At 37.9% G+C, this 144,179-nt stretch overlaps 8 protein-coding genes and 2 long non-coding RNA genes across 20 annotated transcripts in view; 4 read left to right on the forward strand and 6 right to left on the reverse strand.

The window, feature by feature from the left end:
* The first annotated feature begins 22,092 nt into the window (after window positions 1-22,092).
* LOC104112513 (V-type proton ATPase subunit D) lies at window positions 22,093-24,320 on the forward strand. Its single transcript, XM_009622451.4, has 2 exons — window positions 22,093-22,262; window positions 23,304-24,320. The coding sequence occupies exon 2, from the start codon at window positions 23,321-23,323 to the stop codon at window positions 24,104-24,106; it is 786 nt and encodes a 261-aa protein (XP_009620746.1). The 5' UTR covers window positions 22,093-22,262; window positions 23,304-23,320; the 3' UTR covers window positions 24,107-24,320.
* Window positions 24,321-32,114: 7,794 nt separating this feature from the next.
* On the reverse strand, window positions 32,115-32,738 carry LOC104112515 (uncharacterized). Its single transcript, XM_009622453.2, has one exon. It carries the CDS (start codon window positions 32,736-32,738, stop codon window positions 32,115-32,117), a length of 624 nt encoding a protein of 207 aa, XP_009620748.2.
* Window positions 32,739-32,892: 154 nt separating this feature from the next.
* Window positions 32,893-34,562, reverse strand: LOC138892534 (uncharacterized). Its single transcript, XR_011408207.1, has 2 exons — window positions 34,470-34,562; window positions 32,893-33,231 (listed from the first exon to the last, which is right to left on the reverse strand). It is a non-coding gene; the product is annotated as an uncharacterized lncRNA (long non-coding RNA).
* Window positions 34,563-35,986: 1,424 nt separating this feature from the next.
* Window positions 35,987-39,847, reverse strand: LOC138892489 (uncharacterized). Its single transcript, XR_011408204.1, has 2 exons — window positions 39,509-39,847; window positions 35,987-36,149 (listed from the first exon to the last, which is right to left on the reverse strand). It is a non-coding gene; the product is annotated as an uncharacterized lncRNA (long non-coding RNA).
* Window positions 39,848-40,062: 215 nt separating this feature from the next.
* LOC138895908 (secreted RxLR effector protein 161-like) lies at window positions 40,063-40,578 on the reverse strand. Its single transcript, XM_070180688.1, has 2 exons — window positions 40,429-40,578; window positions 40,063-40,347 (listed from the first exon to the last, which is right to left on the reverse strand). The coding sequence occupies exons 1-2, from the start codon at window positions 40,576-40,578 to the stop codon at window positions 40,063-40,065; spliced, it is 435 nt and encodes a 144-aa protein (XP_070036789.1).
* Window positions 40,579-72,044: 31,466 nt separating this feature from the next.
* LOC138895964 (uncharacterized) lies at window positions 72,045-74,345 on the reverse strand. The gene is made up of 4 exons (XM_070180757.1): window positions 73,746-74,345; window positions 73,544-73,627; window positions 73,224-73,384; window positions 72,045-72,909 (listed from the first exon to the last, which is right to left on the reverse strand). Exons 1-4 carry the CDS (start codon window positions 74,343-74,345, stop codon window positions 72,045-72,047), a joined length of 1,710 nt encoding a protein of 569 aa, XP_070036858.1.
* Window positions 74,346-88,760: 14,415 nt separating this feature from the next.
* Window positions 88,761-90,362, forward strand: LOC138896019 (uncharacterized). The gene is made up of 3 exons (XM_070180813.1): window positions 88,761-88,974; window positions 89,289-89,517; window positions 89,846-90,362. Exons 1-3 carry the CDS (start codon window positions 88,761-88,763, stop codon window positions 90,360-90,362), a joined length of 960 nt encoding a protein of 319 aa, XP_070036914.1.
* A 14,334-nt stretch (window positions 90,363-104,696) lies between these two features.
* Window positions 104,697-109,366, reverse strand: LOC117275048 (uncharacterized). 11 transcript variants are annotated; one of them, XM_070176215.1, is made up of 5 exons: window positions 109,158-109,366; window positions 107,375-107,467; window positions 107,091-107,247; window positions 105,700-105,853; window positions 104,697-105,255 (listed from the first exon to the last, which is right to left on the reverse strand). In XM_070176215.1, the coding sequence occupies exons 4-5, from the start codon at window positions 105,832-105,834 to the stop codon at window positions 104,737-104,739; spliced, it is 654 nt and encodes a 217-aa protein (XP_070032316.1). In that variant the 5' UTR covers window positions 105,835-105,853; window positions 107,091-107,247; window positions 107,375-107,467; window positions 109,158-109,366; the 3' UTR covers window positions 104,697-104,736. The 11 variants fall into 11 exon arrangements, 10 of the variants coding, with proteins under 10 accessions (XP_070032316.1, XP_070032327.1, XP_070032332.1 ...); XM_070176226.1 differs by having other exon boundaries at window positions 105,700-105,838; window positions 107,375-107,497; XM_070176231.1 differs by having other exon boundaries at window positions 105,700-105,843; window positions 107,375-107,497.
* A 15,346-nt stretch (window positions 109,367-124,712) lies between these two features.
* LOC104089592 (non-specific lipid transfer protein GPI-anchored 14-like) lies at window positions 124,713-126,966 on the forward strand. The gene is made up of 3 exons (XM_009594521.4): window positions 124,713-125,335; window positions 125,543-125,653; window positions 126,638-126,966. Exons 1-3 carry the CDS (start codon window positions 125,002-125,004, stop codon window positions 126,784-126,786), a joined length of 594 nt encoding a protein of 197 aa, XP_009592816.1. The 5' UTR covers window positions 124,713-125,001; the 3' UTR covers window positions 126,787-126,966.
* Window positions 126,967-143,636: 16,670 nt separating this feature from the next.
* Window positions 143,637-144,179, forward strand: part of LOC138896074 (uncharacterized) — a 657-nt gene continuing 114 nt past the window's right edge. Inside the window, exon 1 of the mRNA XM_070180874.1 lies at window positions 143,637-144,179. This exon is cut by the window's right edge and continues 114 nt beyond it. Coding sequence (XP_070036975.1) covers window positions 143,637-144,179 — 543 coding nt within the window.

Here is a 144,179-nt window from a genome sequence, read left to right on the forward strand (position 1 = left end):
GATTATACATAATAATACAAAAAATGACTTCGTCTTCTTCCTTGCGTCTTTTCTGAAATTTAACTCAAATATTGGACAAATATACTCCAAATCACTTCAAATTTAAATTTTGAACTCCTTTTGATATTTTCAATCAATTGGAACATCACCCAATCCAAACAAATAACAAACTCAAAAAATCATATTTTCGAAAGTAAAGCTTTGAATGGCCTTCAATGATGGACTTCTACTCTTCAATTTTCTTACATTGCAACCAGGTGACACAACGGGGAAAGCAGAAAATACATGGCCCCTTGAAGCATATGTAGAAGACGTGAGAAGAAGAGAGAGAGTGAAAGCAATCGTTGTGAGAACACAGATTTAACTCCATAGCTTTTAGAAGCAATGGTTGTAAGAGCACATATTTTGAATTTGCTAGTGCTTTCAAAATATGTATAATATTGGTTAGGTTGGTAAAATTTAAAAACATGGGCCATTTTTTGTTATAGTGTGAAGTCACGTGTATTTTCTTGTAATTCTTTCAAAATATAATTAAACCAACAATGTCCTGATCACTTACACTCCGCTCATAATTTTTTTTCTCTCATATATTCTTTCTGTTTTTTCATGTCATAAAACATGTAATCATAGTAACATTAGGTGTTACTTCAGTTTTGATTAAAGTTTGACCACCATTTTGTGCAGAATGAGCAGTTGAGTATAGAGTAGCTAGGTTAATTTGTAACATATCTCCAGGGTAATTGATTTGAAAATAATAGTAGTGGCCATTTTCCTATTCTTTTTCCGTAAAATTGTTGTCTATAACTTTATTTTGTGTCACGTTGGACTATATATAGTCACTTTCCGACGTTTACAATATTAATGAATATTGAGTATTATTGCTTGCAAGAGACGCTCATATATAAATCGCTGATGCAAAAATGAAGAACTTACATCAGCGTCCATATTCATTATGTTACTAGTGTAGCAACTAGCAAGACTGCTTTTTTATGGCGTAGTTCAATTACTTTTAAGTTTTAGAGATTAGTAACTGGAGTAAATGACTTTATAACTCCATACAAAAGGTTAAAACCTTATCTGTATTCATTTAGAAAGAGAACAAATTAATCAGTCAATTTTGGCTGTGATCGGGGATTCTTTACATTTCACTTCTGAAAAAACTGATTTGTTGGTAACCCATTCTCATTGAAATATGTTGACTTCTTGCATGTTGAAGATCTAATTTGGTTAATACAAGTTAACTATCTCTATCAGTTTAATCTTTTAAATGTATTGGTCACACTGTTTAAGCAGAGTCTTGATTTCAAGTCTTACTACCATCCATCATTTTTTTAAGTGTTTGACCCATAGAAAATAATTAGAAATGCATGTGACATGAGATGAGGTGGTAATGATATAATTAAGTAAAATATCTCTAACACTTTTGATGAAATCCTAGATCTAAATTGAGCTGCTGAGCTATGGAGAAGGACAAGCAGTTACGCACAGACTGAGAAGAAGAACATCTCTCTTCATTTCTGTTAGAAGTCGTTATTACATTGTACACTAGTGTATATTTATATACAAAATAAGCTACCAGTAAGTATCTACTTAACTAACTAATGCTCCACTAACTTAGCTTAGCCGGCATCCATGTGTACATTCTAACACTACAACTAACACTATAACTAAACATTTCAACACCCTCCATCAAGCTGATGGTTGAAACAGATCCTATAATCTCAGCTTGGACATCAGATAGTCATGTTGCACTTTCCCAAGGCTCTTAGTCAGCAAATCAACTAGTTGTTCTTTGGTAGGCACATGATGAGTCTTGATCAAACATTGTACATTTTTTTCCCTCAAAAAGTGGCAATTAATATCAATATGTTTGGTTCTTTCATGGTATATGGGATTAGCTGCAATCTGGATTGCAGCTTTGCTGTCAGAGTGAAGGTCTATAGACAAAGACAACTTCACTCCCAACTCTGAGAACAATCCTGTAAGCCAAGTCAATTCTGCAATTGTTGAAGCCATGCTTCTAAATTCTGCTTCAGCTGAGCTTCTAGCAACTGTTTCCTGCTTCTTAGACTTCCAGGATACCAATACATCACCAAACTTAACTACATATCATGTTACTGACCTTCTTGTTTGTAAGCAACCACCCCAATCTGAGTCATAATAGGCTTCAAGTTTCCCATATCCTTCTGAAGAAATTAATAGACCAAGTCCCAGAGCTATCTTGATATACCTGACAACCCTCAGAGCAGCATCAATATGAGAATTCTTAGGTATGTGCATAAACTGACTAAGTACTTGAACTACAGATGAGATATCAATCCTGGTCATAGTAAGATACAAAAGTCTCCCTATTAATCTTTGATAAGGACCGACATTATCTAGTTCTTTGTCTTCTGTATCAGCTCCATTAGAGGAATCTTTGCTCATGAAACTATCAAACTCAATAGAGGTGAGCTTAGAGCTGGTCTCCAGGGGTGTACCAGCAGGTTTTGGCACCACCAAGTCCTAGTTCAGCAATTAACTTCAATGCATACTTCCTTTGGCTCATCACAATCCCTTACTTTGACTGGCAAACTCTATCCCCAGAAAGAACTTAAGTTCACCTAGGTCTTTCATCTTAAACTTGAGCTTTAGATCATTTCTAGTATGTAGGATCAGACTTGGACTGATTCCTATTACCAAAAGATCATCAACATAGACTAGTACTAGTACCAATTCTGTCTGCACTTTTTTGGTGAATAATGAATAGTCAAAATGACTTTGAGTAAATCCAAGTTGAACCAATGCATCTGTAAGATTCTTGTTCCATTGTCCAGGGGCTTGTTTAAGCCCATACAAGGACTTATGAAGTTTTCAAGCCATCTGTTTCCCTCCCTGGGTGGCAAAACCAGGAGGAACCTCCATGTAGACCTCTTCAAGCAGCTCTCCATGCAAGAAAGCATTATGGACATCCATCTAATAGATAAACCAATGCTTGGCAACAGCTATGGTCAAAACAGACCTCACAGTCACTATTTTATCCATTGGAGAAAAAGTTTCAGTATAATTCAGACCTTCCTGTTGGTTGTAGCCTTTGGCTACAAGCCTTGCCTTATATCTTTCAACCTCTCCTGAAGAAGTGTACTTAACCTTAAAGATTCATTTGCAGCCAATGAGCATCTATCCTGGAGGCAAATCTACTATACTCCAAGTGTTATTTTTCTCCAGAGCTAAGATTTCATTCTTCATTGCAGCAATCCACTTAGAGTCTTTGACAGCTTCAGCAAATGTCTTAGGTTCAAAAATGACTGAGTAAGCTGCCAAGCCACTACCAAAAGATGATGAAACATTACCATAACTAACACATTTGGAGATAGGATAGCATCAATGTGACTTCCTTTTGTTGCGAGTGACATAGTCCCTCATCCAAATAGGTGGCCTGCTATCTCTGTTAGACTTCCTGTTAAGAGGAGGATCAGGAGTAGGCAGTGGTAGAGAGAAGTGAAAGCTTGGTTCAATAGGTATAGACACTGAGAAATAAAGACCACCAGCAGTTGAATTGCCACCAGTATTTGCTACAGTTTCACTTGTTGTATTGTTGAGTGGAATCTCATCACCAAGTGAAGAATTAGTAGAAGAAAGGTATTGAGATGATGACTTATTTTCAGGATACGAGAGAATAGTAGAAGTGAGATCCAAGACAGAAAATATAGAAGAGGTAGTGTGAGCATACTTGAAAGGAAATACATCTTTCTTCAACACTACATCTCTACTGACGGTGAAGGTCCTAGAGTGAATACCATACATTTTATAGGCCTTTTGTATCATAGAATAGCCTTAGAAGACAGCTGGAACTACTCTCATATGCTCTATGAAGAAGCATGACCAAGTAGAACTTTAAAAGGATATTTCTCTTGAATTACAGCTGAGGGCAGTCTGTTTATGATATACACAGTTGTGGTAGTACACTCTCCCCAGGATCTAAGAGGAGCATCTGCCTGAAAACTTAGAGACCTGACAGCCTCTAAAATATACCTGTGTCTCCTCTCTGCAACCCCATTCTGTTGTGGAGTATATATGCAAGAGCTTTGATGAACAATTCCTTTAGACTTTAGTAGCTCAGCCACTTGAGAGTTAAGAAATTCACTCCCATTGTCTGACCTAAAGATCTTCACAGAGGCTGAATAGATATTTTGAATCATTAAAAGAAAGGATCTAAGAGCAACAATCACTTCTGCCTTCGTAGGCAACAAAAATATCCAGCAATATCTAGAATAGTCATCTACAAGAGTAAGAAAATACTTCTTGCCATCATAAGTAGGAACTCTATAGGGTCTCCGCACATCACCATGCAATGTATGAAAGCAAACATTAGTGTTAGTAATGCTCAAAGGAAAAGGAAGCCTGGTCTATTTTGCCAAAGGACGCACAGTACAAGATTCAGTAGTATTCTTGCATTCACAGTCCTGAAATACCGCTATGTTCCTCAAAAACTTTTTCGGTGTATGCCCTAATCTCTTATACCATAAGGTTACATGCATTATTCTGTTGTTTTTTAATCATATTTACAGTAGGTGGTGTTTTAGGAGCCAATGGTTTAGGAACTGTACTGGGAACTTGAAATCCAGTTGTACTAACATCTCCAAAGTAGAACACATGCAACCCATATTTTCTCTACCAATCCCTTCACCTGTCCACTAGAGAGTTCCTGAAAAATGCAGAATTCAGGAAAGAACATAACTGCCCATCTCATCTCCTTTGTTATCTTTTAGACATAGAGTAAATTGTATTTGAAATCAGGTATATGTAGTACATTACTAATCCTTTGACATAGGAGGATCATATATGGCTGATGTGAGCTATGTTTCCTATAGGGAGTTGAACTGTGCCATCTTTATTATTAGCAAACAACTTAAGATTAATCAACAGATTAAGACTGCACCATGTGGCTTGAAGCACCCGAGTCTACTATACACTTAGCCAACACTTCTGAGTTCACTACACAAGATGCCACACCTGCTGACACTGGTGTAGTTGAACTATTGCCTTCACTCAATTTTCCCAATAGTTGAATTATTTGTTAATACAATTCCTGAGTGAACTGAGGAATGTTGAGCATCACATTCTGAGTCCCCTGTCCAGTTGTAGCACCATGTTGTACCTGTGAAGAACCTGCAAAATTAGTTGCAGTAACAACTTGATTGTTTCATGCACCATTTGATGAATCCTGAGCATAATGCACTGTATTTCCTGAGCCAAACTTCTTCTTAGCTTTAAAGTTAGGGGGATATTGTAACGACCCGACTGGTCATTTTGAGAATTAGAGCCCCAATCCCCTAATAACTGTTTTCCCCATGTTTGTTTCCGCTATTGGGACTTCCTGGAGTGATTGGTTATGGAATTCAGAGAGTTTTGGGACACTTAGTCCCTCGTTGTGAGTAAGCCTTAGAGTTTGGACCGTAGTCGGAACTGTGTGAAGACGGATCTGGAATAGAATTCTATTGACTCAGTTAGATATGTTGAGTAATTTTGGACTTAGGGGCATGTACGGATTATGTTTTGGAGGTCCGTAACATATTTAGGCTTGAATTGGCGAAAATAGAATTTTCGGAGCTTTGGACCGGTAGTGGAATTTTTGATATCGGGGTCGGATTTTGATTCTGGAAGTTAGATTAGGTCCGTAATGTTGAATATGACTTGTGTGCAAAATTTGGGGTCAATCAGACGTGGTTTGATAGGTTTCGGCATCAGTTGTAGAATTTTGAAATTTCAAATTCTTTAAGTTTGAATTGGAGGGTGATTCATGATTTTAGCCTTAGTTGATGTGATTTGGGGACTCGACTAAGTTTGTATGGTGTATTAGGATTGGTTGGTATGTTTGGTTGAGGTCACGGGGGCCTCGGGTGAGTTTCGAGTGCTTAACGGATCAAAAGTTGGATTTAAGTTGCTACTGAAGTCTTCAGGCATCTGTCATTTTCGCGCCTGCAGTGGAGAGACCGCAGGTGCGTGATCGCATGTACGGAGAGGCAAGCGTAGAAGAGGAAAAATAGAGGAGTACCAGGGGTTACAGGTGCGAGGTGAATTCCGCATCTGCGATGTCCGCAGATGTGTTAGGGTCATCGCAGGTGCGCAAGGTCCGCAGAAGCGGAAGGGATTTCCGCAGGCGCGCACACACAGGTGCGGCCCTTCCATCGTAGGTGCGAAGGCAGAGGGGGTAAGTGATTTGTGCAAATGCGCATATTTTACCTCACAAGTGCACCTGCAGGTGCGAGTCCAGGCTCCGCAGGTACGGGAATACCTGGACAGTGGTTAAAACCGAAGGGGCTTCGCGATTTTTGTCATTGTTGGACTTTGCAACTCGGTTTAAGGCAATTTGTGAGAGCATTTTCGAGAGATTTCTTGAGGTAAGTCCCTTGTGCTTATTTTTGATCAATAATCTTGCTTCCTCATGTATTTTTCTACCTAGTTAGTGTATATTTAAGGTGAAAATTGGGAATTAGAGGCTAGGGATTTAGAAGTTTGATTTGTGGATTTGAAGCACCAAATCGTATTTAGATGATTTTTGCTCGAGTCCCTTGTGCTTATTTTTGATCAATAATCTTGCTTCCTCATGTATTTTTCTACCTAGTTAGTGTGTATTTAAGGTGAAAATTGGGAATTAGAGGCTAGGGATTTAGAAGTGTGATTTGTGGATTTGAAGCACCAAATCGTATTTAGATGATTTTTGTTCGAGTGAACGAGTGTTCATAATTTATAATTTTTACCTGATTCCAAGACGTCGGCCCGGGGAGACTTTTTGGGCATTTTACCTAATTTCACGCTTTAGCTTCGAATTAATTAGTTAAATTAGTTACTTGTAGTTATATTTACATTATGCAATTAATTTGAATAGATTCGGGCCATTTGGAGTCGGATACTCGTGGCAAGAACGTGATATCGAGTTGATTTGAGCGGTTCGAGGTAAGTGGCTTGCCTAACCTTGTCTTGGGGACTTTCCCCTAGGATGTTTGATATTAATTGATGTGTGGGCATCGTGTACGTGAGGTGACAAGTACGTACACGAGCTATTATTGCAAAAAAAAAAACTCGTTTTTCCTTTCTAAATTATAAATTGTTTTCTCTTATTAAATTGCACTAATACATTTAATTGTTTAGCTTAGATTAGAGAAGCATGCTTATGTGTTTTAACTGCCTATTTGATATTCTGTGCGCCATGCTTAGTTAAGTCCCTACTTTACCTATCTGTGTTCAGTATAAACTGTATAACTCGATGCCATACCTGTCATTTTATCCTGCGTTACATATTTAAAATTGGGATTACGGACGTATTCCGGGAGATCCCCCTGTCTTGCATATTTATTTTGCGACTACGGACGTATTCTGGGAGATCCTCCAGCACTGCATATTTACTTTGGGACTACGGACGTATTCCGGGAGATCCCCCAGCACTGCACATTTACTTTGGGACTACGGACGTATTCTGGGAGATCCCCATGTACTGCATATTCATTTGAAACTACGGGACGGTATCCCGGGAGAATCCCCATTGTGTTTACCTTGTTCTGAGTCGAGGGCTCCCTTAACTGTTAAATTTTCGAGAATTTCTTTAACTGTGTTACCGTAAATTTTATTTATATCTTTTACTATTTAATTTATTATATTTACTCCAGTAGGACCTTGACCTGACCTCGTCACTACTCGACCGAGGTTAGGCTTGGCATTTATTGGGTACCATCGTGGTGTACTCATGCGCTTTCCTGCACATGTTTTAGTGTGCAGATCTAGGTGCGAGTTATCAGCCTCGGGGTTAGTGCGTGCTGCTGATTCTAGGAGACTTCAAGGTACTTCTGCTTGTGTCCGCAGATCTTCGAAGTCCCCTTCTACTCCCTCGCTTAGAGACTTTCTTTATTATCTACAGACTTTTGTATAGAGCTAAATAGATTATAGCAGCTTGTGACTTAGTGATATTTCGGGTCTTGAGAAATTATTTTGTATATGCCGAGTGGTAGTACTTTTGGCTATTCACAATATGCTGTTTATCTTTAAAATATTGTGTTTTATTTATATTTTTCGTAATATTAGGCTTACCTAGTCGTAAAGACTAGGTGCCATCACGACACCTTACGGAGGGTTAATTTAGGTCGTGATAGATATACATTTAACTTGTAGCAGTTCTCTCTAGTGTGTCCCTTATAGTCAAAGTAGTCATAGTACAAAAAGTTCTTTTTTGGTCTATAATTGTTTCCTCCAGCATAGGACTGTCCACCAGAGTAGTTGTTCCTTCTAGTATAAATGTTCCCTCATGAAGAGCCTCCTGAAGAGTTATTGTGTCCTTTCCTACTGAATAGACCTGTGCCAGTGTTTGGTACACCTATGTTTTTGCCACTGAACATGGTAGTTACTTCAACAATTTGGGATGTCTGACACATAGACCCTCTACTCTCCTCAGAAATGATCATGGAATAGGCTATTAATAGAAGGAATGGGTAGCATGTTCAATATCTGGTTACTAAACTGGGAGTAGGACTCATTCAATCCTACTAGAAACTGCAATAGCCTTTGGTATTGAAAGTGCTCAACATACTTCTTTGACTCCTCACAGCCACACCCAGGGGAGAGCATAAGAGTATCAAACTCTGCCCAAAGTTCCTTCAATTTAGAGAAGTAAGTTGATACAGAGGATATCCCTTGAGTCAAAATGGCAATGTGTTTGTGAAGATATAACACATGAGAGCCATTAACTTTATCATACCTTTATTTGAGGTCCATCCATACTTTGTGAGCACTTGAGGGCATACACCATGCCACTTAATAACTCAGCACTGGCTGAATTCATAATCTATGAGAGAACTATGGCATTACACTTTTCCTGCAGTTCATGAAGAGTTATATCAAACTTCTCCTTAGGGTATCTATTATCCACAAACCCTAGCTTACTCTTCCCTAGTAAACTCACATGCCTTGTACTCTTCCACGTATAATTCTCAGGTCCAATTAATTTGACTGAAATTAGAGAGCTACCTGGAGTATCGCATCGTTGAAGGAACAATGGATGATGTTGATCAATTAAGATAGGACTTCCTCCGACTGTTGTTGCACTTGTATCAATTTCTTCACTCTCGATCACCATTGTTGAGCAATAATCGAGCTTAGATGAAGAAGAACAGAGAGAATGCAGCTGTTGATTGTCGATAAAGCCCTAACTTCGAAGATATCGAAAATTACTCCAACTCAATTACTGAATACAGCTAAGAATCTAGGAACTTGATAACGATGTGTGGATCTTCAACGCGAGCTCTGATACCATGATGAAATCCTAGATCAAGATTGAGTTGCTGAGCTATGGAGAAGGAGAAGCAGTTACGCGCAGACTAAGAAGAAGAATATCTCTCTTCATTTTTGTTAGAAGTCGTTATTACACTGTACATTATAGTATATTTATATACAAAATAAGCTATCACTAATTAAGTACCTACTTAACTAACTAATGCTCCACTAACTTAGCTTAGCTGTACACTCTAACACTACACTAACACTATAACTAAACATTTCAACAACTTTAAACTTTTAAATGGGGTGGTCATAAATTTAGCATTCTTCAATCTCTCTTTTAATTGGTGGAACAAAGTCGAAGTTTGTTCCAAAAAGTGCAGTAAAACTATTTTTACACTTCAACTATGGCAAGTATGTTTGGAGCTTTCTTTCTTTTCTTTCCTCCTCCTTCTTCTTTTTTCCCTCACTTTTTTTGGTTGGGCTTGCAGGTGGGGAAAGAGGCATTTTTGCTTTGCATTCTTCCCATCTTTCTATGAGTTTTACTTTTGTAAGTTTGATCTTTTTCCTCTACATGATATTTTCTTTAATTCGTTGGAAATAAAATTTTCTGCTAAATGTGAGAAATTAAGAGATTCCTCAACCACCTTAACATGCAAGATCCTTTTCTGTTTCACTTTAACAAATGCCAAAATGGTTAAAGTAAACGACAAAAAGAACCAAAGGATAGGTTGACAATAAAAGTTAAAAATTCCAAGTTTTTTTATTAGGGTGGCTTTTGGAAAAGGGAGTGAACGTCAGCCCCTATTGAGACTTCTGAATATAAAGAATAAAGCCAGGACGAGAGTTCATGTGGCAAGTTCGTATATGAACACAAAAAAAAAAATTGGCTTTTGTACCTATTTCTGATGATCAATATTTACGTAACATTAACCTCACTAAAGCAATTGCAAAAATAACTAACTGTTAAAAACTTAAACCGGTTAAACTACTAACGCTGTCTCATCGCATATATTGAGGTGGTTTTATCATAAACCTGATCCCTATACTTCGTTGAATGGAACGGCTAGCTGTGTATAGTTGTGGTTTAAGACTATATAAATTTGTATTATCGTACAGTGTTTTCCTTGAACATTTTGTAAGAGTAATGCAAGTTTTTCTCAATTAGAAGCTATAGTCATGTTAGTTGATGTAAATGTCAAAAAAAAAAAAATGAGGTGTGAGTGAAAGGAGGGGCAATAAGTTGTTCTTAATAAAGAGCTTTATGTAGATGAAGATAAAGAAAAAGCAAAAGCCTTAGATAAAAGACGTTAGCAAAGGCCAATAGAAAATAGGAAAAATTACACTGTATAGCCGCTGTAAAAATAATAGTCGAAAAAATGTATAAATTTATATATTTTTTTGTATATATATACATTCTATATGTTATATACAAAAATTATATAAATTTTATACACCTTTTCGATTATCAAATATAAATAATTTCTGACGCGGGCTAAAATTGATAATACTGCGGACAATATGAAGCTTTGGATTCCCTTTTTAAAGGCCTACTAAAATTAAGGTGCTCTATGGGAAAGTCGTACCAATACTATTGAGTGCACATGCGACAGGCACATAGAAAAACAACAAGAAATGAACAAAAAGAAAAATGACACGAGTTTTGCAACTTAGCTAGTTGGAAAAGTAAAGTATCACATCTAAGAATGATTATTAGCTATTGTATCCTCCAAAATTTAGTTGCCCTAAAGTTACTTCACACGTTGTATATAGATCGATTACATAGATATGTAAATTATGGAAACGCAACTACCTAGTTTGCCATCTTGGCCTTTTAATTTGTTCGTCTTTTTTTAAAAGAAATAATTACGGGGAAGTACGTATGGGTGGGTAAGTATTTCCTCAATCAATTTAGCATATTCTTTTTTCATACTTAATTTCGTCTATTCTGTACTATTTAGAATATCTTTTTACCTATTAATATGATATTAAGAAGATTTGTGTTAGAAGTTGATTAAGAATGAATTCATGATCACAAATTTAAATATTATTGGGTGAATTACAGTGAAAAAGTAAAAATTTCATCCTTGGGGTTTCTAAAAGTTTGAGAATTCATACATGGGTTCTGTGATTTGTTAAATTTTTTGACAAATTGATGATTGTTATTCGTTGGAATTGTCATGTTATGGTTGTGGTTAAAATTTGAAGCTATTCAATGAAGATTTGAGCTAGTTGGTGATATTTTTTATGACTTGAAGTTGGTAGGGACGAATATCGAAATTTTGTATAATTTTGTATAACAGTATAGATGTGTGTAACCACCTCTTATACATCATTATATATTCTTATACAAGATTGATACATTATTTATAATAAATGTATAACGTTATATAATATTGTATATCATGTGTATATATATCATTACAAAAAAAAAACGATCGACTATGGGGCTGTAGACTTAAAAATATGACTATGTAGGCACAATGTGTAATGTGATCTTTATTAGTAAACAAATTGAGAAAATTGTAGTGAAGTCTCTTGAATGTTTCCTTTGAATTAGAATATTCCTTGCCCTATTATTTCAACTTTGTATTTTGAAAATATATTTATTTGTTTGCCCTTAAAATTGGATGACAATTAAACTTATAATATGGTTCTAAGGACACGTGATTTCACTTAATACCAATTGATAAATATGAAAATTAATAACAGAAATGAGCTATAAAGTAAAGCAAACCAGTGTTGAAACGGAATTCAACCCTCGAGCAAGGGTGCCCTCGAACTGATTGATACCAAAGTAATTAAAAATAAAGCAAGATGATGAACAAGAGAGTATAAGTTAAAGAGAGAGCGTTATATTGGCTTTTTTATGTGAGAACAACCTGTCTTACAAATGGTTAATACTCCCCTTTATATAGTAGAGGAGTTCTACTTATGGTATAACTCTAATTACAGAAGGAAATCCCATGATTAGCTAATTAACCGTTTCTAATTTGATCCGTTCCGAGATTTACGCCATGATTCTCGACCAATCACCGAAATTTACGTCGTGATCCTCGACCAGTCACGGATATCTCGGGACCTGGCCTCGACCTCTACGTACGTCGAGCGCTCATGGAGCGATTTATCAAAGGGCCGATGGGAGGCCAAAACTCATGGTAAGCCCTTTTCCACGTCTTTGAAGGTTTTGTTAAAGCATTTCTTACTTAATTTCCTTTCATACAGGACTTAGCAAAGATGCTGTCATGAGGCCCTGAGGAGGAGACTTTGATCCCGGCACCGAAATGGCGAAGGACAAAAAGAGGAAAAAGATCCCAACCTCCGAGAATCCAGAACCTAAGAAGAAGAAGGCTCGTAAGCCAAGGAAGAACATCATCCTCCTGACCGAAGACTCTGTTCGGCGTCTAAGGGATGAAGATGAAGAAGAGAAAGAAGATGACTCCGGGTTGGTGGCCCGAATGGGAGTGAGCACCGATGCCCCAAAAGCCACTGAATTGGTGAAGACTGCAGAGACTCCGTCTCGAGATGAGGGGGCCTCGAGAAGACACTTGGGCAAAGTCCCCAAGTCATCGAGGATTGAAGATGCCTCCCACCATAATGAGCCAACGGTGGGTATGGCTGTAGGGGCTGGTCTTGAGGCCCCTCGAGATGGAGAGAACGGCCCAAGTGATCCACTTGAGGCGGGGAAAAAGAAATTGGAGGCTCCCTGCTGCTCCCCTCGTTTTCCAAGGAGATGATTTAAGAGGCTCGGCCCTTGAAGACCCTCTCCATCGAAGGAGCCCACGGAAGGGAGGATCCTCCCTTCCGTGATTATTTTACTGGGGTCGAAGATGCTACCAGCCTGAGTGAATTGGAGGTCTCGAGGAAGGACTCAAGCGAGGCATCGAGCCTTTTCAACAAAGCGCAACAAGCTCTGAATCGGGTAAGCCTTAACTCCCCTTGTTAGTATTACCCTTGTGTTTATTTTTCTCTTCATGTCTAACTTCTTTTCTTCTTTCTGCGTAGGCCTCAGCGCTTCAACCGAAAGCATTTTCTCGATCTCGAGCTGAGCTGAATCTGTATGAGGCCGACTTTCGAGGGCTCACGGAGGAGAGAAATTCCCTTGACTTCTCTATGGGCAAAGAGAAGAGGAGACCAAGGACCTCCGAGCCGAGTTGGCCAAGGCTCACCAAGATTAGACCGACCTGATCAAGCAGGTAATGAAAATCTTAAAAGCTCATGGGCTCGATTCAGGAACGGTGTCTAACATTTCAATCTCACAGCTGCAGCAGAAGGTCGAGATGATCGAGTAGCTCCGCGAGGAGGTCAATATGATGAAGGTGGAGATCTTGGGGTGGAAAGAAGGTATGGACCGCTTTGTTGCAGAAAAAGAGACTGCTTTATCTCAATTGTCATTGGCCGAAAGTCAGCTTCGAGGTATAAAGGAGAAGAGCTCAATTCAGGCAAAGAAAATCGAGGAGCTCGAGACTCGGTTGGCATCCAAACTTGAAAAGGCCAAGTCTGAAGCCGAAAAGGCAAAGGCCGAGGTAGAGGCGATCGTGGCCATCTACCGGGCTGATGATAAAGCCGCTCAAGTCTAAGAGAGAGAGAGGCATCTGAGACCGCTCAAATTCGAGCACATTGGATTGTTGAACTCGCCAAATGCTAATCTCGGAGGGAAACCCTTGAGGAGATCCACGCTCGAGGTTTTGATTTTACTGGTGAGATAATAAAGGCTAGAGAGTGTGAAGCTGATGCTGGAGTGCTGGCCCCCTCTGATGATGATGATGACGCCGAGAGCAAGAGGGGGTCCGAGAGCGGGGAGGACCTCGATGGAGAAAAAGCTACCCCAGAGAAAATTAGGAACCTTAGGATTTTTCATTTTTGATCTTTTGTGTAGGGTCCTGATCGGACATTGTAAATATTCTCATATATATAAAGATCTTTATCCTTTCCGACTTGTCTTTATTTCATTTTCTGCCTTGTGAAAATTTTGTTTCATTCATGCCTTATGAAAAATTTGTTCATAAGTTCGAGGTTTAGGCAATTTGATCAAAGTCAGACTAGTGTAGTTTTTATAATCGAGTGAGTACTTGCTCGAACTCGGAGTAGGGTGACCCTTAGGTTTTAATTGAGTGAGGATGATTTCTCAAACTTAAAAATAAGATGGCCCTTTAGGCTCTTGAATTAGGCCGATACGGCCATAGTAAAAAGAATGGCTTTCTCCCCCTTTTCGGCTTGAAAAGTTTATTGTTTAATCATATAAAATCTGTTGTGCCTTAACAATAAATAAGGTATTTGCTCGAGAGTTCGAATGATTCAGTACCCATTAGGGTTTTCAAGGGTCAATATTATCGAGACCCTTTGTTTCATAATGCCTTAGCATAAAATAAAGAGTTCGTTCGAGAGTTCGAACGACTATTAGGGTTTTCGAGGGTCGATATTATCGATACCCTTAGTAATTCAGCCGAGGGTAGCCTTTTTAACTGGTTTACGAAAATATTCGAAGGTCTATTTTATAACGAAAATCGGACGTCTCCGAACCGTGTTAATTTGGTCGTAGCCTTTAGCTTGGGACTCGCCTTTTGGGCTTGTTCCCCTGTTATACTCCGAACTTGTTTGAAGTATCAGTCCCCGAGTGGGGTGGCCGAGGCCTATAAAATTGAGGGTTGCCTTTTTTAAGGTCTTACGATCTCGAGGTTTTAATAATTCGATCATGTCAATTTTTCTGATGGGGGTCCCCGAGTGCGGGGTCAATTGTTCGAACTTTAGTTGTGACCGGTTCTTAAGCCAGTTTCCACAATAGATCGTAAGCACGACATTGTAAAGTAAAAATTTCTCTAAGGCATGAATTATCTGGTAAGGAAAAATACTTTTTTCAATAGATTAATATGCATATATGTTTTCCATTAGGACTCGAGTAATCTACATGGGCATGGTTCGTTCGACCATGACCCTTACAAAATTTACCTATCGAGACCCTGTCGGCACAAAGCATTTTCCTTGTAACTATACATGGGTGATGCCCCCCAGTATTCGAGGTTGATTATAAAGGAGCCTCGGATACTGTTGAATTACTCTAAGTTAGCACGAACAATGGTTACCTCATTAAAAACCTTGCCGAAAAAACTTATTTGGGACAAAAACCGGTCTAAGGGAAAAAGAGTGCAACGAGTGCTTTCAGACCTAATGACTTTGTGTTTGAAGAAACCTTTGATGTCTTCGATTAAACGCCTGCAAATGGTTAGTATAAAATATAAACGAAAGTTGAGAAGGTCGTACCTTAGCAGTAATATTATTTGAGGAGTGATATGTTCCAATTGTTTGGTTATTGTTCGCCGTTCATCGTGCCAAGTTTGTAGGATCCCTTTCCGATGATATCGAGGACCTGATAAGGTCCCTCCCAGCTTGGGCCAACTTTTCCTTCGTTTGGGTCTCGAGTATTGAGGGTGACCTTCCTCAGAACCAAGTCTCCGATTTTAAAGTGTCGAAGATTGGCTCTTCGATTGTAGTACCTTTCGATCCGCTATTTTGTGCGGCCATTCGAACGAGAGCGGCTTCCCATTTTTCATCTAGCAATTCGAGGCTTGTATTCATAGCCTCGTTATTCTAATCTTCCATTGCATATCGAAACCTGACGCTGGGTTCCCCAACTTCAACTGGGATCAGAGCTTCAGCGCCATTTCCCTTAGCGTCGTTCAATCTTTTCTTTAGATTTTGAATGATGGTCTTGTTTGTCGATTCGGCCTGTCCGTTCCCACTAGGATAATATGGTATTGACAGGATCCTTTTTATTTTGTGATCTTCAAGAAACTTTATCACTTTGTTGCCGACGAATTGCTTTCCATTGTCGCATACGATCTTGGCAGGCATCCCGAATCGGCATATAATGTGGTCCCAGATGAAATCTATGACTTTTTTCTCTCTAATTTTCTCGAAGCCTGTGCTTCAACCCACTTAGAAAAGTAGTCAGTCATAAACAAAATAAATTTAGCTTTACCTGGGGCCGATGGTAGAGGGCCGACGATATCTATTCCCCATTTCATGAATGGCCATAGGGATAAGACTGAGTGGAGTTGCTCTCCGATTTGGTGAATCATCGGCGATACCTTTGACATTTGTCGCACTTTCGAACAAACTCTTTTGTATCCTTTTCCATATCGGCCCAATAGTATCCTGCTCTAATGACTTTGTGAACCAATGATTCGGCACCAGAATGATTTTTGCAGGTGCCCTCGTGGATTTCTCGTAGGACGTACTCGGTATCTCCTGGTCCCAAACATATTGCCAATAGTCCATCGAACGTCCTTTTATATAGTGTTCCATCTTCAGCCAATATGAATCGTGCGGCCTTCGTACGTAGAGTCCTCGATTCTTTAGGATCCGATGGAAGCTTCCCGTTCTTTAGGTACTCGATATATTTGTTCCTCCAATCCCAGGTCAGACTTGTGGAGTTGATTTCGGCGTGGCCTTCTTAGATTACTGACCTTGAAAGTTGTACGACAGTCCCCGAGCTAATCTCGTCGTCTTCAACTGATGACCCCAAATTTGCAAGGGCATCGGCCTCACTGTTTTATTCTCGAGGTACATGTTGTAGGGTCCATTCTGTAAACCGATGTAGAGTCACCTGTAATTTATCCAATTACCTCTGCATTCGATCTTCTCGAACCTCGAAGGTTCTGTTGACTTGGTTTACCATAAGAAGGGAGTCACATTTGGCCTCGACGACCTCTGCTCCCAAACCTTTAGCTATCTCGAGACCTGCAATCATGGCCTCATACTCGGCCTCATTGTTAGTTAACTTGGAAGTTTTGATAGCTTGTCTAATTGTATTACCCGTGGGCGGCTTCAAAACGATGCCTAGCCCGGACCCCTTCACGTTCGAAGCACCGTCTGTAAAGAGGTTCCACACCCCCGATGATGTACCTGACTTTAATAATAGTTTCTTTTCGACCTCAGGTACGAGGGCTGGCGTAAATTCGGCCACGAAGTCTGCTAAGATTTGAGACTTGATGGCCGTTCGGGGTTGATACTCGATATCATACCCACTAATCTCGACGGCCTATTTGGCCAACCGGCCTGAAAGTTCGGGCTTATGCAAAACGTTGCGAAGGGGATAAGTAGTCACCACACAGATCGGGTGACACTGAAATATGATTTTAATTTCCTAGAGGCACTTATTAGGGCAAGCGCTAATTTTTCTAAGTGTGGGCACCGGGTCTCGGCCTCACCTAAAGTTCGACTAACATAGTAAATAGGAAATTGCGTACCTTGCTCTTCTCGAACTAGGACCCCACTTACCGTAATTTTCGAGACTGCTAAGTACAAGTAGAGTTGCTGGTCCGCTTTTGGAGTATGAAGCAGTGGCGGGCTCGAGAGGTATCGCTTTAATTCTTCCAATACTTGTTGGCATTCCGGGGTCCATGCAAAATTGTTCTTCTTTTTGAGCAGTGAGAAGAACATGTGACTCTTATCTGAAGACCTCAATATGAATCGGCCTAGGGCGGCTATGCGCCCTGTTAATCTTTGTATGGCCTTAACATTCTCCACGGTTGTGATATCTTCGATTGCCTTGATTTTATCGAGGTTGATTTCGATCCCCCGATTTGATACCATAAAGCCGAGGAATTTGCCCGAGCCGACCCCGAATGCACATTTCTCCGGGTTGAGTTTCATGTTGTATTTCCTCAATATATCGAAGGTCTCCTGCAAATGTGTCAAATGGTCCTTTGCTCGCGGGGACTTAACTAACATATCGTCAATATAAACCTCCATTGATTTACCTATTTGTTCTTCGAACATTCGATTTACTAAGCGTTGATAAGTGGCACCAGTATTTTTATTCCAAACGGCATTACATTGTAACAATAGGTGCCATACTTAGTGATGAACGAATTCTTTTCCTGATCTTCCGGGTTTATTTGTATTTGATTGTACCCGGAGTAGGAATAGAGAAAACTAAGGATCTCGTGACCGGCCGTGACATCGATCATGCGATCGATATTCGGCAGAGGAAAGGAGTCTTTAGGACATGCTTTGTTTAAATCTTTATAGTCTACGCACATTCTAAGTTTATTTCCCTTTTTAGGGACTACGACTACGTTCGCTAACCATTCGGGATATTTTACTTCCCGAATGGATCCTATCTTGAGAAGTTTGGTTACATCGTCCTTGATGAATGCATATTTTATCTCGGACTGAGGCCTTCTCTTTTGTTTTACCGAGCGGAACTTCGGGTCCAAGCTCAGTCGATGTGTTGAGATCTCCGGCAAGATTCCTGTCATATCTAGGCGGGACCAAGCAAAACAATCCATATTATTGATAAGAAATTTAATGAGTTTTCCCCTGAGTTCGGGGGTTAACCCCGTACTCAGGTATACCTTTCGATCGGGTAGATACTCGATCAGCATGACTTGCTCCAGCTCTTCGACTGTCGATTTTGTGGCGTCGGAATCCTCGGGGTTTATGAAGGATTGAGGTGTCCAGTATTCATCGCCCTCGTTTGTTTCCTGCTTCTCCGACTGGGTCGAGGCTGGTGGTTGTGATTGCTATTTAGCTTCCTGTTCTCCTTTGGACTCCGATCCCTTTGTTGACGAAAGCGCTGATACCGGTATTACTTCATCGACTGCAAATATCTCTTTGGCAGCAGGTTGTTCCCCATACACCATTTCTACTCCATCTGGTGTTGGGAACTTCATCATTTGGTGAAGGGTTGAGGGGACCGCCCTCATGTTGTGAACCCAGGGTCTTCCGAGCAGTGCGTTGTACCTCATATCACCCTCGATCACATGAAACATTGTTTCTTGAATAGTTCCGGCTACATTTACTAGTAGTATGGTTTCATCTTTAGTAGTTTCACTCACCATGTTGAATCCATTGAGAATCTGAGCTGCGGGTACGATCTGATCTTGCAGGCCGAGCTGATCCACGACCCTCGATCGAATAATATTGGCCGAGCTTCCTGGATCAATTAAAACATGTTTAATCTGAATTTTATTCATAAGGATAGAGATTACCAAAGCATCATTGTGGGGTTGTGAGATCCCTTTTGCTTCCTCATCATTTAATGATAAAGTGCCTTCTGGCACATAGTCACGAGTTCGTTTTTCCCTGGTGATTGATACTTTAGTGCGTTTGCACACGGGCCCTTGTGGAATATCGACCCCACTAACGATCATGTGAATCACGTGCTGAGGTTCTTCCTGCTCATTTTTCCTGTTTGCATCCCTGTCTCTGAAATGGTTTTTAGCTCGGTCGCTCAAGAATTCGCGAAGGTGGCCCTCGTTGAATTAGACGGGCCACCTCCTCCCTTAGTTGCCTGCAGTCTTCGGTTTTATGACCATGTGTACCATGGTATTTGCATATTTGATTGGGGTTTCTTTGGTATGGATCAGTTTGTAGGGGTCTGGGCCATCTAGTATCTTTGATTCTCCCAATGGCTGACACAATACCTGATGCGTCGATGCTGAAGTTGTATTCTGATAATCGTGGTGCTTCTATGGGATCGGCATGTTTATCGAAGCCGCTTTTGCTCATGAGCCCTCGAGAGCTCTGTCCTCGATCGTTCCTTCGATCATTTCGGATGGGATTGCGTCCTGGGCTGTTGTTCCCACGATCTGCGTTGTATGGTTGATACCGATCTCTATTCGACCGGGGTTCTCTATCGATATCCCTTTGAGTTCTACCGACGGGCATGTTTAGATAAACGGAACCAGAAGGGGTCCCCAATTGATCATCCTCGACCCTGATCTTTGACTGGTAGCGATTATGTACATCAGCACAGGTTACCGCTGGATATTCAATTAAATTCTGCTTTAGCTGTCGTGATGCCACCGAACTTCGTTCGTTCAAACACTGAGTAAAGGCTTGAACAACCCAATCGTCTGTGACCGGTGGTAGTTTTATGCGTTCCATTTGGAACCGAGATACGAATTTCCTTAGCATTTCGTTGTCTTTTTGTTTCACCTTGAAGAGGTCTGACTTCCTAATTACAACCTTTATTGCTCCGGCATATGCCTTTACGAAGGAGTCTGCAAGCATGGCGAAGGAATCGATAGAATTAGGTGGCAAATTGTGGTACCATATCATAGCTCCTTTCGACAAGGTTTCTCCAAATTTCTTCAGTAAAACATATTCAATCTCATCGTCTTCCAAGTCATTCTCTTTTATTGCGCACGTATAAGAAGTGACATGCTCATTAAGATCGGTGGTCCCATTATACTTAGGAATTTCTGGCATTCAGAATTTTTTCGGAATGAGTTTCGGAGCTGCACTTGGAGGGAAAGGCATCTGTACAAATTTCTTTGAATCCATTCCCTTTAAAATCGGCGGTGCCCCCGGTATTTGGTCAACCCGGGAGTTGTATGTCTCTACTTTCTTGTCATTTGTCTCGATTTTCTTTTCTCCCGATTGAATCCGTTTAGTGAGCTCCTCGAGCATTTTTATAATGGCGGGGTCAGTCCCCGATTCGTTGGCATTCGAACTTCCGGCATAGGCGCGGTCCTGTGTTCGGTGCTAATTTTGTAGTTGTGCTATAACGGCTTGTTGAGCCTGTAACATTTCGAATATCAATTGGAGGCTAACTCCATCGTCTTCTCCGCCCTGCGTACCTCGACCACCTGATCGAACTTTCCTGCGTACGCTACCTTCAGGATCAACGCCCAAATTTGTATTTAGGGCGATATGTGAACTGACATCGACGGGATTTGCAATTGGTGCTCCCTCGAGGTCAGCCTGAGGCACCTCGATTCCTGGGGCGGCTACATTGTCATTTTTCCCGTGAAATCCGATGTCGTTGTCACCATATGTAGGTGTTACTTATGAGTTTGACATGTTTATCCTAAAAATAAAGATTCTTATGAGAACAAGTGTAAACCAGTGTGTATTATCGAAATTAGTATTAAGCAATCACTATTATCCTTAGCCCCACGGTGGGCGCCAAACTGTTTACCCTTAAAACTAGATAACAATTAAACTTATAATATGGTTCTAAGGACACGTGATTTCACTTAATACCAATTGATAAATGAAAATTAATAACAGAAAGGAGCTATAAAGTAAAGCAAACCAGTGTTGAAACGGAATTCAACCCTCGAGATAGGGTGCCCTCGAACTGATTGATACCAAAATAATTAAAAATAAAGCAAGATGATGAACAAGAGAGTATAAGTTAAAGAGAGAGCGTTATATTGACTTTTTTTTATGTGAGAACAACCTGTCTTACAAATGGTTAATACTCTCATTTAAATAGTAGATGAGTTCTACTTATGGTATAACTCTAATTATAGAAGGAAATCCCATGATTAGCTAATTAACCGTTTTCTGTTTTGATCCGTTCCGAGATTTACGCCATGATCCTCGACCAGTCTCCGAGATTTACGCCGTGATCCTCGACCAGTCACAGATATCTCTCCTTTCTGTTATTTTGCTATCTTCGATCTTGTTTGTCTCGTTTGGCTTCGATCGCTACTAGCCTCGATCTCGACAGGTACCTCGGTTTTGAACTCGGTACCTAATCCTCGTGATTTAGTCTGTTCCGTTACGAGGCCGTCCTTCGATGCAATCTCCCGATCTCGGCCAAATAGTAAAATCGGATGGGTGCGGTTTTAACCGTATACATTATTCTATTTGTACAAATTGATTAGTTAGCTTGGTAAATTGATGCTTTCCATACCAAAATCTTTGAACAGGAGCTAATAATTAGCAATTACTTGACATTCGTATAAGTTTTTTGCTGAAATACGTATTGCATTTACATTTGTTAATTTGTCCAAGTTTAAATCTAAAAGTAAGGTATTTTTGCGAATTTTCCGAGAAACTTCCGAATAATGAATTATAGACACCCCCCGAAATATTTTCGACTATATGTCAATGATGAAGGCAATAATAGCCAGTTCCAACTTGGACAGATATTGCAATTCGATTTTCGCCCCGAGAGTTTTGTTCTTGGCACAGTTGACCCAACTCTCTTCTTCTGCTGAGTTTACTCATCAATCTCCTCCTGATCTTTCTCTTCTCCGTGCGAAATCTAGTTTGTAAGTGCCCTTCTTTGCCTAACCCTAATCCCCTTTCCCATTGTTTTCATTTGTTGGATGTTTAATTCTGAATTGTGACTTTTACAAGTTATATAGGCATGCTTGTTTGCTTCCCATATGATAATTGGCTTTTAAATAGTTACTGTTTATACTAGCCTGCCTTTTCGTATATTGTTAAAAGGGAATTAGATCATAAAAAGATGATTTTTTTCATTGTGTTGTGAGTTTCAGTTCATGGAATATTATTATTAAGCGTATGAATCCCCTTTCAATGGTTTTCATTAGTGGAATGTGAATTGTGTTTCAATTGTTTTGTATCTCTGCTCCAGAATGCGTATAGTTTATCCATTACCTGATAAACAATCTTTTTAAGGTTCAAAAATAATTTTTTTAAAAAAGAAGATCTTTCCCTTGTGTTAGGCTATAGTGGAAACCCTCAAATCTAGAGCTTATGATCTTAACTTTCAAGCCATTTCCAGTTAGTGGAACTGCTTGACAGTGGATTTTAATTTTTAAATTAAAAAAAGCCTGATTCGCATCATTACTTTAAATGCATCAGAAAAGCCGAAACTTGGATTCATTTGTGCCATTAGTTGATATGTGATCTTGTTGCTTCTTCGAGTGTCATGATTGCTCTGAAGTTGTGATGGTTTACTGATCTACCTTCCTGATAATTTCTCTCAAGGGAAAAGTGTATAAGGGCGAGGTCATTAGTTTGAACTCATGCAAAAATTCCATTCTTGTAATCATAACTATTGACTGTGGCTAAAAAGTAAAAAAGAGATATTGAAGTATTCAATTTCAGCTTCTAATATTTTGCACTTTAAGTATCCTAATTTGTCTAAAGTACTCCTTGAACCCAAATCAACCAATATGCCTAAAAATGTCCTGAGATTGGGGGTTAGTGTGTAAAAGAAATCGATATTAGTATCTTTGATAATTATTAATTTTCTTTTCTGGGATTTTTAATCATAGCATAGATGAGTTTATCCAAGTATATTTTTTCTCTATGAAAATTAAATCCTCACTTCTTTTTTTCAGCTAAGTAACTTAGCAAAATGTCCGGGCAAAGTCAACGTTTGAATGTTGTCCCCACAGTTACGATGCTGGGAGTTATTAAAGCTCGCCTTGTTGGAGCAACAAGAGGCCATGCTTTGCTGAAAAAGAAAAGTGATGCTTTGACTGTGCAATTCCGTCAGATTCTAAAGAATATAGTGTCAACAAAGGAATCAATGGGAGATGTCATGAAAGAATCCTCCTTTGCACTGACTGAGGCAAAATATGCTGCTGGTGAGAACATCAAGCACGTTGTCCTTGAAAATGTCCAGAATGCAACTCTTAAAGTTCGATCTCGGCAGGAAAATATTGCCGGGGTGAAGCTCCCCAAGTTTGAACATTTCTCTGAAGGAGAGACCAAGAATGACCTGACTGGATTAGCTAGAGGGGGGCAACAGGTACAAGCCTGTCGTGCTGCTTACGTGAAATCTATTGAGTTACTTGTTGAGCTTGCATCGCTGCAAACATCATTCTTGACTCTTGATGAGGCAATCAAGACCACAAATCGGAGGGTCAATGCCTTGGAGAATGTTGTAAAGCCTCGGCTGGAGAATACAGTTCTTTACATCAAGGGGGAACTTGATGAATTGGAAAGGGAAGACTTCTTCCGTCTGAAAAAGATACAAGGTTACAAGAAGAGGGAGGTAGAGAGACAGATGGCATCTGCCAGGCAATATGCGGAGGAGAGGGCTGCTGAAGAACTTTCTTTGAAGAAAGGCATTACGCTTGGTTCAGCCCATAACATACTGTCCCATGCTTCACAGAAAGATGAGGACATTATTTTCTGATTTGGAGGTCAGCTTTTTGGTTAAGTTATGTTGGTTGTTAAATATAGGAACGGATTATATTATTAGATGGAGAGATTTTTTCTGTTCAATAAGAGCTCTATCATGTTTGTACTTACTGAACTCTACGGGGAGCAGCCTCATTGGCTATTTGTGTGTGCTTTTTTCTATTTTTCGATTCAGTGAGCTGTTGGATGGAAATTTTATTTTTTGCTCATATTATGCCCAAGCTTATCCTCTTTGCTTGTCACAAATTTGTTGTCACGTATTTGATAATATTCTCTCCCTTCTGTACATGAGCAACTGCACTCGGAAATGCAGATAGTGAAAATGGCCATTCTTGCTAGTATTGAGTCAAATGCATAAAAAATTCTTTCATTTTTGAGATAACCTTGTTCTAAGCCTATTAGTTCCCATAATCCTTGGGTATATTGTGAGTGCGCTGCATTAGGTAAAGAGGAGAAAAACGATAAAATATACATAAGTTTTGTGGTTCCTCCTACATGTATTCTTTTGAAATCATTTGTATTTAGTGAAGTTATGAGGATTGCTTCATCCCAGCATTGAGATTGCTTCTTTTCTTGCATTCCTCCATGCTTGGAGTCCCAGACTTTATGGATGGTTTCAGCTGTATTTCATGTTGATGCAGTTTATATTCTTGTTCTAAGGCCTTTGATGCAGTAAATATTACTGATGCTAGGGGTGGCAAGTGGGCGGGTCAGATCGAATATGGGCGGGTTGAAAATGGGTTAGACAAAAACGGATAAAATATCCGATCCGCCCATATTTGAAGTTTGAATATTAACTCACAGCTTTGGGGCAAATCAACCCCTGAATGGTTGTTGTAGCTTATAAACCAAAACATTGCCAAAACATCGTGATTTATCTTGGCTTACAGGATATTTTTTGGAGCTGAACCTTTGGTGCAGTTGGTATTGCTATATTTTCTGAAAAAGTGACATTGAGATCCTGGTTAAATGATCTTTTTTTATAAACGTGGTGTCCGGGCCAGCTTGCGCGCGCCTCGACAATCTTGGTTAAATGATTTTTAAAGATATTGTGCACTTTTGGAGTGGAAATCATCTTCGACCTACATTTTTTTAGATTCATATTTTTCTGGTTTCTGACACATTAAAATTAAAGCCAAACGAAGATGCAAATTCGACTACAAGTTGAATACTTTGTCGTTCGAAAGTTAAAAGTGCGCAAAAGTTTATGGATGAAGGAGTAGTGATCTATTGATGACTAAAGACCTATGGAGGAAATAGGAGTGCAAAAGTTGTTGGTAGGATGAAGGAAAAGCCAAGAGTTGGAGAAAGAGTCAATTCCCCTGATATTTATAGCAACCTCCAGGGGTCCAATGTTCATAACCAAATAAAGAAGAAGAAAGAAGGGTGAGAGGAAGTTTCAACTGCTATTTAATGCTTTTAAGCACAGTAAATGAAACCTAATTCACTGCTCATGGTCAGAATATAGAGGTATTATCAATGCGTTGAGCATTGTCAAACTTTTTCTTGTGTTTGTCTGTCCATCCAGTTGTTTCCTTGTAATGGTTGGATGCTGGTCTTTTTTAGCAGAGGCTGTGCAAATGGTTGGGCGCAGATAATCTTCTTGGATTTTGTTAAACTAGTTTAGCTCTGTTTAGGCATTTGTACTTAACTCATTGATTTTCTGGGTTTAACTTATTGGTGATCTTGGGCTTTCTGAACATTGCATATTCTGGTAGGCTGCCGTAAAGACATCTTGTTTTTTGGGTTCTTTTTGTGCCCATTGTTCTAAGAAATTGGACAAGGATCTGGAGTTCTCAGATCTGAAGGCTATTGTCAGCACGATGTTGTATTTATATTCTTGGGATGCAATGACCGTGCGTCCTTGTTAAGTGAAGACGTTGTTACTGAGACTTCTATGATGAAATAAAGATAAGTTATTGTTCCGTGATACTAGTATGTCTTTGTTTTGGGTCCCGTAGATCGAATATTTAAGTTAATATCTGAATAGATTTTAAAAAATCTAAAAACTAGTATCAAATTTGATGACGTTGTAAACCCCAACTTTGGGCTGTCTCCTACCCCCGTGTCTGTGCTGTGAAATACTGCATGTTGCAGGAATCTAAGTAGCTGATTTAATTTTCATAGATGCTTATTGCACAGTGATATTTGATTTACTTGGTGCTTCCTTGAATTAATTCTCATCTTTTATCAACATGTTACACTACGCAAATAGTTCCGAGCTGTTCTAACTACATCAGCACTCTGGAATCTTGCTTATAGTCAGTCTTTCCCATCTCTGCTGAGTCCTGATATCTCCCACCTTATTTTTACATTTTCCATTTTTCTTTTTTTTGTGTGTGTGTGTGTGTATGTGGGGAGGGGGGGGGGGGGTAAGGTGGAAGTAATACGGGGTTTGGCTTGTAGTTTAGTGGGAAGACTGTGAAAGAGCTGTAGCATTTATTTTCCTCTTGTAGGCTTGTGCCTCTCATCAATGTGTCTGTCTATAATCTCTTGGACTCATTTCCATGGTTCAATTACAAGGTATATGAGTATACTACACTTGTGCTGTTGGCAGGAGAACAATACTGAGGGAGCCCTTAGATGGTTAGATTTGACAAAGTGCCTTGTTTCTGGTAGAAGAAAATACTAACCTGACTTACTAAATCTGCAGTACCTACAATGCTGCTAATTATGTCTTGCCTTGCAGTGTCTGCGATACTGCTAATGATGTCTTGCCTAGTTAATCTCAATATGTAGTTATTTCCCGAGAAAACATCATAAGAGGAAGAAAATAGTAGGTTTTGTTCTTAAATGGAAGTTACTTTGACTGCATTTTTCTTTAGGTTCTTGAGATTCTGAATCACTCATTTTGGTAGGAAGGAATAGTAACATGCTTGATGGCTCTCAGACGAGGGAATTATTTGTCTATAAGTAAGTATCTCTTGCTGGTTCAGAAAATTGTATGTGATGCTAGATATTTTGAGGAAGTCCAGAAGCATATTGATAGGATGACAATGAAGAGCAAAATACAGGAGCTTGAGTAAGAAAATGTAAAACAATAGCCTAGATGAGTATGCAGATCATTGTAGTTCAATGTGCAAGGGCTAGCAGGAAAAGCCTTTAATGTTATCGGACGGTTGGTATCAGATCTTAATTTCTGTAGTTTTAACTTACTTAATGGTGCTGATGATTAATCAAAGAAGTTTCTGCCTTTTGCGCTAGTCCCAGTAGAATGTAGAAGATTTCAACACAGATCTGGAACTTTAACAATGTCTCTGGTGCATGAAAGTTCACTTGGTTTAACAATGTCTTGCAATACAAATTTACTTCATGGCTTATCCCAATACTAACAGGTAAATGTGTGCTAGAATTAGAGAGGCATACTCTTATGTGTTTTGAGTTGACACTCTAAGCACTTATATTTTGAAATATACAATAACAACAACATACCCAGTGTATTCTCACAAGTGGGGTCTGAGGAGGGTAGCATGTACGCATACCTTACTCCTACCTTGTGAAATAGAAGGTTGTTTCTGGTAGTATTGGAATGGAAAAGGTCCAGATTTGTCCTTCTACTATTGTATGTTGTTTACATTTGTCCCCATTATACTTTTCGTCAATAACCGCCCCTACCGTTAACAAACTCTTCAAACTTGTCCCTAAACCTAATAGCCCTACACTGGGGCAGCATCCCTTCCAATTTTTGTCGATGCCAAGTCAGATGAGCATGTCATTCACCATAGAATGGGTCAAGTTTATGGGGCCATTCACTCACCCCTAATTTTAATAACTTAAAATCCACCAATTTTAATCCATACCAGATCCATTCCCCTCCAAATCTGTTTATTTTTCATTTTTAGTTCTATTTTTATTCCATTTTCTTTCTCTTTTACTTTACATCTCTTTCTTCCTCATCAAAACACCATGTCACCTCCTTCAGACCAATTTCACCCAACTAGAAAATCGAGCAAACAATCTAGCCAAAATGAAATAACACGATAATAACTGAATTTTTAGATTTTGAATTGAATTCATGTGTTCGTTACTACTGGATCAGATCCAAGTAAGAGATTTGAAAGTCCATTATCGAAAATTTAAAGCCTCATCTTGGGTTGGGATTTTTGCATATGAGGTTGAATTAAACTTTGAGGATTGATTTGGTAATTGTTATAGCACTGAAATTTTTTAAAATCCAGTTGAAAATTAACTTTAAACGCGGTTCATCGGCCTCACCATTGTTGAACTTGAAGAGTTCCAGATTTAAAAATTTCTTTTGGAAGTTGTGTTCTAATATTGAATGGTGGTAGGTTTGAAAATTATTTGGATCAATCATGTGAGAATCATTTCTTGAATTAAGGGAAAAAGTAAAATTAAAAAAGGAATAAAAAAGAAAAAATGGTTAAAAAATAAATGAAAAATTCTGGGGGAGATGAAGGGTGTTGGTGGTGATGAGGACGATGCGTGTGGGGGGAGGGGGTGAGCACTAAGGCAGATTAATGAGATCCCGTTGAACCCCAATTTTAAAGTTTTGTCCCATGTTTTTGGCTTGTTTGTTTTTATAAGTGTGAATCAGTTAATGAATTAACTAAGACAAATCAATAGTTGCCCTCCCTAGGGCCATTTGACTTTGCAGCTTTTTTTTTTTTTAATATGACTTGGCATTGGACATGGACAAAAATTGGAGGGGTCAACTGCCATAGTGTAGGGCCGTTATGGTTAGGGGCAAATTTGAAGAGTTTGTTAACAGTATGGACGGAAATTGACGAAAAGTATAACGGGGGACAAATGTAAACAATATACAATAATAGATAGACAAATTTGGACCTTTTCCCATTTTGAAATATATGCTATTAAGTTTGCAAACTATCTTTATACAGTTATTTAAGATCAAAAGACTCTGCAAGTTGAGCAATATTTATTACTTCAGGTAAAGAAAAATAAGAAGTAGCCAAGACTAGTGTTTATTACTTCTCGAGTAAAAGAGAAAGGAGTAATATGATACTTTCTAATTTTTTCCTCATTTACAAAGTCTACAGCAAGAACTCACACTGGATCCACCACAGCCAATTGGTAGTTGTAGATTCATCAAAAGTAATATATTCTTTCAACATGTTTTGTACTTCAACTAAAGTCCTCAACACGTAAAAAATGTGTCCTGTTTTGTTGACTTAAAAGGTATACAAATAGATATTCTGAAACTTTTTTATATGTTTCTTCTTTTTCGTACTTGAATGATATAGCTCCAAAATGTAACCCCAATACTGTTGACCAAAATATGAAGTCCAGATATGACGGTTATCTACTCATCCATAACCCCATGTTAGAAAAGTAAATTCAAATAACCACAATCTTTATGATAAAAGAAACAAAGTTTTCAATATTGAAGAATGAAGAAAATTAGGAAACTGATCAAAAGAAAAACACCAATTTAATAAACTTTCCAGTTAAAATATACAAGGGCTTTTCTTATTTCGCTAATGCTCCTCTTAACTCTCGAAAAGTCAAAGGCCTCGTTACTAGAGTCAATTAAAAATAACTAATTAATCGATCATAAGAAATGGAACTTTTTATCTAAAAATATGACCAGAGTCCAGATAAATTACACGGGTAGTGTATACACAGGTTAACGCCAGTACTGAAGATCATTTCCGGTCAGGAAGAATATGCAAAGTTGTGATCAAACTACACCACTGTAACCATATATATTTGATAATTGCCCAGAATATGTTGGCTCATAATCTCAAATTAATTAAATCATCAACTTAGAAGAGGAAACCATCGTTCTCGAAAATCAGAGTGGTAAGAAATCATGAAAAGGAGAAGCACAAGGAGAATGCCAACTCCCCAAGGAGTAGCACCAGCTCTATGAAATGAGTCTTTTTCAGGGAAGGGAATGAATGAGACAGATTTTTCCAAGCTCGAAAATAAGTGCACAATTAGAAGCAATAGCAATGGAGACACCATTAGAACAAGCTTGAATTGATCCATAATGCCTTCAAAAATAGACTCGTATTTGATGTACCATGTAATACTTACAAATATGAAGAGAACAACAAGGAAGAAACATAAATGTAGCGAAGGAGGCTGTGAAGAGTAAGTATCTCCCATTTGGGACTTTGCTTGAAACTTGAAAGAGTGAAAGGAAGAGTTTGGTTTTTGAATTACTTGTTTGGTTTTAAATTAGACTACGGTTTTTATAGACTTGGATCCCTTTTGGGTTGACCACATTTCTTGTCCTCCTCTTCTTATTTTTTCTTCTTTATCTCATTTAGCTGCTGACACCTGTCACCGACCAGGTCCAGAACTTGACATGGACCTCTTACTTAATTTTACTTGTAATAATGTCAGGGCTTACACTGAAGTTCAAAGTCCCTTCTTCAAGTTCTTAGATTTGAAAAAAGCCCCTCCTTATAATTGGATTTGGGTGAATTCACATTATGTCATACGGTTATAAAGTTCAGGGAGTCATAAGTCATTAATTGCTCTCTTGATAATTCCCAAACTATATATATATATTAGTGTAATACATTAATAGTGTAATACACTAATACATATCAGCAAGCAAGAGATGATTGTAATTTCAAATCTGAAGAGGAGGTCTTCCTAATTTTTCTTTTTTATATATTTTTCTTTTTTAATTTCTAATTTTGGAATTAATGGGGAATGGGGCTTTGGATGTCCAATTTGAGATGGGTGTGACCATCTGCATGTCTTTCTTGTGCTTGATGTATAGTTTAAAACGCCATACGAAGTTTTGTAAATATCAAAACAACTTCCCTTTGTTAATTCTTGTCGGCACTTTTTTTTTTAATTTCTTCTTTAACAAATGGGATCTTGACACGAATTTTCTTGGAACATTAAGTTAACTGCATCAACAGTGGGTTTTATCATTTTATATTGAACTTTGAAGTCCAAACTTAGGTACATGTTCATGGATTTGAACAATGCATGTTATGCTTAATCTTTTTAGCATCAATTATTCTGATACAATTTCACGAACAACCATTAGAACCTTATGTATACAAAAGGTTGTAATGATCCACAAATGACATCTAAACTTAACTATATGTCTTGTAAATATTTGGAGTGACAAAATGCTGAGTAGGAATGCTGAAATCCACTATGTTTGCTTTCTTTATTAGGGATATAGTACTAATATTAGCTAGATGACAGAAAATATCATAAATAGAACACCATAGGCGTGGCCTTTAACTTTTGACCTTTGAGGCAAGTTTCTGATCAATAGGCGAACCTTCAAAGTTAATAGTCAAAAAGTTTTGCCCATTAAACTTGAAGGTGGTATGCCTTAACTTCACTACCTATACAAATCTATATCATTGGGTGTCACACCCCTTTTTTTCACCAAAAATATCCTCTTTAAAAGATAAAAAGTAATTTTAAATCTCAAAAAGATTTCAATTTGAAAAGTGACAAAAGGTGTTAAAAAAGATTTTCTTAGAATCGTCACTTGGCATTTGATTTCGATGTGTCAAGTCATCGTTTTTTAAAAAAAATAATTTTTCCTTTTAAAACACATTTAGACTCTAAAATAAAGTATGCACCAGAGATTCTAAGTAAGGGGATTCATTTGACTCGGGAGAAGGTGTTAGGCATTCCCCAAATTCCGTGGATTTTACGGTTGCGTACTTGATCTAATTGGCTTGTAAGAACACTCAAATTGAAGCAATACACACAGAGAAAATAAATACATAAGAGGCTCGAGGCCTTCCCCACCTAAATAAAAGAAAATAGAATAAGAGGAAAAATAAGACAAAATACTATACCACACTTTCATGATGATGTCGTCCCGTACTTGGCCTTCATTTACATGTACCTCAGGGCATTCCCCGGATAGAGAGGCGGATCCAGAAATTTAACTTTATGGGTTCAAGATTTAATATTCTAGGACAAACCTCAAAACACTATACAATAATAACCGAACTATGTACGAGTGTTAATATTCAATATATTCAAAAAATACTGAACCACTAAACATAACATATATTCAGTAAATATCACCATTACAATTGTGCCCGACGACTTGTCGTGTTTTGAAAACGATCAATGATCGCATCATTAGGTAGACTTTCAAATATTTCATCTTCTATATAACAAACTAAACAGTCATTTATAAACTCATCACCAATTCTGCTCTGCAAGTTATTTCTGATGTATTTCATTGAAGAAAAAGCTCTTTCTATCGTTGCAGTAGCGACAGGCAATATCAAACTCAACTTCATAAGAAAATAAACAAGTCCCCAAGTCTTGTGCAGCTCTGTTTCAACTAGTATTTCTGAAAGATCTCCAAGCCCTTTCAAGCTAGAGAAATCACGGTCTTCTCTTACATAAAGAATATAGTTGTCAAGCTCGTAGCTAAGATCTTCAAGCTTGGAAATACTATACTCATGAGGATAAAGTTTAGCAAGGTTCATAATTCTTTCTTTATCATAATTTGCAAAAGAATTATCCGGACTCAAACTAGCCATACCAAGAAGTAGATCATTATTCACTGCATCAAAACGACTATTAAGTTCTGAAAGCTGCAAATCAATGACAACATTAAAAATATCTACACGCAAATGATGAGAGTATATCATACTTGAACTCCTATGCTTTGACTTTCCACGATGATACTTCTTATCCATTTTAGGGGATCACAATACCATGTTTCGCACAAAATGAAGAGGCATCGGCTATCAAAGATTCCCATTTAGACTCTCTCATTGATTGCAATTGGCTCTCGGCGAAACCAACGAGCTTCATATCATTTACAATATTCTGATCTTTTCTTTGCAAAGCGATTTTTAAGTCATTTGTAATTGCTAATATTTTTAACATCAAATGCAATAAATGCACAAACTCAAAAGATCTTATGTCATTCACTAGATTTTTTGCCATTGATCTCTCAAGATAATTTACACCTTCACTTATAAGAACTTCAAGAACATGAATAATTGACGAGAATAATGCAATAAAGTTACGCACTGTCTTAAAATGAGATCCCCAACGGGTATCTCCTGGCCTTTGAAGTCCAAGTTCTTGATTTTGTCCACTTCCCATATAACTTCACCAAGCATAAGCAATTCCTCTAGTTTTTGTGCTTGATCCTCTCGGAGCATCTCCCTGCGCTTAAAAGAACTTCCAATAGTATTCAAGACATTAGCAACAATATCAAAAAATTGATCCACATCAATTCTTTGCAACAGCTACAAGAGTCAATTGCAATTGATGAGCAAAGTAATGTACGAAATAAGCTGAAGGAATATCTTTCAAGATTAACGTCTTAAGCCCATTGATTTCTCCTTGCATATTACTAGCTCTATCATAACCTTATCCCCATATTTGTGATCGACTTAATGAATGCTCTAAAAACAAAGAATAGATTGCCTTTTGCAATGACAACACAATTGTATCTTTAACATGAACAATACTAAAGAATCACTCAATAAGTTTTCCCTCTTTGTTGACGTATCGCAGAACAAGAGCCATTTGTTCCTTATGAGAGACATCCTTAGATTCATCAACCAATATTCCAAAATAATCTCCATTCATCTCTTCAACAATTGCTTTCATTGTTTCTTTTGCACAAGCATTCACAATCTCTTTTTGAATATTTAGAGGAATCATCATATTATTCCGTGGAGCTTTTTCTAACACAACTTTTTTTACTTCATCATCTCTATTTGCATACCATTGCAAGAGTTCTAGAAAGTTTCCTCTTTTTGTATATGTTCCACCTTAATTGTGGCCTCGAAAAAGTATTCCTTATTGTAAGAGAAATCTTGCCACATCAATCGAAGCAGTCAACCGAAGTTGATACTCACTTTTAACTTTCTCAGACTGCTTGTCAAAAGAGGTTAAAATTGATTGTTCCTGATTCATTAAATCTCTCATCATTTCGAAACACCGATTGTGAAGACTATTCACTTCACCAATATGTGCATTAAGCCTTTTTGTAGCTTTATTCCAAGCTTTAAATCCACTATTTGTGAAAGAATCCCCGACCTTTCTATGTCCTCCATGCTCATTTTTAAATAAGTAGCAGCATAAACAAAATGTCGCATCAACTTTAATATTATATTCTAACCAACCCGAATATGAAGTGTTAAACCACTCCGGATTAAATTGACGCATTAGTCCACCAAAATTTCTTTTTGGAAACTTATGATTACAAGGTTGACATGGTCCTTCTTTAATATAATATCTCCTCACCCGGTCACGTAGATTAGAAAAATATTCTGATATTTGATTTCTTTCAGCAGGATCAGGTTTTAGATCCAAATTCAACATTTCATCTTTGTTTAATTCTGTTGAAGGCTTAATATTATCATGAATAATTGGACATAGAGAAGTACTTGGCAAAGGAGAGCTAGTACCTGAACTTGGAGGAGTTGAAATAGCCTTAAAAAATCTCGTGATCGTCATATATATATAAGAAGCAAAGTGTTCCCTGCAAAATTGATTTTGAATGATTTTATTTGCTAATTGCCAGCAAAAAACTTCAAACAAAAAAAAATTAATCATCCATAAGAAGTAGATAATGAGCAATTATACCATTATTATAACTTATAATATATAAACTACATCATAATAGAGAATCATAACCATAGAACCATAGATTCGTACCAGCAAAATCAAGAAGAAGATTGATCGTAGGCCTTTGATTTTTGAAACACTAACTTTAGAAGTTTGGGGTTGAAGAAGATTCAATTTCTTAATCTGCTATGTGCCCGAGAAGAATAAGACTCCTTTTGATTTTTTATATTTTTGAAAAGAGTATAAAAGTCCATTATGTCAATGAAGTATAGTAAAAAGTATTTAAATGATTAAATGGGTCAATAACTTTTAGGGAACATGAAAAGAGCACTCTTTAATGAAAAGGAACAAAAGGATCCCATGACGTGTTACAAACTAAGAAAAGGACAAAAGGTTCCTATAACTCTAATACAAAATAGAGTGAAAGTGGGGAATAGAACTCGGGTCTCCAAGCAAGGAATGGAAGTAAGATGATGTTTTTCACCACTGAACCCATAGCCTCTTTTAGTTTATGGGTTCATAGTTTAATATATAATCAAATTACGCTGAATTTATACAGTATATGCTCGGTCTTTGTCGAAAGTTATAGGTTCAGTTGAACCCGTATCCAATATGCTAGATCCTCCCCTGCCTGGATAAAAATAATAAACTAAAGGGGACGACCTCTCGCCTCGAACAAAATAAAAGAAAAGAACCTAAAGTTGCCTACCCAAGAATTGACGGCCTAGCATGCTCATATCGTTGAAATAATAAAGTAAAACAATTAATATGATAAACTCAACTTTTCATTCTTAATATCCAACCCCCACGACCCGTTTCACACAAAAAAAAATAATACATAAACCGTGATCAAACGGAACGAACAAAGAAATAGAAATAAACATTCCATAAAACAAGCACTGCAACTATTCAAAGGATCTAAATAGGCAAATAACCAAAATTATAAAAAAAAATACTAAACAAAACATAAATAATGATGACTTAACCAAGCTATTAAAGAAAATGTTGACAGATATCTAAGCCTATCCATTTTTGCTAGTTTCTTTATCATTTCAGATTTTCTAACTCACACCAACTCTAACTTAAGAAATTATGTTCTTTTCTTAAATCAATTACGTACTGTTACTTCCCCATCAAAATCATTCGAGCTCACTAAACCGCTGTCGTCCGAATTAAAATTGAACTTCATATGATAAATTGGTAGGAGCTCTTAACTAGGAAGAAGTGTCACGACCCAAAATTCAACTAGTCGTGATGGCACCTAACCCAACCCGCTAGGTAAGCCAACTTTCAATAATTCAATTCCAATAACAATTATTAAACCAATTTAAGTGAATAAAGATCTTAATCTTACACATCCCCCAAAAATTGGTAGTATAAATCATGAGCTTCTAAGAATAGAGTATACAAAGTGGAAATAAAATAAATACATAGTCTGTTTGAATAGTACATAAACAGAGCTTTTATAAATTTAAGGCTATCATGAACAAGAGGCAGCTACAACAGGAACGCAGGTACATCTTCAAATCCCACAACCATCGAGCACATCAACATCAGCAGTTAACATATGCACGCAATGTGCAGAAGTGTAGTATCAGTACAACCAACCCCATGTACTGAGTAAGTAACAAACCTAGCCTTAGGTTGAAAGTAGTGACGGGTTTCTACCAAGGTAGGGTCCAAATCCACTAATCCACAACAGTTAATAACGACATAAAGTAAATAATACCAGAAGTAACTCAGAGATAAAATGCTCAGTCACCTCATGATTTCAACAATAATAGTTCTTCCTTTCAAGTACATCAGTGAAAAACCAAATCTTTTGCCAAAGTTACCAAAAATGTGAATACGTTTGAAAACAGAATTTTTTTCCAAAATCCTTTCAATAATAAATAAAATATCTCCTTTTCTTTTCAGATAACCATTGTAAAACAAATGCATCACTATGCCCATCTGTCAACATGTGTGAGAAATCATGAATAATGTGATACCGTACAACATGAGAAAAATACATCTCTATGCATATATGTCATGTGTGCATATCAATGCAATGTATCTTGAAGATTGTACTCATGTACTCACACTCTAAGAGTACTCAATCTCACTGCCTCGCATTCTATCTCACTATACTCAGCACACTCAATCACTCAGCGCTATACAATACATGCTGCGGCATGCAGTCCGATCCCTGTTTATAGTCGACTGCGCTCACTGGGGTATGTACAGACTCATGAGGGGCTCCTACAACCCAAGCGCTATAAGCACGGACAACTCACGTGCTGCACGGACAACTCACGTGCTATAATATCATATATGGACCCGCACAGATAACTCACGTGCTGCACGGACAACTCACATGCAATAGTATAATATATATAAAGCCAACATGGCCTGCTGCGACGTGCAGCCCGATCCCAAAAAAAATATCCTCACAATTAGGCCCTCGGCCTCACTTAGTCATCAACCTCTCCAGTCTCTCGGGCTCTCAGAAATCATGATAAGCAGCCCAACAACAATGATATGATGCATCGACAATAAATAAGAGAGACTGAGGTATTATATGAAATGAATAAACATGATTGAGTAAAAAATTATAATTTGAACATATTATTCAACCACAAAAATGACCCCAATGGGTACCGGCAATAACAACATATGCCTAAGCATGATTTTTAATACGAGTCTCAGCTCAATTTCTTTAACTCATAAAACCGCATGGAAAATACCAAGATCATTTAACTATAAAATTCTATAGAAATAATTATGTCATAATTCCTACGGTGCACGCCCACACGTCCGTCACCTAGCATGTGTGTCACCTCCAAACAATTCACATAATACGTATATTCACGGTTCATACCCTCAACTCTAAGATTAGAAGAGTTACTTACCTCGAACAAGCCGAATCCAATGTCGAGCACGCTAAACAATGCTTCCAGAAATTCCATTCTGCGCTTAATAATTTTTGAACGGCTCGAATCTAGTCGCAATTAATTTGATTTAGTCAACCCAAATTATAGGAATTTATTCCATATCAAAATATTAATTTTTCTACAAAAATCTGAATTTACACTCAAAAATTGCCTGTGGGGTCCCATCTTGGAACCTGAAGAAAGTTACAAAATATTAACGCCTATCCAACCATGAGTCCAACCATATAAATTTCACCAAATTCCAATATCAACTCGACCCTCAAATCTTCGATTGAAGTCTTTGAAGATTTCTACTATTTTTAACCCAATCTTTATCCATTTGAACTTAACAATCTTTCACAACCCTATTGGTATGTATATATAATAATCTTACACCCAAGAATTATACTATTAATCACCCATCTTTACTCCAAATCCGAAATTGAAGAATTGGGGAAAGAAATTAGTACCTCTTTGAAGCCCTACCAATATCCTTGTAAAATCTTCAAACCTTGGACAAGAATTGATGGATAAATGACTAAGTCTTCACTTTCTCTCTCTAAAATGCTCTCACTTCTCTCTAAAATATCAGATGAAACCCTTCAAAGTGACCCCCAATAGTGTTTTATAAGAATGGGGTCGGATTTATAAAACTAGAAAAATTAAGCTCCGAAACACACTATGCGGTCGCATATGCGACTGCATAACGCTTCTGCGGCTCGCAAAATGGACGCGAAATGTGGCCTCCGAAACCGGGCAAGGCTGCCTCAGTATGCGGTCCGCAGACCTGTTATGCGGTCGCATAATCCACCGCATAACTGATCTGCGGTCGCATAATGCGCCGCAAATTTTCTCGACACTTGCCCCTCTCCTGATCCACTCTGCGATCATTATGCAGTCCGCAGAGTGATTCTGCGATCGCATAGTGGTCGCATAAATGCCCCTTTTTCCGGCAAAATTTTTCCTTTACACATCGGTGCATTGTTCAACCCAATAATCTTTTCTTGGCAAAATTTCTATAATCTTTGTACTAATTGATCTACTTCGGCACCACTAAACCTTAATTTTCTTGGCAATATTTCTCCGGGGTCGTTACACATAAGTCAATATCCGGTCAACTATTTCAACTTAAGCTTCCTACATGAAAATTCATTCTTCCAAGCTAACTCTGGAATACCTTAAAACCAAAATCGATAGTTCACACAAGTCATAATACCTCGTAGGAAGTTATTCGAGACTTCAAATAGTTGAAAGGAGCGTAAATGCTCAAAACGACCGATCGGGTCTTTACAAGAAGAAAGTTAACAAATCAAATCCACTAAATAAAGATGAAATCGAAATAGTGAATAGTAACTCGAGCTTGCAAACATTAGGCCTAAGACATGTATATTTTTATTTTATTGACACACTGCCAAAATTTTACTAATTCAATATTAAATTATCATGATCAAAATAAGATAATAAAAATAATTTTTGTGAGGATTCAAGTGAGTATGTAAGAAAAGAAGAGTTTAAAAACAGAGTTTTATCACAAGCTAAGTTCTAGAAATAGAGAGGAAATAAAAATTAGCAAAACATGCGTTGAAAATCTGTTCTATCATTTAAATTACCCAAATATCACAATTTGAAATAGAGATAGATAATTCCATTAATTTAATGTCAAAATACCTTCATCCCTTCAATTTCACTCTAGTAAGAGAAGACCAAGTAATTCTAACAAGATGGAAAGCAAAATATGACCGCAGATAGCCAGATACTACAAAAACGAATGTTCATGCTAAAATCACGTCACACATAGAAAGTCTCAAATTTCAATTATTATGCACGAACACTTTAAGAAAATAAGGAGCAAGAGAATTACTAAACTTCAACAGTAATTGAATTTTTATGTTCCAAATTTTAAACGACTTTCATTATACTAAGATTAACACTGATAATAGTAAAATAAGAGGGGAAATGAATGAAACCTGAAATTGCCTGCAATTAACAAACAATAATCCAACAGTTACATGGATAGAGACAAAGTTGCAGCTACGGTTGGAACTCGATTCAAACGGAACCTCGAACGCGAAACTTGAATCAACCTCGGCTCGGTTTCTGGCCTTAGATAATCTCCATTTTTGAAATTAGAAAACAAAAGAAAAAGATGGAATTTTTTTATATTTTCGAATTCGTAATCAAAATCAAACTAGAAGAAAACTATTTTATTTTTGTGTTTTTATCAATGAATTAAGAATGCAAGATAGAATTATAAGAAATCCAAAGCTAAAACTTACACCCTCATTTTTTTTTCTCCAATTCTGTTCGAAAAATCCCCCCCACCCCCATGCAGAAAAGTTCCTTTTTTTTTCTATTGTCCCCCACTCCCTCTCTCTCTCTCTCCCCAAAAATCCTCTCCTCCCCTCACTTGTCACGTTCTCTCTCCTATCCATTTTAGGGTGGTCGGATATATATGGAATGTATATTAGAAAGAAAGAAAAATAGATAGCTATTATCTTAACATGATTTGAAGAAGTAGCTATTATCTCTGCAAACCACATTTCTCTTCAATAAAATAAATCACTGATCTCAACCATACGCATTCTCTACTTGCTTCATGAATAGCTATTATCTCAGCATGATTTGAAAAAGTAGCAACAATTGATTGCTTTGTGGAGCACCATGATATAACAGTACCTCCACATGTAAAAACGTACCCGGTTTGAGATCGAGCTTTATGTGGATCAGGTAAATAACCTACATCTGCATAACCAACAAGATCTGCACTACCTTTGTTAGCATAAAACAAACCCATATCAAGAGTTCCCTTTAAATATCGCAAAATATGCTTAATCCCATTCTAATATCTCCATGTAGAAGAAGAGCTATATCTTGCTAGTAAATTAACAAAAAATGCTATGTCAGGTCTTGTAGCATTAGCAAGATACATAAGTGCACCAATTGTACTGAGATATGATTTTTCAGGATCAAGGAGTTCCTCATCCTCTTCTGGAGGTCGGAACGGGTCCATATTCACTTCAAGTGATTGAACAACCATTGGTGTACTCAATGGGTGCGCTTTGTCCATTTAAAAGCATTTTAAGACCCTTTATGTATAGGCAGATTGATGCATAAAGATCCCGTCTGCTAAATGTTCAATTTGCAGTCCTAGACAAAGTTTTGTCTTTCCAAGATCTTTCATCTCAAATTCTTTCTTAAGATATTCAATTATCTTTTGGAGCTCTTCTGGAGTTCCAACAAGATTTATGTCATCAACATAAACAACAAGGTTAACAAATTCTGATGCCATTTTCTTTATAAAAATATATGGACAAATAACATCATTTATGTAACCCTCTTTCAACAAATATTCACTAAGACAATTATACCACATGCGCCAAGATTGCTTTAAGCCGTACAAAGATCTTTGTAATTTGATTGAATACATTTTTCGAGATTTTGAATTTGCTTCAGGCATTTTAAATCCTTCAGGAATTTTCATGTAAATCTCATTATCAAGTGACCCGTACAGATAAGTTGTAACCACATCTATCATATGTATTTCAAGCCTTTCAAGTAAGGCTAAACTGATGAGATATCAAAATGTTTTGGCATCCGTAATGGGTGAATATGTTTCTTCATAATTGACTCCAAGTCGTTGTGAGAATCCTTGTGCGATAAGGCGAGCCTTGTATTTTTCAACTTCATTTTTGTCATTCCTTTTCCGCACAAAACCCCATTTATGACTAATTGGTTTTATACCAGCAAGTGTTTGGACTACTGGTCCAAAGACTTCTCTTTTAGCAAGTTCGTTCAATTCTGATTGAATTGCCTCTTGCCATTTTGGCCAATCAGATCTTTGTTGATCATTTGTCTATTTTAGTTTTCGAGGATTTCGATCCTTAGAACCCAAAGTCCTACCATGCTTCAGGCGTGCTTTAGGTTAGTTCTCATGCTAGTAGATGGTCCTGCTGGGACATCAATTCGTATAGGCACATTCTCTGCAGGGATATATGACATAGTTATCCTTTTCAAATCAGTAAACGTATATGGCATTTGATTTGCTATATTTTGTATTTGGATGATCTTTCGGACCTCCTGATTACATATAGGGGTACGTGGATCAAAATGAGATAATGATGAAACTTTTCACACAATTTCTCTTTTGATTTCCTTTTTCTCTCCCCCTAATTGTGGGAAATTTGTTTCATCAAACCGACAATCTGCAAATTGAGAAGTAAATAAATCTCCCGTCAATGGTTCAAGATAGCGAATAATAGAGGGTGATTCAAACCCAACATATATTCCTAACCTTCTCTGCGGGCCCATCTTACTGCGATGTGGTGGTGCTACTGGCACACATACAACATATCCAAAAATTCGTAGATGGGCATTATTTGGTTCATGACCAAAAAATAATTATGACGGGGAATATTTATTATAATGTGTTGGTCTGAGATGGATAAGTGATGTTGCATACAAGATAGTGTAGCCCCAAACAATAGTAGACAATTTTGTTTTCATAAGTAATGGTCTTAATATCAATTCAGGCTTTTAATAAATGACTCTGCAAGGCCATTTTGAGTATGAACATAAGCTACATGATGTTCAACTTTTATCCCAATTGATAGACAGTAATCATCAAAAGCTTGAGATGAGAATTCTCCAGCATTATCAAGGCAAATAGCCTTTGTAGGATAATCTGGGAATTATGCCCTTAATCGAATTATTTGGACTAATAGCTGTACAAATGCCAGGTTGTGAGATGATAGTAGGCACACATGAGACCATCTTGAAGATGCATCTATTAGGACCATAAAATATCTAAACAACCCACTTGATGGGTGAATAGGTCCACATATATCCCCATGTATACGTTCTAAAAAGGCAGGGGATTCAATGCCAACCTTCATTGGTGATGGTCTAGTGATCATTTTGCCTTGATAACAAACATAACAAGAAAATTCATTATTTGTAAGAATCTTCAGGTTCTTTAATGGATGCCCAATCGAATTTTCAGTAATTCGTCTCATCATTATTGATCTAGGATGGCCCAAATGGACATGCTAAAGCACAAAAATATTTGAATCAGTAAACTTCTGGTTTACGATAGAGTACTAATCTTTGAATAGTATAAGCCAGAAGATAAAGTTGGTAACTTTTCTACAATACACTTCTGGCCCGAAACATTCTTTATAATACAAAGATATTCCATATTCATTTATCGTCTCAACATGATACCCATTTCGATGGATATCTATAAAACTCAACAAGTTTCTTCAGGACTTGGAGGAGAATAATGTATTATTTTTATAAGTTTTCTTCGGGACTTGGAGGAGAATATAGTAGCTCTTCCGGAGCCTTCAATCAAACTTATATTACCAGAAACATTTGCCTTTTCCCTATGCAAATAAGAAAAGTATTTCTGATATTTGAATATGGCATGAGTTGTTCCACTATCAATTACACAAATATCTTCATGATTGGTCTTTGATCCAAACATAATTTGAGGATTATCCATATTCTTTAAAATGACATAAACAAAATAAATATGATAGTAAACATAATTATCAAAGTATAACTTTTATTTATGTACAATAATTACATAACCATACTATCTACTACAAACAATAAGAATTAAAATATTTACATTTCAACATATTCATCACCGATCACATGACTTGTTTCTCCTTCTGAGAGTGCAAAGTAATCAGCTACATCCAAATACATGAAGTCTAAATTATCTTCAGAAATAAAATTTGCTTCAACATTTTTCTCTGTCTTCTTCAAGGAGGCTTGAAAAAGATCAACCAGGTGCTTTGGCGTATGACAGGTACGTGACCAGTGCCCTTTTTCGTCACATCTATAGCATACATTTTCTGAATTTGTTGCTTGCACCACTTCATACTTTTGTTCCTTCCTTTTTCACTGCTGGTGGTGAGGACGGTTCTTTGATGCATTATTATTACCATGATTAGTGTTTCTTCCCCGACCACGACCATGACCATGATTGGGGCCACGTCCTCTTCCATGCTTAACTTGGTGGAAGTTCGTCTCATTCACTTCGGGGAATGGACAAGAACCAGTAGGTCGACTTTCATGGTTTTTCATTAATAGCCCATTATGTTGCTCGGCTACAAGAAGATATGAGATAAGTTCATAATACTTTTTGAATCCTATCTTTCGATATTGCTGCTGTAGGAGCATATTCGAGACATGAAAAGTGGTGAAACGTTTCTCCAACATATCATGATCAATAATATTATCATCACATAATTTCAATTGGGAAATAATTCTGAACATAGCAGAATTATACTCACTGATAGATTTAAAATCTTATCGCCTTAGAAGAGTCCAATCATAATGTGCCTGTGGAAGAACGACCATCTTCAGTTGGTCATATCTATCTTTCAAATTATTCCACAGTATGAGTGGATATTTAATAATGAGATATTCCATTTTCAAGCCCTCATCAAGGTGATGGCATATGAATATTATTGCTTTGGCACGGTCTTAGTTTGGATCTTGATTTTTCTCATTGATGGTGTTTGTCAGACCCATCACATCAAGATGCATTTCAGTATCAAGCACCCAAGATATGTAACTTTTGCCCGATATATCCAGGGCTACAAATTCAAGTTTAGAAAGATTTTACATTATTTAGAAAAAGAAAGCTCTTACCTCTGATACTTTCAAAGTATTTGCTCGAGATGGCAGAGTCTCGTGCTGATAACGTGTTATAAAATAAAGAATGTAAAGTAAAGACAAGTATAGAGAGAAACTGATATATTATTCAACTTTCAAACATATATTCATAATGAACTGAAAACTTATCTATTTATAGAAGAAAGGAAGCAGCTGCGAGGCGTTTTAGGAAGCAGCTGCGAGGCTTTTTAGAAAGCTGCTGCAAGGCTTTTCTTTAGCTGCTTGTAAGTTGTCTGCATGAGCTGCTTACAACCTGCTTGTTTAATAAGAAGTTGTTGCAAATTATTTCATTGAGTTGCTTGCAACCTGCCTGCATTAGTTGCTTGAAGATAAATTTCAACAAAGTACTAAATGAATAATCTTCTTCAGATAGCGGAGTAATGAATGAAAATTCACAATAAAATATTTTCATAACATGTGTGCATTAACTGAAGTGGGGACCACCTAAACATTTGTTATGGAAAAATACAAAATCTGAAAATGATATGCAATGAAAATCCTTCTCTTTTTTTTTATACACATCACGTGAGCTTAGAGAAGAGAGATGGTGGGTCCAACTCAATTTCTTTTCCCTATTTGCTTTGTTATTTTCGTTCTTTCCTTCTTCTTCTTTTTTCCCATTTGTTTCTTCTAAAATTTGAAAATAAAATGAAGAAAAAAACTTCACAAAATACTAATTTATCTAGGATAACAGAAAATATGAAAAGGAGATATAAAGTTACTAAGTTAATGAAATTTAAATACTACTCCATATATACTAAAACCTACAACTTTAAAATAAACTAATTAAATATATTTTTTTGAAATTTTTCTTCTTATCATTTTGGAAAAATAAAATATCAATACTAGTTTTGTATTTTTTAATTTTATGAAAGGTAAGATAAACTAAAGTAACTAGATAAAATATCAATTAGTTAAATAAAAGAAAATATTTTTTTGTTTTCATTTTTGTGATAAAATAAAGCGAAAGAGTTAAAACTAGTTAAAATAGAGATATTAAACCTAAACTAAATATCTAACACTAAAATATGTAAAACTTCGGGGAGGGTAAAAAATTACATGTCTACAGTTGCCCCTCTTTGACTGGAAACACGAAGAGTTTTCAGACAAAGAACGACGAGACAAATTTTTTGACCCGACCCTTATTAAAAAAAGAATTAAACTAAAAGAAAGAAAAATGTGACCAAATCCTGATTTTGGACAACCTACATATCCTGGATTATAAAGGAATCAGGTCACGTATAGTTCAAAAGTAAGTAAAGTGGAGAAGGATACCGAGGTAGAATGTCGAGTGAAGCGTCATCGAGGTTCCGGCCCGCGGTTCCTATCATTACGTCAAAATAAAAATACGATAAAAATTACAAGAAAGACTACAAGATCCTATCTACTCTTCTGTCTTGAATTTTCCTTGAATCTCTACTTGAATCTTCAACATGAAATAGAAAATCAACCCTATTCTTCAGATGAGCATCCTGCTGACTTAAACTTGAAGAAAACTAGAAGTTGACCCTATTCTTCAGGCGGGCATCATGCTGCTTGCACTTAAAATAAACTTGAACTTGGAGTAGACTTGAGCGTAATGTAAGGCACCGTTAAAATTTTCTAATTATTTAAGATTTTAAAGTGCGCCAGCGGTATTTGAAGATAACGTATTCTAGTATTAAAGGAGACCTATGGGATAGGACCACATCATTTTGAAATGAAATATGTGTTTAATGTGAGTTGGAACATACTAAGGAGTTTTGTGAATGGAAATAATTTGTGTGGAACAAGTTGGATACATTAAGTGGAAAAGATATCTCAATTCGCACAACATCCTACTTCAAACGCATGTTGCTACCAACCATTCGTCATTTGCATATTTCTACAGAAAGTTATGGCCATTTTACCGGACCTATGCCATATGCTCTACCTGATGCGCGACTGTGTATATTAGAGGGTATTCTGCCTCACGTGCGCGACCAGGTGCGCGATCGCGCACATAGGAGCCCATTAATTACTCCCAAGTCCGGATAAAGAGAGGGGTTAATTCATTTCTTTGCATTAGGGCTTGTATATCAAGGAAATTCCGTCCAACACTTCCCTCCCATGAACTAAGGTAATATTTTTGGAGTATTTTGAGTTGATTACCACTCCTAAACACCTATATTAACTAGGATTAATCTTGAAGATCCATAGAATTCCATTCAAATTTCCATCTCTAACTAATCTATGGTGATTATTTATGTATTAAATATGTGTTATAACTTAGGGTATGGTTATTGGAAGCCATAAGTTGCCAATTTAAATATATAACCATTGTAGAGATTGAAAGGTGATTATTTGATGGAATGTTGTTGGTTGGGTGTAGATGGATGGTCATGTATGTGATGTTAAAAGTTAAGAATTGTTTAATAATGATGGTGGGATAAATTGTTGGTAAGTGATAGTAGTTGGATGAACTAATTTTATGGTTAAGAGATGTAGAGATTCATGCCTACCAGATGTTTGATAAAATGTCTAAATAGCCTAAATTATGGAATTTGTTACTAATATTGGTCTCATTGGATGTTGTTATTGTAAATTAAAGTTGCTTAGTGTAGTGGATAATTATAGTATCATTAAGGGACGAATTTGAGGTATCTCTTAGAATTGAATTCCATGATGTTCCCGTAAGTTTCAAAAATGGTTGTCTCAAGTTCCTTATTCTATGTTTCGAGATGTTCCCAATAAATTTGATTGTCCCAAATAAGCAAAGTGTTGAGAATTATATATTCAAAACATGTTCCGAATGTTCCTATCATATTATGTTATCTTTTGGGAATGTGTTCAAGAATAATATGTGTATTAAAATGCTACGTCTTTGAGTCGTGTTTCAAATGAAGGTTATGATGCCAAATTGTGTGAGAAAATCTCAATATGCTTAAGACTCTTAATTTCTCATATGTGTACCTAAAGTCTTGATTGAAAATGTCTTATTGTTGATAATCTATAAAGATGGTTGGAAGTGAAATAAGTGAATTGGGGATATAAAGTGTGGCCAACGTGCCAAGAGCGAAAGTTATACTTGTGGCCAATGGTGCTAATGAAATGAGATGATGTGAGAAAGATTATGAAATGAGCTTTGATTCAACTGTTCCAAAATTTACTTAAAAATAGAATTTCCTAAAAGCTTATGAACTCAAGTGATGCCCATATGTGGCTGTTTTAACTGATGTTATGCTTTGTAAGTAGTTTCGATGTGTTTTGCGTTCTTATATATTCGTGAGTTGAAATTGTGTATTGCCCTTTTTTGGGGGAAAATATTTCAAGAATAAATGATGTGTTATTTGTTTATGAACTTGTGCTCGATTGTCAATCATTTTACTCCATTTCTTGGAAAGAAGTCCATTGTGTTTAAAGCCTTCATTACTAATGAACCTAAAGTTGTGATTTTCAGAATATTCTATTTGTTGATATTTATGATGATGATCCATGAAAGGGAAGAAATGAAAGTGTGAAATATGAAGTACGGCCATTGTGCTATGAATGAAGAATCACATATATGTCCAAGAGAGCCAATGAAATAATGATGTTGAAAGTCGTTGAAAGTAACAATGAGGCTATATGCGGTATGAAAGGTTATGGGGTAAATGCATTTCTATTGTTGTTTCCTTCGTAAGCAAAACAATAATATTTTTGGGAGTATCGATAGTCACCGAGGAAGGGTAGGTTGAAATAACCTAACCCTGAAACTACACGTGTCGGTGTAGGAGTGGATTGTGATAATTTTCCTTATTTGGGATGAGATTGTTGTGATAAAATTATTCTCCTTAATTAGGATGAGATGATTGATAGAAATGGATGATGTCGATCCACACGACATTGTGGTGAAATAGCCTAGACGATCGGGTCATGATCGAACACCATGCCGCACACATGGTGGTGATTGTGCTGGAAATTGTAATTGAAATCTTGGATGAGATGGCCTAGATGATCGGGTAATGATCGGAGTCCGTGCTAAAACTACGGTAGTATTGGTATTGTGAACAATGGTATATCGGTGATAAAGATCTCCCAACCAAAAATAATATTATCTTCGTATTTTGGAAATTATTATGTTTTAACTTGGCATTTGGATATCATTGATTGTGACTTGATGTTTCTATGATTTTTCCTTTCTTATATTGGCATTCTATTTTGAAAGTAGACAGTTAGCTTTACATACTAGTACTATTCTATATGTACTAACGTCCCTTTTACCGGGGGCGCTGCATCTTCAATGGATACAGGAGGTTCAGCAGCGGGCAGTTTGGATCCTCGTTAGCAGTTACTCCCTATTCGGCAGGTTTTGGTGAGCCCTACTCTATTCCGGGCCTGATGTCACTTGATGTTATACTTTGTGTTTTGAGGTATAGGTGGGGCCTTGTTGCCGACACTTCAATACTACTCTTCTGTTGTACTTAGAGGCTCCGTAGACAGGTTGTGGGTGGTGTTTGATGTTGGGAATTGATCTAGATATGTTGGTATTTTTGGTAAACATATTTTTCATTATATCTATAAACTTGTAATAATTTGAAAATTATAAATGAAGCTGCTAATGGAAATGAAATGTGAGTTGTTAATGAAATCTTTTCAGTGTTTGATTAATGGAGTGTATCTCCTCTTTATTCATGGTTGAGTTTGGGTAGAAGTAAATCTAATAGGCTTACTCAGACGGGTTCACTCGGTTGAGTGTCGGTCACGCTCCTCGAGTTCAGGGCGTGACACTTTCAAACCTTGTTCTCCAGGCGGGCTCGTGCTACTTCTGATTTAAACTAAAAATAAACTAGAGGTTGCCCCTATTCTTCAGGCGGGATCCTACTGTCTCTGACTTGAACTTAAAAAACCGAAAGTTGACCTTGTTCTTCAAGCGGGCTCCTTGTTTTCTCTAACTTGAACTTGAAAACTGAAAGTTGACCCTGTTCTTTAGGCGGGCTCCTGCTACTCGAACTTGGATGAAACTTAAAAGTTGACCCTATTTCAGGCGAGCTCCTAATGTTTGGACTTGAAATGCACTTGAACTTGAAGTAGACTTGAGCTTGAAACCAATTTCTTCGTTCTCCATGTGGGTGACTGACTACTAACTTGAACATAAAATTAACTCTGAAATGAACTCCCTCATTCTCCAGGTGGGTGCTTGAAAATTACAGCGAAACAGACAAAACAAAGAACATTTTCTGCCCCAGTTTGTACCGGAAGCATTTGTGTGTGTAAATTAAATCCCATTATCCAGGAGGGTACTGAAAACCTAAAGCTAAATCCCATTATCCAGGAGGGTCTTGAAAACCTAAAACTAAATCTCATTTTCCAGGAGGGTCCTGAAAACCTAAAACTAAATCATATTATCCATGAGGGTCTTGAAAATTCATAACTAAATTCCATTATCCATGAGGGTCCTGAAAACTTAAAACTAAATCCCATTATCCAGAAGGGTTCTGAAAACCTAAAATTAAATCCCATTATCCAGGAGGGTCCTGAAAACTTAAAACTAAATCCCATTATCCAAGAGGATCCTGAAAACTTGAAAACTAAATCCTATTATCCAGGAGGGTCCTGAAAACTTAAAACTAAATCCCATTATCCAGGAGGGTCCTGAAAGCTTAAAACTAAATCCCATTACCCAGGAGGGTTCTAAAAGCCTAAAACTAAATCCAATTATCCAGGAGGGTCCTGAAAGATTAAAACTAAATCCCATTATCCAGGAGGGTCCTGAAAGTTAAAAACTAAATCCCGTTATCCAGGAAGGTCCTAAATAATCAAAAATGAACTTATATGAAACATGCTTTCCTCATGGAGGATCTCTGTAAAACGAACAAAATTTCTTGCCCCTATTTCAAACAAAGAAAATCTTATTAGTTTGAAAAGATGGTGGTTAGTTTGTGGCATCGTTGCTGAAAGTGTCTGCTTTTGCCACTGTCATGCTTCATTTTGATTAGGTGCTTTGGGCTAACAAATAATTGTTTGACCTTCTGATCGAACCCCGACCACAGAAACCTCTAAATGACCCGAGTCCCTTACAGCCACTTGTTGCATTACGTTTTCATTCTGACAATTTTTGAGCCTCTATATTTTTCAAAAATTAATAATCACTTGATCACCTGAACCTTAGTTATCACCACATTGCTCCTTCTGAATCATTTTACTTGCGATGTGTTTGGCCGAACTTCGCCTTGTGCAATCAAGAAGCCGGTAGTAAACTTTGAAATCCTTTCTTGCTTGATTTAACAAGACTCACTTGAAAGAGAAACAAAGGAACATAACCAAAAAAACAAAAGTGAAGTGATTTTTGACAAAAGGAACAAAAGGAAAGGTTTGAACAAATATGACTATTTGGAGAAGAGGGGAAAAGAGACTTATCTGAGTGAAGCAAATAGCTCCAATGATCATGACATGCATTTCGGATTAATCAACCTAATCCGTCCAACCAATCACACTTCAATCTGCGTCATACTTTCATACTTTGAAGCTAGGCTTTCAATGATCCAATCTCTCTATAAAGTCATAAACCTCATTCGACTTGTAGTGCCTCGAAGGGTTATCACTAACAAGCCTCTCTCATTTGTTCAGCTCTCTCATTCTCCAATTTTAAATTTTCCCTCAACTCACCATCGCCTTACGGTGCCCGTTAGGGTTTTCACCAATAAGACTCTCTCATTTTATTCGTTTTTCCTTGTGCCCATGAACAAAATGTTACCCATATTGTAAGAAAATCATACCTCCATCTCGCTTGACTTGGCATCCTCAAAGATTGATTGGAAGGTCTTTCTTTGGACCATAATGTAGGCTTTTGGACAGGGTTAGAAAGAAAGAATGGCATGAAGTCTCAAAACAACTTAAGATGAAAGGGTTAAAAATTATAACTTTTGGAATTAGATCTTTTGCAAAACTAAAACTTCTGCCCTAGTTTCTCTGAGTCTAGGGAATTTTGGATTTTTATTTTGGTGGGACCGATCCTCAGAGTAAGGCTACCTACGTATCCTTATAACGAATCAGGTCAAACGTAGTTTCAACCACGATTCATTTTGTTTTGTTCGTTTCTTTTCTTCTTTTTCTTCTTCTTCTTCTTCTTCTTCTTCTTCTTCTTCTTCTTCTTCTTCTTCTTCTTTTTCTTTTTTTCTTTTTTTATTTTATTCTAACTCTACTTCTGATTCCAAAAGAGGGGTATGAAAGAAAATAAAATAAGACTCAAATGGGGTAACATAGGATAAAAGTGTTTGGATAGCAGAATAAAATGCCTTCGTCATACCAAACTTTGAAAATTCCAAGTACAAAAATGTGATTAAAGATGAGCTAAGAAATCATACATAATATCTTTTCACTGCATCAGAATTGATAGTCATATCCACAACTATTTTTTCTATGTCTGTTAAATACAAAGCACCATTGGGCACCACTCTTGTCACGGTGAATGACCCCTGCTAGTTTGGGGCGAACTTGCCTTTAGCTTCAGCTTGATATGGAAGGATGCGGCTTCAATACCAGCTGGCCCACTTCAAATTTTCAAGGACGCACCTTCTTGTTGTATGCTATTGCCATTCTCTTCTGATATAATTGACCATGACACACTGATGACAATCTTTTCTCATCTATTAAATTCAACTGCTCCAGCCGGGTTTTGACCCACTCATCATCATCAATTTCATCTTCTGCAACAATCCGAAGGGATGGAATCTCGACCTCCGCAGGTGTCACGACCCAAAATTCAACTAGTCGTGATGGCACCTAACACATCCCATTAGGTAAGCCAATTTCCAACTAACCAAATTTCAATAATAATTATTAAAGCAATTTAAGTGAATAAAGATCTTGATCTTATACAATCCCCAAGAACTTGTAGTACAAATCATGAGCTTTTAAGAATAGATTATACAAAGCGAAAATAAAATAAATACATAGTCTGTTTGAATAGTACGTAAACAGAGCTTATATAAATCTAAGGCTATCCTGAATAAGAGGCAGCTACAACATGAACGCATGTACATCTTCAAATCCCGCAAGCATCGAGCACAGCAACAACAACAGCCAACATCTGCACGTAATGTGCAGAAGTGTAGTATCAGTACAACCGACTCCATGTACTGAGTAAGTAACAAGCCTAGCCTTAGGTTGAAAGTAGTGACGAGCTTCTACCAAGGTCGGGTCCAAAACCACTAATCCACAACAGTTAATAACGACATAAAGCAAATAATACCAGAAGTAACTTAGAGATAAAATGCTCAGTCACATCATGATTTCAGCAATAATAGTTCTTCTTTTCAAGTACATCAGTGAAAATCCAAATCTTTTGCCAAAGTTACCAAAAATGAGAATAAGTTTGAAAACAGAAATTTTTCCACAATCCTTTCAATAATAAATGAAATATCTCATTTTCTTTCCAGATAACCAGTGTAAAACAAATGCATCACTATGCCCATCTGTCAACATGTGTGAGAAATCATGAATAATGTAATTCTGTACAGCATGAGGAAAACACATCTCTATGCATATATGTCATGTGTGCATGTCAATGCAATGTATCTCAGAGATTTTACTCATGTACTCACACTCTCAGAGTACTAAATCTTACTGTGTCGCATTCTCTCTCATTGTGCTCAGCACACTCAATCACTCAGCGCTATACAATACCTGTTGCGGCATACAGCCCGATCCCTATTTATAGTCAACTGCGCTCACTAGGATGTACAGACTCATGAGGAGCTCCTACAGCCCAAGCGCTATAAGCACGGCCAACTCACGTGCTGCACGGACGACTCATATGCCATAATATAATTATCTGGATCCGCACGGCCAACTCACGTGCTGCACGACCAACTCACAAGCAATAATAATATAAGGATCCGCACGGCCAACTAACGTGCTGCACGAACAACTCACGTGCAATAATAATATAAGGATCTGTACGGCCAACTCATGTGCAATAAGAAACCAATAAGGCCTGTTGTAGGCGGGCAATCCATAAAATTCCATACTACGCGTATCAACTTCCAAATGGCTCGAATCTAGTCACAATAATTTAACTCAGTCCATACAATTTATAAGAATTAATTCCATATCAAAACGCTAATATTTTCCATAAAATCCGAAATTACGTCCCAAAAATCACCCGTGGGGTCCATGTCCCAAAAATCTCACTGTGTCGCATTCTCTCTCACTGTACTCAACACACTCAATCACTCAGCGTTATACAATACTTGTTGCGGTGTGCAACCCGATCCCTGTTTATAGTCGACTGCGCTCACTGGGGTGTACAGACTCATGAGGGGCTCTTACAACCCAAGCGCTATAAGCACGGACAACTCACGTGCCATAATATAATTATCTGGATCTGCACGGCCAACTCACGTGTTGCAAGACAACTCACGTGCAATAATAATATAAGGATCCGAACGGCCAACTCTCGTGCAATAATAATAAAAGGATCCGCATGGCCAACTTACGTGTTGCACGACCAACTCACGTGCAATAAGAAGCCAATATGGCCTGCTGCAGGCGGGCAGCCCCGATCCATAAAATATCCTCACAATCAGGCCCTCGCCCTCCCTCAATCATCAATATCTCCAGTCTCTCTCTCATGGGCTCAAAATGTCATGAGAATAGCCCAAAATGATGATACGATGTATCAATAAATAACAACAGAGACTGAGATATGATATGCAATGAAATGAATATGACTGAGTATGAATTTTCAATTTAAACAAATAATCCACAGCAATATGACCTCCGTGGGTACCAATAATACTGGCACATAGCCTCTACATTATTTTTAATATGCTTTTCAGCTCAATTTCTTTAACACATAAAACTGCATGGAAAATGCCAAGAATTATTTCACTACAAAATTCCACAAAAACAATTATGTCACAATTTCTATAGTGCACGCCCACACGCCCGTCACCTAGCATGTGCGTCACCTCCCAACGATTTACATAATACATATATTCAGGGTTCATACCCTCAGCTCCAAGATTAGAAGAGTTACTTACCTCGAACAAGCTAAATCCAATGTCGAGCAAGCTAAGCAATGCTCTAGGAATTCCATTCTACGCGTATCAACTTCCAAATGGCTCGAATCTAGTCCCAACAATTTGACTCAGTCCACACAATTTATAAGAATTAATTCCATATCAAAACGCTAATATTTTCCATAAAATCCGAAATTATTCCCCAAAAATCACCCATGGGGCCCACATATCAAAATCTGACGAAACTCACAAAATATGAAAACCCATCCAATTACAAGTTCAACCATACTAATTTCACCCAAATCCGACTCCAAATCGGTATTCAAACTTGAATAATTCGTTTTGTGACATTATAGAAATTTCCTTCTATTTCTCTTGAAGATTCAATACTCTTAGACCAAATATGAAGATTAATTCATGGAATATAATCACAAGGGAGTTAAGAACACTTACCCCAAGTTGTGTGGAAAATTTCCTCTCCAAAATCGCCCAACCCGAGCTCCAAAATCTGAAAATGGGTGAAAATGTTGAACCCTCGAATTTTAAGGTTCTGCCCAGTAGATTTTCGCATATGCGGACAAGGTGTCGCACCTGCGACCCTCGCTTCTGCGGAAAAATGGGCGCAATTGCGAGCCAGGCTGCTTCTGTGGAGAGCCAAGCACGAATGCGACTCCGCACCTGCGCTGCCCGACTTCCTCACCCTTTTCCGCTTCTGCGCCAACCCTTCGCACATGCGGCCTCGCAGATGCGGGTAAAATCTTCGCACCTGTGAGCACTGCCCAGTTCCACACTTGGCCACTTCTGAGACTGATTTCACGCACATAAGGCTTCGCACCCGCGATCAAAAGCTTCGCAGGTGCGATCACACCAGTAGGCAGCAATTCCAGAAATGTTTCAAGTTAAATTTGATCCGTTAACCAACCGAAACTCACCCGAGCAACTCGGGACCCCGTCCCAATACACCAACAAATCCTAAAACACACCACGGATCTACTCGAGGCCTCAAATCATATCAAACAACCTCAAAGATACGAACTACACACGGATTCAAGCCTAATAAATTTTGAAATATCCAAATTCTACAACGACGCCGAAACCTATCAAATTACGTCCGATTGACCTCAAATTTTGCACACAAGTCACATTTCACATTACGGACCTTTTTAAATTTCCAGAATTGGATTCCGACCCCGATATCAAAAAGTCACCCCCGGTCAAACTTCCCAAAAATTTAACTTTCGGCATTTCAAGCCAAATTCCACTACGTACTTCCAAATAATTTTCCGGACACGCTCCTAAATCCAAAATTACCATACGGAGCTTTTGGAATCATCAAAACTCCATTCCGGGGTCATTTATACATAATTCAACATCCGGCCACTATTTTAACTTAAGCTTTAAACCTTGGAACTAAGTGTTCCAATTCATTCCAAAAACCTCACCGGACCCGATCCAATTGCCCCGATAATTCACACAACAACTGTAAAGTACAATTTGAGCAGAAAATTCCGCACCTGCGCTACCCGACTTCCTCACCCTTTTCCGCTTCTGCACCAACCCTTCGCACATGCGGCCTTGCACATGCGGGCAAATTCTTCGCACCTGCGAGCACTGCCTAGTTCCACACTTAGCCGCTTCTGCGACTGATTTTGCACACATACGGCTTCGTGCCTGCGATCAAACGCTTCAGAGGTGCGTTCACACCAGTAGGCAGCAGTTCCAGAAATGTTTCAAGTTGAATTTGATCCGTTAACCATCTGAAACTCACCCAAGCCACTCGGGACCCCGTCCAAATACACCAACAAGTCCTAAAACACACCACGGACCTACTCGAGGCCTCAAATCACATCAAACAACCTCAAAGATACGAACTACACACGGACTCAAGCCTAATAAATTTTGAAATTTCCAAATCCTACAACGACGCCGAAACCTATCAAATCACGTCCGATTGACCTCAAATTTTGCACACAAGTCACATTTCACATTACGGACCTTTTCAAATTTCCAGAATCGGATTCCGACCCCGATATCAAAAAGTCACCCCCGTCAAACTTCTCAAATATTTAACTTTCGGCATTTCAAGCCAAATTCTACTACGTACTTCCAAATATTTTTTCAGACACGCTCCTAAGTCCAAAATCACCATACGGAGCTTTTGGAATCATCAAAACTCCTTTCCGGGGTCGTTTACACATAAGTCGACATCCGGTCCCTATTTTGACTTAAGCTTTAAACCTTGGAACTAAGTGTTCCAATTCATTCCAAAAACCTCACCGGACCCGAACCAATTGCCACGACAATTCACACAATAACTGTAAAGTATAATTTGAGCAGTAAATAGGGAAACGGGGTTGTAATACTCAAAACGACCGGCTGGGTCGTTACATTCTCCCCCACTTAAATATACGTTCGTCCTCGAACGTGACAAGAGTTGTTTCCAAGCCATCAAATCACTGTTCCATCTTACCACACACGTACCCGGGGGTGAACCCACGTCACCCTATCCCACATAAAGCTTGACTACACAATGCAACTGAAAATCATTAATTTAACCTTAGCCCATAAACCTTGGAGTTTAATTTCCATCCTTTAAAATTTCTTTCAATACACAAATCTTATATTTACACATCATATAAGTCCGAACAAGTTGTATCGAGCTATAAATATAACCACGGATATAATTAACCAACATATTACACAATTCGCATGCTCGTAGCACCATTCCTGATCGCAGTGACTATACCAAAACCACCCGCATACTAGTATTAAACCCATATCGAACCAAACTTCATCCCAAAACCTTCGTACACTGTTGATAATAAAAGAAATACGCGAAAGTTCATGACCACTTACCAGATCAACAAGTCACAGAGCTCTCTTGCTCCAACCATAACCATGATCGCTTTCTGAGCCGACTTTCAATATTATACTCCTGAATATACCGGAATCAAACCTGATAGTACTCATTCTAGGTCCAATGACCTTATATTACTAAACACAACTATTCCATAGACATGCCTCACCAATATAACTCAGAGCCATAACTCGTGCCATCCGTGCACCAATACGCAACAATTCAAATGTACCCAGTCATTGAAAATGACTCAAATAAGAGAACTGCCCCGCCAGATTAACAAGTACCACTACAACGAAATGCTGAAAATTCATCATACACCGTAGAACCATCACCCGATCATAACACAAGGTTCGTACCTTAAAATAACTCCGCTGCAATGCGTGACCCCATCCAAACGTTGGTCCATAATATACACCTCGAGCCACCCTGCTCAAAATCAATAACCAGAGAGAGGCAAATGACAAAAATGCCACACAAAACCTGAAAAAACAAAACCATTACGCAATTGATTATGCAATACCCAAATACTCACCACGCTCAAATTCCGTTATAAGGCTCAAATATAAACGCACCATATGTGCACATAACCAATGGATGACAACTCCTCGTAGCATAAATGAGTAACTCAAATCATTTTAGAACACGAATAAGTTCAACATCAACCGAATGACACATCCCTCAATAATTGCAGTATGGAGCCAACCATTCGGGCTCGGTGTAGAATACACATCTTAATTGGGCCTACCTATGGACCCCCAAATCAACTCGGGTTACCCACAAATAGATAAAAATCCCTCTGAAAATGCATAATGACTTAATCATAAAACATTTCATCATCCGGCTAGCTCCGGCCACAACTTCACAGTCCACAACCATGAAACAATCTGCTCCTCGGAACTCCCAATCTCCAAATCCATAGAACACGTGAATCACCATATTTGATTCCATCTCCACCACCTGAATGCTAACATCTCTCTCATACACGATCATCCCGCGAGAAATACTTTGAAAGTTCTTCTGTACCACTTGACAAAATTTGAATATCAGCATTCTATTAACCATGTGAGTACCGCAATACTAATTTATACATCCGTAAGTCAAAATACAATGCGCCTTCTGAAGTCTGCTCCTCTCTCATACAACACCAAGTAGTAATAGTATTCATCTAGTTATTTGAAACCGTCCATGTTGTCTACCATTATTTACCTTCTCTTCAAGATTGTACTGCCACCTTGTACATGAAAATCTAGCTTTCGTACGACACATAACATCTATCTTTCCATCATGTGAAAGGCACAAAAATCTTATTATCAACTTTGAGTCACCAATAATTTACATACCATTTTAGTTAGAAACCTTTATCTTGCTTCTTTCCAGGAGAAAATCACAATACACAACACGTTCTCCACACCGGTAGAAACCATCAAGAATATTTTGGAATCCATTTTCACAACCTAATGTAGAACCACAACACCCTATGGCCCATAAGCAATTGTACTCTTCTTAAGCACCTTCAAAACTACTACAATTGTAACCTTTACTCTGAGAATACCTTATGTGAATTTGGAATTGTTATTTTTACCTTCCATATATAAAAGTGTAGAATCCATAGTCATACAGAATTCCCGCAAGTCCAGGCACCATCAAACGAAAATCTCATATTTTAACCATACGCAAGTCCGAAAACTTTCTCAATTGTTATATATAATTCTCATACCCACTAGAATTTTCTCGGGAGTCACCCACTTTGCTCAAATTTAATTGCACCGCCAAAATGGGCCAAAAGACACGTACCCCATTAGCATAACAACACTCAAAGAAATAACTCTACTTTAACACCATATATCAAATTCATACTCCGTGCGCACTACATCATTTATCAATAACAACTCACTCATCCCGCGAATTTCATATACTCATATGTGTAATATAATCCTTAACCAGGGATTTCCTTATTCGAGTCATCCTCGATCTCAACTTCTGCAAGTCATAGCTAACCCACAATTATGCCTCAGACCAAAACTAAAATTTAACACCTAACCATGAAATCAAATTGTCAATAGAAGACTCCCCCACTTGGCTCAAAGCCATAGATTAAAACATTTCATAACTCACAATACCAATACTCTCTTACTTCCATAATGCCACAGTTAGTACAATGAAACTTCTTCCCAAGTTCATACAATGCCAACCATAAAAATACCTCAATTATCCGCTAAACTCGTGTTCATCCTCTTAACATACAAGTAAACTTTCTCAACCAGATTCAGATTCAAATCTCCACCCATACACCCCGTCGGCAGAAAAGAAACTCTCTACTCACATCATAAGGAATACTCCTACGTAGATTACTCTGCATGGGCTAACCCACCTACTTAGCCTCAAACTGGTATCTTGTTATACCCTTTTGCGACCACAATTACTATGCAATCACTTAATCTTTCTGAGTCCAAATTCATTAACAAGACATGAGAATTTAATTTGTCCCACAATTTAACAACGTGAAAGATCATTCAAATCACACTCGAGACTGTACGTCACATCAAAATGAAAATCAAGAACCCAATGGCCTTCTTTTACATTTCAAGGAAACACTTCTTGTCACATTCAAATCGTCTTAACACATCCCGCAGTTACATCATACTCATCATAAATCCATTTCACCTCTCATCGAGCCACAAATTCCACTGTAGGGTCATTACCGGACATATGAGTCCAACTGTACAGGTTACAATTGAAGCTACCAAGCTCAAGCTACGGTCTAACCATGTCCTCAAGTCCTCCAGACTGGCCCATCACCAAAACACAGAATACTCACCTCGAACCTTGATCATAGAATCACAAGACGGCGATGCACAACTGATACCGAGCGCTCATGTGAGCCTACGAATACGTGGAAGGAATTCAAAGAGTTTATGTCTCAAGTTGAATCAATCTCGCACGATAAGGAAAGAAAAATGGGAAGTATATATCCTAAATGCCCTGTAGCCTCTCGAAGATAAGTATGGACGTCATCGTACCGATCCGCAAGACTCTACTAGACACTTGCTCATGACTTGTAGAACCTATGAGCCTAGAGCTCTGACACCACATTGTCATGATCCAAAATCCAACTAGTCGTGATGGAACCTAACCCATCCCGTTAGGTAAGCCAATTTCCAACTAACCAAATTTCAATAATAATTATTAAATCAATTTAAGTGAATAAAGATCCTGATCTTGTACAATCCCCAAGAACTGGTAGTACAAATCATGATCTTTTAAGAATAGATTATACAAAGTGAAAATAAAATAAATACATAATCTGTTTGAATAGTACGTAAACAGAGCTTATATAAATCTAAGGCTACCCTGAATAAGAGGCAGCTACAACATGAACGCATGTACATCTTCAAATCCCGCAACCATCGAGCACAGCAACAACAACAGCCAACATCTGCACGCAATGTGCAAAGGTGTAGTATCAGTACAACCGACTCCATGTACTGAGTAAGTAACAAACCTAGCCTTAGGTTGAAAGTAGTGACGAGCTTCTACCAAGGTCGGGTCCAAAACCACTAATCCACAACAGTTAATAACGACATAAAGCAAATAATACCAGAAGTAACTTAGAGATAAAATGCTCAGTCACATCATGATTTCAGCAATAATAGTTCTCCCTTTCAAGTACATCAGTGAAAATCCAAATCTTTTGCCAAAGTTACCAAAAATGTGAATAAGTTTGAAAACATAAATTTTTCCACAATCCTTTCAATAATAAATAAAATATCTCATTTTCTTTCCAGATAACCAGTGTAAAACAAATGCATCAGTATGTCCATCTGTCAACATGTGTGAGAAATCATGAATAATGTGATATCGTACAACATGAGGAAAACACATCTCTATGCATATATGTCATGTGTGCATGTCAATGCAATGTATCTCAGAGATTGTACTCATGTACTCACACTGTCAAAGTACAAAATCTCTTGGTGTCGCATTCTCTCTCACTGTGCTAAGCACACTCAATCACTCAGAGCTATACAATACCTGCTGCGGCGTACAACCCGATCCCTGTTTATAGTCAACTGCTCTCATTGGGGTTTACAGACTCATGAGGGGCTCCTACAGCACAAGCGCTATAAGCACGCACAACTCACGTGCTGCTTGGACAACTCATGTGCCATAATATAATTATCTGGATCCGCACGGCCAACTCACGTGATGCAAGACCAACTCACGTGCAATAATAATATAAGGATCCGCATGGCCAACTCACGTGCAATAATAATATAACGATCTGCATGGCCAACTCACGTGTTGCACAGCCAACTCATGTGCAATAAGAAGCCAATAAGGCCTGAAGCAGGCGGGCAGCCCCGATCCTTAAAATATCCTCATAATCAGGCCCTCGGCCTCCCTCAGTCATCAATCTCTCCAGTCTCTCTCTCATGGGCTCACAATGTCAAGAGAATAGCCCAAAATGATGATACGATGTATCAATAAATAACAACAGGGACTGAGATATGATATGCAATGAAATGAATATGACTGAGTATGAATTTTCAATTTAAACAAATAATCCACAGCAATATGACCTCCGTGGGTCCCAATAATACTGGCACATAGCCTCAACATGATTTTTAATATGCTTTTCAGCTCAATTTCTTTAACACATAAAACTGCATGGAAAATGCCAAGAATTATTTAACTAAAAAATTCCACAGAAACAATTATGTCACAATTTATACAGTGCACGCCCACACGCTCGTCACCTATCATATGCGCCACCTCCCAATGATTTACATAATACATATATTCAAGGTTCATACCCTCAACTCCAAGATTAGAAGAGTTACTTTCCTCAAACAAGCCAAATCCAATGTCGAGCAAGCTAAGCAATACTCCAGGAATTCCATTCTGCACGTATCAACTTCCAAATGGCTCGAATCTAGTCACAACAATTTGACTCAATCCACACAATTTATAAGAATTAATTCCATATCAAAACGCTAATATTGTCCATAAAATCCGAAATTACTCCCCAAAACTCACCCGTGGGGCCCACATCTCGAAATCCGACGAAACTCACAAAATACGACAACCCATCCAATTACAAGTCCAACCATACTAATTTCACCCAAATCGGTATTCAAACTTGAATAATTCGTTTTGTGACATTGTAGAAATTTCCTTCTATTTCTCTTGAAGATTCAATAATCTTACACCAAATATGAAATTTAAATCATGGAATATAATCACAAAGGAGTTAAGAACACTTACCCCAAGTTGTGTGGGAACTTTCCTCTCCAAAATCTCCCAACCCGAGCTCCAAAATCTGAAAATGGGTGAAAATGTTGAACCCTCGAATTTGAAGGTTCTGCCCAGTCGATTTCCGCATCTGCAGACAAGGTGTCGTACCTGCGACCCTCGCTTCTGTAGAAAAATGGGCGCAATTACGAGCCAGGCCGCTTCTGCGGAGAGCCATGCACGGAAGCAACTCCTCACCTGCGGATAAAATTTTGCACCTGCGCTACCCGACTTCCTCACCCTTTTCCGCTTCTGCGCCAACCTTCGCACATGCGGCCTCGCACATGCGGGTAAAATCTTCGCACATGTGAGCACTGTCAAGTTCCACACTTGGCCGCTTCTGAGACTGATTTCGCGCACATAAGGCTTCGCACCCGCGATCAAAAGCTTCACAGGTGCGATCACACCAGTAGGCAGCAGTTCGAGAAATGTTTCAAGTTAAATTTGATCCGTTAACCAACCGAAACTCACCTGAGCAACTCTGGACCCCGTCCCAATACACCAACAAATCCTAAAATACACCACGGATCTACTTGAGGCCTCAAATCACATCAAACAACCTCAAAGATACGAACTACACACGGATTCAAGCCTAATAAATTTTGAAATTTCCAATTTCTACAACGATGCCGAACCCTATCAAATCATATCTGATTGACCTCAAATTTTGCACACAAGTCACATTTCACATTACGGACCTTTTCAAATTTTCAGAATCGGATTTCGACCCCGATATCAAAAAGTCACCCCCCGGTCAAACTTCCCAAAAATTTAACTTTCGGCATTTCAAGACAAATTCCACTACGTACTTCCAAATAATTTTCCGGACACGCTCCTAAGTCCAAAATCACCATACGGAGCTTTTGGAATCATCAAAACTCCATTCCGGGGTCGTTTACACATAAGTCGACATCCGGTCACTATTTTAACTTAAGCTTTAAACCTTGGAACTAAGTGTTCCAATTCATTCCAAACACCTCACCGGACCCGAACCAATTACCCCGGCAATTCACACAACAACTGTAAAGTACAATTTGAGCAGTAAATAGGGAAACGGGGTTGTAATACTCAAAACGACCGGCCGGGTCGTTACATTCTCCCCCACTTAAACATACGTTCGTCCTCGAACGTGCCAAAAGTTGTTTCCAAGCCATCAAATCACTGTTCCATCTTACCACACATGTACCCGGGGGTGAACCCACGTCACCCTATCCCACATAAAGCTTGACTACACAATGCAACTGAAAATCATTAATTTAACCTTAGCCCATAAACCTTGGAGTTTAATTTCCATCCTTTAAAATTTCTTTCAAGATACAAATCTTACATTTACACACCGTATAAGTCCGAACAAGTTGTATCGAGCTATAAATATAACCACGGATATAATCAACCAACATATTACACAACTCACATGCTCGTAGCACTATTCCTGATTGCAGTGACTATTCCAAAACCAACCGCATACTAGTATTAAACCCATATCGAACCAAACCACATCCCAAAACCTTCGTACACTGTTGATAATAAAAGAAACACGCGAAAGTTCATGACCACTTACCAGATCAACAAGTCACAGAGCTCTCTTGCTCCAACCAGAACCATGATCGCTTTCTGGGCCGACTTTCAATATTATACTCCCAAATATACCAGAATCAAACCTGATAGTACCCATTCTAGGTGCAATGACCTTATATTACTAAACACAACTATTTCATAGACATGCCTCACCAATATAACTCAGAGCCATAACTCGTGCCATCCGTGCACTAACACGCAACAATTCAAATGTACCCAGTCATTGAAAATGACTCAAATGAGAGAACTGCCCCGCCAGATTAACAAGTACCACCACAACGAAATGCTAAAAATTTATCATACACCGTAGAACCATCACCCGATCATAACACAAGGTTCATACCTTAACATAACTCCGCTGCAATGCGTAACCCCATCCAAACGTTGGTCCATAATATATACCTCGAGCCACCCCGCTCAAAATAAATAACCACAGAGAGGCAAATGATAAAATTCCACACAAAACTTGAAAGAACAAAACCATTACGCAACCGATCTTGCAATACCCAAATACTCATCACGCTCAAATTCCGCTATAAGGCTCAAATAGAACCGCACCATCTGTGCACATAACCTATGGATCACAACTCCTCGTAATATAAAGGAGTAACTCAGATCATTTTAGAACACGAATAAGTTCAACATCAACCGAATGACACATCCCTCAATAATTGCAGTATGGAGCCAACCATTCGGGCTCGGTGTAGAATACACATCTTAATTGGGCCTACCTATGGACCCCCAAATCAACTCGGGTTACCCATAAATAGATAAAAATCCCTCTGAAAATGCACAATGACTTAATCATGAAACATTTCATCATCCGGCTAGCTCCGTCCACAACTTCACAATCCACAACCACGAAAAAATCTACTCCTGGGAACTCCCAATCTCCAAATCCATAGAACACGCGAATCACCATATTTGATTCCATCTCCACCGCCTGAATGCCTAACACCTCTCTCATACACGACCATCCCGCGAGAAATACTTTGAAAGTTCTTCCGTACCACTTGACAAAATTTGAATATCAGCAGTCTATCAACCATGTGAGTACCGCAATACTAATTTATACATTCGTAAGTCAAAATACAATGCGCCTTCTGAAGTCCGCTCCTTTCTCATACCACATCAAGTAGTAATAGTATTCATCTAGTTATTTAAAACCGTCAATGTTGTCCAAAATTCTTTACCTTCTCTTCAAGACTGTACTGCCACCTTGTACATGAAAATCTAGCTTTCGTACGACACATAACATCTATCTTGCCATCATGTGAAAGGCACAAAAATCTTATTATCAACTTTGAGTCACCAATAATTTACATACCATTTTAGTTAGAAACCTTTATCTTGCTTATTTCCAGGAGGAAATCACAATATACAACACATTCTCCACACCGGAAGAAACCATCAAGAATACTTTGGAATCCATTTGCACAACCTAACATAGATCCACAACGCCCTATGGCCCATAAGCAATTGTACTCTTCTTAAGCACCTTCAAAACTACTACAACTGTAACCCTTACTCTGAGAATACCTTATGTGAATGTGAAATTGTTTTTCTTACCTTCCTTATATAAAAGTATAGAATCCATAGTCATACATAATTCCTGCAAGTCCAGGCACCATCAAACAAAAGTCTCAGATTTTAACCATACGCAAGTCCGGAAACTTTCTCAATTGCTATATATAATTCTCATACCCACTAGAATTTTCTCGGGAGTCACCCACTTTGCTCAAATTTAATTGCACCGCCCAAATGGGCCAAAGGACATGTGCCCCATTAGCACAACAACACTCAAAGAAGTAACTCTACTTTAACACCACATATCAAATTCATACTTCGTGCGCACTATATCATTCACCAATAACAACTCACTCATCCCGCGAATTTCACATACTCATATGTGCAATATAATCCTTTACCAGCGATTTCCTTATTCGAGTCATCCTCGATCTCAACTTCTGCAAGTCACAACTAACCCAGAAGTATGCCTCACACCAAAACTAAAATTTAACACCTAACCATGAAATCAAATTGTCAATAGCAGACTCCCCCACTTGGCTCAAAGCCATAGATTAAAACATTTCATAACTCACAATACCAATACTCTCTTACTGCCATAATGCCACAGTCAGTACAATGAAACTTCTTCCCAAGTTCATACAATGCCAACCATAAATATACCTCAATCATCCGCTAAACTCGTATTCATCCTCTTAACACACAAGTAAACTTTCTCAACCAGATTCAGATTCAAATCTCCACCCATACACCCCGTCGGTAGAAAAGAAACTCTCTACTCATATCATAAGGAATACTCCTACGTAGATTACTCAGCATGGGCTAACCCACCTACTTAGCCTCAAACTGGTATCTTGTTATACCCTTTCGCGACCACAATTACTATGCAATCACTTAATCTTTCTGAGTCCAAACTCAATAACAAGACATGAGAATTTAATTTGTCCCACAATTTAACAACGTGAAAGATCATATAAATCACACTCGAGACTGTACGTCACATCAAAATGAAAATCAAGCACCCAATGGCCTTCTTTTACATTTCAAACACTTCTTGTCACATTCAAATCGTCTTAACACATCCCGCAGTTACATCATACTCATCATAAATCCATTTCACCGCTCATCGAGCCACAAATTCCACTGTAGGGTCATTACCGGACATATGAGTCCAACTGTACAGGTTACAATTAAAGCTACCGAGCTCAAGCTACGGTCTAACCATGACCTCAAGTCCTCCAGACTGGCCCATCACCAAAACACAGAATACTCACCTCGAACCTTGATCATAGAATCACAAGCCGGTGATGCACAACTGATATCGAGCGCTCATGTGCGCCTACGAATATGTGGAAGGAATTCAAAGAGTTTATGTCTCAAGTTGAATCAATCTCACACGATAAGGAAAGAAAAATGGGAAGTATATATCCTAAATGCCCTGTAGCCTCTCGAAGATAAGTATGGACGTCATCATACCGATCCGCAAGACTCTACTAGACACTTGCTCATGACTTGTAAAACCTATGAGCCTAGAGCTCTGATACCACCTTGTCATGATCCAAAATCCAACTTGTCGTGATGGCACCTAACCTATCCCGTTAGGCAAGCCAATTTCCTACTAACTAAATTTCAATAATAATTATTAAAGCAATTTAAGTGAATAAAGATCCCGATGTTATACAATCACCAAGAACTGGTAATACAAATCATAAGCTTCTAAGAATAGAGTATACAAAGCAGAAATGAAATAAATACATAGTCTGTGTGAATAGTACATAAACAGAGCTTATATAAATATAAGGCAACCCAGAACAAGAGGCAGCTACAACAGGAACACAGGTACATCTTCAAATCCCGCAACCATCGAGCACAGCAACAACAACAACCAACATGTGCACGCAATGTGCAGAAGTGTAGTATCAGTAAATCTGACCCCATGTACTGAGTAAGTAACAAACCTAGCCTTAGGTTGAAAGTAGTGACGAGTTTCTACCAAGGTCGGGTCCAAAACCACTAATCCACAACAGTTAATAACGACATAAAGCAAATAATACCAGAAGTAACTCAGAGATAAAATGCTCAGTCACATCATGATTTCAGCAATAATAGTTCTCCCTTTCAAGTACATCAGTGAAAATTCAAATCTTTCGCCAAAGTTACCAAATTTGTGAATAAGTTTGAAAACAGAAATGTTTCCACAATCCTTTCAATAATAAATAAAATATCTCATTTTCTTTCTAGATAACCAGTGTAAAAAAAATGCATCACTATGCCCATCTGTCAACATGTGTGAGAAATCATGAATAATGTGATACCGTACAGCATGAGGAAAACACATCTCTATGCATATATGTCATGTGTGCATGTCAATGCAATGTATCTCAGAGATTGCACTCATGTACTCACACTCTCAGAGTACAAAATCTCATTGTGTCGCATTCTCTCTCACTGTACTCAACACACTCAATCACTCAGCGTTATACAATACTTGTTGCGGTGTGCAACCCGATCCTTGTTTATAGTCGACTGCGCTCACTGGGGTGTACAGACTCATGAGGGGCTCCTACAACCCAAGCGCTATAAGCACGGACAACTCACGTGCCATAATATAATTATCTGGATCTGCACGGCCAACTCACGTGTTGCAAGACCAACTCACGTGCAATAATAATATAAGGATCCGAACGGCCAACTCTCGTGCAATAATAATAAAAGGATCCGCATGGCCAACTTACGTGTTGCACGACCAACTCACGTGCAATAAGAAGCCAATATGGCCTGCTGCAGGCGGGCAGCCCCGATCCATAAAATATCCTCACAATCAGGCCCTCGCCCTCCCTCAATCATCAATATCTCCAGTCTCTCTCTCATGGGCTCAAAATGTCATGAGAATAGCCCAAAATGATGATACGATGTATCAATAAATAACAACAGAGACTGAGATATGATATGCAATGAAATGAATATGACTGAGTATGAATTTTCAATTTAAACAAATAATCCATAGCAATATGACCTCCGTGGGTCCCAATAATACTGGCACATAGCCTCTACATTATTTTTAATATGCTTTTCAGCTCAATTTCTTTAACACATAAAACTGCATGGAAAATGCCAAGAATTATTTCACTACAAAATTCCACAAAAACAATTATGTCACAATTTCTATAGTGCACGCCCACACGCCCGTCACCTAGCATGTGCGTCACCTCCCAACGATTTACATAATACATATATTCAGGGTTTATACCCTCAGCTCCAAGATTAGAAGAGTTACTTACCTCGAACAAGCTAAATCCAATGTCGAGCAAGCTAAGCAATGCTCTAGGAATTCCATTCTATGCGTATCAACTTCCAAATGGCTCGAATCTAGTCCCAACAATTTGACTCAGTCCACACAATTTATAAGAATTAATTCCATATCAAAACGCTAATATTTTCCATAAAATCCGAAATTACTCCCCAAAAATCACCCATGGGGCCCACATATCAAAATCTGACGAAACTCACAAAATATGAAAACCCATCCAATTACAAGTTCAACCATACTAATTTCACCCAAATCCGACTCCAAATCGGTATTCAAACTTGAATAATACGTTTTGTGACATTATAGAAATTTCCTTCTATTTCTCTTGAAGATTCAATATTCTTAGACCAAATATGAAGATTAATTCATGGAATATAATCACAAGGGAGTTAAGAACACTTACCCCAAGTTGTGTGGAAAATTTCCTCTCCAAAATCGCCCAACCCGAGCTCCAAAATCTGAAAATGGGTGAAAATGTTGAACCCTCGAATTTTAAGGTTCTGCCCAGTAGATTTTCGCATATGCGGACAAGGTGTCGCACCTGCGACCCTCGCTTCTGCGGAAAAATGGGCGCAATTGCGAGCCAGGCTGCTTCTGTGGAGAGCCAAGCACGAATGCGACTCCGCACCTGCGCTGCCCGACTTCCTCACCCTTTTCGCTTCTGCGCCAACCCTTCGCACATGCGGCCTCGCAGATGCGGGTAAAATCTTCGCACCTGTGAGCACTGCCCAGTTCCACACTTGGCCACTTCTGAGACTGATTTCACGCACATAAGGCTTCGCACCCGCGATCAAAAGCTTCGCAGGTGCGATCACACCAGTAGGCAGCAATTCCAGAAATGTTTCAAGTTAAATTTGATCCGTTAACCAACCGAAACTCACCCGAGCAACTCGGGACCCCGTCCCAATACACCAACAAATCCTAAAACACACCACGGATCTACTCGAGGCCTCAAATCATATCAAACAACCTCAAAGATACGAACTACACACGGATTCAAGCCTAATAAATTTTGAAATATCCAAATTCTACAACGACGCCGAAACCTATCAAATTACGTCCGATTGACCTCAAATTTTGCACACAAGTCACATTTCACATTACAGACCTTTTTAAATTTCCAGAATCGGATTCCGACCCCGATATCAAAAAGTCACCCCCGGTCAAACTTCCCAAAAATTTAACTTTCGGCATTTCAAGCCAAATTCCACTACGTACTTCCAAATAATTTTCCGGACACGCTCCTAAATCCAAAATTACCATACAGAGCTTTTGGAATCATCAAAACTCCATTCCGGGGTCATTTATACATAATTCAATATTCGGCCACTATTTTAACTTAAGCTTTAAACCTTGGAACTAAGTGTTCCAATTCATTCCAAAAACCTCACCGGACCCGATCCAATTGCCCCGATAATTCACACAACAACTGTAAAGTACAATTTGAGCAGTAAATGGGGAAACAGGATTGTAATACTCAAAATGACCGACTGGGTCGTTACAACAGGTATAACTACCTCAATTCCATATACCAACAAATAAGGAGTTGCACCTTCTGAAGTGCGAATAGTAGTGCGATAGACCAGCAAAGAAAAATGCAACTTTTCATGCCACTGCCTAGAACCTTGAACCATCTTACGAAGTATCCTCTTTATGTTCTTGTTAGCAGCTTCAACAGCTCCATTTGCCTTAGGACGATATAGAGTAGAATTTCGATGCATAATCTTAAATTGTTGGCATAACTTTTTCATCAAATGACTGTTGAGATTAGAACCATTGTCTATGATGATTACCTTGGGAATTCCAAACCGGCAAATGATATTTGAATGAACAAAATCTACCATTGCCTTCTTGGTCACGGACTTGAAAGTTACACCTTGGCCCTTTATTGCCGGCTCAATTTGTCAGATAACATCCATTCCCCAGCCAATAAAGGGCCAAGGTGTAGACATTGTGTGCAACTCAGATGGTGGATAATGAATCAAATCATCATGCACCTGGCATTGATTACACTTGCATACAAAGCTGATGCAATCTCGTTCCATGGTGAGCCAATAATAACCTGCTCAAAATATCTTTTTTGCCAAGACATATCCGTTCATATGAGGCCCACAAACTCCAGAATGTACTTCATTCATGATAGTTGAAGCTTGCTTAGCATCTACGCACCTTAGTAGTCCTAGGTCTGGAGTCCTCTTGTACAAGATTCCTCCACTTAAGAAACAACCACTAGCCAGACGTCGAATGGTTCTCTTTTGATCACCTGTGGCATGTACCGGATATACCCCGGACTTGATGTATTCCTTGATATCATGGAACCAAGGTTTACCATCAAGTTCTTCTTCAACCATATTACAATAGGCATGCTGATCACTGACTTGGATATGCACAGGGTTAACATAAGCCTTATCTGGATTATGTAGCATTGAAGCCAGAGTAGCTAGGGAATCATCAATCTCATTATAAACCCTGGGAATATGCCTAAATTCTACTGAACTGAATCGTTGACAAAGATCATGCAAACACTGTTGATGTCATCGCTATCGGCCAAAGCTTGAGCTTTCATCGCGGTCCGAGTCACATAGATGATGTCAAACTCTGTGAGTAAAATCTGCCTTTGCAAGTCTGTCTATGGACATAGGCTTCTGAAATATATACTTTAGAGGATCCATGCGAGAGATGAGGTAAGTAGTGTAGGACAAAAAATAATGCTTCAACTTTTGTGCCACCCAAGTCAGGGCGCAACATGTCCTTTCAAGAAGAGTATACTTAACCTCATAAGTAGTGAACTTTTTATTGAGATAATAAATTGCTTGCTCTTTATTTCCTGTGATGTCATGTTGACCCAGTACGCAACCAAAAAAATTATCCAAGACAGTCAAATACAAGATTAAAGGTCTCCCAGGCTCTGGTGGGACCAACACAAGTGGGTTTGACAGGTACCTCTTGATCTTATCAAATGCTTATTGACACTCGTCATTCCACTTGACTGTGGCATTCTTCTTCAGAAACTTAAAGATGGGCTCACAGGTCATTATGAGTTGAGCAATAAACCCATTGATGTAATTTAACCTTTCGAGCAAGCTCGTCACCTCGATTTTATTTTTGGGCGGTGGTAACTCCTGGATGGACTTGATCTTCGATGGATCCAACTCAATACCGCATCAACTGACCATGAATCCCAACAGTTTCCCGAACGGGACACCAAATGCACATTTTGTTGGATTGAGCTTGAGGTTATACATCTGGAGCCTTTGGAAAAACTTCCTCAAATCCTTGACATGGTCGGACTAATTCTTTGACTTTATGATCACATCATCTACATAAACCTCAGTCTCCTTGTGTATCATGTCATGAAATATGGTAGTCATCACCCTCATGTAAGTTGCCCCAGCATTCTTCAAACCAAATGGCATTACCCGATAGCAATATGTTGTGATGAACGCTGTCTTCTCTGCATCTTCCTCATTCATTAGGATCTGGTGGTATCCTACGTAGCAATCCACAAAAGACCCTATCTCATCCTTGGCACAATTATCGATTAGAATGTGGATGTTTGGAAATGGAAAATCATCCTTTGGTCTTGCTTTGTTAAGATCACGATAATCAACATATACCCTGGTCTTACCATCCTTCTTTGGTACTGGCACAATATTAGCTAACCAAGTGGGATATTGAGTGACCCGAATGACCTTTGCTCCAAGTTGCTTTGTGATTTCTTCTTTAATCTTCATACTCATGTCAGTCTTGAACTTTCTTAAATTTTGCTTGACATGAAGGAATGCAGGATCAGTTGGCAGTTTATGAACTACCAAATCAGTACTTAAGCCCGGCATATCGTCGTACGACCATGCAAATACATCTTTGTACTCAAACATTGTTTTGATTATTTCTTCCTTGACTTGCAGTTCCATATGCACACTTATCTTAGTTTCCCTGACATTATTCTGATCTCCTAAATTGATTGGTTTAGTTTCATTCAAATTATGCTTTGGTTTCTCTTCAAAGTGTTTTAGCACTTTACTTATTTCCTCAAATACTGCTTCTTCATCATATTCTACTTCTTGGATCATTATTTCAAGATTAGACTGGCTTTTAAGACCTGGCTTAAAATTTCTCATACATGTCATGTCATTAGAACTAGCATAAAAAGAACTGTACAAAATAAAAACAAAATGAAACACTATTAGGAATAACGGAGAACGAAAAATTACATTTCATTGAAAATAAAAGGATAGAAGGGTTTGAACATCAAAACAAGAGAAAAATAAAAAACTGGACTACAACCCTGGAATAGCCTAGATAACATAAAGGTAAATAAAGCAAACTACCAAAACTCCTTCTGGGTGGAGAGAGGAGTAGCTTCACAATTTCTAAGTTTCACATTTGGCCCAACGAGCTAAACATCTGCGTTACTAGAACCTTCCCCAATTTCTACCATATTAACCTCATCAAACATACTCTGGAACCTCTTGATCAACTCTTCATCAATATCGACTACAGGTTTTGGGACTAATGATATTGGATGTTTTGCGGCCCCTGGCTTGATAAAAGACTTGGAGATGTGTGGAACAGGCCTGGGTAGCGACCATACCTTCTGTTTCTGATTTTTAGCCTTTTTCACGTCCCTCTGTGGGAGTGAATCCCAAACCAAATATGCCAAAATTTTTACGTGGGCACACTGGATGCACAATACCCTATAGAGATGAACCCATACCTTTACCCGGCACAAAACCATTCTTAAACATTTTATTTGCAACCATGACGGACACAGAGGATAGCCCTAGACCTGGAATGCATTCTCTCTCATAAATCTTCTCAACAGATACTGCTTCGAAAGTTTGGTAGACCCAAGGTCCTTTATTATCTTCAGCTTCAATAAAGGGAACATACGGGTTATTATAAGCAAATATGTCCTCGTCATCGTGCACAACTATTTCTTGCCCGTCTCATTCAAACTTTACCATTTAATGAAGGGAAGATAGGATTACCTTAGCCCCGTGTATCCGAGGCCTTCCCAACATCAAATTGTAGGAGAAAAACACATCTAGCACTTGAAATTCCATAGTGAACTCGATTGGACCTATCGAAAATTCGATCATTATATCACCGACAAAATATTTCCCTCTCCCATCCAAGCCTCGAACACAAACATTATTCATGTGGATTCTTTCAGTACCGATTTTCAACTTTTGCAAAGTAGACAAAGGGAAAATATTTGTACTAGTGTCGTTATCAACTAGTACCCTCGAAACAACAGACTCTTCGAACTTCATTGTGAGATAAAGAGCTCGGTTATGTTCTGTACCCTCCATAAAAAGTTCATCATCTAAGAAGGTGATCCGATTTGGTTCGAAGATCTTGTTAGCAATCTTTTCCAACTGATTCACTGTGATCTTATCAGGAACATGTGCCTTATTCAAAATCTTCATCAGGGCTTTGTAGTGGTCATCTGAATGTATCAATAAAGACAAAAGAGAGATCTGAGCAGGTGTTTTCCTTAACTGCTCCACAATGGAATAATCTTGCACTTTCATCTTTTTCAGGAACTTTTCAGCCACTTCTTCGGTGACCGTCTTCTTTACTAGCATTTGACTATCCTTGAATGGCTTGGCCTTCCTCAATTCTTCCATGGTAAAACACCTCCAGAACGAGTCAGTCCTCCAGTTTCATTGACTTCTTCCTCCACCTCTTTCCCTTTATATGGCACTACAACTTGTTTGTAATTCCATGGGATAGCCTTTGTATCAACCACTAGAAATTGGGTCACTAGCTTAATAACCAAAGGGGTAATATGAGCCCCTTTCATGACTATGACAGGTTTTCTTGGGATCCCAGTATCCTTCGAAGGACCTTTCACAACCAACACGAGTAGCTTCACATTGAGCACCCCTAGTTTCTCCGTCATCCCTTCAACTGTCGAGGGAATTGCTTTTGTAGAGTCTAGAACCATAACTGAATTACCTTCACTAGAACGAATCATCATGATGGACTCAGAAGAATTCCCGGACTCCCCATCCTTATGAACTATCTAAATCATGTGTGTCTCTGCATGGGCTGGCAAGTTCTACTGCAATTTGATTTGCATGAATAAGCCCTTGTATTGATCTTTTCAAATGCCAACACTTCTCTATATCTTACCCCGGGGCATCAGAACAATATGCATACCTCAGAGAATAATCAAGGTTTTTCAGGGGTGGATTTAGTATCTTTTCCTCAATCGGCACCAACACGTCCAATTGCCTCAACCTTTGAAATAACTGGCATAGGACTCTCCCAAAGGGGTGAAGGTCTCTTTCTGCTGTTGCCTTTCTCTTTTATACTATGACCCGGGTTGAAAGTTCGGACTAGTAGGGTTTCGGTAGGTTTGTGGGTATGGATAAGAGTTTTGTAGAGCTAGTACACACCATTGCGGGTAAGGAGGAGGTTGAGCATATGATTATGCGTGGTGAACATGGTATTGGGGTGGCCTAACTAAGTATTGAGGGTTTTGTAGTGGGAAATACTATTGGGGAGGATTATATGGAGTGTGGGTGTAGGCTTGGGGTTGGGGTCAAGGTTGAGTGTACTGGTGAGGCTGTCACGGCCCAAACCGCAGGGCCGCGATGGGCACCCGGTGCCTAACTCAACCGAGTACCAATGTAACATATCTATCTTATCATACTATCATGGTAAATGAATCGGAAAGGTCGTCATGAGATAACAAGAATTAAACATAAGATAATACTCGACATGGGATGACCCAACATTATATAGAAGCTTATGTATGCAACATACAGGCCTATAAGGCCGACATGATAATTTGTATACTTAAAACATAGGCCGACAATGCCATACAAGTATACATACACATGACATCTGTCTACTAGCCTCTACGAGTACATAAATATCATAAAAATCAAGATATGGCCCCGCCATACCAATCAATATATGTCCAAATTATACTGACTAGATAGGCAACTCCGGAACAAGTGGAGTGCACCAACATCTTCCGCTGAGCTGATAGCCTACTAGGAGGACTCTCAACCTGTCTATCGGGACCTGCGAGCATGAAACACAGCGTCCCCAGGCAAAAGGGACGTCAGTACAAATAAAGTACCGAGTATGTAAGGCATGACAGTAGTATATAAAAGACATAAAAGAAACATGAAGTAAAGAACTCAACTTGTAATTCCGAATAGCTCTGTGATGCATGAAAATTTTATAATGCCATCCATGTGCGTATAAATGCCATACCATGCATAGGTATATGCGTACATAACATCATCAATCCTAAGAGGGCATCCCATCATATCATCTCAACCACTATGGGCGAAATCATCAACGTATACCAACTGATCAGGTGGTGGTGCGTATATAATGCCAAAATCCTTTCTCATATCCCATATACATATAATATACACGTATATAATGCCATCTAGTCATGGGTCAATGTACATGTATAAATGAATGCAATGCATAATGAAGTAAGTCCGTAAGATCTCTCGAAATGTCATAAGATCAATATGCCTTCGGTTAATATCATGAAATAAACTTTATCAACTTACGTATTTTCTGAGACCCATGAATAAACGATAGAATAATAGGACACATGGGGAGTCAATAACATAGGCACTCCTAGTGCTTCTATGAATAGAGGCATTTATGAAACTTTCGTGTTTGCTTGTTTCATTTGTATCGTATGGATCATGCCAAAAGGAAAGAAGGGATAGCCTTAACATACCTTTGAAATCTTCGCTCCAATCGTCAACCAAGCTCAATATGATCTTCTTACGTCTACAGTAAGTAACCCGACTTCGTTGTCATTATATAAGCATTGTAACTCTCATATTTCAAAACCAATATTCTACAAGAAAATGGACAACACCTCCCCTATTTTTACTACATCCCATAAGTTACTAAATGTCACCAAACAACCCAAACAACAACAATATAATTCACAATAAGCTCTCTAATTACTTCAACAATCATTTTGAGCGGCAAACTCAATTTACAATTAACAATATATAATTTAATCCAATTCCTTTTCCATGAATCTTCCTAAAACTTATATAACATCATACTTATGCTTACCATATCATTTTCATCCCAAAATATCATAAGAATAATCTTCAAAAATAGTTCACACGCCTAGCACCTTAACCTTTATCGCCAACCTCTTATTTTTCATGTTATCTTCTTCAATCCACTGAATTAGCACATTGATAAGCTTAACAACAGCAGCCAAAACATAATCAAACAATTTATAACAATTTCCAGCCACAACAAACCATATATATATTCTCAACACAGCCCATAAAAAAAAGATAATGATTCCTTATGTTATGTCAATTACCATCTTGAAGATTTTAACTCCAACAACTCAAACAACACATGATTAACCTTAAGCACAACCAAGAACATGATTTACATACCTTAGGCAGTAGATACAACTTGAAATCCCCAGCTGGTGTAGCTCACAAAAACCCTCAATCACACCACAACATCATAGAAGCATTCTTTTGTAGTCTTTAACACCTTTGATGATGATTTCAGTTGATTCCCCTTGGGTTTGGTTATTCGGATTTTGGGATATGTTATGGAGAGTTTTGGAGAGCTTTTGGACGAAATTTGGGTGATAAATGACCCGAAATGAGGCTGAAACATCTTTTAAGAGATGTAGGGTCGGTGGCCATGTGGCATCAGAGCAGTTATGTCCTAGGGAGTCTACAAGCCGTGTCTAGTAGAGTCTTGTTTATAGGTGTGTTATGCATCACACTTAGAAGCAGGAGGCTACAGGGCATTTAGGATTGCCACTCTTTCTTCTTACTCTAGATCGTGTGGTAGAGCTCAGTTGTACGAATTCAAACTCCTAAATTTTATTTTATTTGTAATACAACGATACCTACATCCAGAAAGATAGTTGGTAAGAGATTGAATGTGGATGTGGAAGAGTTGAGTAAGAGGAACTCGATTTTGCATCATGCTTATGATGAGTAAATGTGAGGTCTTCAGCAGATCATGTGTGTACTAAAATGTGTAAGCTTCTTGATAAGGAGCCCTAAGGCAAGAAAATATGAAGGTAGATACAAGTTTCGGCAAGTAAAAGAAGCGAGATGAAAAAGTGCACGTAGTACCTAGTTAATGAGATTAAGCGAGATTATCCGTATTTGCATTTCCGAAAGAGAAATACAAGCATTACGAGTTACTTTCAACAGTAGTAGAGTTATATGCAATTGGCCACACTTATCGTAATTATGGGAGCCAGCAGATATAGTTTAAGAGAAGGATAGGATATCAGGATCCAGCTGGGGTTAGAGTAACCCAAAAATGGTGGATGGATTGTTATCATTAGCTAACATTTCCGAAGATAGTGCAAATGTGGTAATAGATCTCCTTGTGAGACACCCATATGGTGAACTCTAGAATGGTACATTAAGATATGAATACTAGAATGTTCAGATATTTTAGAAGATAGGCAGTGGAATCCTAGAAGGGAAAATGTTAGGTATTTCGAAGAGCCAGTGAAATGAAGCAAGGGGAGCTAAAATTGAAAGAACTTTTGTTGAAGTTTTCAGAATAAAGTGATAGATAAAAAATATTATCTGGAGAATAAGAGAGTAAATGAAACAACATGAGTAAGATGTGATATATGGGTGATAACGATAAATCAAAATATGACACGATGACAGAGTATACAGTCAAGTGAAAGAAAATACAAGATGAGACATGTCTTGAAACAATAGAAGAGTATAAGCCATAAAGTCATATCCTTCTTTCGAGAAATAAGTTGGTGACTCCAACGTGATTACCAGAAGGAAGCGTTGGACCCCGGAGTAATAGAAATTAGTATGAGCTGGTGAACAAGATAAAATGAATATGAATTAAAGACCAAATGATTTGACAATAGCCAGCATCATGAGAATTTTAGAGATCACGTTCCGGCGATAATAGAATGGACAACAAAAAAATAACCTTTAAAGGTCATTCAAGAAGACGCTTCCCTAAAGCGAGCACTGTGAGCAAAGTTAAGCTTAAGGGACTAAGTGTGCCAGTTACACTAGGCGTCACCCTCGTGCGTAAGAACTTTAGTTATCCTTGGTACAGAAGGGTTACCGCAAGGTGGGTAAGATGTCAGTAAAGATGCGAAAAGACGCCAAAGATGAAGAGGTAACTATAGAATATTAAAGAAAGAATGCGGTAAAAAGGTGAAAGGAATGAGATTGCATTAATTCAGATACTACAGATATGATACGACTCCAGAACATTATGCAAGCATGACATCGGGGAGAGGCAGTAAGGGTTCCGCACCAGATGATACTGATAAATAAGTGGGAATGAACACTCGATACATAAGGAGCCAGTACGAGAAGTAAGTTAAGATAAATGAAATAACCCAAGAGGGGTTACGCATAATATAGATATGAAAATATACCAACAAGTAGTTAGTAGTTGATTCACGAAGAGTCTAGTTATGGCTACACAAGAAGATACAAAAAAATCAGTAGATTGTGCAAGATAAATATAGTGAAACCCAACATAGGCAATTCAATCTCGCAAATAGGATGACATCGTGATCCTTGAGAAATATTCATATATGAGTTGTGGTTGTTAAAGATACCGTATAAGTGTTATGAACAAAATGGAGTACCACTGGGGAGACAGTCAAAAATCTCAGTTCAGAAGCAACCCTACAAGCACAAAGGCGCGGAGGTAAATAACTAAGGATAATTATAGGCGAGTAAGAACATCAAAAATTATTTCGGGTATACGATGTAATAAGCTCGCAACCTTATAGGAGTCAAAGGGTCTCCCTTAAGTATTACAAAGAAAGACTAGCTGAGGAAATAAGGAAGAAGGCTTCAACTTAAGCATAGTGACATAAAGAGGAAATGGTCTTGTAACAACTATGTCACTATAACATTGTATGTACTTCATAAGAAAGTGGCACCTATCGTGGCTAATGAACGGGAAAAAAGGTGATATTTGAGATCATTTGAGTTATAGAAAATTCCAGTATTCGTGGGCAACAAGATAAGCCAAGTATTCATGTAACAAGTGGCAGAATGATCAGTAAAATTAATTGCTTACATTTAAAGGTAACTGAGAAGGCACGAAAGAAAATCTATGGTGCTAGCAAGTTAAAGGAATATTGCGAGTAGTATGAATATATATGTGTAGGTTCAATCTAAAGTATCGTAGAGAGACAAGGGTTTAGGTAGATAGGAGTAAGGATAAGTAAAGATGAGTGACAAGGTGACAAGAATAGGTAAGGCCTGGGATTAAGCCCATCAAAATAAGAGAGCTGATGGTTTCCGTAAGTTATAGAAATCTCAGTATAGCTTGAATTGACTCAGATGAGTCTAAGACTAGGAGCAATTAAAAAAGATGAAATGCTGCCCTGGTAGTAGAATAAGGGTGTAATAATGATTGGTAAGAGGATGTCGTTTAGGCTTTTGAATGAGTAATCATTTTAAGAAAAGGGATTTCATGAATTGCATGGGATTAGAATACCCATATAAGATGAATTGCGCTGGGATGCTATGAAATACGGTTATTGAAGTATAGTATCAACCCTAGGTGGATCAGGAATATCACTTCAGATGTATTACGTAAGAGGTCTCAAGTTATCAGTGGTAGATATAGATCAACATTAAGGTGAATCAACAATAGATGGATAAAAATTCCAAGGTATAAGAGGAGGTTATGATGTCATTCTTTAGATGAACAGTAATAAGGAAACATTAAAGGACTTAGATTTATACATATGGGATAAGCAGTGAGAGAGTAACCGGAAGTTGGGTAGCAGACCTCGGTAATAAAAAATCGAAATAAGTGTTATAGTACGGTATGACCTACCTAGATGCACCTATGCCATAAGGATAGATAACCAAGGCTAGAAAACAAAATATAGCAATAGTGGTACATTCAACAAAGTACCAAGCAAAGAACTTCAGTATACCTATAGATGCCCAGAGGGACAGTTTGTCGTAGTCCTGTATATGTTCACAAAGTGAGGCCTAGAGATTGGCTAAAAGCTGGAGGAAAAGGAGAGAAGAGTCGCATAGGCACACATACAAGGACAAAGTCGTACATACTGCATGATAGAAGGTAGAAATAGTTATAAGATTGGAAGAATTCTGACCACTAGTCGTGGCGTGAGAAAGAGGCCTAAATGGGGGAATGCCCTGACCCTTAGATTTATTCATAGAACAGTTGCCTAGATGGAAAAGGACAATATTAAAGTATTCATAAGAGCCATAGGTTATGAGAATGATAAGCGTATCAGTCAATATTCGAGGACGAATATTCCAAAAGGGGGAATGATGTTACACCCCATGTTTTTGTACGTGAAAGTACGTCGTAAGTAAATTGATGTAAGCTTGAAAATGAGATCCTCTTTGAAAGTATATAAAGTGATTTACTGATGTTATGTCCCAGTTTCGCAAGCCTTTAAGATTTATCATTCGAGGATAAATGTTTCTAAGGGGACATGTTGTTACATCCCGTACTTCAGACATCACGGTCATTATAGGATTATCTAATGTAAACTCAAAGAGGACAAAATCCTGCTACAAGGATAACAAAGGTTTACCGAAGTCTTAAGTAAGTTAAGATGAATATGAGACTTGTTAATCATGATTTAAATATTTTTAAAGTCATTATATGACTATATATGATGTTTGGATATGAAGTATAAAGTTTGGGAAAAATCGAATTAAATTTGCAGAAACATCGAGCTAAGATATGCCTTGAAACGAGTCATTTTGAGAAATTAATTTGTAAGCTTTATGATGTCATTTTGGGACATATATAATACAAATATGAAGGTATTGGAACCTAGTTTCCAACGGTCCAAATCATTTATTCATACAATATCGGGGTAGAGAAATATGGATTCTTAAAGTAGGGTCGCCAAGTCATGTCGCCGAACTTCAGAGAAACTGGCAGGGTTATAGGCCAGGTTGCGAGGCAGTTTTCTCACAATATATTAAGAGTTGCAGGTATATATTTATATTTAATTAAATATCCATGTATCTAGTATCTAACGCTGCAAATCGTTCGTCGATACGACGTCGGAGTAAAGAGATATCCGCGTTTTCGCGAGGCTACGCAAGCAGCTCGGTTGGGATCCACTTGAGATGGCCACCGACCCTATGTCTTTTAAAAGATGTTTCAGCCTCATTTCGTGTCATTTCTCACCCAAATTTCGTCCAAAATCTCTCCAAAACCCTCCCTAGCATATCCCAAAATCCCAAGAACCAAACTCAAGGGGAATCAACTCAAATCATCATCAAAAGTGTTAAAGACTACATGAGAATGCTTCTATGATGTTGTGGTGTGATTGAGGGTTGTTGTGAGCTACACCAACTGGGGATTTCAAGTTGTATCTACTGCCTAAGGTATGTAAATCATGTTTTTGGTTGTGCTTAAGGTTAATCATGTGTTGTTTGAGTTGTTGGAGTTAAAATCTTCAAGATAGTAATTGACATAGCATAAGGAATCGTTATCTCTTTTTTATGGGCTGTGTTGAGGATATATATATGGTTTGTTGTGGCTGGAAATTGTTATAAATTGTTTGATTATGTTTTGGCTGCTGTTGTTAAGCTTATCTATGTGCTAATTCAGTGGATTGAAGAAGATAACATAAAAAATAAGAGGTTGACGATAAAGGTTAAGGTGCTAGGCGTGTGGACTATTTTTGAAGATTATTCTTATCAATTTTTGGGATGAAAATGATATGGTAAGCATAAGTATGATGTTATATAAGTTGTAGGCAGATTCATGGAAAAGGAATTGGATTAAATTATATTTTGTTAATTGTAAATCGAGTTTGCCGCTCAAAATGGTTGTCGAAGTAATCAGAGAGCTTATTGTGAATTATATTGTTGTTGTTTGGGCTGTTTGGTGACTTTTAGTAATGGGATGTAGTAAAAACAGGGAAGGTGCTGTCCATTTTCTTGTAGAATATTGGTTTTGAAATATGAGAGTTACAATACTTATATGATGACGATGAAATTGGGTTACTCATTGTAGACGTAAGAAGATCATATTGAGCTTGGTCGACAATTGGAGAGAAAATTGCAAAGGTATGTTAAGACTATCCCTTCTTTCCTTTTGGCATAATCCATACGATACAAACTAAATAAGAAAACGCGAAATTTTCATAAATACCTTTATTCATAGAAGCACTAGGAGTGCCTATGTTCTTGATTCCCCATGTGTCCTATTATTCTATCGTCTGTTCATGGGTCTCAGAAAATAAGTAAGTTGATAAAGTTTATTTCATGATACTAACCGAAGGCATATTGATCTTATGACATTCTGGGAGATCTTACTGACTTACTTTATTATGCATTGCATTCATTTATACATGTACATTGACTCATGACCAGATGGCGTTATATACGCATGTATTATATCTATATGGGATATGGGAAAAGGTTATGGTGTTATATACGCACCACCACCTGATCAGCTGGTATACATTGATAATTTAGCCCACAGTGGCTGAGATGATATGTTGGTATGCCCTTAAAGGCTTGATGATGTTATGTACGCATATACCTATGCATGGTATGGAATTTATACGCACATGCATGACATTATAAGATTTTCATGATTCACAAAGCTATTTGGAATTACAGGTTGAGTTCTTTACTCCGTGTTTCTTTCATGTCTTTTACATAGTATTGGCATGCCTTACATACTTAGTACTTTATTTGTACTGACGTCCCTTTTCCTTGGGGACGCTACGTTTTATGCCCACAGGTCCCGATAGACAGGTTGAGAGTCCTCCTAGTAGGCTATCAGCTCAGTGGAAAATGTTGGTGCACTCCACTTGCTCCGGAGTTGCCTATTTGGTCAGTATGATTTGGACATGTGTTGATTAGTATGGCGGGGCCATATCTTAATTTTTATGACATTTATGTACTTGTAGAGGCTTGTAGAAAGATGTCATGTATATGGATACGTGTATGGCCTTGTCGGCCTATGTTTTGAGTATACAAATTATCATGTCGGCCTTATAGGCCCATATGTCGCATGCATAAGCTTCTATATCATGTTGGGTCATCCGATGTCGAGTATTATCTTATGTTTAATCCTATTTATCTTATGACGCCTTTCCGGTTCATTTACCCATGATAGTATGATAAGAAGGATACGTTACATTGGTATTCGGTTGAGTTAGGCACCGGGTGCCCGTCACAGACCTGCTATTTGGGTCGTGATAGAGGCGGACCCCTTGGGCCATGCATTGGTCCAGAGACAACCATAGCAACATCATCCATTTTCTTCTTGCCTAACAAACTTCTTGTACCGTTCTGGATTGCCTGCGTGGTTGCTCTTATAGCGGAGTAGCTCATGATCTTGCTCGACTTGAGTCCCTCTTCCACCATATCTCTCATCTTTACCACATCATTAAAAGGCTTGCCTATTGTTGAGATCAAGTGGCCAAAGTAAGTAGGCTCTTGGGCTTGAAGAAAGTACTTGACCGTCTCGTCTTCTTCCATCGGAGGATTGACCAGGGCAGCTTGTTCTCTCCATCTGAGCCAGTATTCCCTAAAGCTTTCATTAGGCTTCTTTTCTATCTTGGTCAAGGACAGGCAATCCGGGACAATATCTATATTATACTGAAAGTGTCAGGAAAAGGCCTGAGCCATATCATCCCATGTATACCACCTGCTAGCATCTTGACGTGTGTACCATTCCAGGCTTGCCCCACTAAAAACTCTTACTGAAATAGGTCATCAAAAGCTCGTTCGTCCCACCAATGCCTCTCATCTTACTGTAATAACCTCTCAAATGTGCCACGGGATCTCCATGTACGTCATAAAGATCAAACTTTGGCATCATGAACCCGGCGGGTAGTTGGACGTCAGGGAACAAGCACAAGTCCTTGTAAGACACACTTACTTGGTTTCCTATCCCTTGCATGTTCCTTAAAGATTGATCTAAACTCTTCACCTTCCTGAATATCTCATCTTGCTCCACATTCTTAGTGGGTTTCTCGATTTCAACAGGAGGCTTAAAGTGGGGTATAACTATAGGGATCTAAGACCTTAAAAGTCAGTTCAGGAGCACAGTATTGGGCATCGGGAACTTTAAACGCGGGTTCACTAGAAGATCGATAGATGGTAGCTTGTGAAGGGGCTACAAGAACAGGAATGGATGATGGAGCGGGATATGAGGTTGTTTTGGCTGGTGAAGCATGAAAAGGTTGGGAAGAGGTGCCAGGGTAGTTGTGATAAGGGGTAAAGCCTAGAGCATGTTGTGGGGAAAAATCAACAGTGGTGGGAATCTGGCCTTGTGATAGTGGTGGGATGGTGGTAGGGTTTTCAGTGTAGTTAGTGACAAATGAGGAAGGAGGATGCCCACTAATCCAAGCTTGATACATATCTGACATGTGTTGTTTCAACCTTTGAACATCTTCATTCAACTCAGATTCTGACTCTACAATCTCTCTTGATGGATCAACAACACCTATGTCCAATTCTTTGCTAGTCATGATTGCCTTGCTCTTTAACCTAGTGTTGTATGGATGACTAGCTAGAGTGCCACAAACCAACCACCTTCTTGGAATTGATAATGAAAAGAAAAAAAAGGAGAAAAACAAAGCCAACATGTTGGAGTTAAGGTATCAGATAATAATATCAAATTACATGCGATGCACTTAGCAGCAATTAACGGTTCTAGAATGACTTTGAAGGTCATAAGGTCATATGGCATCATCCCGATTTGCTTGTTCCAACCTTATTTTTTTATTTTCTTTTAATGCTCCCTGGTTTACACCATCTTCTTTCCTCTCTTTTCCTTTATGCTTACCATTCTTTTCTTTCCTCTCATTTCTCACATCCCACAACTTCATCTCTTTTCATTTTTTTTTTCTTAAAAAAAATTAAAAATGATTCGATTGAACCCGATGTAGGTTGCCTACGTATCATGTTTCACATGAATCAGACCAAGCGTAGTTCTAAAAAAATAATATTTTTGGACTTTTCGTTTATAATTAGTTTTTTTTTGGTTTTCCAAATACAAAATAGGAAGTACGATAACAAAAGACTTGACAAACTCAACTAGACTACGACAGACTCTGACACTCCTAACGGACTCAGTACTACTGGACAAAACTAGAAAGTAAAAGACAACACAAAACAGACTCAGAGTATATAAATAAAAAGCCTCCTCATGCAGTTCCTGAATGCGGCGCCCCCAGCTGGGATGGTCCTGGGACGCATGTCATGCTAAAGCTCAGTAACATGCCCCGTAAATATGCAACAATGGTGGGAACAAAGGTCTTGGCGTGTGCCCCCGCCTCCTGAAGGTCGACCCTAAACAAATACTAACCATGCTGCTCCACATTGGCTAACAAACCTGCTAACTGAGACCCTAGCAACTCAAGCCTACCCTAAGGATCTTTATCCGAAGCCTCTTAGGAATAATCTGTCTGAACTGCTCACCCCCTAAGTTGTGCTGGTAATGGGTACTGACCCCTGGTGGAATAGACTGAAACCAAATCAAATACTCATGAGTACATTTGGGTCTGCCAATGTCCTCTACTAATGTGTTCCTTTTCACCCTCTTTGCATTGTTCCAATATTGCATGTACTTGATATCATCAGCCGCCTTTTTGCTAAAATTCATGATGTGCCTCCGAAGATTCAGAGTTGGCGGCTCCCCTTGTCTTCTGCTCAACTGTCGCAACACTCTAATTGGCGTGTACGACCTGACACACCTAAGTCCTATCAACATCAAGAAAGGTTGCATGCGACATCCTACTAAGATCTCATCTAAAGAAAGCCAAAGGTAGGTCCACAAATCATTCCCACTTGTCCTTACCCCTAAAAACTCAATCCAAGCCATGACACCTACTGGATATGTAAATATAGGAAACTCCATCCTACACTCGATGCATACCACTCGATCACGCAAAGCACGGTCGACGGGACAAATTAAGGAAGTAATGTGTGAGTCTCCATCATCCACAATTGCAGCAAAAGGTTACTCCCCTCAAAAAACCTAAAACATCCCCTAACCTCACTGAGGGCTCAATACAACTCTGCCAAGATCATTGGCATAATGGTAGCGGTCTTGCATTGTTTCTCGCGAAATAAGGCAATCACTAATGATTGTAGCCGAGTGTTAATATGCCTTTTGTCCAAAGGAAACACCAACATACCCAACAAAGCAAGGCTAAAAGCTTCAAGGCGACGTCTTTGCCACTTTGCCTTGGTTGTGCAAAACTCATCCCAAAAGACATCAAAGCCACCGTGAGGCCCAAATCTAGCAAACAAATAATCAAAAGATATCCAAGACTGCTCGAGGCATCCCAAATGCTTGTTGTCTTTAAGGCCCAAATCATTAAGGATTTTTGTTCTAGAGTGATCTCGGGGAAGTATCATATTTTTGCATGTGTAACTTAGATGAGTGAGACCAGACATTTCTGACATGGTAGGAGTCATTTCATACTCTCCAAATTATTATGCGGGTCCCAATAGGTCAACATCACCTCCACTAAATCCGGACGAGGTGCGATATCAAGAAGCGAAGTGAGGGTGCCCAACTTATTCATTAGCTCGTGTTGTTCTAACAATGAAAATATTTTCCACCACCTGACCAACTTTTTCGGAATTTTCACTACCATCAACACTTTGGATCGAACTTTGGATCGAATTAGTGGGTCCATACCTGAATGAAGAAAATATAGTTAGTGACTCAAGACACTATGTGACACCACATCACTTCCTATTAGGCAATGCAAGACATGATTGGGCTATTTTTACAAAATAGCCTATATGGCCAAGGGTGACTATTAGTGCAAACTCAACAAATGTGACCTCTAAGACATAGAAATACCTCACTAAGACCTATATGGCTTCAAACTCCCAATAATCATGGCACTCAAAATTACTTTTCAGAAATGACCCATTTGTAAAAATGACCGATATGGCCAAACGAGGCTAGAGATGCAAACTCAACAAGGACGGACCTTAAGTAATGTGGCACCTAGTTATATACCCAATATTTTAAGACACGGGTCACCGGATAACTTTTGCGAAAATAGCCCTATTTTGCAAAATGGCTGATGTGGCCAAAAGTGGCAAGACATGCAAGACTTGGCTATGACCTCCGAAGCCAAGAACTTGAGACTAACTAGGAAGACTGGACCCTATGTCGACTGTCTACATATCCCACCCTGAAAAACGAGAATCAAGTATGCGTAGTTCCAGAGGATTGTATATGGGAGAAAGCTTTGAAAAATGCAATTAATTGAAAAAACTATACTATTTGTTTTTGTTTTTTTAGAAAAATGACAAGAAAGTGTAAAATCTTTTTTTTTCTTTTTAGAAAATGGGGAAAGAAAACTAAAAGTGATAAAACCCTTAATATTCTCTTTTACTATATTTTTCACTCTTATTTCCCAAACATTAGTCCACCAAATGACTTTTTACCCTGAAAGATGCAATATTTAGCACATAGGATGATTGAATATCCTTTTGGGCCGGTGAACCCATTTGACACAATTTGGACGGCCTTTCTACAAAGAAACAAGGTACCTAGGACCAAGCCCTGCTATGTCATAATGGTATGAAGCACATAGTAATGGCCTAAAGGCTGACCTACGTTTGGGGTTCACTAACAAGGCAATTCGGGGGAACGTATGGTCGATGGTGGTTGTTCAAGCTTTCCACCCACTTCATACGTACGATGGCCCCCTCTTAAAATAAGGGTGACTCAACAAAGCGTTCGATATGCGACGCGTACTATGAGACTTTTTGCATAAAGAATTGACCCAAGGTTATGCAAATGATGACAGTTATAAAACAGTAACACATAAAGGAAAAGCTGTAAACACATAAACAACTAGTAAATAAAATAAAATAAAATAAAATAAGAAATAAACAAAGCAAATAGAGATGATTTATTATCAAGGCCTTTTACATAGTGGAGAGGATCACTGTATTGGAAGGCAGGAATACCCATTTACATACCTTGGTTGTCCCATATTTTATGCAAGGAGAAAGATGATTTATTATCAAGGCCTCATCACTAAGGTGTTTGACAAGCTGCAGTCATGGAAAGGCAAATTACTCTCGATAGGAGGCAGGGCAGTATTGACATCTAATGTCCTTCAGAGTATGCCAATTCATCTACTCTCTGTTGTGAATCCTCCTAGTTATGTTATTAAGAATCTCCATAAGATCTTTGCTCAATTCTTATGGAGTAGTTCTGTGGGAGGTTCCAGTAGACATTGAGCATCATAGAAAATAATATGTATGCCATGTGAGGAAGGAGGTATATGTTTTAGATCGTTGCATGATGTGTCTAAGGCACTACTCTGCAAGCTATGGTGGAATTTTCGAACAAGGCCAAGTCTGTGGAGTTCATTTATGATCCAGAAGTATTGCAAAAAATTAAATGCAGTAATAGTTCCATGGAGAGGAGGTTCACATATTTGGAGAAAAATGTTGGAAGGTAGGGACATAATTGAGCATCAAATCACGTGGCATCCAAAAATGGGATCTTACTGTTTTGGTTTGACAACTGGACAGGATTGGGAGCATTGTACTTCTTTGTTCCTCTAGAGTTTGAAGTGGATGAATCTTTACATAATGTATATGATGTATTGAAAGATGGTGCTTGGAAGGCTGACAGATTATTGGAGATTCTACCTGAAGAATTTGCACTGCACATTGTAGAGAAAATAAGACCCCCAGTTATGGATATTGTCCTTGACACTCCCTACTGGATGCATGAAACTCATGGGCATTTCATCGTAAGGTCTGCATGGGATTATCTAAGAAGGAGAGATAATCCTAGGATAGCCTACAAGATGATATAGGTGAAAGGGTTACCATTTAAAATATCATTCTTCATGTGGAAGGTATGAAAGGCTAAACTGCCTTTGGATGATTTCATGCGAAGACGGGGGTATTTCATGCCATCGAGGTGTTGGTGTTGTGTTGAACCTAAGGAAGAAACACTTGTGCATTTGTTCTTCTCAGGAAATGTTGCTACCATAGTTTGGAAGTATTTTCTATCGAGGGCAGGAATAACAATAGAGGGCCTATCAATGCATCAAGCAATTATAAGGTGTTGGACTGCCCAGGTACTTCCTCGACTCAAACCATTTACAAGCTTTGCCTTCTTGTATTGTGTGGGAATTATGGAAGAGAAGGAATAGCTTAAAGTATGAACAAGCAGTGTCTATCAGCAGAGTGATCTATAAAGTTTCTACAGCATTGCAATATCTTGAACAAGTTAGGAAACCAGGTTTAAATGTCCCCCACAATTGGTTGGATCTGTTAACTATGATGGAAAATTATACTCCACGTTTGAAGTATGAGAAAGTCATCTGGGAGCCGCCTATGGAGGGATGGGTTAAAGTCAATACAGATGGAACATCTAAAGGAAATTCTGTTAGAATTTCAATTGGATTTTGTATGAGGGATGAAGCAGGAAAACTAAGATATGCATTGGGCATGGAGATCAATGAGGGTACTAATACTGAAGCAGAAGCAGTCGCAATTGTGGAGGCATTGAGGCTATGCAAATCACACAACTACACACATATATGGCTTCAAACATATTCGATGCTTCTAAAAAATATAATGAAGGGTGTATGAAAGCCACCATGGTGCATAGTTGATCAAGTGAAGGAAATTATGCAGATGTTGGAGGGGTGTATATCCAAGATCACAGACATCTATAAAGAGGGGAACAAATTGGTAGATCACCTTACAAATTATGCTCTTGAGTCGGGACAATTGAATGCCATGATTTTTGGCAGTTAGATTCACAAGGCAGAAGATTGGTGAATGAGGATAAGATGCAATATCCATATATAAGAGTAAAGGTAGCAAAGAATTAAGGAGAGAAGGAGAATGAGTGTCAATGGGGAAGGAGATCACTGGAGTTCATATGCAATATCACCATGTTCAAATCCTTTGGGACAAGAACATGGGGATACCTGTTTTCACTCACATTATTTTCTTTTTTGCAGGAGAAATTATTGTCTCTATGCCCTATCCTTTAAGGAACTTTCAGTTGGTGGTATTAGTACTTTATACTCAATCCGCTAGAAGGGAATTGAAGGTAGGCACAAGTATACAAGCGAGGAATATGGGGAGGACACAAAAGACTAACAGTACACTGCAGCCCAGAAACTTTTTGATAAGTTTGTACTATTGGGAAACCAAAACAGGATCAAAGGAGATGTTATGGGATGATAACCAAATGCAGATCAATACCTCAAATGCACAGGAAGTGAGTCATGCAATCCTTTATACATATCACATTGGAACTCACACGCAAAGCTCATCAAAATGTATTGGTTCGACTATGTGCAAATCTGGTGCATAGTAGAAACTAGTAAGCATACGTGTGGAAGAGAAATTACTGTACCTATACCATATCCTTTGAGAAACTATCAGTTGGTGGTATTAGTACTAAGTACTGATTCGACTTGAAGGGAATTGAAGGTGGGCACAAACATGGAAACAAGGTTCAGTTTGAGGGCACTATGGATTCATGTTGCTGCAGGGACATTCCATCATAGGCATGTACTTCACTTCATTCCTTATAGTGTCCTACAAAGGCTCGACCTGCAATGTTGTTGGAGCATAGATGCTATAGTGAACTCGTGTGGCTGTACTATGTGGTATATCTTTGTAGGTGCAACACTGGATTCTAAACAACAGGATCAAGGGATTTCCAAAGGATACACACTACCCAGGCTCATTGAATGGACTACTTGTGAATGCTACTTCTGGAGGAATTATACTGGTTTATATGGAACCAAAAGGAGTACAAGAGTTGTTGCACTAAAGGCAACTTCGTTAAGGCAGTGTGCGCACATCATACTGCAACATTATTGTAGCATATTTAAACGATGGCATCATTGGGAACACTGGAGCACGAAGACAAATATTCAAGTTAGGGAAGATCACATGTACTACACACACACTGATGAAGTAGCTAGAATTTTGGAAATAATGAGTAAGACTGCACAACTACGAAGGCAAAGAGAATATGGTCGAGGTTGCAAAATAAGAAGACTACGTAAGGGCATCAATTGCGCTGATTTAGCATGGCTAGTTTTTATCTGTTTCGTTAGTTTACATTATGTGATATCATTGATGAGTAAATCTCTCAACAATGGTAATAGGGGCTATGTATTCGGCAAAGTTTACTACTTTCAACTTGATAGACCCCGGATAGATTATTTTGTTTTGCTTTACTTTTGAGATATTTATATAAAAACTAACCCTAGGCACTTTGACTAGTGGATTGAAAAAAAAAAAAAAGGCCAACAAAATCAAGTATCAGCTCGAAACTGCAAGTCTCCGGCAGAGTCACCAAAGCTATCACATCTCTTTTTTTTTTTACTAAAAATACCCTCTTTAAAAGATAAAAAGTGATTTTAAAGCTCAAAAGGGTTTCAATTTGAAAAGTGACAAAAGATGTGTTAAAAAGAATTTTCTCAGAGTCGCCACTTGACAATTGATTTTGATGTGTCAAGTCACCATTTTACAATAATAATAATTTTTCTTTTTAAAACATATTTAGACTCTAAAACAAAGTCTGCACCAAAGATTCTAAGTAAGGGAGTTCATTTGACTCGGGAAAAAGGTGTTAGGCATTCCCCAAGTCCCGTGGATTTTCCGGTTGCGTACTTGATCTAATTGGCTTTTAAGAACACTCAAACTGAAGCAAAACACACCGAGAAAAAAAAAATACGGGAGGCTCGAGGTTGTCCCTACCTAAATAAAAGAAAATAGAATAAGATAAAAAAATAAAACAAAATACTATACTACACTTCCATGATGACGTCGTCCCGTACTTGACCTTCATTTACATGTACCTCGGGGCATTCCCCGAATAAAAATAATAAACTAAAGGGGACGAACTCTCGCCTCAAACAAAATAAAAGAAAAGAACCTAAAGTTGCCTACCCAAAAATTGACGGTCTAGCATGCTCCTATCTTTGAAATAATAAAGTAAAATAATTAACATTATAAACTCATATTTTCATTCTTAATATCCAACCCCCACGGCCCATTTCACACAAAAAACAATGCATAAACCGTGATCAAACGGAACGAACAAAGAAATAGAAATAAACATTCCATCAAACAAGCACTGCAATAATTCAAAGTATTTAAATAGGCAAATAACCAAAACTATAAAAACAAATACTAAACAAAACATAAATAATGATGACTAAACCAAACTATTAAAGAAAATGTTAATAGATATCTAAGCCTATCCGTTTTTGCTAGTTTCTTTATCATTTCAGATTTTCTACCTCACACCAACTCTAACTTAAGAAATTATGTTCTCTTGTTAAATCAATTACGTATTGTTACTTCCCCATCAAAATCACTCAACCTCACGAAACTGTTGCCGTCCGAATTAAAATTGGACTTCATAAGAAAAATTGGTAGGCGTGTTTAACTAGAAAGAAGAAAGTTAAATAATCAAATCTACTAAATAAAGATGAAATCGAACGAGTGAATAGTAACTGAAGCTTGCAAACATTAGTCCTAAGACATGTATATTTCTATTTTATTAACACACCGCCAAAATTTTACTAATTCAACATTAAATTATCATGATCAAAATAAGATAAGAAAAATAATTTTCGTGAGGATTCAAGTGAGTAGGTAAGAAAAAAATAGTTTAAAAACAGAGTTTTATCACAAGCTAAGTTCCAAAAAAAGAAAGGAAATAAAAATTAGCAAAACATGTGTTGAAAATCTGTTCTAACACTTAAATGACCCAAATATCACAATTTGAAATAGAGATAGATAATTTCATTAATATAATGTCAAAATACTTTCATCCCTTGAATTTCACTCTAGTAAGAGAGGACCAAGTAATTTTGATAAGATGGAAAGTAATATATGACTGCAGATACTACAATAAGAAAAGTTCATGCTAAAATCAAGTCATACATAGAAAGTCTCAAACTCCAATTATTATACATGAACACTTTAAGCAAACAAGGAGCAAGAGAATTACTAAACTTCAACACAAATTGAATTTTAATGTTCCAAATTTTAAACGGCTTTCATTATACTAAGATTAACACCGATAACAGTGAAATAAGAGGGGAAAAGAATGAAACCTGGAACTGCCTTTGTATCGACCCGACCGGTCGTTTTGAGTATATCAATCTCATTTCCCCATTTACTACTCAAATGGGGCTTTATATTTGTTGCGTAACTTTCCGGGGCAATTGGTTTGGGTCCGGTGAGATTTCCGGGGCAATTGGTTCAAAGTTCATTAGACTTGAATTGGGGTGTAATTCATGGTTTTAGCGTTGTTTGAGGTGATTTGAGGGTTCTACTAAGTCCGTATGATATTTTAGGACTTATTGGTATATTTGGTTGAGGTCCTGAGGCGCTCGGGTGAGTTTTGGATGGTTAACGGATCATTTTTGGCCTTGGTGAGATTGTTGATATCTGCTGCTGCATTGGTCTGATTTTCTCTTTCGCGTTCGCGAAGAGTGTTTTCTGAGTGTGAGATTTTGTTCTTCGCGTCCGCGAAGGGGAGGATGCGAATGCGAAAGTATGGTCAGTGTGTGCATCGCGAACGCGTGAGAGGTGTCACGTTCGTGAAGAGAAGTGAGGCTATTAGGGACCCCCGGGTCCTTGCTCTACGCATTCGTGAGGTGGCGCTCGCATTCACGAAGGTCTAAGCTGGTAAAGCTTCGCGTTCCCGAAGCCGTGGTCGCGTTCATGAAGGGTAAGGTTTGCAAAGCTTCGTGTTAGCGAAGCCACGATCGTGTTCGTGAAGGGTTAAATTTGTGGGCAGTCGAGTTGTGCTTCGCGAACGCGAGGGACCTGTTGCGTTTGCGAAGAAGAAAGGTCTCGATAGAGAGTTTAAGTTTTGAAAAAGGGACTTCGTCCCATTTTCAATTTTTGACGAATATGAGCGCGGGAAGAGGCGATTTTCGGGAGTTTTTCAAGGGAAATAACAGGGTAAGTGTTCTTAACTCAATATTGGTTAAATTACCCAAATCCATGGTTGTTTTGATCATTTAATTGGTGAATTAAGTTAGAAAAGTATGAAAACCCTCTTAGTTTAAATTGAGGATTTGAAGGTCCAGTTGTGGTCGGATTTGAGTAATTTTGGTATGGTTGGACTCGTGGTTGAATAGGGGTTCAGATTTTGTGAGTTTTTGCGGATTCTGAGTCGTGGGCCCCACGGGTGATTTTTGGGGTGTAATTTTGGATTTTTGGAAAATATTAGTATTTTGATCCAGATATGATATTATAGCACGTGAGTTGTCCGTGCAACACGTGAGTTGTCCGTGCTTATAGCGCTTGGGCTGTAGGAGCCCCTCATGAGTCTGTACACACCCCCAGTGAGTGCAGTCGACTATAAACAGGGATCGGGCTGCACGCCGCAGCAGGTATTGTATAGCGCTGAGTGATTGAGTATACTGAGCATAGTGAGAGAGAATGCGAGACAATGAGATTGAGTACTCTAAGAGTGTGAGTACATGAGTACGCAAATCTGGGATACATTGCATTGACATGGACACATGACATATATGCATAGAGATGTGTTTTCCTCATGCTGTACGGCATCACATTATTCATGATTTCTCACACATATTGACAGACGGGCATAGTGATGCATTCATTTTATACGGGTTATCTCGAAAGAAAATAAAACATATCATTTATTATTGAAAGGATTTTGAGAAAATTATTGCTTTTAAACTTATTCATATTTTTTTTGGAAATTTCGGTAAACGATTTGGGTTTTTGAATGATGTACTTGAAAGAAAGAACTATTATTTTTGAAATCATGATTTGGCTGAGCATTTTATCTCTGAGTTACTTCTGGTATTATTTGATTTATGTTGTTATGGACTATTGTGGACTAGTGATTTTGGACCCGACCTTGGTAGAAGGTCGTCACTACTTTCAACCTAAGGCTAGGTTTGTTACTTACTCAGTACATGGGACCGGTTGTACTAATACTACACTTTTGTACATTGCGTACAGATGTTGGATATTGTTGTTGCTGTGCTCGATGGTTGTGAGATTTGAAGATGTACATGCATTCCTATTGTAGCTGCTTCTTGTTCATGGTAGCCTTAGATTTATAAAAGCTCTGTTTATGTATTATTCAAACAGACTATGTATTTATTTCATTTCTGCTTTGTATACTATATTCTTAGAAGCTCATGATTTATACTACTAGTTCTTGGGGAATGTATATGGTTAAGATAATTATTTACTTAAATTGCTTTAATAATTGTTATTAGAATTGGATAATTGAAAGTTGGCTTACCTAGCGGGTTGGGTTAGGTGCCATCACGACTAGTTAGATTTTGGGTCGTGACAAGGTGGTATCAGAGCTCTAGGCTCATAGGTTCTACAAGTCATGAGCAAGTGTCTAGTAGAGTCTTGCGGATCGATATGATGACGTCCATACTTATCTTCGAGAGGCTACAAGGCATTTAGGATATATACTTCTTATATTTCTTTCCTTATCGTGCGGGATTGATTCAGCTTGAGATATAACTCTTTGAATTCCTTCCACGTATTCGTATGCGAACATGAGCGCTCGGTATCAGTTGTGCATCGTCGACTTGTGATTCTATGAATGAGGTTCGAGGTAAGTATTCTGTGTTTTAGTGATGGGCCAGTCTAGAGGACTTGAGGCTATGGTTAGACCGTAGCTTGAGCTCGGTAGCTTTAGTTGTAACATGTATAGTTGGACTCATATGTCCGGTAATGACCCTACAGTGGAATTTGTGGCTCGATGAGCGGTGAAATGGCTTTGTGATGATTATGATGTAACTGCGACATGTGTTAAGACGATTTGAATGTGACAAAATGTGTTTCCTTGAAATGTAAAAGAAGGCCATTGGGTGCTTGATTTTCATTTTGATGTGACGTCCAGTCTCGAGTGTGAATGTTTTGAAGGATCTTTCACGATTGTTAAATTTTGGGACAAATTAAATTCTCATGTCTGGTTAGTGAGTTTGGACTCAGATAGACTAAGTGATTGCATAGTAATTATGATTGCGAAAGGGTATATCAAGATACTAATTTGAGGTTAAGCAGGTGATTTATTTCCTACGGAGTAATCTACATAGGTGTATTCCTTATGATGTGAGTGGAGAGTTTCTTTTCTGCCAGTGGGGCATATGTGTGGAGATTTCAATTTGAATCTGGCTGAGAAAGTTGACTTGAGTGTCAAGAGAATGATTGCGGGCTTAGCGGATGATTTGGGGTATTTTTATGGTTGGCGTTGCAGGAGTTTGAGAAGAAATTTTGTTGAACTGACTGTGGCATTATGACAGTAATAGAGCATTGGTATTATGAGTTATGGAATGTTTTAATCTATGGCTTTGAGCCAAGTGGGGAGCCTACTATTGATAATTCAATTTCATGATTATATGTAAAGGTTTAGTTTTGGGCTGAGGCATACTGGTGGGTTAGTTATGACTTGCAAAAGTTGAGATCGATGATGACTCGAATAAGGAAATTCCTGGATACAGGTTATATTGCACTTATGAGTATATGAAAATCATGGGATGAGTGAGTTGTTATTTGTGAATGATGTAGTATGCATGGAGTATAAATTTGATAGGTGGTATTAAAGTAGAGTTACTTCTTTGAGAGTTGTTGTGCTAATGGGGCACGTGTCTCTTGGCTCATTTGGGCGGTGTAATATGGATTTGAACAAACGGGGTGATTCTCGAGAAAGTTCTAATGGATTCGAGATTTATATGTAACAATTGAGAATTTTTGGCGGATTTGTTTGCGGCTAAAATCTGAGATTTAAGTTGGATGGTGTCGAGACTTGTGGCATTTTTGTTTATTATTATGGATTTTATATTTTGGTATCAGGAAGGTGAATGAAACAGCCTTAGCCTCAAATAAGGTATTTTGAGAGTGGGTTTTTTGTTTGTGGTATTTATATGGGTAATTATGATGTTGTGAGACTCTACAGATGTTTTGGTGGTAATATTCTTGGGTTTGGTGACCTACGTGGTTTGGTCGAGTTAGAGGAATTTAGTTCTAATAGCTTGGTTATGTGCAGATGGATTTCAAAGTGTTCTTGATAGTTTCTACCATGGTTGGAACCGGATATTTTCTACTGATGTGAGAAACGTGTTATGTATTATGATTTTCTCTTGGAAGGAAGCAAGATAAAGGTTTCTAACTAACCGGATATGTAATGTGCTGGTGACCAGAGTTGATAATGAGATTCTTGTGCTTTTCACATGATGGCAAGATAGATGTTATGTGTTATGCGGAAGTTAGATTTACATGTACAATGTGGCAGTTCAGTCTTGAAGGAAGGTAACGAAGTTTGGGTAGAATGGTCATGAATTCTTAGAAAACATGGCGATTCCAAATGACTAGATGAATACGATTACTACTTGGTGTATGAGAAGGGTGCATATTTCATAAGGCGCGTTGTATTTTGACTTACGGATGTTTAATTAGTATTGCGGTACTCACATGGTTGATAGACTGCTGATATTCAAATTTTGCCAAGTGGCACGGAAGAACTTTTAAAGTATTTCTCGTGGGATGATCGTGTATGAGAGAGGTGTTAGGCATTCGATCGGTGGAGATGGAATCAAATATGGTGATTCGCGTGTTCTATGGATTTGGAGATTTGGGAGTTCTCTGGAGCAAATTGTTTCATGGTTGTGGACTGTGAAGTTGTGGCCGGAGCTAGCCAGATGATAGAATGTGTTGTGATTCAGTCATTATGGATTTTCGGAGGAATTTTTATCTATTTTTGGGTAACCCGAGTTGATTTGGGGGTCCATTGGTAGGCCCAATTAAGATATGCATTCTACATTGAGCCGGAATGGTTGGCTCCATACTACTATTGTTAAGGGATGTGTCATTCGGTTGATGTTGAACTTATTCGTATTCTGAAATGATCTGTTAGTTACTCCTTTATGCTACGAGGAGTTGTGATTTATTGGTTATGTGCACAGATGGTGTGGTTCTATTTGAGCTTTATAGTGGAATTTGAGTGTGATGAGTATTTGGGTATTGCATGATCGATTGTGTAATGGTTATGTTCTTTAATGTTTTGTGTGGCATTTGTTTGTCATTTGCCTCTATGTGGTTATTGATTTTGAGCGGGGTGGCTCGAGATATATATTATGGACCAGCGTTTGGATGGGATCACGCATTGCAGCGGAGTTATGTTAAGGTATGAACCTTGTGTTAGAATCGGGTGATGGTTCTACGGTGTATGATGAATTTTCAGCGTTTCGTTGTGGCGGTACTTGTTAATCTAGCGGGGCAGTTCTCTCATTTGAGTCATTTTCCATGACTGGGTACATTTGAATTGTTGCGTATTGATGCACGGATGGCACAGGATGTGGCTCTGAGTTATATTGGTGCGGCATGTCTGTAAAACAGTTGTGTTTAGTAATATAAGGTCATTGGACCTAGAATTGGTAGTATAAAGTTTGATTTCGGTATATTCGGGAGTATAATATTGAGAGTCGGCTCAGGAAGTGATTATGGTTCTGGTTGGGGCGAGAGAGGTCCGTGACTTGTTGATCTGGTAAGTGGTCATGAAATTTTGCATGTTTCTTTTATTATCAACAGTGTACGAAGGTTTTGGGATGAGGTTTGGTTCGATATGGGTTTAATACTAGTATTTGGTTGGTTTTGGAGTAGTCACTATGGTCAGCAAGTGAGTTGTCCGTACGGATCCAGATATGATATTATAGCACGTGAGTTTTCCGTGAGGCACGTGAGTTGTCCGTGCTTATAGCACTTGGGCTGTAAGAGCCCCTCATGAGTCTGTACACACCCTCAGTGAGCGCAGTCGACTATAAACGGGGATCGGGCTGCACGCCGCAACAGGTATTGTATACTGCTGAGTGATTGAGTGTGATGAGCATAGTGAGAGAGAATGCGAGACAGTGAGATTGAGTACTCTGAGAGTGTGAGTACATGAGTACAATCTCTGAGATACATTGCATTGACATGCACACATGACATATATGCATAGAGATGTATTTTTCTCATGCTGTACGGTATCACATTATTCATGATTTCTCACACATGTTGACAGATGGGCATAGTGATATATTCGTTTTACACGGGTTATCTCGAAAGAAAATGAAATATATCATTTATTATTGAAAGGATTTTGGAAAAATTATTGCTTTTAAACTTATTCATATTTTTTTGAAAATTTCGGTAAACGATTTGGGTTTTTGACTGATGTACTTGAAAGGAAGAACTATTATTTTTGAAATCATGATTTGGCTGAGCATTTTATGTGTGAGTTACTTCTGGTATTATTTTCTTTATGTTGTTATGGACTGTTGTGGACTAGTGGTTTTGGACCCGACCTTGGTAGAAGCTCGTCACTACTTTCAACCTAAGGCTAGCTTTGTTACTTACTCAGTACATGGGGTCGGTTGTACTCATACTACATTTCTGCATATTGCGTGCAGATGTTGGCTGTTGTTGTTGCTGTGCTCGATGGTTGCTGGATTTGAAGATGTATATGCGTTCTTGTTGTAGCTGCCTCTTGTTCATGGTAGCCTTAGATTTATAAAAGCTCTGTTTATGTATTATTCAAAAAAACTATGTATTTATTTCATTTCCGCTTTGTATACTCTATTCTTAGAAGCTCATGATTTGTACTACCAGTTCTTGGAAAATGTATAAGGTTAAGATAATTATTTACTTAAATTGCTTTAATAATTATTATTAGAATTGGATAATTGAAAGTTGGCTTACCTAGCGGGTTGGGTTAGGTGCCATCACGACTAGTTAGATTTTGGGTCGTGACAGCCTTCGATTAACAAACAATAATCCAACAGTTACACGGACAGATAAAAAGCTGCAGCTACGGTCGGAACCCGATTCATACGGAAACTCGAATGCAAAACTTGAATCGACCTCGGCTCGGTTTATGGCCTTAGATAATCTCCATTTTTGAAATTAGAAAACAAAAGAAAAAGCTGGAATTTTTTTTATATTTTCGAATTCGAAATCATAATCAAACTAGAAGAAAATTGTTTTCTTTCTGTGTGTGTGTGTGTTCATGTAACAACACGGCCGGTCGTTTTGACTATTGTAATCTCGTTCCCTCATTTACTGCTCAAATTGTGATTTACGGTTATTATTTGGCTTGTCGGGATAATTACGGGTCCGGTGAGTTTTTGGAATGATTTGGACCACTTAGTTCCAAGGTTTAGAATTTAAGTTAAAAGGTTGACCGGATGTTGACTCATGTGTAACGACCCGAGAGAAATTTTGTTAAGGAAATTAAGGTTTTGTGGTGCCGAGGTAGATCAATTAGTACAAAGATCCGCGACTCGGACTTTTTGGGTTGAACAATGCACCGATGTGTAAAGGAAAAAATTTTGCCAAAAAAGGGGTCATTTATGCGACAACTATGCGGTCACAGAATCAATCTACGGACCGCATAATGGTCGCAGAGTGGATCAGGAGAGGGAAAAGTGTGGAGGAAAATTTGCAGCGCATTATGCGGCCGCAGATCAGTTATGTGGTGCATTATGCGACCGTAGAATAGGTTTGCGGACCGCATAATGACCGCATACTGAGGCAGTCTTGCCCAGTTCCGGAGGCCACATTTCGCGGCCATTTTGCGAGACGCATAAGCGTTATGCGGTCGCATATGCGACCGCATAGTGTGTTTCGGGGCTTTATTTTTTTGGTTTTATAAACCCGACCCCATTCTTATAAAATACTATTGGGGGTTATTTTGAAGGATTTCATCTGATATTTTAGAGAGAAGTGAGAGAATTTTAGAGAGAGAAAATGAAAACATAGTCATTTATCCATCAATTCTTGTTCAAGGTTTGAAGATTTCACAAGGATCTTGCTAGGGCTTCAAAGAGGTAATAATTTCTTTCCCCAATTCTTCAATTTCGGGTTTGGAGTAAAGATGGGTGATTAATAGTATGATTCTTGGGTGTAAAAGTATTATGTATACATACCAATAAGGTTGTGAAAGATTGTTAAGTTCAAATGGGTAAAGATTGGGTTAAAAATGGTAGAAATCTTTATAGACTTTAATTGAAGATTTGGGGGTCGAGTTGATGTCGGAATTTGGTGAAATTTATATGGTTGGACTCGTGGTTAGATGGGCGTTCATATTTTGTAACTTTTGTCAGGTTCCGAGATGTGGGCCCCACGGGTAATTTTTGAGTTAATTTTGAATTTTTATTAGAAAATTAGTATTTCCTTATGGAATTATTTACAATAATTGGTGTTGACTGAATCGAATTAATTTTGACTAGATACAAGGATTCTGGAGACCAATTCTCGTGGCAAGGGCATAACAGAATAAAGAATTACGCAGTTTGAGGTAAGTAACAGTTATAAATCTGGTCCTGAGGGTATGAAACCCCGGATTTTTTGTATCATGTGTTCACCTTGGAGGTGACGCACATGTTAGATGACGGGCATGTGGGCGTGCACCGAGGGAATTGTGACTTGGTCCGTACCGTGAAACTATAAACTTGAATAACTTGTTGTTAGCTATATGCTCTCTATGTGTTGTGAAAATTTGACTGTAAAGCATGTTAGAAACCATATTTAGGCTATATGTTGGTACTGTTGGGACCCATAAAGGTCGGGTACATGTTGAATTATCTGTTAAATTGTTGTTTGGTACTCAGTCACAGTTTACTTGTTTATTTTATCTCAGTCTCTATCGTTCATTATTGATGCATCATATCATTGTTGTTTGGGCTGATTTCATGATTATTGGGAGCCCGAGAGACAGGAGAGATTTATGACTGAGTGAGACTGAGGGCCTGATTTTGAGATATTGATACTATATCACGTGAGTTGGCCGTGCGGATCCAGATATTGATACTATAGCACGTGAGTTGTCAATGCAGCATGTGAGTTGGTCGTGCGGATCCAGATATTGATACTATGATACGTGAGTTATCCGTGCAGCACGTGAGTTGGCCGTGCAGATTATAACACTTGGGCTATAGGAGCCTCTCCGGAGTCTGTACACCCCCGGTGAGCGCGGGTATCCATTGAGTGTGAGTGATGAGGGCTGGGAGCCCAGTGAGTGATTGTTATCCTGGGAGGTTGTACTTGATTTCCATTTGTTGCTGCATTTAGTTACTATGTGTTATTGTGGTAAAATTTCTGAAAGATTCTATATCCGGATTACAAGAACTTGAATTGCACAAAATTGATTTAACTTAAACTGTCGGATTTGAAAGCATGTCTATTCTTTGCTGGAATTACTGAAAATGAATTAAAACTGTATAGCTCGTCACTATCTTCAGTTCCTTATTTATTATTGTTACTTACTGAGTTGATTGTATTCATACTACACCCTGCACTTCGTGTGCAAATCCAGGTGATCCCGGATACAGTGGGTGTTGATCCTTTCATACAGTCAATTTTTCAGAGATTCAGAGGTAGCTGCCATGTTTCGCAAACCCTGTCTCTCCTTCCCTATCTTTTTGTATATTGCATTTGGTCTAGTTTATTATAGACCGTATTCTCCAGGCTTGTAATATATAGATGCTCATGTACTCAGTGACACTAGGGTTTGGGAGTGATTGTAACAATATCTGTAAGGATTGTGGTTCTATTTAAATATTATATTTCAAACTTAAAAGAAATTGTGGTTTATGAAGTTTTCGGCTTGCCTAGTTTCGAGATAGGCGTCATCACGACATGTTAGAATTTGGGTCGTGACATTTTATCAATGAACTGAGAATGCAAGACCGAATTATAAGAAATCCAAAGCTAAAACTTACACCCTCATTTTATTTTTTCTCCAATTGTATCCCCCCTCCCCCCCCCCCCCCCCCCACATTTTATGCAGAAAAGTTCTCATTTTTTCCTATTGTCCCCAGAAAAGTTCTCATTTTTTCCTATTGTCCCCCACTCACTCTCTCTTCCCAAAAATCCTCTCCTTTCCTCACTTGTCACGTTCTCTCTCCTGTCCATTTTGGGGTGATGGGATATATATGGAATGTATTAAGAAAGAAAGAAAAATGGATAGGAAGAAATTGTGTGTGTATTAATTGGAGTGGGGAACACCTAAATATTTGTTATGTAAAAATACAAAATCTGGAAACGATATGCAATAAAAATCCTTCTCTATTTTTTATACACATCGCGTGAGCTTAGAGAAGAGAGATGGTGGGTCCAACTCAATTTCTTTTCCCTATTTGCTTTGTTATTTTCATTCTTTCCTTCTTTCTTTCTTTTTTCATTTTTTTTCTTCTAAAATTTGATAATAAAATGAAAAACAAAATTCACAAAATACTAATTTATCTAGGATAACAGAAAATATTAAGAGGAGACATAAAGTTACTAAGTTAATGAAATTTAAATACTACTCCATATATACTAAAACCTACAACTTTAAAACTAAACTAATTAAATATATTTCTTTGAAATTTTTCTTCTTATCTTTTTTTGGAAAAATAAAATATCAATACTATTTTTGTATTTTTTAATTTCATGAAAGGTATGATAAACTAAAACTAACTAGATAAAATATCAATTAGTTAAATAAAAGAAAATACTTTTGTTATTTTTATTTTTGTGATAAAATAAAGTAAAAGAGTCAAAACTAGTTAAAATAGAGATATTAGACCTAAACTAAATATCTAAACACTAAAATGTGTAAACTTTCGGGGAGGGTCAAAATTACATGCCTACATTGGGTATCCAATTCATTGTTTTCTCATCATTGGTTCTTTCAGTTTAATGCGTAAGTTCATTAGATGAAGTTGATATCAATATTTCCTAGGATGCTAAGATGAAGTTGATATCAATATTTCATATGAATCTATCAAATGTCAAAGGCGAATTCAGAAATTTAATTTTACGGGTTCAAGATTTAATATTCTTGGACAAACCTCAAAATACTATACAATAATAACTGAACCATGTACGAGTGTAATATTCAATATATTCAAAAAGTACTGAACCACTAAACATAACATATATTTAGTAAATATCACAATTACAATTGTGCCCGACGACTTGTCATGTTTTGAAAACGATCAATGATCGCATCATTAGGTACAATTTCAAATACTTCATCTTCTATATAACAAACTAAATAGTCATTTATAAACCCATCACCAATTCTGCTCTGCAAGTCATTTTTGATGTATTTCATTGAAGAAAAAGCTCTTTCTACCATTGCAGTAGCGACAAGCAATATCAAACTCAACTTCATAAGCAAATAAACAAGTCCCCAAGTCTTGTGCAGCTCTGTTTCAACTAGTATTTCTGAAAGATCTCCAAGCCCTTTCAAGCTAGAGAAATCACGGTCTTCTCTTACATAAAGAATATAGTTGCCAAGCTCGTAGCTAAGATCTTCAAGCTTGAAAATACTATACTCATGAGGATAAAGTTTAGCAAGGTTCATAATTCTTTCTTTATCATAATTTGTAAAAGAATTATCCGGACTCAAACTAGCCATACCAAGAAGTAGATCACTATTCACTGCATCAAAACGACTATTAAGTTTTGAAAGCTGCAAATCAATGACAACATTAAAATTATCTACACGCAAATGATGAAAGTATATCACACTTGAACTCCTACACTTTGACTTTCCAAGATGATACTTCTTATCCATTTCAGGGATCACAATACCATGTTTCGCACAAAATGAAGAGGCATCGGCTATCAAAGATTCTCATTTAGACTCTCTCATTGATTGCAATTGGCTCTTGGCGAAACCAACGAGCTTCATAGCATTTACAATATTCTGATCTTTTCTTTGCAAAGTGATATTTAAGTCATTTATAATTGCTAATATTTTTAACATCAAATACAATAATTGCACAAACTCAAAAGATCTTATGTCATTCACTAGATTTTTTGCCATTGATCTCTTAAGATAATTTGCACCTTCACTTGCAAGAACTTCAAGAACATGAATAATTGACGAGAATAATGCAATAAAGTTACGCACTGTCTTAAAATGAGATCCCCAACGGGTATCTCCTAGCCTTTGAAGTCTAAGTTCTTGATTTTGTCCACTTCCCGTATCAACTTCACCAAGCATAAGCAATTCCTCTAGTTTTTGTGCTTGATCCTCTCGGAGCATCTCCCTGCGCTTAAAAGAACTTCCAATAGTATTCAAGACATTAGCAACAATATCAAAAATTGATCCACATCAATTCTTTGCAACAACTACAAGAGTTAATTGCAATTGATGAGCAAAGCAATGTACGCAATAAGCTGAAGGATTATCTTTCAAGATTAACGTCTTGAGCCCATTGATTTCTCCTTGCATATTACTAGCTCCATCATAACCTTGTCCCCGTATTTATGATCGACTTAATAAATGCTCTAAAAGTAAATAATAGATTGTCTCTTGCAATAACAACACAATTGTATCTTTAACATGAACAATACTAAGGAATCACTCAATAAGTTTTCCCTCTTTGTTGACGTATCGCAGAACAAGAGCCATTTGTTCCATATGAGAGACATCCTTAGATTCATCAACCATTATTCCAAAATAATCTCCATTCATCTCTTCGACAATTGCTTTCATTGTTTCTTTTGCACAAGCATTCACAATCTCTTTTTGGATATTTGGAGTAATCATCATATTATTTCGTAGAGCTTTTTCTAACACAGCTTTTTTCACTTCATCATCTCTATTTACATACCATTGCAAGAGTTCTAGAAAGTTTTCTCTTTTTATAGATGTTCCACCTTCATTGTGGCCTCGAAAAGGCATTCATTGTTGTAAGAGAAATCTTGCCACATCAATCGAAGCAGTCAACCGAAGTCGATACTCACTTTTAGCTTTCTCAGACTGCTTGTCAAAAGAGGTTAAAATTGATTGTTCCTGATTCATTAAATCTCTCATCATTTTGAAACATCGATTGTGAAGACTATTCACTTAACCAATATGTGCATTAAGCCTTTTTGTAGCTTTATTCCAAGCTTTAAATTCACTCTTTGTGAAAGAATCTCCGACCTTTCCATGCCCTCCATGCTCATTTTTAAATAAGTAGCAACATAATCAAAATGTCGCATCAACTTTAATATTATATTCTAACCAACCCGAATATGAAGTGTTAAACCACTCCGGATTAAATTGACGCATTAGTCCGCCAAAATTTATTTTTGGAAACTTATGATTACAAGGTTGGCATGGTCCTTCTTTAATATAATATCTACTTACCCGGTCACGTAGATTAGGAGAATATTTTGATATTTGATTTCTTTCAGCAGGATCAGGTTTTAGATTTAAATTCAACATTTCATCTTTGTTTAATTCTTTTGAAGGCTTAATATTATCATGAATAATTGGACATAGAGAAGTACTTGGCAAAGGAGAGCTAGTACCTGAACTTGGAGGAGTTGGAATAGCCTTGAAAAATCTCGTGATCGTCATATATATATATATATATATATATATATATATATATATATATATAAGAAGCAAAGTGTTCCCTTCAAAATTGATTTTGAATTATTTTTTTTGCTAATTGCCAACAAAAAACTTCAAACAAAAAAAAATTATTTATCCATAAGAAGTAGATAATGAGCAATTGTACCATTATTATAACTTATAATATATAAACTACATCATAATAGAGAATCATAACCATAGAGCCATAGATTTGTACCAGCAAAATCAAGAAGAAGATTTATTGTAGGCCTTTGATTTTTGAAACTCTAACTTGAGAAGCTTGGGGTTGAAGAAGCTTCAATTTCTTAATCTGTTGTGTGCCCGAGAAGAATAAGACTCCCTTTGATTTTTTATGTTTTTGAAAAGAGTATAAAAGTCCATTATGTCAATGAAGTATAGTAAAAAATATTTAAATGATTAAATGGGTCAATAACTGTTAGGGAACATGAAAAGAGCACTCTTTAATGAAAAGGAACAAAAGGATCCCATGATGTGTTACAAACTAAGAAAAGGACAAAAGGTTCCTACAACTCTAATACAAAATAGAGTGAAAGTGGGGAATAGAACTCGGGTTTCTAAGTAAGGAACGGAAGTAAGATGATGTTTGCCACCAATGAACACATAGCCTCTTTTAGTTTATGGGTTCATAGTACTCTAATACAATATATGCTCAGTTTTTGTCGAAAGTTATGTGTTCAGTTGAACACGTACCCAATACGCTGGATCCGTCCATGCGCGGATAAAAATAATAAACTAAATGAGACGACCTCTCACCTCGAACAAAATAAAAGAAAAGAACCTAAAGTTGCCTACCCAAGAATTGACGGCCCAGCATGCTCCTATCATTGAAATAATTAAGTAAAACAATTAACATGATAAACTCAGCTTTTCATTCTTAATATCCAACCCCCACAGCCCGTTTCACACAAAAAGAAAACATAAACTGTGATCAAACGGAACGAACAAAGAAATAGAAATAAACATTCTATCAAACAAGCACTGCAACTATTCAAAGGATTTAAATAGGCAAATAAACAAAACTATAAAAAAAAAAAAAACAGTAAACAAAACATAAATAATGATGACTAAACCAAGCTATTAAAGAAAATGTTAATAGATATCTAAGCCTATTCATTTTTGCTAGTTTCTTTATCATTTTAGATTTTCTAACTCACACCAACTCTTAACTTAAGAAATTATGTTCTCTTCTTAAATCAATTACGTACTGTTACTTCCCCATCAAAATCATTCAAGCTCACTAAACCGCTGCCGTCCGAATTAAAATTGAACTTCATATGATAAATTGGTAGGAGCTCTTAACTAGGAAGAAGAAAGTTAACAAATCAAATCCATTAAATAAAGATGAAATCGAAAGAGTGAATAGTAACTCGAGCTTGCAAACATTAGGCCTAAGACATGTATATTTTTATTTTATTAACACACTGCCAAAATTTTACTAATTCAACATTAAATTATCATGATCAAAATAAGAAAAGAAAAATAATTTTTGTGAGGATTCAAGTGAGTAGGTAAGAAAAGAAGAGTTTAAAAACAGAGTTTTATCACAAGCTAAGTTCCAAAAAAGAAAGGAAATAAAAATTAGCAAAACATATGTTGAAAATCTGTTCTATCACTTAAATTACCCAAATATCACAATTTGAAATAGAGATAGATAATTCCATTAATTTAATATCAAAATACCTCCATCATTTCAATTTCACTCTAGTAAGAGAAGACCAAGTGATTCTAACAAGATGGAAAGCAAAATATGCCTGTAGATAGCCAGATACTACAATAACGAATGTTCATGCTAAAGTCACGTCACACATAGAAAGCCTCAAACTCCAATTATTATGCACGAATACTTTAAGCAAACAAGGAGCAAGAGAATTACTAAACTTTAACACTAATTGAATTTTTATTTTCCAAATTTTAAACGACTTTCATTATACTAAGATTAACATCGATAATAGTAAAATAAGAGAGGAAAAGAATGAAACCTGAAATTGCCTTCGATTAACAAACAATAATCCAACAATTACATGGACAGAGACAAAGTTACAGCTACGGTCAGAACTCGATTCAGACGGAACCTCGAAAGCGAAACTTGAATCGACCTCGGCTCGGTTTCTAGCCTTAGATAATCTACATTTTTGAAATTAGAAAACAAAAGAAAAAGCTGGATTTTTTTTTATAATCTCCAATTATGTCCGAAAAATCCTCCCCCCCCCCCCCCCCCCTTATGCAGAAAATTTCCTTTTTTTCTATTGTCCCCCACTCTCTCTCTCTCTCCCCAAAAATCCTCTCCTCCCCTCACTTGTCACGTTCTCTCTCCTGACCGTTTTGGGGTGATGGGATATATATGGAATGTATATTAGAAAGAAAGAAAAATGGATAACTATTATCTCAACATAATTTGAAGAAGTAGCTATTATCTATCCAAACCACATTTTTCTTGAATAAAATGAATCATTGATCTCAACCATATGCATTCCCTACTTGCTTCATGAATAACTATTATCTCAGCATGATTTGAAGAAGTAGCAACAATTGATTGCTTTGTGGAGCACCATGATATAACAGTATCTCCACATGTAAATACGCACCCGGTTTGAGATCGAGCTTTATGTGGATCAGGTAAATAACATGTATCTGCATAACCAACAAGATCTGCACTACCTTTGTTAGCATAAAACAAACCCATATCAAGAGTTCCCTTTAAATATCACAAAATATGCTTAATCTCATTCCAATATCTCTGTGTAGGAGAAGAGCTATATCTTGCTAGTAAATTAACAGAAAATGCTATGTCAGGCCTTGTAGCATTAGCAAGATACATAAGTGCACCAATTGCACTAAGATATGGTGTTTCAAGACCAAGGAGTTCCTCATCCTCTTCTGAAGGTTAGAACGGGTCCATATTCACTTCAAGTGATCGAACAACCATTGGTGTACTTAATGGGTGCGCTTTGTCCATGTAAAAGCGTTTTAAGACCCTTTATGTATAGATAGATTGATGCATAAAGATCCCGTCTGCTAAATGTTTAATTTGCAGTCCAAGACAATGTTTTGTCTTTCCAAGTTCTTTCATCTCAAATTCTTTCTTAAGATATTCAATTGCCTTTTGGAGCTCTTCTGGAGTTCCAACAAGATTTATATCATCAACATAAATAACAAGTATAACAAATTCTGATGCCATTTTCTTTATAAAAATATATGGACAAATAACATCATTTATGTAACCCTCTTTCAACAAATATTCACTAAGACGATTATACCACATGCGCTCAGATTGCTTTAAGTCGTACAAAGATCTTTGTAATTTGATTGAATACATTTCCGAGATTTTGAATTTGCTTCAGGTATTTCCCGAAATCTTTGTAATGTGTTTTCAACCAAGTTTCTCGTCGGTCATGGATTCTTTCTTAGCTGCAATTGAAACCTTTCACTACTAGAAATTTGGCAAAAATCGAACAAGGTCGACCGACCAACTTTGGTCGACCAAAAAACCGACCAAAGTTGGTCGGTTTTTCAATTTTTTTTTTATTTTTTATTACAAAACCGACCAACTTTGGTCGGTTTTCTTTGGCGCAAAAATGCGGAAAACTATTTTTGAGTCCCGCGAAATTTAATTTTCAAGAAACCAACCAACTTTGGTCGGTTTTTCAATTAAAATAAATAAAAATTAATATTAAAAAAGCCGACCAATTAATATTAAAAAACCGACCAAAATTGATCGGTTAATTCGGCCGGTCATTTAAACAAACCGACCAACTTTGGTCGATTATTTTCGTACGAAAATACAATAAAAGAGTATAAATCAAATAAAAGACAGTCTTAAAACAAAATATACCAATAGTCTAGTGGTAGAATAGTATCCTGCCACAGTACAGACCCTGGTTCGATTCCCAGATGGTGAATTTTTTTATTACATAATTAAAATACCGACCAACTTTGGTCGATTTTTTTTGCAATATTTTATTTTTTGAATTTAATTGACCGACCAAGGTTGGTCGGTACGTAATTTCCGATCAACTTTGGTCGGTATGCTTTTCCGACCACAAAAATACCGTCCACACGTAAATGGTCGCGTTTTGGTCGGTTTTTGGCCATTACCGACCAACGTTGGTTGGTTTTTTTGGTCGGTTTTTACCGAATTTCTAGTAATATTTTTTGACACCTTTGATCTTCGAAATTAATCTTACTATGTATAATAGAGGGGCTTATAAAAATGTTTACCTAGGGTTTGATCATGATAAAAAAATCAAAATTGCATGGGACCAAATTATTTTTGATGCCAAAGATGAAGCATTAAAAACTCAAGAAAAATTATTGTCGTTGTTCTTTTAAAATCTTTAAACCGTAAAAGAATTATGAAGTGTTTCGCTTATTGGTTCGATTCTGATTTTTGAGTCCAAAATCCTAAATATGATCACTGAGTTATTCCCTTCAGGTAGTTTGAAAGACTATATATATAAGTGTAGTAATGGTGGTGTTGATTTAGGAAATATTAAAAATTGGGGCAGACAGATTCTTAAAGTTTTGTGCTTTCTTCATGGATGGAACCCGAAGATTAGTTAAAGCCAAATTGTAATTTCTATATATAAACATACGCACGTACACATACAAACAATTAGTTTTTTCGTATTTTTTTTATAGTGTTGTATTCTAACTTCGTATAGTAATATTATTATTTATATTGATAAGGGTTAATTGATGTTAATAAGATGTTAGTCATGCCTTTGTAATACTTTACCTTGGATGTTGTAAAAAAATTTATTTACTAATATGAAAATTTGAATAATTCCATTCAAAGTTTTAAAATATTTCTATTGTCAAAAATAGACCGACTTTTTTTCTTTCTTTCTTTCTTTTTTCTACAAACTTCACCATTATTTAAATAAAAATAAAATTATATCAAATAATTAATAAATTTTGGACGCTTAGAGCAAATGCTTTACTAGCCTTCCCTTGAGCGGTCGCAGAACATTAAGTGTGACAATATTTATGTTCATGTCGATGGGAGATAAGTTAAGCTTGGAGATTTTGAGTTGGCGATTCGTTTTATGGAGGGTGATTTCGAGAGAGAGAGATTAAGAAGTATTTGCTTCCTATGTTTGTTAGGAAGAGTTGTTGAAAGATCTATTCTTTTTTAATATCGACGTAAAAGGTTTGTGCTCCTGCTGCTGGTTTTGTATCTAGTCATCATGTCGGCAAACCTACATTGTTGTGCAAAGGATAATAAGAATTTATATTTGATGTCATGATTCCAATAGAATATATCACACACTTTCTAGTTTAGAGTTGAGGTGTAATTGATTGATTGGTTCTTTCACACATTCTCATTTCGAAAATAATTTGAGTAGCTAGGAGCCTTTTCTATTTAAAAAAGTTTTGCTAATATTAGAATTCAGTTGACTGTTTATTGAAATATTAAATATATTAGTCTTATCAGCGCGTTGCGCGTGTACCCCAAATTAATAAATAATAAGTGTGTACCCCATGTCAAAGTATACAATCTTTAAAAAAATATACTCCTATAATATTAGATAATATAATACTCCCTCCGTTTCAATTTATGTGAACTTATTTCCTTTTTAGTCTGTGCCAAAAAGAATGACCTAATTCCTTATTTGGAAATAATTTACCTTTATGTAATGATTTATAGCCACATAAAATATATGTGCCTCATTCTACACCACAAGTTCAAAAGTCTTCTTTTTTTTCTTAAACTCCGTGCTCAGTCAAATGAGTTCACATAAATTGAAACAGGGAGTATAAATTTCCGAAATTTATAGAATGTTGACCCTATTAAGGAAAGGTGGGTTATTGTGATTTTTTGCGCCGTCTATAATTGCTACAATTTATTTCTCTCTCTATCTCTCCCTTTCTCTATTCTCCTTTATATTTTTCACTAATTTTTTGCAATTTTTTTAAAATAATTGTTGAGTATAATTTTTAAATATTGTGCAAAAAAATTCGATGATAAACCTAAAAACTCGAGAAATCTGAAAAACCCGAGAAAAGTCGAGATTGAAAAACTCGATTTTGTTGGTTTGATTTGATTTATAGATTTAAAAATCCGAAATCATTAATTTGGTTTGGTAATTGAAAAATCCAAATCAACCCGACTTATGTACACCCCTAGTGTGAAGTAAAGTTTCAATAGCATAGTAGTTGTGAAAGAAAGGTGATTTAAGGTTGTTTTCTTTAAAATTTAGGCGAAAGCCACTTGTAAACCTAAAAATAATCCCAATAGAATTAGTATTGAATGAATACTAAAACGAGGAGGCAATATAAAGAACTCTAAACTAAATAATATGACTTTTTGGATCAAAGTCCTAAATATTGGGCAAATAATTAATTGATAATATAATTAAGGAAAGATATTAAATTCCTAAATAAGGGAAAGATTAATAGTAAAAAATTTAGGGAATTTTAAATCCTAAATATTAGGGAAACAATTAAAATTACAATTTTGACCATTATAAAAGTTATTTTAAAGGATAAAAAAGGCGAACAACATTTCGCTAAGGGCTTTCGTACTTTTAATATAGTACTAGTTTCTATATACGTGTCTCACAGTAAAACCTTATAATTAAAAAGAGAACAATAAAATAATTAACCAACATGACTTGAATCTTAATAGATGGTGTGAGGATGTTTGTTACTTGGATTTTAATACTTTATATATGTCCTAATATCTTCTTACGACATGACTTAAAAGAAAGATTTATAAGAAAACCATCATGATTGTAGGACGTGATTTTGTTTTTTATACCATTGTAAATTTATGGTAAAACGCAGACCATCCCTTTTCCAATTGAGGCTTTTTCCCCTTTCGTTTAAGGATTCTTTAGCGAAAAGTTTCTATAGCAGATAAGATATGTTTATGTATTACTTTTAACGCAGACTTTGTTACGACGAAAGACTCTTAAACCTAATAAAGTTCCAACTTTTGCTTTTTAATCCATGCGACAATCTGCCCATAGTTAAAAGTTACTCATAAAAATTTTCAAATACAAAATATGTATTGAATTCAAAGTTTCAATATTAGAAAAGGTTCTAAATATGACAATTTTATCAACAAATAATTATCTTTACAAAAATAATAATTTACCTTTTAAAATCTAACAATTTTTATATTCTATTCTCAAATCCACCATATATATATAGCGGTTAATTCTTCCTCTGTAAACTAAATTAAGCTGGTAACCTCAAATATATTAACCTGTTATACTTATAAAAAAATAATACTATTATATTTGAGTCTAGCAGTAATACACAAACAGTGAGACTTTTCTTGACAATATTAGATCATTCAAAAGCCATACACAAGTAATAAGCTTTTAACCCATAAAATATACAATATCCTGCTACACAATATTAAACTAAAGTGTAAAAAGAATTTACACTATTAAATTTAAAAAACAATTTGAATAACATTGGGAATAAAAAACTCAAACCAAAAGTTATATATACCGATAATAGGGAGACTTTGAGTCGTTTCAATGGTAAGCAAAAGTAGTCACCGGCTTTCTCCATTGATCAATCGCATTTCAAACCTTCTAAAAGTGTGGTGCTAGGATTACAATACCGAAAGTTTCAACCTTCGACATCAGGAGTTACGATTCTCGAATTGAAACTCTAAGTGCATTTATTCAATTAATATCTACATTAGGTAACTAAAAGAAAAATATCTTTTTATGGTCTGAAAATTAACATAGTCATCCTTAAAACACAATAAAATACAAAATTTTATCCAGAATGCATACATCAAGACCAAAAGTAGGCTATATCAAAATAACATAACCTAACAAATGAGAATAAAAAATTCACCATAATACTATTTTCGAGCACCCCTAACAACGTGATAATTCTCCGGTGATTTATCAACATGAAACTTGTGAAATACATAATCTAAAAAAGACTGACAAAATATAACAAAAGTTAATGGCTGCAATTTGAAATACTGAGAAAAACATAAAATTAATTTAACAGTAAAGGATTTATATGTATTACATTTATTCTCTGAATCTAAACACATGAGCCCTTTTTATAAAAGCTTTGCTGACTTGGTGGGGTTTGTATATCATATTATTGTGTTTCCTTTTGGTTTGTTTTATTGTTGTATAATATTGGAGATGGGGTAGCAGCGGGTTGGTGCTAGAGGATGAATCCAAAATTAATTTGGATAGGGGTACTTCACCTTCGCACGTTTTTCTTTTTTGTATGTATAATTTAAATCGGAATAGAATTCTAGCCAGGTGATTTAAAACTATATTCTTAAATTATATAAATATTTAAGGGCATAAAAGTCGATCAATATTTTAAGAATATTTTAGTCGTTCAACATTTAGCACAAATTATTCGTGATTTTATAATAGTATAGATATAGATAGATAGATTATCTTTGCGCAGTTTTGCATTTCTATTCAATTTGTTTTTCTTTTATTTTGGATGTCAAAACATTTTGTTGTTTATGATTTTTCTAAAATTTTCTTTCCTCAGCTTTAGACAAAAATAATAGAGAACAACAAGTTGCATACGCATATCTTAATGATCTTTTAAATGTTTCCAAGTGATGAATTTAATTATATCTTTTCAGAGTAAAAGGATGTAGGTAATTTAGTGATGATTTCTAGGATGGAAGACAGTTCATGTAAATAGCCCACATAGAAAGGATTCTTTCTGTATAAATTATATGATCATTACTAGAATTTTTGTTAAAATGATCAGCGACCGACAAAACCGACCGAAGTTGGTATTAGAAATATTTTTTACGAAGCTGACCAATTTTTTCTTTTGCGCCATGCGTCCCCGAAAGTTTATTTTTGAAGCACTTAATATTTTTACCATACTTAGAATTTTTTAATACATTTTAGTATGTAAATAATTTTAAGTTTAATTAATATATTTTAACCTTTATTTTATTTTTAGTAGATTTTATTTAAAAAAATTAAAAATTATAAAAATTATATATTCTTGATTTTAAAATATTTAGTTAGTTTTTTTATTATTCTTAAAAAATATATATTAATTAAAGCAAGAATCAATTAGTCATTTTCACGTGAGCGAGATTCTTTTATCTTTTATAGCAAACTCAGATGCTCTCGCTCAAAATCCTTCAAAACTCATATGCCACCGAAAGAAATTCTCGAGCCATTAACCACCGAATGAAACTCACTCATCCCCTTCATTTTAACTTCCAAAAATCAGCTCCAAAATCCATGAAAATAAGCCCTAAACCCAGCTGAAAAACTGCTGGAAAATAAGCCTAAAACCAGTCCTTCAACAGCTGCGAAACAGCCCTGAACTAGCCCCGAAATCACGCCAAACCAGCGTGAAAATCAGCTGAAAGTAACCCCACAATAACTCCATCAAACCAGCTGCGAAAACACACCCAAATCCACCTAAAATACAGCTATAAAACACCCCGTCAAACCACCTCGAAGATCGCCGGTTTCACCCTTTAAAACACGCATAGAGATTCCCAAAATTGGAGGAGTTCGAGTTGAAGGTACCAACGAGTTTAAGTCGAGATTCGAGGTCGCCGGTGAGAGATTCAGTCCGAGTTCTGGTTGTTGACTCGTGTGTCGACTCTTGTATTCCAATGTTATCGACGTTAAAGATCTCAATTTGAGGTTCTTTCCTTAACTTACAGCTTGTTTTGGTATTTTACTTATCTCTGTTTGCGCCTATTTGCATGTTTACTCTATAACTCACTAGTATTCCTTTATCTTTGTTTTAACTTGTGGTATTTATGTTTTTCCAGATATTTTAGTAGTGAAAGAATAAGGATTGTCTGCTATTTCAATATTTAGGTGTGTCCTAGTTGGTTTCTGCTTACTCAAATGCTCCGATTATCTTTCTTGACGTCGTTTGTTTCTCGGGTCAATTTCATATAGTTGGTTTTTGTTTTATTAGTTTATGAAGTACTTGACATGTGGAAAATTGATTTCTAAGGGCAAGGTTATCAATTAAGAGGAGTGGTTTTAGAATCAAATGAGCCGTAAATTGATAAGTTGGATAGAAAAGAGAGTTGAATTTGATTTGATAAAATAACATGCTGACCCTTAGCTTAATACCTAGATTACATTATTTCTTTGGCAATTTCCATAATTCATAGTCTTACAATAATCTCAAAGTAGAAAAATAATAATAATTCATGAATATTCTTAGTTTGCTCTAGGCGTGATTTTAATCGACTATCGTGATTGCGTACACGTTTGCGTGACATAATTACGACTTCCAAACTTAAAACCAAAGTATGCGTTCGCGTAACTTTGGGCAAAACAATCTTAAACATAATAAAATGTTATTGATTGTGTACACGTACGTGTGACATGACTTTGACACACCAAACAAACGAGTATACGTACACGTGATTCGTTTCAAGATAATTTCATAATTACGAATAATCAAGTAATTAAAAGCGGTAAAAGGTAAAAACACATAGGTTCTAAAACACATAATAATCCATTTAATTAAGACAGGTATGATTAAAGCGACCGTGCTAAAACCACGGAATCCGGAGATGCCTAATACCTTCTCCCGGGTTAACAGAATTCCTTACCCGGTCTTCTGTGTTCGCGAACCATAAAATAGAGTCAATTTTCTCGATTTGGGATTTTAAAATAAACCGGTGACTTGGGACACCATAAAATTATCCCAAGTGGCGACTCTGATTAAATAAATAATCTCATTTCGATTAATGTCACTTTAATTGAAAAAACTCCCTTATCCCCTATCCCCTCGGGAAAAAGGAGGTGTGACAATTTTTTAAGAAACCGACCAACTTCGGTCGGTTTTCATTTATAATAAATTAAAATGAATATTCAAAAAATCGACCGAAATCGGTTAGTTATTTTGGTAGGTAATTTTATATTTTTTACAAAACCAATCGAAGTCGTCGGTTATTTTCACGCAAAAATGCAATTAAAGAGCATCAATAAAATTTAAAAAAGTCTTAAACCATAAAGCACCAAGGTCCAGTGATAGACAAACCCCATTTCGAGATAGTGCATTTTTTAAATATATAATTCAAAAAGATCGACCAAAGTCGATCGATTTTTTTGGTCGTCCTTTTTCTTTTGGGTTGGTTATGGAATTTAGTTACGGTCGGTTGTGACCGATCAAAGTCGATCAATTGGTTCTACCGATCTAAAAAATTTCGACCGTTATAAATCGGTCACTTTTGGGTAAGTTTTTGCCAATTACTAACTAATATATTGGTTTTGATCAAATTTCTATTAGTGCATTAGAAAGTCATTATTCTCTTAATTGTTTTTAAAGAACCTATGGAATTTTGTTGATCCTTGAACTTCAATGATGTCCCTATGCTGGTATTGGACTTGTATACTTGTCCTTCCAGCAATGCTTGAACCCTAATTGATCCATGGTAGCTTTTCTTGCCTTTACCAATTGTTATGTTTTTACATGACCTATTGTTAATTTACGTGTTATTTGCAAATTCAGATAAGAATTTTCTCGATGTAGGATTCAGAATTACAAACTTCTAGGCATGTGTTAAAAGAAGTAATTGCTTGACCACAATGAGATCTATAGGGTGTTGGGAAGCGTGTTAGATTAATAGAAGAAAAAAATAATTAAACGAGAAAAATAATAAATTGCACAAGACAAGATTTATGTGGTTTGACAATTTTTGTCTACTCCACGGACACACAAAGAATAGTTCTTTATTAATTAGAGAGAAAGAAGAAGTTGTGAGGATGATTTACAACTGAAGAAGATGATGCCTATTTATAGGCAAAACGTCTGCTGAAAAAAGTTTCAGCGAATGTGAATGCGCGGCAAGATAGCACCGCAAACTGCGCGCTGAATTCTTTCTTTCATACGGGGAAACCCAAGTTTTCTCACCCTTCTTTCTTTATGTCTTTTTCTTTCTTATCCTTTTTTCGTTTTCATTTGTCTTTTTCCTTTTCTTTGACTTTTCACTTACACACATAGGTTTGTCCCATCAATCTTCCCTTCAAGTCAATATACATCAAGAAAGGAAAAAAAGAAGATTTTCTATTCTCTGGTGGCGCATTCACATTATCAATATTAAAGGCTAACTGAGATAGTGCATAGCCTCAATATTTCAACACCATCAACTTTGGTTAACATATATGACGGATTCTTCGATCCTGGTATCTTCCGTAGGAAAAGAGTTCATTAACTTATCAACTCTCAGATATGATGATATCTTAGCTGGATGTACTTTGATCTTGCATGAAACACTGGATTCTTGGCAAGATGAATTGCACTTTGGCTATCACTAAAAAAGGGCAGCCTGGTGCACTAAACTCCTGCTATGCGCGGGGTCCGGGGAAGAGCCGGACCCCAAGGGTCCGGGGAAGAGCCGGACCCCAAGGGTCTATCGTACACAGCCTTATCCTGTATTTCTGTAAGAGGCTGTTTCCACGGCTCGAACCCGTGACCTCCGCTCACATGACAGCAACTTTACCAGTTACGCCAAGGCTATCACTAAAGAGCTCATAATTGTCCTACTCTTTACCTAGCTCTTTAAGAAAATTCTTGAGTCAAATAATCTCTTTTCCAACTTCTGATATTGCCATATACTCCAGCTAACAGCAGTACCTCTCAAGGTAAACACGTAGCCTGTGGTACTTTTTCGACTATCCAGATCGTCACATAAATTTACATTGGCAAAACCTTGTAAGATAATATTGCTCATTTTAAAACAAAGTGTCATACCTGAGGTGCCTTTGAGATATCGCAATATCCATTTTACACCCTCCCAATGCTATTTTTCTGGATCTGACATGTATCTACTGACAACTCCAACTGCATGGGCTACGTCAGGTCTAATGCAAAGCACATCATACATCAAACTTCCTACTGCTGAAGCATCTAGAACTTTGGACATGTACTTTCTTTCTTCATATGTCTTAGGTGATTGGTCCTTTGACAGATTAAGATGGCTTCCCAATGGAGTGCTTCTGGTCTTTGCTCATAAATATTGAACCTGCTTAGTACCTTCTGTATGTACTTTTCTTGAGACAACTTTAAGGTTCCTTCAGACCTGTTTCTTCTAATCCTCATCCCAAGCATTTCCTTAGCTGGTCCTAAGTCTTTCATTTCAAATTCCTCCGCATTTGTTGCTTAGCCATGTTGATCTCATTTATGTTAGATCCTACAATTAGCATATCATCAACGTATAACAGTAAAATAATATAGGACTCATCAAAGTTTTTGATATAACAGCAATGGTCCATCTCACATTGTGTGAAACCATTATTATGCATGAATCCATCAAATCTCTTGTACCATTGTCGGGGAGCTTATTTCAAACCATACAAACTCTTCTTCAAACCATTGTCGGGGAGCTTATTTCAAACCATACAAACTCTTCTTCAACTTACACACAAGGTTTACTGCAATGCCTTCTTTCCTTTTGGTAACTCTGTAAGTATCCATATTTTATTCTTTTGAAGAGAATACATCTCTTCTTTCATGGCTAGCTTTCACTTGTTAGAGTTTATCACCTGTATTGCTTCAACAAAATACCCTGGTTCTCCAGCATTAGTTAGAAATTAATAGCGGTGGAGAGAGTGAGTTAACCTATCTGGAGCATTCGTGACTCTTTTAGATCTCCTTAATGTAGGTTCAGGAGTAACTGATCCTGAGTTTTATTCAAGTCCTGACTCCAGATATGGTTCTCCATCTGATTCTATCTCTGGTTCTGATTCTAAACCAGATTCACCTTCTGATTTTGCATCTTCTATTTTAGAATCAGTTTTAATCTCTCTAGCCACTTCATTTTCTAAGATTTCTTCCAACTCAATTGTCTCGGATGTTTGTGTGTTGGTGCTGATTGGTTCTACTCCAAGCTTATCTTTGTATATCACATTTGCATTGAATGTGATCTTCATGTGTCTTATGATCTTTCTATTCTAATCATCCCAAAATCAATAATCAAAATTATCAACATCATAGCCAATAAATAAATATTTTTTGACCTTAGGATAAAACTTTTCTTTATCGTTGGAGTTTACATGCACATAAGCAACACAACCAAAGATTTTATGATGTGAGAGAGTTACCTCTTTTCTTGTCCATACCTCCCCAGGAATTTCAAAATTCAACGGTACAAAGGGTCCCCTGTTTATGAGGTAAGCTGCAGTGTGAACAACATCAGCCTAAAAATACTTCGGCAACTCAGAATGTATTCTCATACTTCTAGCTCGTTCATTTAGGGTTCTGTTCATCCGCTTAGCAATGCCATTTTGTTCCGGTGTTTCAGGAACTGTCTTGATCATTTTGTTCCCATTCTCAGAGCAATGCTTTGAACTCTTGACTATCATACTTTCCTCCATTGTCAGACTTCAAACATTTTAACTTTAGGCTTGTCTGATTTTCAACTTCAATTTCCATCTTTTAAAGGTAACAAACACATAGGATTTATTTTTCATAAAATAAACCCATACCTTTCTTGTGGAATCATCAATGAAGGTGACATAATAGCGTGAGCCTCCCACGAAAGTTACAGGAGCTGGTCTACACACATCCGTATGCACTAGTTCCAGCTTCTCTTTCATTGGTGCCCTTCCCACCTTTGAGAAACTAACTCTCTTTTGTTTCACATAAATACAATCTTCGCACAAACCTAATTCAACATGCTTTAGGTTTGGTAACTTTTCTTTGGATGCCAACAACTTCATTCCCTTCTTACTCATATGCCCGAGCCTCCGGTGCCACAATATTGTGTCACGTTCATGGTCAACTACTTCTATAGTATCTCTCTATATTGCAGTTGCATACAGTGTTCCCTTCTTAAAGCCTCATGCCACAACCAAATATCCTTTGTTTATCTCCCACGATCCGTTACCGAATACTGTTGTATATCCTTCGCTGTCAATATGACCCATAAATATCATATTTTTCTTGAGGCCAGGAACAAATTCGGACATTTTTCAATTTTCATAGCGTGCCTTGTGAAGTCTTTATATGGACTTCACCTTTCCCAACAATATACAAAGATTCATTGTCTCCTAGATAAACCTTTCTGAAATTTTCATCAATATAGTTATGTAGTAATTATTTGTATGTAGTAGAGTGAAAGGATGCATCTGAGTCTAAAATCCAAGATTTGATAGGACTGTCTGCATAACAAATTAGTGCATTACCGACTTGTTCAGCAATTACATTTGCTGAATTTATATCCTTCTTCTTCTTTGGTTCTCTACATTGGCTACTGTAGTGATCCTTTTTATTGCAATTCCAACAAGTAATGTCTTTGCGATTTTTGGATTGTCCTCTTCTCCTTGACTTTGATCTGCTACGACCATGACTTTGTCCTTTTTGGTTGCTTCTTCCCTTGCTTTCGATATTAAAAGCAGATCCTAGGAAATCACTTGATTTTCTCCAGCGAATATCTTCGCTTAGAACCAAGTCTCTGATATCATCCAATTTGAGTTAGGTACTTCCGGATGAATCAACGCCCTGACTTCGTTCATCTTTAAATTGAACAATCGACGTATCAAATAGACTTTATTTGAAGCAGATGGTTTCTCGTACATATTTGATAACGCCTTCATCAGGCCTGCAGTGGTCTTCTTGTTAATGATGTTAAACGCTACATTTTGTGTTAGTGTCAAACGAATCACACCAAGAGCTTGGCGATCTAATAAATATCAATCCGCTTTGGCCATATTCTCTGGTTTTACTTTGGTATTGATTATCAATAGTGTGACACTATTCTTGTGAATAGTACCTGCACTAATACCGTACTTTTTTACCAGAATTACAATGCATGTGCTCTGATACTAGTTGTTGGGAAGCGTGTCAAACTAATACAAGAAAAAAAAAATTAAAAGAGAAAAGCAATAAATTGCACAAGACAAGACAAGACAAAACAAGATTTACGTGGTTTGGTAACCTTTGCCTACTCCACGACTACAAAAAGAATAACTCTTTATTAATTAGAGAGAAAGAAAAAGTTGTGAGGATGGTTTACAACTGAAGAATGGGATACCTATTTATAGGCAGAACGTCTGCTGAAAAAAGTTTCAGCGAATGTGAATATGCGGTAAGACAGCACTGCAAATTGCACGCCGAATTCTTTCTTTCATATTGTGGCAGCCCATGTTTTTTACCCCTCTTTTTTTATGTCTCTTTCTTTCTTATCTTTGTTTCTTTTTCACTTGTCTTTTTCTTTTTCTTTTTCTTTGACTTTTCATTTACATACATTGGTTTGTCCCATCATAGGGGTCCATAGATTGGGTCCTTTTGGATCCCAGGGTTGTGAAATGTGTGACCCTAGTTAACAACACAACATGTTGCCTTGAAATCCCAAGCATAAGATGATTTATTTTTGACGAGGAGTATTTCCCAATGATCACTGTTTTATTTAAATTTGATGTCTTTGGCCCTTATTCAATGTTTATTCTCATGATTGAAGGTAATAAATCAAGATTAATAATATTATTAGTATGTGAAGGTAATAAATCAAGGGAGTAGGCTGATTGAAACTATAAACAACTTCAAACGGAGAAATTTTTGTATAAGAATGTATAGTTCAGCAAACTCAATTAGCTATAGGTAAGTGATCTTCAAAATGAGTTAAACAGTCACCACTTTTAGCCTGAATATTGTTCACCCTTACGGAACCGAGCTGAACAGATTTGAAAGAATCCTGGATACAATCCAGGTAAATGGAGTCCAACAAAGAAGACGAAGTTTATGATGAACAATTTGATCAACGTGATAATTGCTACCAAGTTTTGATTATAATTGGAGGAAAGGCAAAAAGAAGGGTAAGGGTGAGAAGTACTAATTCGATATCAATCTAGATTCTAGACGCCTTGATACCTAAATATGAAGCCAAGTTTGGTTACAATTAGATGAAAATAGACGGCACAAGGTGACGTTACTCTTAACTTCATCCACTTAAATGGCGAGAAGTTATAGGTTGAAGCATTTGGATTGAGAGTAATATCATCGTATTACAATATACGATTATTGATCCTGAAAAAGTAAAGTTTTCTTACATGAAATTATTAGATGAGACTCTTACATGACCGCGCGATCAAATATGTGTCATTCAACACTTTCCACTATTTGTGATAGCCAAGAAGTTATAACAACCAACACACTCCATCCTTTTCATATTGTCTCTCGTATCCCGTCATCTTGTAGGAAAAAGCCCAAGAGAACAAAATCGCGAGTTTCCAAAGGTTGAGTATAGCGAACAATTACTTTAGCAGATGGGTTTGGACCGTGACATTGTCTCTGCTATCGAAAAATTTAAAAAGCCCGGCCTCTACTTTTGCATATGCATATTACATATTCTACACGATTTAACAAGTTAATTACCTAATTTAATTTGATCCACAAAATGAGTTGAAGTTGACGTCATAAGCATGCTCATATGATGTCATGGCTAAACTGAGCCAAGACAAACTAATGCTAAGCATGAAGGAGTGGTCCAAGTTTCATTGGTTCACATCCTATAGTGGGTTGGTAAAGTGGCCCACTTTGTGTATCTCTACCTATATTCCCCTCCTCAAATATTGAAAAAAAAATAATAGCTTCTTGTTTCTTGATACATTTTCAGTTCTTCTACTTAGTGGTTCTCAACCACTACAAAAGATTTGAGTATTATTTCCTTAATCTTCATCCAAACACCTGGCCATTTTTATTGTTTGTTTCTAGGGGAAGTTTGTTCAATATTACATTCTACAAGTGGCTCAAATATATATAAGTTAAGATGAAGGGCCAAAGGAATATCTATATTTCTCCTTATCTGCTCATTATTTGAAATACCAAAAGGCAAAAAAGGATTCAAGATACCTCAGTTCCCTTTACCAACATTTCAAAATGGCTTCTTGCAACATGAAATATCAGTTCACATTGGTGTTGTTTTTCATGTTATGTGTATTTGGAAATTCAGACACAGAAAAGGACAAAGAAGAGTGTACACAATCATTGATTGGTTTAGCAACATGTTTACCTTATGTTACAGCTAATGCACCAGCTCCTACACCAGATTGCTGCACTGGCTTGAAACAAGTGTTGAAAGCTAGCAAGAAGTGTCTTTGTTTGCTAATCAAGGACAGAAATGATCCTGATTTAGGGCTTAATCTCAATGTTACACTTGCTTTAAGCCTACCCTCTGTTTGTCAAGCCCCTGCTAACATTTCTCAATGCCCTGGTAAGTACACTAATAAGAGCATTTTTTTTTAAAAGGATTAAGAAATCTATATCCAATTTTATCCTTGTACCTTGAACTCCTCCATTCTTTCTTAACAGGGACAGTAATAGTTTTCAAAATATTTTTTTCATTATTTGTTTCTGAAAACTGAAAAAGTTAATCCTTAACTCATTTGTTTGATAACTGACAATTTGGAATGATATGCAGCTCTTCTCCACTTGCCTCCAAATTCACCAGATGCTCAAGTGTTCTATCAAATAAGTAATGGTTCAAGTAGCATTGCTAGCAGTCCACAAGCAAATAGTCCCATTCCTTCGGGTAAATTACACATCCTTTCACCTTTCTTTTTTTAAGTTTAACTTCTTGCATTGATAATGCAAAAAACAAAATTATTATCAAGTCATTTAAATTAATAACTACAAGTAACCACTCAAAAATGACATTAGTAACCTAGAAAATTAATGCCTTATTAATACTCAAAGGCCTAGGACTTTCTTTCGATATCTTTCTTTTATTTAAGTCATTGATATCATATCTATAACCAGAGTTATTTTACTTTTTTACTTAATTATATTTCTCTATTCAATAATTAGTCACGTAACTATATCTAATAATCTAACTTATTATTTATTTTTCTTACATAAATATACTCTCTCCGTCCCAATTTATATGAAAGTGTTTGACTGGACATGGAGTTTATGAAATAAAGGAAGACTTTTGAAACTTGTAATCTTAAATAAATCATAGAAATTTGTGGGCTAGAAATCATCTCATTAATGGTAAAAAGAAAAATTTAAAGTTGAATTGTTACCAAATATATAAAGGGACTTACTTAAAAAAAGGAGTCACTTAAGTTGGGACAGAGTAAGTATGTTTTTTGGGTTCTCCCATTTCAGTTGTGATGCAATCAACGTTAAACTTATTTAATTTTCTGTACTTTATATAACTAAGTTCTCATTTTTTTTAATTCCACATTCTCACTTGTCTAATTTTTAAAAAAAAGATGTTCATTATATATATATATATATATATATATATATATATATATATATATATATATATATATAAGGCCTCTTATTAAATCTTTGTTTTAGGCCTCAGATGATGTTGGGCTGCCCTGGGTCAGCGTTCACTATTATGCCTACGCCCGTCCATCCTTTCAAGCTTGACCATTTCCTTAGACTTGTTATCTTGTTCGGCTGAACTCGTTACAATTAACTAAAGATATATTGATGTGTAAAAATTTGAAGGAGCTTGACAATTTTTTTTTATTTATTTTTTTTTTTTTTGAAATTTGAGCAGTTGGATCTATTCCCACGGGTGCCCCTGCTGGTGCAGCAAGTGCTCCTAAATCTAATGATGGTTGTCATATTGGAAAGAGATGGTTTGCACTAGACGCAATTCTTGGAGTTGTCCTTCTGTGGTCTTTAACCTCAAATTTCTTCATATGAAACTAAGCTTTGCGTCGTAATAATATATTGGATTATCATTTTGTTAAATGGATTATCCTTTATTCTTGATCTACATGCGTACATCTTGTTTGCCCTTCTAATTTGATGTTCACTAATATTTTCTCTGGAGTGATACCATGAGAGCAATACTCATTGTGATATAAATATGTCAATTGTGAATTTGTTGTATTTTTCTATTCAAACTACTTCAAAATCAGGCCGACCCAAGGGTCAAGCCACTAAAACAAAGGCTTTAGGCCCCCAAATTTTGAGGGCTCCAAATTTTTCTTTTATTTTTCTACTCGTATTTGTATTGTGACCCCGACTAATCTAAATTCCCGCGTAAGACCTAGTAAAAGAGAGAACACGTTTTAACAGGATTTTTTTTAACCACAGGACTCGAACCCAATATATTTAATTAAGGTAAGTTGGATCAAATACATTTCACAACAATATTTAGAGGCAGGGTCTAAATATATTGTGTATGTTAAAATAAAAAATAAAATATTTTATAAAAATTCAAGATAACTTTTAATTTAGTAGTGATGTAACCGTTTGAGCAAAAAAATGCAGAAAGAGAATCACTCCCCCTAAACCCTTGTCGCGAATATAAAACTTTTCATTATTTAAATTTTACGAGTGACATCATTAGTGAAGTATCTATATGAATTTGGTTCTATTATCTAAGATCAACAACATCTTAGGAAAGACTAAATTATTTATAAAAAAACTATTAACAACTGATGTTAGGCCAAATTTTTATACTTTTAGCACATTACTCGGCCTATATTTTGTTGGTTTAAGTGAGTTATTATGCGACAATTGCGCTAAATTGTGTTGTTCTATGTGTAGGAATATCGGAATGAATCATCGATGTTATGATAAATTTTTTTTTCCTTCTAAAAGGCCCCAAATTAAAAATTGGCTTTAGGCCACCAATCTTCTTGGGCGCCTCTATAAGCAAAACTTGGTAAGATTTCACTTGGTAAAATTAACGCTCAGAAAGTGTAAACAATGAAGTGAAGAGAATTTTTGGAATGAAATTTTGAGCTCAAATCTTCGTAGCAATACCCCGTTTATGACTTTTTTTTTCGTCCTACTTTTCTTTGTTTTAGTCTTCTTGAATCTCCATTCTTTGTTAATCCAAATTTAGAGAATGTTTGAGAATTCATTCCCTTTACTCCTATATCGGGTTGCGAAGAAGGAATTCGCATCCGATCACGCAAGTAATTATTTTCTATTTTAAGTTGAAATGACGATAATCAATTGTTTCTACAGCATATCTGTCATACCAAAAGAATATAAGTGTGCCGAAAATGATACTGGATGGACCTTTCTTAAACCACTTTTCATATTTTGATAATTTGGAAAAATAACCCCATGCCAGATGTTTAAAACACGCTGGGCAGGAATTATTTTTGATCGCCAGAATTTTGAGGTATGCTAGGCAAATTTTTAAAGCACGCATCATTCAGAATTTTGCCACACATTCTTCACTATCATCATAATTTTAGTCACAACACTGAAAAATTCTGGTGATGCATCCGAATTTTTTGGCAAAATCATAAGGGATACCATAATTGTTGCGTATTTTAAAATTCTGCGCAACGTGCTTTAAAATTCTGGCTCTTTAGGAAAATACTACCCAACATACTTTATATTGTGGCATGACACCTTTTTTCCCAAAATTTCTGTCACAAAATCAATAATGGCACAAAAATATTCTATTTATGTCATTCTTCACAAGTGTATCTAGCTCTAAAGCTGGAAACAGGACCATAAAATATTTTGGACTCAAAACTTTTATCAAGCCCAATTATGGTTTTTATAGAGTTCAGTGGACTTGAATATAGACATCCTTACAAGACAATTTGGTCTAGTTTCGTGGAGCCTCCATAGGAAGACCTTCATCTAATCTAATCTTACGTCGTTCGCCTAAGCAATTCAATCTAATTCTTCAACAGTCTATAAACAATACTATATAGAACCAATTTAGGTAGGTAATAATTACCCAATAGCATCATACATCCTTCTGTTTAACCAATTACTGGGTCATTAGTTGATTAAGCCTTAATATTGTGAACACGTTTAATTTGAAATTTGCAATTTCGTCCGGAATTCAAATTTGATTTTTTTAGCATTTGACAATCTAAATATTTCTGTTCGTGGAAAAAGAAAATTAAAATGAATCTTTTTCATGCTAGAGATGCCTCAGACGTGATTTTTCACTTGTTGGCAGGAATTTCTTGCAAGTAACTTTTGGTTAAACATGGAATTTGGTGGGGCGGGTAATTCTTTTCTATTGAAAAAACCATTCATTCTTGAATACTAATGTTAATATAGCGTGTCTGATCACGCCCAATCTAGTCCTATAAAGGATAAGCGGTCGCTGCAAATATAATCCGGTCTAAAAGTTCGGAGTCGAATCCCACAAAGAACTAAGATTTCGTTATAAATATTCAATATCTCTAAGAATACAAGGTCAAACAATTCCTAAGTTATAAAGATTGCGATATTTTGAACTAATTAACTAGCATAAAATTATTAACTAAGGAGACTAAGAGTTGGAGACAAGATTAAGGAGGCCTTGAATTATGGTTTTCTCAATAGTCGGAATCCTTTCCGCTACGCCTGTGAATACCTAAATTTTGTATTGTTTTAACACCTCCTAAAGTCATTAGTGTTTTGTTACTTTAATTATTTTTCCCAATTTTTGTGTCTTTGATTGCATATTTCCTATCATAAAAATACCAAAAATTAGTTCTTTCTTTATTTGTGCATTTTAGGAATTAACTAACTATTCAATTGGTGAATTAATCTAGTTAATTGATCATTTGAATAAGTTACTTAATTAATTTATTTATTTGTGTAAATTTAGTTTAATAAGTAGGATTAAGAAAGAAATTGGGTCAAATTTGAAAGAGAAAGTGGCCAAAAGTGCAAGATAAGGGGCTGCCCTCGAAAGGGTCTAAAACTACGTCGTTTCATTGAGTGACCCAAGATCAAATCTCACCTCTTGATCTAATGGTCCATATTTGATCTCTCAAGAGATATTTAAAGCCTCAAAAATCTGAAAATTTTCCTCATTTCCCCCATAACTCTTTCTCTCTTCTCTCTCTTCTCTTTGCCGCCTCCTCCCAAAAATCACCCACCGGCGGCGGACCACCTCCAAACACTTCCAAATTAACACCATGTAATCTCCACAACCTCATCTTCCCATATCTCCAAACCAATTCCTTCAAAACCCCCTCAAACTCCTTGAATTTTAGATCTAGGGTAAGTACCGCCCCCTGAGGGGTATCGACGCCACCGATGATCATGTGGATGACGTGATGTGGTTCTTCCTGTTCGTTTTGTTTACCGAAATCCCTGTTTTTGAAATGGTTCTTGGCTCTGTCGCTTAAAAATTCTCGAAGGTGCCCTTTATTGAATAACCAGGCTATCTCATCTCTTAGTTGCCTGCAATCTTCCGTTCTGTGTCTATGGGTGCCATGATATTCACACGTTTCCTTCAGTTTCCTCCAGACTGGATCGGTCTGCATGGGTCGAGGCCATTTAGTGTCTTTGATGCGTTCGATAACCGACACAATGGTGGGTGCATCGATGCTGAAGTTATACTACGATAACTGTGGTGCTTCCTTAGGTTTGGTATGCCTATCGAACCCATTTCTGTTCATCAGTCTCCGAGACCCTTGGCTTCAATCATTTCTCTTTTTGCCTCGTGAAAGTTCGCTACCCCGTCGATCTCCATTGTACGGGCAGTATCAATCCTTGCTTGACCTAGGTTCTCGATCAGTATCCCTTTTAAAATCGAACCCGGAATCTAACTGGTCGTCTTCGACCCTTATTTTAGATTGATACCGATTGTGCACATCGGCCCAAGTAATAGCTGGGTATTTGATTAGGTTATGCTTCAGCTGCCGTGAAGCCATTGAGCTTCGTTCATTCAGACCTTGAGTGAAATCTTGAAAAGCCCAATCGTCTGTGACTGGTGGTAGATCCATTCATTCCATTTGGAAATGAGATACATATTTTCTTAGCATCTCGTTAAACCTTTGTCTTACCTTGAATAGGTCCGACTTCCGGGTCTCGACTTTTATGGCCCCGGTATGTGCTTTTACGAAATAATCTGCAAGCATAGCAAAAGAATCAATAGAGTTAGATGGTAAATTATGATACCATATCATTGCCCCCTTCGACAGGGTTTCACCGAATAGTTTCAATAATATAGATTCGATTTCATCATCTTCTAGATCGTTTCCTTTAATGGCACATGTGCAAGATGTGACATATTCGTTAGGATCGGTCGTCCCATTATACTTAGGAATTCCGGGCGTGCAAAACTTCTTTGGGATTGGTTTAGGGGCCGCGCTCGGGGGGAAAGGCTTCTGTACGATTTTTTTAGAATCTAAGCCTTTCAATATCGGGGGTGCCCCCAGGATCTGATCAACCCTAGAGTTGTATGTTTCCACCTTTTTGTTGTTTTCTTCGATCCTCTTTTCTCCTGATTCTATTCGTTTTGTTAGTTCCTCGAACAACTTAACAATTTCGGGATTAGTCCCCGATTCTTGCTTATTTGGCCTCACTACAGTTGGTTCCATTTTGTGAGTGACTTCCTGGGGCGGATTGGACTCCGGCCTGCTCGGTATCTAGGTTTGACTCTGCAACTGAGCTATTGCTACCTGCTGAACTTGCAACATTTTGAAAATCATACGTAAGCTGACTCCGTTTTCTTTGACGTTATGGGTATCTCGAGCTGCAGATCGAGTACCACCATGGATGCTATTTTTAGGTTCAGAACATCGGCCTGCCTCGATGGCCACATGTGAGTTAACGTCTAATGGTACTTCGACTCGAGCTCCAACGGCGTTGACGAGCAGCCTTTTTCCACCGGGCGCCAAGTTATTATTCTCATCTTGAAGGCCAGCTTCGTTGTCGATAGGCAAGGCCATTGATCGGGAGTTTGATGCTGCTAATATGAAATCAGAGATGCTTCAAAATAAGCGTGAAATGGCCAGTATTTTAGAGATTCGTGTCAAATAGCCATTGTTATCCTTAGCCCCACGGTGGGCGCCAAACTGTTTACCCGAAAAACGGATTGAGTTAAATTTATATGTAGTTCTAAGGGTATGTGGTATAACTTGACACAAATCATAAGAATAAATAGAAATATCAAGTGTTGACTATAGAGAATGAAAAATAAGCAAAGTTGGGAAGAAGATGATTTATAGATTAAGCAAGATGAATCTATTTATGAAGCTAAAAAAGGATAACTCTTCAATATAGGAGTGTATGATATCTCAGTTATAATGTATGCAAAAACCTGGTCCTTACAGAAATAACAATCATCCCATTTATAGTGGAGGGATCCTACTTTAGATATAATTAAAAATTCATAGTGGGAGACCCATGATAAATTAGCTTTTCCATAATTCCTGCCAGGATTCTCTCCTCTAGTGGGATTGCAACGGCTCTTGTCTATGAGCTCGATATTGACTCGAGCTTGGTATCGACTCGAGCCCTCGATCTTGCCTCGATCTTGACTCAGATCTTTGTATTGATTTAGGGTCAGTGTTGGTCGGTCTCTGCCTCATAAGCTCGATAACTTCATCATAGTTCGATTTGGACTCGAGCTCGATAATGATATCAAGCTCGACATTGATCGGTCCCTAGGGCTCGAAACTTAGTGACTTGACTTCGGACCTCAACCTGATATTATGAAGACGCTTTTCCAATCTAATGCATTACCATTTCGACTAGTTCGTACGAAAGACTAACTGGTTTTTACCGTATACATCCTCAAATGACCTTTTTCTCACAGCGTTACTAGATATTCCGAAACAGGAGTTATTTACTTTCGATAAGGGAAGTAGCTTTGTGTTTTAATTGCCAGTTATATATGTTCACCGTGTAAATTATTTTTAAACATTATCAGTGTTTACCCTTAAAATCGGATAACAATTAAATTTGTAAGTGATTTTAAGGATATGTGATTTCACTTGGCACAAACTGAGAAATATAAGAATTAAAGTTAGAAATTAGCTGTAAGATGAAGCAAACCAATCTAACGCGCAACTTAGGCCATCGAGCTAGGTCGCCCTCGAACCAACTGAGTATATTATTGAAAATCAAGAACTAAACAACTGAATAAGATAGCTTAAGAGAGAAAACATGATATATTGCTTTGTTATGTGTGTCCCCTTACAAAATGATTTGAACCCCCTTTATATAGTAGAGGAGTTCTATATATGGTGCAATTCTAAATACATAAGGAAATCTTCTGATTGGCTGATTGGCTTATCGGCCGGTCTTGACTTGATATATGCCGAGATCTTCCCCACAATCCTTGCCTGGTCACAGATTCCTCAGCTTTCCATTATTCGACTTAGCAGGCTTCCTTCGATCTCGCTAGATCTCTATCCTTTTCGGTCTCGACCTTAGCTGGTCTCGATCTCGATCGATCCCTGAATCACGAGCTAGGCAATATTTATTCATGCAACGATCCAATATAACTTGAGATTGAACCTCGGTTTTTCACCCCGGTCTCGATTAACCATACAAAATTGGGTAAGCAAAATTTTGACCATATGCAGATAGTCCCCTCGTTTTTTGGAGAGTAATGACAAGAAATGATTTGAGCCTTTGATCATGACGTAAGCGTCGTGACATAAGCAGTAGAAGTGACAGAAACGTCTCGTCGGTAGAGTTTCCCAGGTATTTAATGCGCGTCAGTCGACAGTTGGCCATTACCAGTTTTGTACCGTCATTGTGAAAACGATAAATAACCCCCTTCTTCACTATTTCAAAATTTACTTTCAAATCTTCTTCATTCCAATCTCCATAGTTTTTTGCCTTCTTCATAGCTTCCTGTATTCAAATTTTTGAGTTTCTTTGCTTGTTCTTCCTAAAACACCAAATACTTCAGTCTCCATTCTTCTTTGCCCACAAAAACTAAATGGCCAAAATATCTAAAACTATTTCACAGAAAGAGGTTGCTTCCTCATCTCGGACGGCCGACAAAAAACCAGTAGTGAAGCCATGCCCTGAAGAACTTATTCCCGGGGTGGGTCATAGATTTTGACTTTAGGGTCGAGAAAACCTCATCGATTCCTTGTCGATGTGAGCCGATATCGAGATATATATGCTCGATACCTAAAAGCCTCCTCGACCAGGTGAAGAAAGATTGCAGCTGGGGAAACAAAGAGGTGAAGAAAGATTACACTTATCCTTTCACGCTAGGTCCCCTCGATCCGATCATCGTAGACTTTTGCAAGAAATACCAGGTGACCCTCGGCCAAATTCACCGCTCTTTCTGGAGGATCGTGAAACTGCTCCGTTTCTTCATGAGCAAAATCGACGGGCTTCCCTTCACCCCTGACCACCTCATAAGATTATACAACCCTCGACTCTATCGAGGTGGGCAGATAAAGCTTCGATGCCGGGCCATCAAGGCGCTCATCTTGAGTATAGATGAAGACAAAGATCGGGGCTGGATGGACCAGTTCGTTCGAGTGAAGACCACAGACCTAATTCTGGCTGAGAGCATGCCATTTCCTGAGAAGTGGAATATGAAGCGTAAGTATGATTTCGTCTTTAATTTTTGTTCGTTGTTTTTACTTCTTCATCATTTCTTATCAGTGTCTTTCTCGATGCAGCCATTGCTTGGATGTCGGGTGCGGTTCCCCACCTCGAGAACTGGGTTCGGAGCCTGGTTTCAACATCAACATACACCGAGCCCGCATGGCATAATTTGTCAAGGGGCCGGTGGGAGGCTCGTACTCATGGTAAGCCTTCTTCCTGACTTACCGATTTGCCTATCGTTCAAGCATCTTTTCAAACATGAGTTTACTTACTTTCTCCTTTGGTCTCGGAAAGGATGCGACTATAAGACCCCTACCCGGTGATGAAGAAGTTTCACCACCTATTTCGAAACTGGCAAAGGAGAATAAGGGGAAAAGGGCCTCGAACTCCGAGGGTCAAAAACCCAAGAAGAGAACAGCTCGTAAACCCAAGGGGAACACAATCCTGCAGACTATGGAGTCAGTCCAAAGAAGAAGAAGAAGAAGAAGAAGAAGAGGAAGAAGAAGAAGAAGAGAAAGAAGATGATTCCGGGCTGGTGGCCCGTGCGCGATCTAGCACCGAGATCCGGAGATCTTCGGAACCGATGGGAGTTGATACTGCTCCGTCTAAGCTTGATGAGGTCGAGGAGGAGACTTCGGCCCGAGTCCCTGAGCCGAGAGAAACCAGAGATGTTTTATCTCAGGGCGAAGAGACCGTTGAAGAGGCAGTGGATGCTGATGCAGAAACCGGGCTTGAGGCTCCGCAAGACGAAGGCGGCGCCCCAAAAGACCCACATAGGGCAATATAGATCGGGGATTCCCCCTCGTTTCCTTCATTTTCTGAGTTGATGATGTGCGACGCTCAGGCCGTGGAGACTTGTCACGGGGAGGGAGCCCACAGAGAGGAAGATCCTTTCCGTGATTATTTTGTTGGGGTAGAACATGTCGCCAATCTGAATGACTTGGAGGCTTCGAAGAAAAGCTCGGGCGAGGCTTCCTTGAGTTTTAAATTGACCAATCAGTTTTCGGCCCCCAGTGCCAATCTCGGGCATAAGAGAACAATCGTTATCATTGTCTCGGAGGATGCCCGGGTTCTTGCTACCCCCGTAGGGGTGGCTAACTACCTCCGATGTTTGGTCACAGAAGAAGATCGAGCCCAGATGGATGAGGTGGGAGCACCTTGGCTTTTCAACGAAGCCCAATAGGCCCTGAACCGGGTAATTTCATATTTTCTTTGTCAATTCTCATACTTGTACTTTTCTCCCCTTGTATAATTCCTTCTTTCTATTTTTGTATGCTTTTGTGCTTCATCATGAGGCTTTCTTCCGATCCCGAGGGGAGCTGAGACGGTACGAAGTCGAAAATTGAGGGCTTACTGAGGAGAGAGATGCCTTCAAGCTTCTCAGTGAGCAGAGAGAAGGGGCAAAAGGACTTTGAGCTGAGCTAGAAGCATCTCAGAAAGAACAAGTTGATCTGGCCGAGCAGGTAAAAAGAATCTTTGAAGTTAATGACTCTGACTCGAGCATGGTGGCTAAATATTCGGTCCCACAGGTCCAGCGAAAGCTCGATGTGATCGGGCAACTTCGTAAGGAAGTGAACGCAGTGAAAGCGGAGGCCGAGGAGTGAAAGATGAACATGGACCGCCTTGCCTCAGAAAAGGAAGCTGCCCGAGCTCAACTTGCCTTGGCTGAGACCCAACTCTGAATCTTGAAAGAGAAAGCCTAGGTGCAAGCCAAGAAAATTGAGGAGTTCCAGTCTCGGTTGGGTTTAGCAACTTCCGATCAAGAGAGGCTGGCCACAGAACTTGCTGTCATGACCCAAACTCCCTCTATATAATGTCGTGACGGCACCTAGTCTTTACGACTAGGTAAGCGTAACAAATTGCGGAAATATAACAAAACAAAAGTAAAACTTGGCAACTAACAGCAGTGGATAACTGAATAACTAGTAACAATTGCCGCTCGGCAAGTATAATAACCAATACTCTATAAATACACAGTCTTCCCAAAACCCGGAACATCATAAGTCATAAGCTACAGAAGGAAAATAGTATCTCTATACACCAGAGTCTAACAAAAGAAGTACGGAAGGTAAATGACATAGGAGAGAAAAAAGGGGGACTCCGAGGTCTTCGGATGCGACAGATATTCCTTGAAGTCTCCATACAACAGCAAGCAATCTCAGCTAGTAGTGGGGCTGATAAGAAGTACCTGGATCTGCACACAAAAACATGTGCAGAAGAGTAGCATGGGTACACCACAACGGTACCCAGAAAGTGCCAAGCCTAACCTCGGTCGAGTAGTGACGAGGTCAGGTCAGGCCTACTGGTATATAATAAATAAAGCAGGAGAATAAAAAGTATAATAAGAGATTGGAATTTAACAAAAGGAAACACAACAAGGCAACAATACAACACATGGGGGTAAACATTAGGGAATCTCTCAAGATACCGTCTCGTAGTCCCAAAATAAATATACAGGGAGAACTCCCGAGGTACTGCCTCGTAGTCTCAAAAGTAAATATACAGGAAGAACTCCCGAGGAACTGCCTCATAGTCTCAAAAGAAAATGTGCAGGGAGAACTCCCGAGGAACTGCCTTGTAGTATCAAAAGTAAATATACAGGGAGAACTCCTGAGGAACCGCCTCGTAGTCTCAAAAGTAAATGTGCAGGGAGAACTCCTGAGGAACCGCCTCGTAGTCTCAAAAGTAATGTGCAAGGAGAATTCCCGAGGAACCGCCTCATAGTGTCAAAGTAAACACACAACTCAACCGATAAATACGATAGTTAACAGCAAGATTTCTACAGTTATACTGATAAAGAACAAGGAAAAAGCAGGAAATCAACTAGTCATGCTTCACAGAGTTCAAATAAGTAGCTAAAGCACGTAGGCATGCGATATTAGACTAAACAGGATAACTACACTTATTGGAATATCTCAATTAAGAATGAAAACAGACTAATACTCATTTAAACGGTATAACTCAAATTAAAGGAAAAACAGGTTACTACTCAGTAAAATAACTCGGGTTTTACAATGAATAGTCCGTGTACGTACTCATCACCTCACGTACACAGCGCTCACATATCACAACAGTACCAAATCCTAAGGGGATTTTCCCCACACAAGGTTAGGCAAGCCACTTACCTCAAACCAAGCTCAATCAATCGGTAACAATGCCTTTTCCACGAATATCCAACTTTGAATGGCCCAAATCTAGCCAAAATCAATTACATACCATAAATACGACTATAAGAAATTAATCTAATTAATGAAATCAAAGCTAAAGCAAGAAATTAGAAAACCGCCCCATAAAGTCGACCCGGGCCCACGTCTCGGAATCAGATAAAAGTCATAAAATATGAACACCCATTCACTCACGAGTTCACTTGTACCAAAATTACCCAAATCCGATATCAAAATCTCAATCAAAACCGAAAATCTTAGTTGAAGAACTTCTTCCCATTTTTTCCACCCAAATCCGAAATTAAAAGATGAAATTAGTGATACATTAGTGGGATATAACCAAAAACAAGTGAAGAATCATTACCCAATCGATGTCTCTGAAAATCCATCAAACTCTCGTCCAAATCTGAGCTCTATAGCCCAAGTTTTGATAAAAATGGCTAACCCTCGTTTTTTGGAAACTTTAATACTGCCCAGGCATCCTTTCTTCGTGAATGCGGCCACACCCTCGCGTTCGTGAAGCACAAAATTGCTTCAGTCCAAAATCCTTCACCGCGAACGTGATGGCCTTGGCGCGAACGCGAAGATCACTCAGCCCGACCCTACGCGAATGCAGGACCAATGTCGTGAACGTGTAGGCGAAAAGGGCCTGGGGACCCAGTTGGCCAATACCTCTACGCGAACGCGGGACCTCTATCGCGAATGCGTAGACCAAGTACCTCAGTGATTCGTGAACGCGGGACCTCCATCGTGAACGTGAAGCATAAAATCTCTCCTGCCTCCAGTTCCTCTTCACGAATGCGAGACTCCCATCGCGAACGCGAAAAAGGAAACTAGAACTGAAGAACACCAGAAATCTGCAATCTCTCCTAAGTCCAAAATGATCCGTTAACCACCCGAAATCAACCCGAGACTCCTCGGGACCTCAACCAAACATACCTACAAGTCCTAAAATACTATACGAACTTAGTCGAGCCTTCAAATCACATCAAACAACGCTAAAAACACGAATCTCCCTACAATTCAAACTTCATGAACTTTGAAACTTCAAACTTCTACAACTGATGCCGAAACATATCAAATCACGTCCGATTGACCTCAAATTTTGCACACAAGTCATAATTGACATTACGGACCTACTCCAACTTTCGGAATCGGAATCCGACCCCGATATCAAAAAGTCCACTACTGGTCAAAATCTCCAAAAAATCGACTTTCGCCAATTCAAGCCTAAATTAGCTACGAACCTCCAATTCACAGTCTGGACCTGCTCCTAAGTCCAAAATCACCCAACGGAGCTAACGGAACCGACGAAACTCCATTTCGGAGTCGTCTTCACACAGTTCCGACTACGGTCAAAATCCTAAGGCTTAAGCTTCCGTTTAGGGACTAAGTATCCCAAAACACTCCGACTAAGTGTCCCAAAAGATACGGGGGAAGCAGTAAATAGGGGATCGGGGCTTATACACTCAAAATGACCGACCGGGTCGTTACATCCTCCCCCTTTTAAAACAATCATTTGTCCTCGAACGAGCATAGAGACATACCTGAAGTGGTGAAAATATGAGGATAACGGCTGCGCATATCCTGCTCGGTCTCCCAAGTCGCCTCCTCGACCGACTGACCCCTCCCCTGAACCTTCACCGAAGCAATGTTCTTTGACCTCAGCTTTCGAACCTACTTGTCAAAAATAGCCACTGGCTCCTCAACATAAGATAGATCCTTGTCCAACTTGACGAAGCTGAAATCCAAAACATGAGACGGATCACTGTGATACTTCCGGAGCATAGAAACATGGAATACCGGATGAACTCTTGCTAGACTGGGAGGCAAGGCAAGATCATAAGCAACCTATCCAACTCACCGCAACACCTCAAATGGACCAATGAACCTTGGGCTCAGCTTGCCCTTATTCCCTAACCTCATAATGCCCTTCATAGGCGAAACCCGGAGCAAGACCCGCTCTCCAACCATGAATGCAACATCGTGAACCTTCCAATCTGCATAACTCTTCTGTCTGGACTGGGCTGTGCGAAGTCGATCCTGAATCACCTTCACCTTATCCAGGGTATCCTGAACCAAGTCTGTACCTAATAATCTAGCCTCGCCCGGCTCGAACCAACCCACTGGAGACCGACACCGTCTACCATATAGAGCCTCATATGGTGCTATCTGGATGCTCGAATGATAACTTTTGTTGTAGGCAAACTCCGCAGGTTGCAAGAACTAATCCTAAGAACCTCCAAAATATATCTCACACTCACAGAGCATATCTTCTAATATCTGAATAGTGCGTTCGGACTGTCCGTCCGTCTGAGGGTGAAATGTTGTGCTTAACTCAACCCGAGTACCCAACTCCTGCTGTACGGCCCTCCAGAACCATGATGTAAACTGCATACCCCAGTCAGAGATGATAGATACCAGTATGCCATGAAGCCTAACAATCTCGCGGATATAAATTCGAGCCAGTTGCTCGGAAGTATAGGTAGTCATCATAAGAAGGAAATGACCTGACTTGGTAAGTCTATCCACAATCACCCAAACTGCATCAAACCTCCGCTGAATCCGTGGGAGTCCAACAACGAAATCCAAAGTGATCCGCTCCCATTTCCATTCTGAAATCTCTAACTTCTGAAGTAAACCACCTGGCCGCTGATGCTCATACTTTACTTGCTGGCAATTTAGACACTGAGCTACATACTCTACTATGCCCTTCTTCATTCTTCTCCACTAGTAATGCTGCCTCAAGTCCTGGTACATCTTCACGGCACCCGAATGAATAGAGTACCGCGAGCTGTGAGCCTCCCGGAGAATAAACTCACGCAAACCATCTACTTTGGTCACACATAGCCTGCCCTGCATCCTCAATGCACCATCATCCCTAATAGTGACCTCCTTAGCATCACCGTGTTGAATCGTGTCCTTAAGGACAAACAGATGGGGGTCATCATATTGACGCTCCCTGATATGATCATAAAGAGAAAACTGAGAGACCACACAAGCCAATACTCGACCCAGCTCAGAAATATCCAATCTCACAAACTGGTTGGCTAAGGCCTGAACATCCAATGCCAATGGCCTCTCTGCTGCTGGTAGATATGCTAAACTCCCCAAACTCTCTGCCCGGTGACTCAAAGCATCGGCTACCACATTGGCCTTCCCCTGATGGTATAAAATGGTGATATCATAGTCCTTAAGTAGCTCCAACTACCTCCACTGACATAAGTTAAGATCCTTCTATTTGAACAAATGCTGCAAACTCCGGTGATCGGTGTAAATCTCACAAGGGACACCGTACAAATAGTGCCGCCAAATCTTCAATGCATGAACAATAGCTGCTAACTTAAGGTCATGGACAGGATAGTTCTTTTCATGCACCTTCAGCTGTCTGGATGCGTAGGCAATCACCCTACCGTCCTGTATCAACACCGTATCGAGACCGATCCGCGGTGCATCACAATATACAGTATAAGACCCCGAACCTGTAGGCAATACCAATACTGGAATGTAGTCAAAACTGTCTTGAGCTTCTGAAAGCTCTCCTCACACTCCTTTGTCCACCTGAATGGAGCACCCTTCTGGGTCAGCCTGGTCATAGGTGCTGCAATAGATGAGAATCCCTTTACAAAACGACGGTAATACCCCGCCAAACCAAGAAAACTCCGGATCTCCATAGCTGATGATGATCTAGGCCAACTCTGCACTGCTTCCACCTTCTTCGGATCCACCTGGATCCCATCACTCTATAATACATGACCCAAGAATGCCACTGAGTCTAGCCAAAACTCACACTTTGAAAAATTTTCATATAACCTCTTTTCTCTCAGGGTCTGAAGTACAGTCATCAGGTGCTGCTCATGATCCTCCCGAGTCTGGGAGTACACCAGAATGTTGTCAATAAACACAATGATGAATGAGTTAAGATAGGGTTGGAACACACTGTGCATCAAGTGCATAAATGCTGTTGGGGCGTTGGTCAGCCCAAATGACATCACAAGGAACTCGTAGTGACCATACCGAGTCCTGAAAGCAGTCTTCGGGATATCTGGCTCCCGAATATTCAACTGATGATAGCTTGAACGTAAGTCAATCTTGGAAAACACTCTGGCACCGTGTAGCTGATCAAATAAGTCATCAATACGAGCCAATGGATACCTGTTCTTCACTGTGACTTTGTTCAACTGGCGGTAATCAATACACATCCGCATAGAACCATCCTTCTTCTTCACAAATAAGACAGGAGCACCCCAAGGTGGCACACTGGGCCGAATGAAGCCCTTATCAAGCAACTCCTATAACTGCTATTTCAATTCCTTCAACTCAGGAGGAGCCATACGATATGGAGGAATAGAGATGGGCTGAGTGCCCGTCAACAAATCAATGCTAAAATCAATATCTCTATCGGGCGGCATGCCCGGAAGATTAACTGGAAACACATCTGGAAAGTCCCTCACTACTGGGATTGACTTAACTGTAGGGGCATCAATACTGACATCTCTCACATAAGCTAGATACACGTCACACCTCTTCTCAACCATTCGTTGAGCTTTAAGAAATGCAATAACTCTGCTGGGAGTATACTCCAAGGTACCTCTCCACTCTAATCGCAGTAATCCTGGCATAGCTAGCGACACGGTCTTAGAGTGACAATCAAGAATAGCATAATGGGGCGACAACCAGTCCATGCCTAAGATAACATCAAAGTCTACCATACTGAGCAATAATAAATCGGATCTGGTCTCAAAACCACTACGATCAATCAAACACGACCAATACATACGGTCCACAATAAGAGAATCTCCCACATGAGTAGACACATAAATAGAGGAACTCAAGGAATCCCGAGATACGCCCAAATACGGGGCAAAAATAAGAGGACACATAGGAATATGTAGAGGCTAGATCAAATAAGACCGACGCGTCTCTATGACAGACCAGAACAATACCTGTAATGACATAGTCAGAAGCAATTGCCTCTGTATGAGGTGGAAGAGCATAATATCTGGCCTGGCCTCCCCCTCTAGGGCGACCTCGACCTCCCCGACCTCCATCTCGAGCTGGCTGAGTAGGTAGGGCGGTAACTGGTGCTGGAATCATAGCCTGAGGACCCGGTGGAACACGTTGTGCCTGAGAAGTCTGTAGAGGTGCACCCCTCCTAAGTTTGGGGCAATCCCTCACTATATGGCGAGTGTCACCACACTCAAAATAAGCTTTCGGAGAGCGTGGTTACTGTGACTGGCTCAGGCCAGGTCTACTAGACAGACTGCTAAAAGCACCCCGTGCAGGAGGTGCACTAGATACTGGCGGTGTATAATAAAGCTCTTGGGGCCTAGATAAGGCCGGAATACCACTGGCGAACTGTAGCTGGGCCACGAGTACCACTATAAGTGTCAGACTCTTGGGACCTCTTGGCCTCCCTCTCCTCTCTATCCCGAGCAAGCATGCCCTCCAATCTCCTAGCAATACTCACAACCTGCTGGTAAGAAATATTCATCTCTAACTCCCGGGCCATACTAATCCTGATACTGGGGTGGAGTCCCTTAATAAACCGACGAACCCTCTCTCGAACTGTGGCAACCAAGGCTGGTACATGTCGGGCCAAGTCACTGAAGCGAACTACATACTCTAATACAGTCATAGCACCCTAGCGCAACTACTCAAACTCCGCGCGCCATACGTCCTGAGGCTCTGAGGGACATACTCTCTCAAAAACATGTCCGAGAACTGAGTCCATATAAGTGAAGTTGCCTCAGCCGGACTACTTAACTCATAAGCATGCCAACACTGATAGGCTGCTCCTCTAAGTTGGAATGCAGTAAAGGAAACCCGATCGACTCCGCTACACCCATAGAATGGAGAATACGGTGACACTCCTCCAGAAAACACTAGGCATCCTCTAACGCCAATCCACTGAAGGTAGGAGAATGGTACTTCTTGTACCTCCCAACTCAGACTACTCGTAATACTTCAGGTGCTATAGGTACAGGAAATAGAGGTCGAGGTGCTAGAGACCGTGTTACTGTGAATCAAGGATAAGGGAATGCTGGTAGATGTAAAGCGAGAGTTTTTGCATTTACTAGACAGGATGCTCAGGCCTCGAATACTATGGTCACAGGTATTCTTTCTGTATGTTCATTTGCTGCTCTTGCATTGATTGATCCAGGATCTATTCACTCCTATGTGTCCTCATACTTTGCTTTGAGGTTTAATAGACAACCTGAGCTATTGAATGATCCTTTTCTAGTTTCTACTCCTGTTGGGGAGTCTCTATTAGCTGAATACGTGTATCGTGCTTGTCAGATTCGGGTTGAGGGTAGAGATACTCTAGCTGACCTTATTGTACCTGATATGATTGACTTTGACATGTTGATGGGAATGGATTGGTTATCTTCTTGCTATGCTATCGTCGATTGTCATGCAAAGATAGTTAAGTTTGAGATACCAAATGAACCTAATTTTATTCTAAGAGGGAGTCAGGTTCCAGAGATTTGCAAAGTTGTATCTTTTATGAAAGCTCAACGACTTCTAAAGAAAGGTTGCTTGGGTCTCTTAGCTATTGTAAATGACACAAGAAAGGAAATAGTTAGTATAGAAAATATACCAGTAGTGAGAGAATTTTCTGATGTATTTCCTGAGGATTTACCAAGA

The sequence above is a fragment of the Nicotiana tomentosiformis genome, chromosome 1, assembly GCF_000390325.3.
Source record: "Nicotiana tomentosiformis chromosome 1, ASM39032v3, whole genome shotgun sequence".
In the NCBI taxonomy this organism is placed as follows: domain Eukaryota; kingdom Viridiplantae; phylum Streptophyta; class Magnoliopsida; order Solanales; family Solanaceae; genus Nicotiana; species Nicotiana tomentosiformis.

Bases quoted from the DNA above. Each gene is read 5' to 3' on its own strand.
- LOC104112513 (XM_009622451.4), top strand. From the start codon at position 23,321: ATGTCCGGGCAAAGTCAACGTTTGAATGTTGTCCCCACAGTTACGATG.
- LOC104112515 (XM_009622453.2), bottom strand. From the start codon at position 32,738: ATGGATAAGAAGTATCATCGTGGAAAGTCAAAGCATAGGAGTTCAAGT.
- LOC138895908 (XM_070180688.1), bottom strand. From the start codon at position 40,578: ATGGTTGTTCAATCACTTGAAGTGAATATGGACCCGTTCCGACCTCCA. The intron at 40,348-40,428 runs GTTAATTTACTA...CGATATTTAAAG, and splicing joins GACCTGACATAGCATTTTTT to GGAACTCTTGATATGGGTTT.
- LOC138895964 (XM_070180757.1), bottom strand. From the start codon at position 74,345: ATGCTAGTAAAGAAGACGGTCACCGAAGAAGTGGCTGAAAAGTTCCTG. The intron at 73,628-73,745 runs GTAATCCTATCT...CCTTTATTGAAG, and splicing joins CTCGGATACACGGGGCTAAG to CTGAAGATAATAAAGGACCT. The intron at 73,385-73,543 runs GTCTAGGGCTAT...TCACTCCCACAG, and splicing joins TGAGAGAGAATGCATTCCAG to AGGGACGTGAAAAAGGCTAA.
- LOC138896019 (XM_070180813.1), top strand. From the start codon at position 88,761: ATGATTTATTATCAAGGCCTCATCACTAAGGTGTTTGACAAGCTGCAG. The intron at 88,975-89,288 runs GTTCCAGTAGAC...ACAACTGGACAG, and splicing joins ATGGAGTAGTTCTGTGGGAG to GATTGGGAGCATTGTACTTC. The intron at 89,518-89,845 runs GTCTGCATGGGA...TGGACTGCCCAG, and splicing joins CATGGGCATTTCATCGTAAG to GTACTTCCTCGACTCAAACC.
- LOC117275048 (XM_070176221.1), bottom strand. From the start codon at position 105,834: ATGCTCCGAGAGGATCAAGCACAAAAACTAGAGGAATTGCTTATGCTT. The intron at 105,256-105,699 runs GTGCGTAACTTT...ATTGATTTGCAG, and splicing joins GGGGATCTCATTTTAAGACA to CTTTCAAAACTTAATAGTCG.
- LOC104089592 (XM_009594521.4), top strand. From the start codon at position 125,002: ATGGCTTCTTGCAACATGAAATATCAGTTCACATTGGTGTTGTTTTTC. The intron at 125,336-125,542 runs GTAAGTACACTA...AATGATATGCAG, and splicing joins TAACATTTCTCAATGCCCTG to CTCTTCTCCACTTGCCTCCA. The intron at 125,654-126,637 runs GTAAATTACACA...AAATTTGAGCAG, and splicing joins AAATAGTCCCATTCCTTCGG to TTGGATCTATTCCCACGGGT.